The 144179-nt window shown below is 36.5% G+C and overlaps 1 protein-coding gene across 1 annotated transcript; it reads right to left on the bottom strand.

Moving 5' to 3' along the window:
• Nucleotides 1-50478: 50478 nt before the first annotated feature.
• On the bottom strand, nucleotides 50479-138115 carry LOC141685859 (uncharacterized). Its single transcript, XM_074490937.1, has 4 exons — nucleotides 137426-138115; nucleotides 52257-52476; nucleotides 50540-50550; nucleotides 50479-50493 (listed from the first exon to the last, which is right to left on the bottom strand). Exons 1-4 carry the CDS (start codon nucleotides 138113-138115, stop codon nucleotides 50479-50481), a joined length of 936 nt encoding a protein of 311 aa, XP_074347038.1.
• Nucleotides 138116-144179: the final 6064 nt, after the last annotated feature.

Below are 144179 nucleotides of genomic sequence, written 5' to 3'. Positions count from 1 at the left end.
AGCATCACTCCTAACTCCAAAATCAACAAAACCACTTACTAAACAAAGCTCTATCATGAGTACACACTCATTACACTAACCCATCATCTAACATTATGAAATCCAAACCAACAAAACTTAATACTAAGGGTTTGAGAAGTTATACCTTCCTTGGAGAGTGGAGAATCAAGAGAATGGCTTGGAATCACCTTTAAAGTCCTTATCCAAGCTTAATCTAAACAAAACTTCAAGAACACAAATTTTAGTTCTTGAAAACACTATTCACCATCTTCTTTCATGATTTATAGAAAAAGATTGGCTTGGAATTAGAAGCTTAAACTTATAGGAAGTATGTAACTATCCATGGGGAAGCTTAGATAATTACCTTGCTAAATAGTAAGTGGAGGAGCTTGGACTTTCATTTTTTAAGACAAGCACCCGAGAGCATGAAGAAGAAGAAGAGATATTTTTTGTGTTTTGGCTTGATTTGCTTTTGGTTGGTTGATTTTTGTTGTTTTCTTTAGTGAATTACCTAGTTGCCCTTGGTTTTGTGTGGTTAAAAAGTCACCACATCCCCTTCCTTCCCATGTCATGCTTGTGTCATCCTCATGATGTCATCCTCCCCTCCTTGTCCTCTTCTCATTGGTTGGGTGACATCATCCTCTCTAATCCCTTTGATTAACTTCCTAATTGTTTGCCTAATGACCGCTGATCTGTTATACGGTTCGCTTAACTTTCGTTTTCGTTTATCGTTTGAGGGATCATACCCGGGATCTTATTACTTAGGTTCCCTTATCCTTTCTCAATACATTATATTCCTTCTATGATCCTCTCTTATAATCCTTTAATTTAAATCCTTTTTATCCTGTTACCTTATACTCAATTCTCTCCGTATCTTGTGGATTTCCGGGAAAAATCAAAGTGTTCGGAATTGGATTCTGACGATCTTTACATACACTTATATACCACATAGAGTACTAATAATATCCCATAAGATCAATAACAGAACCCCTACATAGCGTGGCATGAAAAGTTTTCTCGTTCAGCAAAAACACTATTCATAAGGGTTTCAAAATTTCTCAAAAATTGGGGTTATTACAGGATGTTTAACATAGCACTTGACGGATGATCAATCAAGTCATCGACAGATGATCTGAAAGTCGAAGGATGATCATATCAAGAATTCAAACATCAGTTGAACAGTGAAAGCTGACACACAGCCATCGAGTTGGATACAAACACATTGTGGAAGCCCATTAACTGGGTAATAGAGGACAAAAAGCAGCAAAGATTAAGACTGTTAGATTTTATATTTGTTCAGTCTTTTTGACTTTGTAATCTTGGTATTATATAAACCAAGAGAGTAGCAAATAGAAAAATAACTGAGATAGCTGAGAGAAACTCAAAAACAGAGAAATCTTTGTAAGCATAATCTTTAGCATTTCCTGTATTCTCAGTAGTTCTATTTTGTAAGCAGCTGTGAGCACTTCTGCACACAGAGTTCTCTCGATATATTATATATATCTCTGGTGGAATTGTTTAAATCCACCAGAAAGTTTTTTAAAGACTCTTGTTTTTAATTACTTGTGTTTTTATTCATTCAAGTTTATATTCCGCATTGTGCTAATCAAAACAAATATATCAATAATCGAGTTGAACATTTTTATTTCAAGAAAAAGGTTCAAGAATTCCATTCAACCCCCCTTCTGTAATTCTTGCTTCATTGTTAAGGGACTAACAATTGGTATCAGAACAAGCTCTTAATCTACAAAGAGTTTAAAGATCAAAACAATTCAGCAAGATGAACAAGAAAGATGTTGGAGTCAAAATTCCTTTTCTTGATAAAGATAATTACCACCATTGGAAGGTAAAGATGCATCTTCATATGCTTTCTCAAGATGAGGCCTATGTGGACTGCATAGAAAGAGGCCCTCATGTTCCAATGAGAGCTGCAACAGGAAATGAGCCATATGTTCCAAAGCCAAGGCATTAATGGTCTGATCCTGACATTGAACAAGTCGGGAAAGATAAAAAGGCCATGAACATTCTGTTCAATGGTGTTGATGCAGACATGTTTGATAACATCATCAACTGCAAGACTGCCAAGGAAGTTTGGGACACAATACAGATAATCTGTGATGGTACTGAGCAAGTAAGAGAAAATAAAATGCAGCTCCTGATTCAGCAATATGAGCATTTTCATAATGAAGAAAGTGAGTCACTCACTGACATTTTTAGTAGATTCCAAAAACTACTAAATGCTCTTAAGTTGCATGGAAGAGTCTATCAGACTAAAGACTCCAATCTGAAATTTCTCAGATCTCTTCCAAAGGAATAGAAACCAATGACAGTCTCATTGAAAAACTCACAAGATTATAAGGAGTTTACTTTAGAAAGACTATATGGCATTCTGAAAACCTATGAGCTTGAGATAGAGCAGGATGAAAGAATGGAGAGAGGAAAGAAGAAAGGAGGATCCATTGCACTAGTTGTTGATCTGGAAAAGGAGAAAGAAGTAAAGATGGAAGTTGTGGAATCAACTTCAAAGGTCTGTGAAAGCAAGGGTAATGGGCTAGCTGCAGAAAGTGAAGAATCATTGAGCCAAGATGACATGGAGGACATTGATGAGCACCTAGCATTCCTTTCAAGAAGATTTGCCAAGCTCAAGTTCAAAAAGAACTTTGGAGCAGCCAAGCCAAATAGAAACATGGTGGATAAGTCAAAATTCAAATGTTTCAAATGTGGCTTGGCAGGGCATTTTGCAAATGAGTGTAGAAAGTCAGATTCCAGTAAGAAAAGATTTGAGTCTGTAGATTACAAGCAAAAATACTTTGATCTACTCAAACAAAAGGAAAGGGCTTTTATTACACAAGAGAATGACTGGGCAGCTGATGGCTTGGATGAAGATGAAGATGTCAGCTATGTCAATGTAGCCCTTATGGCCAAGTCTAATGAAACAGAGACAAGTTCCTCAAGCAATCAGGTAATCACTACAAACCTTGCATATTTATCTAAAGCTGAGTGTAATGATGCCATAAATGACATGTCTACAAAATTGTATCATTTGCGTGTTACACTTAAGTCCCTCACTAAAGAAAATGCTAAAATCAAAGAAAACAACTTGTTTTTAAGTGAGAGGAATAATGTGCTTGAGTCTCAGTTTGTTGAGTTTGAAAAACTAAAAATTGAGTGTAGGATTGCCAAGGAGGAATTAACTGAGTCCTTGAAAAAGGAAGAAATTTTAAAGAAGCAGCTCGATCGTGAACAAGAGGTGATTAAAGCATGGAAAACATCCAGAGATGTTCATGCTCAAATCACCAAGGTTCAAGGAATTGAGTCTTTTTGTGATGAAGCCTGGAAAAAGAATAAGGAGAAACTAGAACCTATTTTGGTAGATGGGTTGCTGACAGATATAGACTCGACGGATGATGAGGACTATCCGTCGGATAACAAAAAGTGTTATCCATCGAATGATAAAAATCCTCATTCGTCGGTTGTAAGCAAACCCATTAGCAAAGCCAAATTAACCAAGCTAAATGATAAGTATGGGTCTGTTTCCAAGAACTTTGTTTCAGGAGAGTCAAGTCAAGCTAAGAAAGGGAAAAAGGCTAATGTTGGTCACATGACTATCAAACAGTTAAGTGACAGACTTGAGAAAATAGAGGTAAAAACAGAGACTAAAAAGAAAAACAATAGGAATGGTAAAGTAGGGATTAACAAACAAAATAACTACACACCTGATAAATATGCTCCTTGAAAGATCTGTGGAAATCATTTGTCTGTTAATTGCAAAGCTGTCATGCCTACTCCCATGTCTGTTCAGTCTCAATTTCCTAACATGAATGTCATGCCTCCCATGCCTATTAATGCTATGCCTACACAGAATATGAATGCGAAATTTGCTAATATGCCATTTGCACCTAGTACATATTATGCTGCATATAATATGCCTCAAATGCCATTTAGCATGCCTTACTGGAATAACATGTTTGCACCAAGCATGCCATTTCCTGTTAGCCATAACATGCATGATAATTCTGTTGCATCTAGTGGTTTCAAAGGCCCAACCCAAATGACTAAGGAAGAATCTGAAATTCCTAAGTCGAATGAGTTAAGACCTAAGACATAGAAGAAGAAAGCTAACAAGGCAGGACCCAAGGAAACTTGGGTACCAAAATCAACTTGATTTGATTTTGATGTGTGCAGGGAAACAGAAGGAATCTTTGGTACTTGGATAGTGGTTGTTCAAGACACATGACTGGTGATTCTGCCATGCTCACAGAATTTAAGGAGAGAGCTGGCCCAAGTTTTACTTTTGGAGATGACAACAAAGGATATACTGTGGGATATGGCTTGATTTCAAAGGACAATGTCATCATTGAAGAGGTTGCCTTAGTGGATGGTCTCAAACACAATCTGTTGAGTATCAGCCAGCTTTGTGACAAAGGCAACTCAGTAACCTTCAACAAAGAAGCCTGTGTTGTGACTAACAATCAAAACAACAAAGTGGTTCTCACTGGTGTGAGAAGAGGAAATGTGTATCTAGCTGACTTCAACTCAACTAAAGCAGAATCTATAACTTGTCTTCTCAGTAAAGCAAATCAAGATGAAAGTTCGCTATGGCACAAGAAGCTATCCCATTTAAACTTCAAGACCATGAATGAGCTGGTAAAGAAAGAGCTAGTAAGAGGCATTCCTCTAGTGGAGTTTACAAAGGATGGACTGTGTGATGCCTGCCAAAAAGGGAAGCAGATCAAAGCATCATTCAGGAAGAAACTTGATTCAGCAATTGAAGAGCCTCTGCAACTGCTTCACATGGATTTGTTTGGACCAGTCAATGTATTATCAATTTCAAAGAAAAGATTTTGCCTAGTAATTGTAGATGATTTCTCAAAGTTCTCTTGGACATATTTCCTAAAGTCTAAAGATGAGGCTAGTGAAATCATCATCAATCACATAAGGCAAGTAAACAATCATCCTGATTTTAAAGTTGGAAGAATCAGGAGTGACAATGGAACTGAGTTCAAAAACTATGTCATGAGAGCATTTGGTGAGGATAATGGGATCTTGCATGAGTTTTCAGCAGCAAGGACTCCACAACAGAATGGAGTAGTGGAAAGAAAGAACAGATCTCTTATTGAAGCTGCAAGGACAATGCTTGAAGAATCAAAATTACCAACTTATTTCTGGGCTGAAGCTGTAAACACTGCCTGCTACACTCAGAATATCTCTCTGATTAATCAAGCAAGATGCATGACTCCTTATCAATTGTTCAAGAACAAGAAGCCAACTCTAAACTTTCTTCATGTCTTTGGCTGTAAATGTTATATTCTGAGAAATCAACCTGATCATAATGGGAAGTTTGATGCTAAAGCAGATGAAGGAATTTTTGTTGGATATGCTGTTGGTAAAGCATATAGAGTCTACAATCTAAGAACCAACATTGTTGTTGAATCTATACATGTTGTGTTTGATGATAAAAAGATTGAAGGACTAAAAGATGGAGATTACCATGAAAACCTCAAATTCGACAATGTTGAGATGGTCAGTGATGAAAGTGATGATGAGAGTGATCAAGAAACAGTGTCTAAGGATAATGCAGATAAATCTACCACCAATGAAGCACATAACTCAACATCCGTCGAGTTACATAATGCTTCATCCGTCGGAAGGCAATCTATATTATTCGTCGGAAGACAACCTGCCTCATCTGTCGGTACTCAAAATTCACCATCCGTCGGGTTATCAAAAGGAGCAGGAAATCAAGGAAGGTCATCTATAGAAAGTACCCCTTTCTCAAATCAAAGATCCACAAACTCAGGGGGAGTTTCTAGCAATCCAAACTCAATCACACATCAAGACAACATTGAGGTCTCTTCATCTAGAGCTAATCTACCTCAACCAAGGAAATGGAAAAAAGATCACCCCTTTGAACTGATTATTGGTGATGTTTCTTCTAGAGTTCAAACCAGGAGAGCAACTCAAGAAGAATGTCTATACAGCAGCTTTCTGTCAAAGGAAGAACCAAAGAAGGTAGAAGAAGCCTTGTTAGATCCTGATTGGATTTTAGCTATGCAGGAGGAGCTAAACCAATTTGAAAGGAATAAAGTATGGAAGCTGGTACCCAAGCCTAAAGGAAAGAATCCAATAGACACCAAATGGGTATTCAGAAACAAGATGGATGAAAATTGCATAGTAGTAAGGAACAAAGCTAGATTGGTTGCTAAAGGCTATTGCTAACAAGAAGGAATAGATTTTGATGAAACATTTGCTCCTGTTGCAAGACTTGAAGCCATTAGAATCTTCTTAGCCTATGCAGCCCATGCCAATTTCAAGGTCTATCAAATGGATGTCAAAAGTGCTTTTCTGAATGGAGATTTGGAGGAAGAAGTGTATGTTAGTCAACCTCCTGGCTTTGAAGATCCAAATTTTCCAGAGTATGTCTATTATCTACTGAAAGCACTTTATGGACTGAAGCAAGCACCTAGAGCCTGGTATGACACTTTATCAAAGTTCCTTTTAGAAAATCACTTCACAAGAGGTACTATAGATAAAACTTTATTTTTCAGAAATGTTAATGGCTCTAGCATACTTGTTCAAATTTATGTAGATGATATTATCTTTGTCTCTACAGATGAGAAACTTTGTAAAAAGTTTGTCAAACTGATGCAAAGTAAGTATGAAATGAGTATGATGGGAGAACTAACTTACTTTCTTGGTGTACAAGTTACGCAAGTTAGTGATGGAATATTCATTAGTCAAACTAAATATATTTTTGATCTTTTAAAGAAGTTTGATCTAATGGATTGCACATCTGCAAAAACTCCCATGGCCACTGCAACTAAGCTTGAACTAAACACTACTGAAAAGTATGTGGATATTTTAAACTATAGAGGCATGGTTGGCTCACTTCTGTACTTAACAGCTAGTAGGCCAGATATAATGTTTGCTACATTTTTATATGCTAGATTTCAGGCTGATCCTAGAGAGTCTCACCTGATAGCTATTAAGAGAATTTTCAGATATCTCAAAGGAACACCAAAACTTGGCATTTGGTATCCTAGAGATTCTGGTTTTGATCTAACTGGTTATTCAGATGCAGACTATGCAGGTTGCAGAATTGACAGAAAAAGCACAACAGGAACTTGTCAATTTCTAGGAAACAAGCTTGTGTCCTGGTTCAGTAAAAAGCAAAATTCAGTTTCTACTTCTACAGCTGAAGCTGAATATATTGCTGCTGGCAGTTGATGTGCACAGATTTTATGGATGAAAAATCAATTGCTAGACTATGGTTTGCAAGTTGAGAGGATTCCTATTTTCTGTGATAACACAAGTGTAATTGCCATCACTGAAAATCCAGTGCAAGATTCAAGGACAAAGCACATAGATATCAAGTACCATTTCATAAGGGAACATGTAATGAATGGTACTGTAGAGTTACATTTTGTTCCAAGTGAGAAGCAACTTGTAGATATTTTTACCAAGCCACTGGATGAATCCACCTTTTCTAGGTTGGTAAGTGAGTTAGGTATGCTTAATTACTCTTGAATCTATCTGAGTTATTTTGCAAGTTGAAAAGTAGCCAAAAATTTAACTGATTTTTTAATCTTGGATGAAATTTTGGCTAAGTCAAAATTTTCATCTCGACGGATGAACATTATCCATCGAGTTGAGTCATCCGTCGATATACAATGTGCAAATAAAAATCAATTATTTTTCTAGAATCTTTTAATACTCGACGGATAACAGTTTATCCTCATCCGTCGAAGTGTCTAAATCTTAACCGTTAATTCCCTGAACATTATCCATCGAGTATACTTAATGTTTGTAAGCATTACACGACGGATAATGAGTGGAATTTTTACAGTTTATTTTTAAAACGGCTAATTTAGGCAATTTCTGTAACACCCCCAAATCCGGGGTCGGGGATCCAGGTTGTCACTAGTTCCATTTCCCTTATCAATGCTTAATCTTAACAGTCAACCAACTACTGCGTACTGTGACCCCACAATATACACACACACACCATAAGTTATAGTCTCAGAGATGAATACCAAAAATAACACAAGTCATTTTATTCCACAATTATAAACCATTTCACCTTAAAAGGGGTTTTTGAATAATTTACATATTCTTTGCCATTATTACAATTCATAAATATACATAAGTCTGGTACATCGACCAAGTCGTTCTCATAGTACTCGTGAAAGTCTTGGTCAAAAGAAATGAACCAAGTTTGTTATCTTAATGCGACCAAGTCGCAAAATATTCAGTATATATATATATATATACTTTTCACAATCTTTGAAATCCTCTGACATGTATAATATACACAGAGTTCCAGTTTATAACTGTATAAAAATATCGTTGCAAGGTGATCTCATATATCTAACCTTGTCTCAACGTTTTTCTGAAAATCTTTGACATGCATAAGATAATCATTTACTAGATATAAGTTTAAAAGATGAAGTTACAAGATACTCCAATATACTTATATCTTTTCCAAATACTACTTGAACTACCACCGTTCAAGTTATAATCAGTTTCAAAAGTTCATCACACTGATGAGACTATAAGATAAAACTTGAATAGATTCAATCTTTGAAATATCATTTGAAAGAAATGAAGTTACGAGATACTTCATTAAGTCCCGATATATATATATACACCTATATATATATACATTTCATACACTCCTTGAAAACCTCTGTTATGAAAATTATAAACGGGGTTGCAATATCCAATGAATTTGGAAAAACAGAATATTGGCATAAACCTGATATCTTGCTGATCAGGCAAAGATACCAATTAAGTCACCTTTTCTACTAGTAGATGGATGAATCCCCCATTGGTCATCACCCTGGCCACATTAGGGCCTTATGTTGGACTGCCACTCAGCCACTTTCGCATTGATGGACTCCCACTGAGCCACTTACACTTTCATGGACGCCCACTGAGCCCATGTTGCTTATGCCGACTTAATAGATGGACTTACTTCCCGAACATTGGGTAATTAATCAATTCATTTATCAAAGCAGCAACCTCGTTGCAAATATAAAATACACAACAGAGCCGGATCCCTCAAGTTTTGAGCGAGTATTTAAATCCCCTTTTAAAGGAAGATCTTAAATATAAAAATGAGTTTTGGGATCCGCTCTAACCTTTAAAATCATTTTAAAGACTCGAAAACATTTTTAAGAATGTTTGGAGTAATGCTGATTTAATGAAATAAATCAGTCCCGATATATTAGAAAATATCTGAATATTATCATTTAAATAATATTCCCATAAAGGATATTCTCTATAAAAATAATTGAAGTAGAAGTTTTAAAACTCATACTTGAAATGAATAATAAATAACCAAAGATATACTTATACGAAAGCACGATCTTTATTTGAATAATCGAAAATAAGTTTGATTATCGAAACATTATTCTTTAATAAAATAAAGAATATTATTTAATAAAATAAGTGGAGTCATAAGTCCTCGAATGAATATTCAAAAATAATATTCATTTAATAAATTAAGCGTAGTCATAAGTCCTCGAATGAATATTCAAAATAATATTCATTTAATAAAATAAAGTTATCGAATAAACCTTATTCGATTAATAGTTTTGAAAACTATATCTATATATATAAATATATATATATATATTATACTCGGGAACATCGACTCCCGGTTTAGAAAATGTTCACCTTTGGGTCCCCTATACTAAGGGTATACGCAACTACTACTTATCTTTAGCATAGGTATTATGCAACTTATAAGCATTGAATCAACAATTAGATATCAAGATTACAAAACAAACATGCATATAAATATTATATCACATGCTCCAATACATTGCAAGATTTGCTAATAACAATCATGCACTTATCACAAGATAATGCATATACATATATACATCACGACAACAGTATAACAGGTAGAAAACTTGTCTGAGTGTTCCCGGATAGACTTAAGCTTAGAGTGGGTCCGATAACCTATGAACAATAACATAAGTCGGAATTAAACCCCGGTCGCTTAAGAAACTAGACTTTAACCAATTAGACTCTAACGTTCGCTTATGGTCACTTCTACGCTTAACGAATCACATAAGTCGCTCGAGTACCCTCGGCTGCACCATTTTTAATAAATTAACCATTAAGAATTTTAAGGCGATTCTTTTGCGAGTACCCTATCAACTGCCTAATCCACTTTAAAAAATTGTTTCATACCCCAACTAGTCATTTAAGGGCCTTAACCAAGGTTTCAAAGTAAGGTGAGGGGTAAAGGTTCGTTCGCGAAACGCCGTTACTTAAAACGGTCGTTTCTCCTAAACCGTACATCGGATTCAAGCGAACTACATACCAAAATGAAGCTTTCGACCCGATCTAGCTAAATTGGCAAAGTTATAGATTGGTCAGTGAGTTATCTGGTCCGCGATTCATGTACAACAGTCTAAGGAAAACGGGCATTACGACGGCTATGTTTACGAGTTTTCCAAGTTTCTCACTACACCAAAACCTCACCAAACAACCCACAATTATTAACACATCAAAACCACAACTAAATAATACTATACCAGTCCTTATTCTCCAGATTTTTCATCTCAACCAACTACAATCAAGTTCTATTAACTATAACAAGATTCATTCACCAAATCACTCCAAATTCAAATCAAACTACTAATAATCAAAGATCATGCTTCTCATTTAGAAAACCAACCATCAAACTCACTAATAATCAAAGTAAAGGCTAGGGTTTGAAGTTTATACCTTCCTTGGGAGGTGTTAAGTTGCTAGGAAGCCTTAGGGAGCCTCCTACAAGCTTGATCTTTCCAAAGAAATCAAGAACACAAAGTTAGGCTTTGAAGTTTCTAAAAGTCCGATTGAAAGAACTGTAAAAATGAGGGTCTTACCTTACTTATTTGGACAAGACTTGTGAACAAGAGTTGTAGGCCATCTCAATACCTTTCCAACGAGCCATAGAACACAACATTTGAGTGAGTATTGAAGGAGATATGGCAGTTTAAAGTTGCTGGGTTTGTTTTGTCCGAGAGCTTTGTTCTTGGAAGAAAAAGTCAACTCTCCTTCTTTTTGTTTTATGAAATAATGCTTGGTTGCTTCTCTTTTTGTCTAAGCAAATGATTTAAATTTTTTTACCATGGTTAATTTTGCATGGTCCAAAATCGCCAAAATCAACCAACAAAACAAAATCCCTTTGTCATGCTTATGTCATCAAGCTTGCGTCATCTTTTAACACTTGTCTTCCCTTTCTGGTGTGATGACATCATAGGGTTCGCTTAACTTTCGTTCTCGTTCGTCGTATGAGGGATCATATCCGGGATCTTATTATTTGGGTTTCCCTAAACCTTTCTCAATATTTTATATTTCTTTTATGATCCTCTCTTATAATCCTTGAATTTAAATCTTTTTAATCATGTTACCTTATACTCAATTCTTTCGGTATCTGGTGGATTTTCGGGAAAAAATCAAAGTGTCCGGATTCGAATTCTGACGACCTTTACATACACTCATTTACTTTATGGAATACCAATACGATCTCAGAATTTCCATAACAGTACTCCTATATAGTGTTGTCTGATAATTTTCCTTAATCAGCATCATCAGCAAAAAGTTACTATTCATCAGTGTTTCAAAAATTCCAAAAATTGGGGTTATTACAGTCTCCCCTCCTTAAAAGGATTCCGTCCCGGAATCAGATAGAAAATGAATAGGGTTACTTTCTTAGCATTGCACTTTCTAACTCTCAAGTCAATTTTCTATATTGTTGTTCTACCACCAAACTCTGACTAGTTTGATAACCCTTCTCCTAAGCACTTGTTCCTTTTCGATCTATAACCCTTACTGGTTGCTCCATATAGGTCAACTCTGGTTGCATGTCTAGGCGCTCGTATTCTCCTATGTGTCCGACATTCGGATTATGCTTCCTTAATATTGATACGTGGAACATGTTATGAACTTGCTGCAGGTTTGGGGGTAGGGCTAGTTCATTTGATAACTTCCCAATACATCGTAATATATCCAAGGGTCCTACAAATCATGGACTTAGCTTTCCTTTCTTTCCGAACCTCATCGATCCTTTCCAAGGGTTTCCAAGGGGATACCTTTAACAACACTAGGTCCCCTATTTCATACTCTTTGTCCTTTCGAGTCAAATCAACATACTTTTTCTGTCCATCCCGGGGTTGCTACCAGCCGTCCTCTGATTAGATCCACTATGTCTTTGGTCCTTTGGACCACTTCGGATCCGAGCAGCTTGCGCTCTCCAACTTCATTCTGATACAAGGGAGATCAGTATTGCCTTCCCTAAAGGGCCTCATAAGGCGTCATCCTGATACTGACATAAAACCTATTATCGTAAGAAAAATCAATCCGTGCTAAGTGTTCATTCCAAATTCTTTCAAGTCTATCGCACAGACTCTCATCATAGCTTCTTGCGCTATAGGTTTTTCTTCTCAATACCCAATATTTTCCGGTTCGTAGTCATTACTATCTTTCATACATAATACTATACTGGTTACACTTTTGCTCATTAGCATTTTATAACCTTTTAATAATTGCGTCAACCTTAGTATCACGAACACGTTAGATTCGGAATACCACCACACTGATACTACTTCCTTTCTAGCTGCTTCCATCTTCGAAAGCTTGATCCATCATATAGAAGTAAAAGATTTTATTGAGAGATCACTATGATCATGAACACTTGTTACATCGCATAGTTAGTACAGAAGTTGGCCAGCCTTTAGTACTTGACAAGCAATTAAACAATAGATGGTATCCTACTAGGCTTCTATCACACAGATAGATAGTCATTCGGCAATACCTCCCCTTCTGGAAGGGTTGTTCTTATCAGCTTATACAAAATGAAAAGGAGGGAAAAGAACGAATTGAAGAGAATTGTATATATTATAAATATACTGCCACAAAATATCTGGCTTGGAAACTACCTCTGAACTATAGAGGTTTGTCATAGGAGAACAAAACATATACGTATATATATATATATATATAGGGCTGAGTTCTATGGAGTCCACCTTTTTATCGGAGTCCTCGGAGTCCATCTACGTTCTGCAAATAAAATATATTGTAAAACGTGTTATTTTGCAAAACATGTTACACAAATAGCATAACTTCAACAAAATCATGCAAATCTCATATATTTACGGTACAATATGTATGTTCTGCAATATGTTCTGCAACATGAACATTTATGTTCTGCAAAGTAAACATGTTTTGTAGAATATATATTTTTGCAATGTTCTGCTTGTAAAATATATGCAATCTACAAGATTTTTGATAGAATAGTGATGTTTGTCGAAAAATAATATGTTTTGCAATATTTTAAGCTATATTTTACTTGCAGAACATATATGGACTCCGAGGACTCCAATTAAAGGTGGACTCCATAGAACTTTACTCTTATATATATATATATCAACATCAAGTATTATAGCATCGTATTTCACATGCCTAAATATTTTTGCTATTCCGTCCATCATTCTATGGACCCATGCTCTTGCTCGAGCTTATAAACAATCACCTTTGAAACTCCCTCGACATCGAAAATCGAATCTGGGATTTCATTCTAGACATCATCAATACTAGAATTCTATGCTTGCACTGCAACCTTCCTCATATAGTAATATAGTTCTCTATTCATAAGAAGGAATAAATATTCAATAGGCAGATAATCGACTCAATTAGTCTATCAATGATAACTTATACATCACCACAACCCGATTAGTGGTACTCAATCTCAACATCCATTCCAATACAACTCTCACGGTTGTAATTAATCGGCTCATTACTCGCAGAATCATTCCTGCATTACTATGGTCCACCGTTGACCTACTGTAGTCATTCGTTTTCCATGAAGTCTTAATAGCTAACCATACGGAGTCCATACATATCGTATCAAATCCTTCTAAGGAGGTAACATAATCACCATTCATGATTCATGAAGAACACTCCTGATCCTGACATACATACATGACATAAAGCAGATAAAATTGCAGAAGAGTTTCAATCAAAGCAAAGATAGCAGGTTAATACCATTCTTAATCACATGCCTTCAATAGAAGACTTAACTCAAAGGTTTGTTTAGTACTTTTTGAAATATGGTTCTGGCTTATTCTCAATATAGGACCTTCTAAGATAGATAGCCCGCTCATGGCGATTACACAAATTAAATCTTTACCCAACTACTATTACGGTTGAGTATTGTACAGTCATCAGAAGGAATGTCAATCTTCCGAACCGTAATACAACCTTCCCGGCTTCAACCATCATCACTGTATTCCTCTCGCACAAGCGCCTATAATTATCCTCTTACATTTAATGTGTCGGCCACCTCTTTGGCCTTTCCTGATAGTAAAATTTCCTTACAATCAATGTCATTTTAACCACCTCCAACTAAATTTTCTACCTCATTTCAATCACTACTTATGTGAAAATGCTTTTCTTAAATCCTGGTGAGAGAAAAAAAATCACCATTTTTCCATAAGTCATTGCCTTAGTCTTTAGATGTGAACATTGTCACGACTGACTCTCGATCATACTTAGGACGTCTCTTATCTTGGGTCCTTCTTATTTTCACCAATCTCTACCTTCATTGGGTTGATCTATACTTTATCATGGTTCAACATGTGCCCACCTGGCATTATTATAATTACGTCATATTTCCTTCATCAGAATCTCTATTCTTGAGAACTTTGAATATTACCTTTCTCCTTGTAAAACCTCTAAGGTTATCCTTAAATCCTTCAGCAGGTACATCCTAGGCACAGGGCATATCAAGATACCATTTACTAATACCAGAATCATTGTCTATATACTTCTGAAAATTTCTCCACTGATCTTTAAAGATTGTTGTTACCTTAATCTTTTCCAATTCATATTGTCAAAACTCATGCTGTCCCTATTAAGGGCGAAATGCCAACCCTTATACATTCCCCTAGGGTTCATCTCAAGTTATTGAGGTTATATCCTTAATTCCACCTTTAAAAAGGTACTTGCATCCTTACATGGATAAATAAAGTCATATATCCCTGATAAGGGTATCTTATTCAATCATTTCCACCTCGATAGTCTATACTGAATTTCACAATAGCATCCTTATTCAAGTTAAGGTCAATCTACATGGCCTCCAAAAGATAAAAATGGTTATCCGCTTTTCTTTCCTGATTTGGTAATGATCACATGGATGTTCTGGAAGATATTGGTCGTGTTCAACGTGAACTTCTTTTTAATAAATCCTTATTTACTTTTGTTGTTTATCTCAACAGTCATCTCAATGTTGGGATATCTTTCATACCCGGCGTCTCCCTTTCTGGGTATCATGCCCCTGGTCTTACACTTCACATTCTTGAAGGTCACTTCCTTCATCCAATTTTCCTAATTTCTTACTTTCTTGTCTCCTCAGTCTATCCGCGTCTCATTGTTTATCCTTCGAACTATCTCAAGGTTTCTCCGAATCCTCCCAACTTAAAGGGGATAAAATATATGTATCTTTTATGCCTTCAACCATAAATTTTAACTCATGGTGAATCACCCTCATCCTGACGATTACATACTTTTCTATTTCTATTGCTACGAGTCTTTAGGGTTTCCTCATACCCAACTCCCTTATCATTCCCCAAACTCTATTGCCTTTATATTCCTTTCCACTTCAGTTTCTTTTTATTTTCCTTTCTCTTATCATTATTTCATGAACCAACACAACATAAGCATTGATTTCAAATATCCCGTCATTCTGGATTCGTGTCCTCAGAACGAATCTTTACAACTTTTATAACTTAGATTCATAATTCATCATACTTGTCTGCCCTTGTTCTGGCTCTAAAGCTTTTACACTATCTCCATAACCTTGGGAAGTACTTTCCTGAAAACAATTGACTGAACTTAAATCAGTTTATTATAATCTCTTGCTCCGTGCCTTCCTTGGCCTTTCACCAGTGGGTGGCCTCTCTCTTAGGATGGTAGGTGACAAAAATGGTCTTTTGTGATTCGTCAATCATTTAGAATCTCAAATAATTCCTATATTTCCTTTAGCCAGGCTCTTGCCTCGACTGGGTCAGCTTGTTCCTTGGAACTCTGAGAGCTTAGCAACTTAAAGGTCCTGAAAGAATTTCTCACCGCATTTTTTCCTCAGGGTGGTGGTTGGGGATAATAGTCTAAGTTCTGTCTAGAAAGGTCCATAAATTGTCGTATAGGAGTACCGTCTCGGGTCTCCTTTCCTTACTCGACTTTTGTTTCCTTAGTCTGAACGTTCCCTCCTCCTCCCCATTATCGGGGTCATCCTACATGTTTTAAATCCTCATTTTCCACTTCATTATGTTATGGGTTCCTTCTATCTTGATGGCGACCTCCCTGACAATCACGTTCAGGGTTTGCTCTAAATCTTATTCCTCAAACTAGCTTTCATCTAAGATCTCATCTTTAAGCTCTTGAACATTTGGAACCCAAATTCTATAGGAATACCTCATTATTCCCTTATCATCTTTCTCGGTATTAATCTCTTATCTATTTGTGGGCTCTCTTCCTTCATTCATCATTTTTTTCTGGCACAATATGTTCTTTTCCAATAATTCGGGCTGTATTGTAATCTCAAACAGCTTTTCGGTACCGGCCCCGATTACCTTCACTTATATCTCCATTTTTTTCAAAATCTCTTATAAACTCTCCCAAAGACATTATCATCTTGAGTCTCTCATTTTTACTCAGGGCATCAGCCACCATTTTGGCTTTCCCTGGATGATAAAGAATCTCATAATCGTAATCCTTGATTTGCTCTAACCATCTCCTCTGGCACATGTTGAGCTCTTTCTACGTGAAAGTGCACTAGAGCACTTATGGCTTGTGTAAATCTCGCACTTCTCTCCATACAAGTAGTGCCTCCAATCTTTAGGGCAAAACTATTGCCACAAGCCCAAGCTCATGGACGGGGATATCGAATTTTATATTCTCTTAATTGTCTTAACGCGTACGCGATTACCTTGTTGTGCTGTATAAGAAGCACTCTAATTCCTTATGCGAAGTGTCACTACTCATCACAAAATCACCTTTTTCCATCCGGCAACGCCAACAGAGGGGCCGTCACCAACCTTTAATTTAGTTTTTAAAAGCTGTTCTCGCATTTCTCTGTCTCTTCGAACTTCTCAGTCTTATGATTAAGCCACGTTAAAGGGGCTACTATCTTTACAAACTTGAACGAACCTCCGGTAGTGACCGGCCAATCCTACCTCTGGTAGTCGCCCTAACCATGGTCATCAATTCCTTAGTGGTCCTTTATTCAATCTTGTCAGTATCAGCCACGGCAACAATCTCTTCTGGGACAACCTCCTCAATGGCTACATCCTCACCATGAACATCATCCGGTCCCGCGTTAGAACGCTCTATCGGATCCATAATCTGATCTCCAATAAGTAATAAAACATCATCGCATTGTTGCTCCTCAACCTCAGGGTTCAGAGTCCCGCTACCATATACGATAACGAACTACGCTTCTATCACGATATTTATAAGGGTTCACATAAGGGTTTTAACTGTCAGTACTACGTTAGGTAGCCCGACTATGAACTTGGCAAGAGTTCTTATTATCTTAGTAAACTTATTATCTTAACGCCACATCATCTCTGAGGTTTATAATGCTTAGCTCTGATACCATTTCTGTAACACCCCCAAATCCGGGGTCGGGGATCCAGGTTGTCACGAGTTCCATTTCCCTTATCAATTCTTAATCTTAACAGTCAACCAACTACTGCGTACTGTGACCCCACAATATACACACACACACCACAAGTTATAGTCTCAGAGATGAATACCAAAAATAACACAAGTCATTTTATTTCACAATTATAAACCATTTCACCTTAAAAGGGGTTTCTGAATAATTTACATATTATTTGCCATTATTACAATTCATAAATATACATAAGTCTGGTACATCAAAATTTGAAGGCCTAGCCTATTGGTAGATCCTACCTCAGCTACACGTCATCAACGCCTACAGGAAACTGCGGAACGTTTCCTATCTGCTCGCGAATTGGGAGCTTGATCCTGTTCATCTTGTCTATCTATTGTTGTGTGATGAAAGAAGAAAGCAAGGGTGAGCAACAAGCCCACCAAAATAATATGTAGAATAATTAACAATATATGAGCGTTCTCATAGTACTCGTGAAAGTCTTGGTCAAAAGAAATGAACCAAGTTTGTTATCTTAACGTGATCAAGTCGCAAAATATTCAGTATATATATATATATACTTTTCACAATCTTTGAAATCCTCTGACATGTATAATATACACAGAGTTCCAGTTTATAAATGTATAAAGTTGCAAGGTGATCTCATATATCTAACCTTGTCTCAACATTTTTCTGAAAATCTTTGACATGCATAAGATAATCATTTACTAGATATAAGTTTAAAAGATGAAGTTACAAGATACTCCAATATACTTATATCTTTTCCAAATACTACTTGAACTACCACCATTCAAGTTATAATCAGTTTCAAAAGTTCATCACACTGATGAGACTACAAGATAAGACTTGAATAGATTCAATCTTTGAAATATCATTTGAAAGAAATGAAGTTACGAGATACTTCATTAAGTCCCGATATATATATACACCTATATATATATATACATTTCATACACTCCTTAAAAACCTCTGTTATGAAAATGATAAACAGAGTTGCAATATCCAATGAATTTGGAAAAACAGAATTTTGGCATAAACCTGATATCTTGCTGATCAGGCAAAGATACCAATTAAGTCACCTTTTCTACTAGTAGATGGATGAATCCCCCACTGGTCATCACCCTAGCCACATTAGGGCCTTATGCTGGACTACCACTCAGCCACTTTCGCATTGATGGACTCCCACTGAGCCACTTACACTTTCATTGACGCCCACTGAGCCCATGTTGCTTATGATGACTCAAGAGATGGACTTACTTCCCGAACGTTGGGTAAGTAATCAATTCATTTATCAAAGCAGCAACCTCGTTGCAAATATAAAATACACCACAGAGCCGAATCCCTCAAGTTTTGAGCGAGTATTTAAATCCCCTTTTAAAGGAAGATCTTAAATATAAAAATGAGTTTTGGGATCTGCTCTAACCTTTAAAATCATTTTGAAGACTCGAAAACATTTTTAAGAATGTTTGGAGTAATGCTGATTTAATGAAACAAATCAGTCCCGATATATTAGAAAATATATGAATATTATCATTTAAATAATATTCCCATAAAGGATATTCTTTATAAAAATAATTGAAGTAGAAATTTTAAAACTCATACTTGAAATGAATAATAAATAACCAAAGATATACTTATACGAAAACACGATCTTTATTTGAATAATCGAAAATAAGTTTGATTATCGAAACATTATTCTTTAATAAAATAAAGAATATTATTTAATAAAATAAGCGGAGTCATAAGTCCTCGAATGAATATTAAAAAATAATATTCATTTAATAAATTAAGTGGAGTCATAAGTCCTTGAATGAATATTCAAAATAATATTCATTTAATAAAATAAAGTTATCGAATAAACCTTATTCGATTAATAGTTTTGAAAACTATATCTATATCTATATATATATATATATTATACACGGGAACATCGACTCCCGGTTTAGAAAATGTTCACCTTTGGGTCCCCTATACTAAGGGTATACGCAACTACTACTTATCTCTAGCATAGGTATTATGCAACTTATAAGCATTGAATCAACAATTAGATATCAAGATTACGAAACAAACATGCATATAAATATCATATCACATGCTCCAATATATCACAAGATATGCTAATAACAATCATGCACTTATCACAAGATAATGCATATACATGTATACATCACAACAACAGTATAACGGGTAGAAAACTTGCCTTAGTGTTCCCGGATAGACTTAAGCTTAGAGTGGGTCCGATAACCTATGAACAACAACATAAGTCGGAATTAAACCCCGGTCGCTTAAGAAACTAGACTTTAACCAATTAGATTCTAACGTTCGCTTATGGTCACTTATACGCTTAACGAATCACATAAGTCGCTCGAGTACCCTCGGCTCCACCATTTTTAATAAATTAACCATTAAGAATTTTAAGGCGATTCTTTCGCGAGTACCCTACCAACTGCCTAATCCACTTTAAAAAATTGTTTCATACCCCAATTAGTCATTTAAGGGCCTTAACCAAGGTTTCAAAGTAAGGCGAGGGGTAAAGGTTCGTTCGCGAAACGCCGTTACTTAAAACGGTCGTTTCTCCTAAACCGTACATCGGATTCAAGCGAACTACATACCAAAATGAAGCTTACGACCCAATCTAGCTAAAAACGGGCATTACGACGGCTATGTTCAGCGAGTTATCTTGTCCAAGATTCATGTACAACAGTCTAAGGAAAACGGGCATTACGACGGCTATGTTTACGAGTTTTCCAAGTTTCTCACTACACCAAAACCTCACCAAACAACCCACAATTATTAACACATCAAAACCTCAACTAAATAATACTATACCAGTCCTTATTCTCCAGATTTTTCATCTCAACCAACTACAATCAAGTTCTATTAACTATAACAAGATTCATTCACCAAATCACTCCAAATTCAAATCAAACTACTAATAATCAAAGATCATGCTTCACATTTAGAAAACCAACCATCAAACTCACTAATAATCAAAGTAAAGGCTAGGGTTTGAAGTTTATACCTTCCTTGGGAGGTGTTAAGTTGCTAGGAAGCCTTAGGGAGCCTCCTACAAGCTTGATCTTTCCAAAGAAATTAAGAACACAAAGTTAGGCTTTGAAGTTTCTAAAAGTCTGATTGAAAGAACTGTAAAAATGAGGGTCTTACCATACTTATTTGGACGAGGCTTGTGAACAAGAGTTGTAGGCCATCTCAATACCTTTCCAACGAGCTATAGAACAGAACATTTGAGTGAGTATTGAAGGAGATATGGCAGTTTGAAGTTACTAGGTTTGTTTTGGCCGAGAGCTTTATTCTTGGAAGCAAAAGTGAACTCTCCTTCTTTTTGTTTTATGAAATAATGCTTGGTTGCTTCTCTTTTTGTCTTAGCAAATGATTTAAATTTTTTTACCATGGTTAATTTTGCATGGTCCAAAATCAACCAACAAAACAAAATCCCGTTGTCATGCTTATGTCATGTAACACCCCCAGATCCGGGGTCGGGGATCCGGGTTGTCACAGTCTTTCTTTCCACAATATCACTTCACTTAATTAATAATAATTAACCTCATACTGTGACCCCACACTAACACACACCACAACCCGTTATAGTCTCAGAGATGAAATTGAAATAAGTACAAGTCTTTGAATCCACAATTTAAAATTATTACAACCCAAAATGATTACTTGATAATTTACAGTTAATTGCCATTATCTGCCACAAGTTATAATTATACATAATTTGATTCTCAAAAGTAGATGGTCTAAACTACAATGGATCTACCTCTGCAGCTATAGCGGCTACAATATCAGCGGGAAGACGCGAGACGCTTCCCACGCGCTTGCGCTGGGTCTGCTGGAGTCTGGCCATCTCTCCTAACTGTTGTTGTGTGATGAAGAAATAAAGCAAGAGTGAGCCTTACAGCTCGCAAGATAATATATATAGTGATAACAATAATATAAGTATCTAAATGGATACTTGATAGCATCTCTATCATATGCAAGATAATTACTTACTAGATATAAGTAAAACAAGGAATGAAGTTACCAATACTTCACCACACTTATATCATATAAAGTTACTTGAACTGCCACCGTTCAAAGTATTATAAGTTTTAAGAAAAACATCCCATAGATGAGATCACAAGTTAAGACTTGAATAGATTCAATCTTTGAAATATTATTGAATGAAAAAAGTTATGAGATACTTTATTTAGTCCCGATATATATATATATCCACATATATATATATCCCGAAAACATTTCCTGGAACCTCTGTTATGTGAAGTATGAACAGAGTTCGAAACATCCAATGAATTTTGGAAAGGAAAAGAATTTTGGCATAAACCCGATATCTCGCTGATCAGGCAAAGATACCAATAAGTAACCTTTTCTACTAGTAGATGGATGAATTCCTCACCGGTCATCACCCTGGCCGCATTAGGACCTCGCGCTAGACCGTACCCCGGCCCCTCACGCGTTGATGGACTGCCACCCAGCCACTTACACAATAATAGACCGTACCCCGGCCTGTCGCTTATGCCGACTCAATGAGATGGGCTTACTTCCCGAACGTTGGGCAAGTAATCAATTCATTTACCAAATCTGCAACCTCGTTGCGAATATAAAATACACCACAGAGCCGGATTCCCCAGGTTTTGAGCGAGTATTTAAATCCCCTTAAAAAGGAAGATCTTAAATATAAAAATGAGTTTTGGGATCCGCTCTGACTTTTAAAAATCATTTTGAAGACTCGAAAACACTTTAAAGAGTGTTTGGAGTAAGGCTGATTTAATGAAGTAAATCAGTCCCCAGAATATTTAGAAAATGACTGAATATTATTATTTAATATAATATTCCCATAAAGAATAATCTTTATAAAAATAATAGAAGTAGAAGTATTAAAACTTATACTTGAAATAAACATTAAATAACCAAAGATATACTTATATGAAAGTATTATCTTTAGTTGAATAATCGAAAATAAGTTTGATTATTAACACCTTATTCTTTAATAAAATAAAGAATATATTTCAGCACATAATCGGAGTCATAGATCCTCAAATGAATATTCAAATAATATTCAATAAATAAAATAAGCTGAGTCATAATACCTCGAATGAATATTATAAATAATATTCATTAAATAAAATAAAGGAGTCATACATCCTCAAATGAATATTCAAATAATATTCAATAAATAATATAAAAGAGTCATAAGCCCTCGAATGAATATAAATAATATTCAATAAATAATATAAAAGGAGTCATAAGTCCTCGAATAATATTCGAAATAATATTCAATAATAAAATAAAGTTTAAAGTTATCGAATAAACCTTATTCGATTAATAGTTTGGAAAACTATAACCATATATATAAAATCTACTCGGGATCCTCGACTCCCGGTTTTTTGAAAACATTTTCACCTTTGAGTCCCTATACTAAGGGTATATGCAAGATACAACTATCCTCTAGCATAGGTATTATCAAATAAACCAACAGATATATATCTCAAGAATATAAAACAGGCATGCATATATACCATATCACATGCTACAATATATCGCAACATTTGCTAAATAACAATCATGCAATATCACAAGATAATGCATATACATACATTTACATCACAACAACAGTGTATCGGATAGAATACTTGCCTGAGCGACTTGGGGGTGAGAAAGGCTCGGGACGAGTCTGGTAACCTATAAACAACAAGTTGGAATTAAACCAAAATCACTTGTAAATCTATACTTTAACTAACTTAGACTCTAACGCTTGTTTTGCGCTCACCGATTTGCTTAAGTCACTCGGGTACCCTCGGCTCCATCATTTTTAATAATTTAATCTTTACGAGTTTTAAAGCGATTCCTTCGCGAATGACTTACCAACTGCCTAACACACTTACCATAAATGTTTCACACATTAATTAACCCTTTTTGGTCTTTAACCTATGTTTCAAAGTAAGGCGAGGGAAAAAGTTTCGTTCGCGAAACGCCGTTACTTGAAACGGTCGTTTCTCCTAAACCGTAAATCGGAATCGAACGAACTACATATCAAAACGAAGCTCGTAACATGAGCTATCTAAACATGGCAGTGGTCACAATTTAGCAGGGGGTTCTCGGGTCCTAATGCTATGCACAAAAACAGTCCAAAGAAAATCGGACGTTACGACGGCTATGTTTACGTGATTTCCAAATTTTAACCCATTCACAAACAACCCAAATCAACCTCAAATCCAACATACAACCATCCTCCATCTTTATCACATCATAACAACCCCAACCAATTCAATTTAACCATTCATACTTATGCTTAAACCTAACTTTAATCATACTTAAGTTTCTTTAAATCAAAACCACAAAATTACCATTTCATGTCACTACCATTCCAAATCTCAAACTCTAATCATAACAACAACTACAATAACATCCTACTCATCAAAATCACCTTATAATATATATGAACCTAGGGTTTGAAAATGGTATACCTTCCTTGGATTGGTGGGTGGAGCTAGGAAGCCTTAAGAAGCTTGGAGAAGCCTTAGGAAAGCTTGGATCTTCAAGAAAACAAGAAAAAGTTCAAGTTAAAAACTTGAAAACACTATTCATTGTCTTCTTCATTGATTAAATGAAGAAGCTAGAGAAAGAATTAATGGCTTAAACTCATGATATAGCCATAACTAAGCATAAAGATGGTTAGGGAATTTTCTTACCAATTAAGGATGCTTGGATCTTGATTTTGAAAATTTTAGCCTTGAAAAAGTGTAAAAAGCCGAGAGCTAGGTGATGAACAAATGCCTTGGTTGATTTTTTGATTTTTGATGAAATGATTTGCTAGCTTGGTTGGCTTGGTTTTGTTTTTGATTTAGCAAATTACTACCTTGCCCTTGAATTTGTGTGGTCCTTAATCAACCACACCTCCCTTCTTCCCATGTCATGCTTACCTCATCCTCATGATGTCATCCTTCCTTCCTTGTCTTCTTTCTATTGGTTGGATGACATCACTCCCATTAATCCCTTTGATTAACTTCCTAATCGTTTGCCTAATGACCGCTGATCTGTTATACGGTTCGCTTAACTTTCGTTCTCGTTTATCGTTTGAAGGATCATACCCGTGATCTTATTACTTAGGTTCCCTTAACCTTTCTCAATACATTATATTCCTTTTTATGATCCTCTATTATAATCCTTTAATTTAAATCCTTTTTATCCTGTTACCTTATACTCAATTCTCTCCGTACCTTATGGATTTCCGGGAAAAACCAAAGTGTTCGGAATTGGGTTCTGACGATATTTACATACACTTATATACTTCATAGAGTACTAATAAAATCCCAGAATATCCATAACAGAACCCCTACATAGTGTGGCGTGAAAAGTTTTCTCACTCAGCTAAAACACTATTCACAAGGGTTACAAAAAGTTGAAAAATTTTGGGGTTATTACAGTCTCCCCTCCTTAAAAGGATTCCGTCCCGGAATCAAACAGAAAACAATTGGGGGTACTTTTCTAGCATTGCGCTCTCTAGTTCCCAAGTCGATTCTTCCACATTATGATTCTGCCATAGTACTCTGACTAGCTTGATCACTTTGTTCCGAAGCACCTGCTCCTTCTTATCCATAATCCTTACTGGCTTCTCCACGTAAGTTAGATCTGGCTGCATATCCACCTGCTCGTACTCCACTATGTGCCTGGCATCCCGATGATATCTCCTTAGCATTGACACATGGAACACATTATGAACTTGTTGCAAATTAGGGGGTAGGGCTAGCTCGTAAGCTAACTTTCCAATCCGTCTTAATATCTCAAAAGGTCCAATGTATCTTGGGCTTAGTTTTCCTTTCTTTCCGAACCTCATTAATCCCTTCCAAGGGGATACTTTCAACAGTACTAAGTCCCCTACTTCATATTCCTTGTCCTTTCGGGCTAGGTCTGCATATTTCTTCTGTCTGTCTTGGGCTGCTACAAGTCGCCCTCTGATAAGATCCACTATATCTTTGGTCCTTTGGACCACTTCGGGTCCGAGCATCTTCCGCTCTCCTACTTCATCCCAGTATAAGGGAGATCGACACCTTCTTCCGTACAAGGCCTCATAAGGCGGCATCCCGATGCTAGCATGAAAGCTATTGTTATAAGAAAACTCGATCAACGGCAGGTGATCATCCCAACTTCCTTTAAGGTCTATTGCACAGACTCTCAACATATCCTCTAGTGTCTGGATGGTCCTTTCACTCTGTCCATCCGTTTGGGGATGGTACGCGGTACTCATATTTAACTTGGTCCCCGCACATTCCTGAAAGCTCCTCCAAAATCTGGAGTTGAACCTTGGGTCTCGGTCTGAGACAATGGACGCTGGGACTCCATGTCGCGTCACTATTTCCTTAAGGTAAATGTCCACCAGTCTATCGACTGTGTATCTCTCATTGATAGGAATGAAATGAGCTGACTTTGTCAGTCGGTCTATAATTACCCAAATGGCGTCGTGATTGGCTTTCGTCCTTGGCAAGCCTACAACAAAATCCATCGCTATCTGTTCCCATTTCCATTCGGGAATCTCCAGGGGTCGCAAAAGTCCACTGGGTCTCTGGTGCTCTGCCTTTACTCTTTGGCAAGTCAAACACTTGTTTACCCATTCTGCTACGTCCCTCTTCATGTTGGGCCACCAGTAATATTCTTTCAAATCCCTATACATCTTGGTACTTCCTGGGTGAATGGAATACCTTGAACTATGGCTTTCATCCAAAATCTCATCTTTAAGTTCTTGAACATTCGGAACCCAAATTCGGTAGGAGTACCTCATTATCCCTTTATCATCTTTCTCAGTATGGATCTCCTCTCCAGTCATTGACTTTCTGTCTTCATTCATTATTTTCTCTTGGCACAATCTGATCTTTTCCAATAATTCTGGCTGCATTGAGATCTCAAAAAGCTTTTCAGTTCCGGTTCCGGTTACCTTTACCTCTATTTCCATTTTCTCAAAATCCCTTATCAACTCTTCCGAGGTTGTTATCATTCTGAGTCTTTCCTTTCTACTAAGGGCATCAGCCACCACATTGGCTTTCCCTGGATGATAGAGAATCTCACAATCATAGTCCTTGATTAGTTCTAACCATCTCCTCTGGCGCATGTTGAGCTCTTTCTGCGTAAATATGTACTTGAGGCTCTTATGGTCTGTGAAAATCTCGCATTTCTCTCCATACAAGTAGTGCCTCCAAATTTTTAAAGCAAATACTATTGCCGCGAGCTCAAGGTCATGAGTAGGATATCTAACCTCGTATTCCTTCAGTTGTCTCGACGCATACGCAATGACTTTACCGTGCTGCATAAGCACACATCCTAATCCTTTGTGCGATGCGTCACTATATATCACAAAATCTCCTTTTCCATCCGGCAATGCCAATACCGGAGCCGTTATCAACCTTTTCTTTAATTCCTGAAAACTGTTCTCGCATTTCTCCGTCCATTCAAACTTCTCTGTCTTACGAGTAAGTCGTGTCAAAGGGGCTGCGATCTTCGCAAAGTCCTGCACAAATCTACGATAGTAGCCGGCCAATCCTATGAAACTCCTTACCTCTGTGGGTGTGGTTGGCCTTTCCCAATTTGAGACCGCCTCTATCTTGGAGGGGTCGACCAATACTCCTTCTTTATTGATCACATGTCCTAAAAACTGTACTTCATTCCGCCAGAATTCACACTTCGAGAATTTGGCATATAACTGCTCCTCTCTGAGTATTCCTAGAGCTATCCTCAAATGCTCTGCATGTTCTGCCTCAGTCCTTGAGTAGATCAAAATATCATCGATAAAAACTATCACACACTTGTCCAAGTACTTCTTAAATACTCTATTCATTAAATCCATGAAAGCTGCTGGGGCGTTGGTTAATCCAAAGGACATTACCAAGAACTCATAATGCCCATACCTGGTACGGAACGCTGTCTTGGAAATATCTTCGGGTTTAATCTTTAGTTGGTGATATCCAGTTCTCAGGTCAATCTTGGAAAAATAAACAGCATCCTTTAGCTGGTCGAACAGATCGTCTATTCTAGGTAATGGGTACCTGTTCTTTATGGTTAGCTTGTTCAACTCTCGATAGTCTATGCACAACCTCATGCTCCCATCTTTCTTCTTAACAAATAAAACTGGTGCTCCCCACGGGGACACACTGGGTCTTATCATACCCTTATCCAAGAGTTCCTGCAATTGGATAGCTAATTCCTTCATTTCTAACGGGGCTAACCGGTAAGGTGCTTTTGAAACTGGCGCCGTCCCTGGGGCCAACTCAATAGCAAATTCAATCACTCTATCGGGTGGTAATCCCGGAAGGTCTTGGGGGAATACATCCTCAAATTCGTTGACTACTGGAATATCTTGTAAGGTGGGCACCTCCTTCTGTGTGTCCACCACATAGGCTAGGTAGGCCTCACTTCCTTTTCGTAGCATCCTTTTGGCCTGAGCCACGGTCAAAAATTTCTGCGTCTGCCTCTTTCCTCTAAATATAACTTCTTTCTTCCCGGGGATATTTAACTTAACTTTCTTCCCTTTACAGTCTATCTGAGCATCGTTGCTAGATAGCCAGTCCATCCCCAAAATCACATCAAACTCCCCTAATTTAAAAGGAATCAGATCAACACTGAAAGATTGCTCCCCTATGCCTATCTCGCTGGCGGGGTGAATCTGGTTAACAGGAATAATTTCATGATTGGCTATTTCTACTTGTAAGGGTTCTATCAAAGGTTTAGCCTTAAGTCTTAACCTACGCGCAAAGTCCTTTGATATAAAAGATTTAGTTGCTCCCGAATCAAATAAAACATTTGCACTGACTGAATTTAGAGAAAGGGTACCTGCTATCACATCTGAATCTTTCATAGCATCCTGGACTGTCATGTTGAAAGTCCTCGCAGTAGGTGGCTTATTGGAAGCAGCCCTGCTTGCTCCCGAAGCTGCTGGTTTGTTCATTGGGCATTCCTTCTTCCAATGACCCGAGCGTCCACACTGATGACAATTGGTGGTTGGAACGACAGCAGGGGTTAATGATGGGCACTTATTTGAATAGTGGCCCTCCCGACCGCACTTAAAACAGGTTACTGGCCTTCCTTTACACTCCCCAGTGTGATTCCTTCCACATATGTTACAGGCTGGCAATGGGGGTCGAGACTGGTTGGAATAGGACATTCTTGACTTCTGGCCGCCCTGGCTCACACTCACACTCATTGGTCGCTTAAACCCAGTGTTCCTTCCTGGCAGGGACACTGCTCCTCGATTAAACCTAGTTGGGAAGCTCCTTCCTGCGGAACCTCCACCCATGCTCATACTTTTCCTCTTTATTCCTTTCTTCTCTCTTTCCTTCTGCATCTGCTCACTTCCAACTTCTACAATCGTTGCTTTTTGCACCAGAGTGGCATAGTCCGTAAGCTCAAGGATTGCCACCCTATTCTGAATCCATGGTTTCAGTCCCTGCTGAAACCTCCTAGCTTTCTTTTCCTCAGTGCTCACAAACTCCGGCACAAACCTTGATAACTCAGTAAATTTCGCTTCGTACTCTGCTACAGACAAGTTATTCTGCTTTAGCTCCAAGAACTTGAGCTCCATCTGGTTTTCCATAAACCTCGGGAAATACTTTCCCAGAAACAACTGACTAAATCTCTCCCAGGTTATAATAGCATCTGTCTCCATGTTTTTCTTGGCCTCCCACCAGTAGTTAGCTTCTCCTTTCAGAAGGTAGGTAGCAAATACAGTTTTCTGTTCCTCATCGATACTCAAAATCTCAAAAGATTTCTCCATTTCCTTTAACCATGCCCTTGCCTCAACTGGGTCGGCTGATCCGTGGAACTCAGGGGGCTTAAGGGACTTAAAAGCCCTGAAAGAGTTTGCCACTGCATTGTTACTTCCTTGAGGGGGTGGGTTGGGTTGACGTTCCAAATTCTGTCTTAGGAGTTGCATAAACTGGCCCATGGGATCCATGCCTGGGTTTGGTACTGGTTGCTCAACCTCGGTTTCTCCTTCTTCAGCCTCTATCTCGAATCCCTCAACATCATACGTTTCCTCTTCCTCTTCATACAGGGAGTCATCCTGTTCCACATAATCCTCATCTTCCTCTTCACTGTGTTCTTGGTTTCTATTGTCCTGATTATGGCTTCCCTGGTCCTCAGACCCAGGGTTCGCCCTAGTTCCAATCTTTCTTGGCGGCGTGATTCTGATAAATAATAAAAAAAACAATTTTTGGGAAAAATTCAACGTTAGGTCACAATCATATACAACATTGTGCCTTGCACAGCTCTTATAATGGGGAGAACGTATATCGCAATTCTATTATTTTAAGAAAGTTCTAATACGAAGTGCAGTAATAATAATAATAAAACAGTGATCCCGTCACTATGGAACTGAACTGAAAGGAAACAAATATATACATAATGCGAGAATACATAGTTTGATCTGGTCAAAAGTACAACAGTGCTACAGTCATCTGTCCCAAAAGTGATACACAAGAGTCTATCTGTCTAGTCAGAAAAAGGGATGCTATATACAAGTCAACTATCCCGGAAAATTGGCTCTTACTAAGGCCTCGGCTAACTAGACAACTAGACTATTCCATCATCAATCCTGAATCACACACCGGAACGGGTCAGCTCCCAAACCCTTTCCATCGCACGACGGAAGATATAGTCGGCCTGCCGCCTGGAGATCCTACCATGCCTGTCCCTCTGGAGAGATCTGAGTCTCGCTCGGGACGTGAGCTCTATCCCCGTAAGCTCCCTCCTCAAGGATCGGGGTATAGAAGCCCTGGTCTCATAAGCTCGGGTACGCCTACCCGCCCTCTCTGCATCCAACTCCCTCCTGGCCTCATCCAGTCGGGCCTCGGCAACAGCCACTCGGGTCCTCAAAACATCCTGAACATATCCATGAGCTAACGAAGACTGCCTCTGGGCAGGGTCAAGAGGTGGTGAATCCGGAGCCGCTGAGGGTGCCTCCTCGGTCTGCCTAGGCTCGGAAGTATGGGTCTCTGAGCTGTCATCATCAGGAATCCAAGATAGTGGTGGAGGGGTAGGGGCTCTGACCACCGGAAGTGTGGGTAAAGGGATACCATCATACACTACCATAGGTCCAACACACTCCTCAGCTACTGGGACCTCATCCGGGTCCTCCTCATCTGAAATAGCAATGACCTCCGTCTCTGACTCCTCTGAGGGGTCCTCCTCATCCTCCTCCATCTCAGGCTCCTCCTGATCCTCAACATCTAGCAGTGCCTCATCATGCTCACGCTCGTACATCTCAGGGTCCTCCATCTCAGGCGCCTACACATTAAACGAGCTAAGTTACTATCATGATACTTATAAGGGTTCCCGTAAGGGTTTTAGCTGTCAGTACTACTTTAAGTAGTCCGACCATGAACTTGGCAAGAGTTCTTATTATCTTTGTGAGTTTATTATTTTATCGTCGCATCATCTCTGAGGTTTATAACGCTTAGCTCTGATACCATTTCTGTAACACCCCCAGATCCGGGGTCGGGGATCCGGGTTGTCACGGTCTTTCTTTCCACAATATCACTTCACTTAATTAATAATAATTAACCTCATACTGTGACCCCACACTAACACACACCACAACCCGTTATAGTCTCAGAGATGAAATTGAAATAAGTACAAGTCTTTGAATCCACAATTTAAAATTATTACAACCCAAAATGATTACTTGATAATTTACAGTTAATTGCCATTATCTGCCACAAGTTATAATTATACATAATTTGATTCTCAAAAGTAGATGGTCTAAACTACAATGGATCTACCTCTGCAGCTATAGCAGCTACAATATCAGCGGGAAGACGCGGGACGCTTCCCACGTGCTTGCGCTGGGTCTGCTGGAGTCTGGCCATCTCTCCTAACTGTTGTTGTGTGATGAAGAAATAAAGCAAGAGTGAGCCTTACAGCTCGCAAGATAATATATATAGTGATAACAATAATATAAGTATCTAAATGGATACTTGATAGCATCTCTATCATATGCAAGATAATTACTTACTAGATATAAGTAAAACAAGGAATGAAGTTACCAATACTTCACCACACTTATATCATATAAAGTTACTTGAACTGCCACCGTTCAAAGTATTATAAGTTTTAAGAAAAACATCCCATAGATGAGACCACAAGTTAAGACTTGAATAGATTCAATCTTTGAAATATTATTGAATGAAAAAAGTTATGAGATACTTTATTTAGTCCCGATATATATATATATCCACATATATATATATCCCGAAAACATTTCCTGGAACCTCTGTTATGTGAAGTATGAACAGAGTTCGAAACATCCAATGAATTTTGGAAAGGAAAAGAATTTTGGCATAAACCCGATATCTCGCTGATCAGGCAAAGATACCAATAAGTAACCTTTTCTACTAGTAGATGGATGAATTCCTCACCGGTCATCACCCTGGCCGCATTAGGACCTCGCGCTAGACCGTACCCCGGCCCCTCACGCGTTGATGGACTGCCACCCAGCCACTTACACAATAATAGACCGTACCCCGGCCTGTCGCTTATGCCGACTCAATGAGATGGGCTTACTTCCCGAACGTTGGGCAAGTAATCAATTCATTTACCAAATCTGCAACCTCGGTGCGAATATAAAATACACCACAGAGCCGGATTCCCCAGGTTTTGAGCGAGTATTTAAATCCCCTTAAAAAGGAAGATCTTAAATATAAAAATGAGTTTTGGGATCCGCTCTGACTTTTAAAAATCATTTTGAAGACTCGAAAACACTTTAAAGAGTGTTTGGAGTAAGGCTGATTTAATGAAGTAAATCAGTCCCCAGAATATTTAGAAAATGACTGAATATTATTATTTAATATAATATTCCCATAAAGAATAATCTTTATAAAAATAATAGAAGTAGAAGTATTAAAACTTATACTTGAAATAAACATTAAATAACCAAAGATATACTTATATGAAAGTATTATCTTTAGTTGAATAATCGAAAATAAGTTTGATTATTAACACCTTATTCTTTAATAAAATAAAGAATATATTTCAGCACATAATCGGAGTCATAGATCCTCAAATGAATATTCAAATAATATTCAATAAATAAAATAAGCTGAGTCATAATACCTCGAATGAATATTATAAATAATATTCATTAAATAAAATAAAGGAGTCATACATCCTCAAATGAATATTCAAATAATATTCAATAAATAATATAAAAGAGTCATAAGCCCTCGAATGAATATTCAAATAATATTCAATAAATAATATAAAAGGAGTCATAAGTCCTCGAATAATATTCGAAATAATATTCAATAATAAAATAAAGTTTAAAGTTATCGAATAAACCTTATTCGATTAATAGTTTGGAAAACTATAACCATATATATAAAATCTACTCGGGATCCTCGACTCCCGGTTTTTTGAAAACATTTTCACCTTTGAGTCCCTATACTAAGGGTATATGCAAGATACAACTATCCTCTAGCATAGGTATTATCAAATAAACCAACAGATATATATCTCAAGAATATAAAACAGGCATGCATATATACCATATCACATGCTACAATATATCGCAACATTTGCTAAATAACAATCATGCAATATCACAAGATAATGCATATACATACATTTACATCACAACAACAGTGTATCAGATAGAATACTTGCCTGAGCGACTTGGGGGTGAGAAAGGCTCGGGACGAGTCTGGTAACCTATAAACAACAAGTTGGAATTAAACCAAAATCACTTGTAAATCTATACTTTAACTAACTTAGACTCTAACGCTTGTTTTGCGCTCACCGATTTGCTTAAGTCATTCGGGTACCCTCGGCTCCATCATTTTTAATAATTTAATCTTTACGAGTTTTAAAGCGATTCCTTCGCGAATGACTTACCAACTGCCTAACACACTTACCATAAATGTTTCACACATTAATTAACCCTTTTTGGTCTTTAACTTATGTTTCAAAGTAAGGCGAGGGAAAAAGTTTCGTTCGCGAAACGCCGTTACTTGAAACGGTCGTTTCTCCTAAACCGTAAATCGGAATCGAACGAACTACATATCAAAACGAAGCTCGTAACATGAGCTATCTAAACATGGCAGTGGTCACAATTTAGCAGGGGGTTCTCGGGTCCTAATGCTATGCACAAAAACAGTCCAAAGAAAATCGGACGTTACGACGGCTATGTTTACGTGATTTCCAAATTTTAACCCATTCACAAACAACCCAAATCAACCTCAAATCCAACATACAACCATCCTCCATCTTTATCACATCATAACAACCCCAACCAATTCAATTTAACCATTCATACTTATGCTTAAACCTAACTTTAATCATACTTAAGTTTCTTTAAATCAAAACCACAAAATTACCATTTCATGTCACTACCATTCCAAATCTCAAACTCTAATCATAACAACAACTACAATAACATCCTACTCATCAAAATCACCTTATAATATATATGAACCTAGGGTTTGAAAATGGTATACCTTCCTTGGATTGGTGGGTGGAGCTAGGAAGCCTTAAGAAGCTTGGAGAAGCCTTAGGAAAGCTTGGATCTTCAAGAAAACAAGAAAAAGTTCAAGTTAAAAACTTGAAAACACTATTCATTGTCTTCTTCATTGATTAAATGAAGAAGCTAGAGAAAGAATTAATCGCTTAAACTCATGATATAGCCATAACTAAGCATAAAGATGGTTAGGGAATTTTCTTACCAATTAAGGATGCTTGGATCTTGATTTTGAAAATTTTAGCCTTGAAAAAGTGTAAAAAGCCGAGAGCTAGGTGATGAACAAATGCCTTGGTTGATTTTTTGATTTTTGATGAAATGATTTGCTAGCTTGGTTGGCTTGGTTTTGTTTTTGATTTAGCAAATTACTACCTTGCCCTTGAATTTGTGTGGTCCTTAATCAACCACACCTCCCTTCTTCCCATGTCATGCTTACCTCATCCTCATGATGTCATCCTTCCTTCCTTGTCTTCTTTCTATTGGTTGGATGACATCACTCCCATTAATCCCTTTGATTAACTTCCTAATCGTTTGCCTAATGACCGCTGATCTGTTATACGGTTCGCTTAACTTTCGTTCTCGTTTATCGTTTGAAGGATCATACCCGGGATCTTATTACTTAGGTTCCCTTAACCTTTCTCAATACATTATATTCCTTTTTATGATCCTCTATTATAATCCTTTAATTTAAATCCTTTTTATCCTGTTACCTTATACTCAATTCTCTCCGTACCTTATGGATTTCCGGGAAAAACCAAAGTGTTCGGAATTGGGTTCTGACGATATTTACATACACTTATATACTTCATAGAGTACTAATAAAATCCCAGAATATCCATAACAGAACCCCTACATAGTGTGGCGTGAAAAGTTTTCTCACTCAGCTAAAACACTATTCACAAGGGTTACAAAAAGTTGAAAAATTTTGGGGTTATTACATGTCATCAAGCTTGTGTCATCTTTTAACACTTGTCTTCCCTTTGTGGTGTGATGACATCATCACCCACTAACCTCTTTAATTAACCCTTAATTACTTGGCTAATGACCGCTTATCTATTATACGGTTCGCTTAACTTTCATTCTCGTTCGTCGTATGAGGGATCATATCCGGGATCTTATTATTTGGGTTTCCCTAAACCTTTCTCAATATTTTATATTTCTTTTATGATCCTCTCTTATAATCCTTCAATTTAAATCCTTTTAAACATGTTACCTTATACTCAATTCTTTCGGTATCTGGTGGATTTTCGGGAAAAAATCAAAGTGTCCGGATTCGAATTCTGACGACCTTTACATACACTCATTTACTTTATGGAATACCAATACGATCTCAGAATTTCATAACAGTACTCCTATATAGTGTTGTCTGATAATTTTCCTTAATCAGCATCATCAGCAAAAAGTTACTATTCATCAATGTTTCAAAAATTCCAAAAATTGGGGTTATTATAATTTCTATTGGGTAATTTACTTCTCTTTGTTATTTTTATCCATTGTTTTTTAGCAAAGTATAAAAGCTTATTTCATTCTAACCATTTTCTTTTATCATTCTCAAATTCAACTGTGTTTATTTCATTCTCTCTCAAGTAAAAATCCTCTTTCTCTTCAATCTTTAATTCTCTAACAATGGCACCCGTAATAAAGATCATGTCACAGACTGGGTTCATCTATGAGAAGAACAACTTCACTGCTTTGGTCAATAAGGGTATCCAGCAATCAGAAGACTATCACAGGATGATGGACTTCGTAAAAAACTGTAAACTAAGTTATGCCATGCTGGAATCACCCACAATTTACTGTAAAGTTGTTGAAGAGATGTGGACAACAGCAATTTACAACTCTACTGACAAAACCATCACTCTAACTATCAAAGGTAACGAGTTCTGTATCAATAGTGATGTAATAAAAGCATGTTTCAAGATTCCTGATGATAATGTAACTGCACCACACACTGACACTAATATTGTCAATATGCTCAATTCCATTCATTATGCACTTCCTACTACAAAACTAAGTGACATTAGAAGACTAGGTCTTAGGAAGGAATGGAGTTACATGTGTGATGTTGTAACTAAAGTCTTTTCTGGAAAAATCATTAATTTTGATTCTGTGAACATTTCCATGCTTAACATGCTATACATGCTAGTTACAGACAAATTTTACAATTTCAGTGACCTTATTATGTATGAGTTAGGTTTTAAACTAGGTGACTTAGCCAAAAGAGGAAAGAATGTTTACTATGCTAGATTTTTTATGCTTTTGGCTAACCATCTTTGTCAAGAGATTGTACTTGAGAACCCAAATAACAAATTGGCTTGTTGGGTTCAAGAGAGAAGAATCATTGCAGACTTGAACAGAGCCAACCATCACAGGGATGTGCCAATGTTCTATTTCCCTGCAATGCAGACACCTCAGGTAAGTGAGGTAAGTTCATCTATACCCTCAACCATTCCAATCTCCTCTAATTCTTTGAGTTCAGGCATAACTATGGCAACTGTGACAATGACCAAACAGTTGCCTACCAAAGCTGCCAAAACAACTGTAATTTCCAAATCCAAATCAAAGAAAACCCCCTCTGGTATCACTCAAAAGGTACCAGTTGAAAAATATACCAAAGCCAAAGATGGGAGTGTGAAGGAGGGATAGATAGGTGAGGGAAGGGGTGAACATCAAAGAAACCCCAAGGATAAGGTTGGAGAGATGAGTGAACCCCAGCCCAGCCACACTGTAGTTTCCCAACAAACTGCAGTGCTTAAAAAGGACAAAAGCTCACTTCTAGCTGCATCCTCCCAAAAGGTTGTGGCTATTGAACAAAGCTCTCATCCAAGAGCACATGCCAAGAGGGTTAGGGACACAAGCTCACCCCAAACTTACACTAGAAAGAAGAAATCCAAAACAACTGGGGATGCACAGGGCACACACACAGTGCAAACTGGTGCTAAAGACACAATCCATGCACCTTCTCAAATTCAGATTGATGTGGCTCCAATAAATGTGGAGTCACAGCCAAAATCCCTCATTATAGAAGCCACTGAAAAACCATACTCACCAACTAACTCACTGGAAGTGGACATGATAAACACTTCAATTCCTGATTCCCCTTCTTTAACTCTGTTGGGGAAGCCAAAATCTAGTGCAAGTGAGCATCATCTTTTATATGATTTGTTGGCTCACTTGCCAATTTTTTCAGATTCTATTGTGACATCCGTGCCTCAAATACCTTCAATCAACACAGAGTCTACAATATTTCTCTTCCCACCTCATTCATTTCTACTCTCTCGATGAATATTGCTCATCCGTCAAGTAGTGATTGTATCCCGACGGATAAGCTTAACAGCAGTTATCCTTCGGATAGCTTTACCACTCACCCGACGGATATCACTTATCCTTCGAGTGTCTCTGCACAACTTCAAACTTCAATAATTTCAAGTGCAGAAGATTTAGTGGTAATACAATCACTCTTAGGACTGAGAGAGGAGAGTGCATTGAGTGAGAGGCTGGGTTGCTCCCAGGCAAAAGGAGAGGAAAAGAGTGAATCTCAGCAATCCATTTCTTCAGGATTGGAAAAAGTGAGTGAGAGGAGTCCCACCTTAGTAGGTGAAGGTGAGGGTGTGAGGGTGGTGAGCCAGGGTGAGACCCTGATGCAACAAAAGAGAGACTATGAGAGAAAGGCAGGTACAGGAGAAATAAGGATGGATACAGCCATTTCTAGTGAGTCAATGATTGTGGATGATGCTAAAAAGGAAAGACAATTTCAGCAACATTACAAAGCTGTAATTGATAACATTTCCTTGGATGCTGACACTTTTACTCACCCTGTTCCAGCCTATCAATTGTTGGCTGCTCAGGGCAATGTGGAGGCATAGCAGACTTTGAATTTAGTGCACACCAGCTGCTGTTAACAGGATGCCTTCTCAAGCTGGAGAGCCATCTGAAGAATTTGGAGTAAATTCTAATGATGATGACTCTGGTTCTTTGGATGGAAGCATGAACTTAGGGGGAGTTGAAGGCCCAAGTTCTGCTTTAAGTTTACCTGAATGGGCATGGGAAAAGGAATCTACACCAGGACAATTTGAGGTGTCTTTGGTCAAACAAGTAATGGCTATTCAACAGGCCCTTCAAGAAACCTCAGATGCTGGTACCAAGGCTGTTCTTCAAGCTCACCTAGACTCTCTACATCTAATGAAGATCCAACACTTAAGACAGAATCTCAGTGTGGATGAATTGAAAAGATATATAGCTGACTTGAAGACCTATAACTCTGAGAAGCTGGATTCAATAATGTCTTATGGTACTATGCAAGATCTACTACTAAGATTGAGGAGAGAATCAGACTCTGAAAAGAAGCTAGCCAAAGTGGAAAACAGAGTTCAAGTTATTGAAGATTCAGTGGCTATTCTTCTTCAAAATCAACAGACTCAGACAAATCTTCTCATGCAACTGGCTAAAGCACAAGGCCTAACTCCTCAACTTGATGATAACAAAAAGGGGGAGAGAGAATCAAGTAAGGGGGAGAAAGGACCAACAGAGGGGGAGAAACTTCTAGTACAAATCAGCAAAGTAATTGTACCTTCAATTACTATCTCCAAGCCACCAGTTGCAGATGGTATAGATCTAATTGAAGCAGCAGCAGCAAATTTGAAAGTTGCTGAAAAAGGAAAGTTGAATTTAATCAACTGGGAAAAGATTGATGAGGACATTCAGAAAAAGTTTGAACTAGTCAAGGAGCCAGTTAAGTCAGCCATCCATCACTCTCATGTCAAGCCAATCAGTGTGAATGAGATGAGCATGAACTATCTGGAGAAAGGACTATCTTCCTGCATCAAATCACAAAAGGCTGAAATAATTCTCAAACCAAGGGCAAATTATCCAAAGTCATCTTTGAAGAATCCCTTGGATACTGTGTATGAGACACCCAAACCTGATGAAAAGAAGCTTATGTCAAGATACATTGTCTTGTATAAAGATCCAGCTGATTCAGCCTCAAAAAGGAGAATTACTAAGATATTCAGAAATGGAAAGGAAATTTGTGTGGTAGCTGGAGATCCACAATTTGCTCAAGCAAAGAAAGAAGAAAAAGCAAGATTAAAGAAGGAAAAGAGGCAAGCTACTCTAGATGCAAAGAAATCTAAACAAAAGAAAGAGCAGATTGCCATCTTGGCCAAGCTACAGGCTGTAAACTCTTCTCAACAAATTCCCTCTCAACCATCTGAAGCTGTTGAATCAAAGAAGAAGATTGAAGAATAGAAGAAATCCCCAAGAAAGAAGGAATTTGCTAGAAGAACAAAAAGGAAACTGGATGTTGTTGACAAGGAACTGGAAGATCAATTTCCTAAGGAATCCACTCAAGCTAAAACTCAAGCATCAAAGCCCTCTATGGTATTTGAAGACATAAGGGTGGTGGACCCCTAAAGGAACATACATGGAGAGCCTATTGTGCCAAAGGATGAGCCAATAGAGTGGGATAAATTACCAATTCCTGACTTCAACTTGCCAATCCTTACCAAGCCAAAAAGGACAAAATTAAGGGCAGTCAAGAAAGTGAAGCTGTCACCTCTCAAATCCAAGTCAGTAGTAAAAGCTCAACCCAAGGTCAACAGGGTAGACTACTTGTACTTGTGTGATATCAAAGAATTCTCAGATCTAAACCTTTATCTGGATGAACTGGATGAAGTAAGGGCAATTGATGCATACAGAAACCTACCTGAAAGGTTGGTGTTCAAGTACTAAGGAGGAAGGCAGATTCAGTGGCCTCTTCACAGGATACTTCAAGAAAGCCAAGCTGTGTTGATCAAAGTCTATTCATCCTTCAAGAAAAACTTTGGGTTCAATGTAACTGCAAGAAGACTAGTACTGAAGAGGATTGAAGAGCTGAGGAGTGCTAGAGCTAAAGATGCACTCCCAAAAACTCTAATCATCCCATACACAGGGAGAAGAGTGCATCTAAGGCCCTACTGGCTGATGGAATTCATGGATGACAAGGGTGTGAGAAGATTCTTCAGACTAGAAGACCAATTGAGTATCTCTAGCAATGAGACTCTCTTGGAAATGCAAGAAATGCTAGATCTCTCAGAATCTGATGAACTAGAATTCCACAGGCAGCTCCATAATCAAATTGAAGAAAACAACAGAAAGCTTGGAAGAAGATCCAGACCTTCAAGAAACTAGAAAAACCTGCTCAGGCTAGAGGAGCATCTTGAATTAACTGTGAGCCAAACCTTGTACATTTTGTTTAATTGAAGCACTTTCAGTTTTATCTACTTATCTTTAAAGATATATGTTTAGGATGTTTTGTTATCATCAAGTATCTCTTAATTTATGGCTACAATTCCAGTAGACATAAATTAGGGGAGATTGTTGTGCATATATTGTGTACTTGATGATTTCATAAACAAAACATCTAAGTAGATTTTACTTAGTGAAATAATGTAGCACTCGACGGATAAGAATTAAAGTCGCGACGGATAACTCATTATAGTCCCGACGGATGATTAACTTATTATCCATCGAGTGAGTAGCTTATGTAATAATAAGTTTGTAGCACAGTGATGTATGCACCTTTGTATAGAATCTGTAGTAGCATATAAGTCATGTTGACTTTAACTAGATATGCAGAATAGGTTGATTAACTATACATAAGTAATGTCTTTTAATTCTGTATAAGTGAAATGAAGTCAAGTGCCAAAATAGCTACCGACGGATGATTAACAAAGCCTTCGACGGATGATCAAATAACTATCAACGGATGTTTAACATAGCAGTCGACGGATGATCAATCAAGTCATCGACGGATGATCTGAAAGTCGACGGATGATCATATCAAGAATTCAAACATCAGTTGAACAGTGAAAGCTGACACACAGCCGTCGAGTTGGATACAAACACATTGTGGGAGCCCATTAACTGGGTAATAGAGGACAAAAAGCAGCAAAGATTAAGACTGTTAAATTTTATATTTGTTCAGTCTTTTTGACTTTGTAATCTTGGTATTATATAAACCAAGAGAGTAGCAAATAGAAAAATAACTGAGATAGCTGAGAGAAACTCAAAAACAGAGAAATCTTTGTAAGCATAATCTTTAGCATTTCCTGTATTCTCAGTAGCTCTATTTTGTAAGCAGCTGTGAGCACTTCTGTACACAGAGTTCTCTCGATATATTATATATATCTCTGGTGGAATTGTTTAAATCCACCAGAAAGTTTTTTAAAGACTCTTATTTTTAATTACTTATGTTTTGATTCATTCAAGTTTATATTCTGCATTGTGCTAATCAAAACAAATATATCAATAATCGAGTTGAACATTTTTATTTCAAGAAAAAGGTTCAAGAATTCCATTCAACCCCCTTCTGTAATTCTTGCTTCATTGTTAAGGGACTAACAAGAGCAAACCTAGAGTCAGTCGACGGTTCCGAAGGCGTTACCCTGTCATCTATTGATGTTTTGCTAAAACAACCTTAACCTTATTGTGTCTTTCTTGTATATTTATATTATTGACAGTGGCCCATAGTGATATCCAGTTCTCCATCCCGGGAGAACATATCTGATTCAGACGGCTCAGACTCGGAGAGGACACTAAATGTTGTAGCTTAGGAGACCCCTTTGCCTCCCCCACCAGTGCCTCAGTTTGTTCCAAGAGATATACCTGGACCTAGTGCTCGTCCTCATTGGGTACATAGATCAGTGTCAGCTGTTAGGGATTTTCCACCGGGTTACGAACCCAGTTCCTATTTCCCTAGACCTCCAGTCCCTCCTTCTGCCCCTACATGTACCTCCTCCCCGATTTCGTATCATGTTCACCGGGCGGTGAACAGATCTTTTATTAGAAAGCAGAGCCCATAGCTAGCCACGCATATGGATCGAGTACCATTTGAACCCTTTCAGGGTATCCCCAACCCCTCACCCGATATCCAAGCCCGAATGAGGACTTTGACTCAGACTGCTATTGAGCGAGCTAGGTCTATTAATCCTTTTATTAGTTCTGAGTTTAGGGCCATCAGTACCATGACTTGGTTAACTGGTTGATGTTCGAGTTGGGCTCGATCGGTGGTAGTGGTAGTGGTTAGAGCGGAGTTGCAGCAGTGATAAACAGAGCTCAGAGCTGGTTCCTCAGGACTCCTGTAGTTGTTTTATATGTACATTATGTTATTTTAGCATGTATTAGGCGGAGGCTGTTATGACAGCCAATTTTGTTATGTACTCAGTTTTATTATCAGTGTAGTACTGTAGCTGTTTAGTTGGATATTTGCACTGCTGTTGTATTGTAGTTCCTTTATATAAAAGTTGTTGTTAGTTTTTATAAAATTTTGCACTGTTATTATTGTTGTTACTATTATTGTTGTATTTGTTGTTATTTTTGTTAAATTTATCCATTCATCATGGTGGACCCTAATTAAATAAGGATAGGAATATTTAATTGTGGCAGCATTCTCCTGATGCATAGAAATGTTGCTACGCGGCGGCAAAATTTTTATATTAAACTTTTGTTGTGTTTCAGGAGAATGCCGCCCAAGAAGAATATCCCGTCTAATTCCTCTAGTAGAGACTCTGTTAGGGGCCTAGCTATTGGTGAATTGCTAGATTTGATGCGCCAACAGTCTAATCAGATGGCACATCAACAATAATAATTCCAGCAACAGCAATTTCTGTAACAACAGCAACAACAACAGCAATTCATACAACAACAGCTGCAACTTCAGCAGCAAGATCAGCAAAGAGAGCCGAACCAAACCGTTAGTTTCAAATCCTTCCAATCTGTCAAACCCCTAGAGTTGAAGGGCGAAGTAGACCCTGTTATTTCCATAATTTGGCTTAAGTAAATGGAAAAGGCTTTTACCTTCATTCAAGTAAGTAATGATTCTAAAACGGATTATGCGAGCTATTTTCTTAAGGGTGAAGCGAATTATTGGTGGGAATCCACTTGTGCTTTGGAAGGAGAGGGTCCTGTTTCTTGGACCAGGTTTATAGAGTTGTTCTTGGAGAAGTATTTTCCAGATTATCTACAGAATCAGTTGGAAGTTGAGTTTCTTGAGTTGGAACAAGGTGAAAAGAGTGTGTCGGAATATGAGGCCTAGTTTACGGAATTGGCTCGATTAGCTCCTGGATATGTGAGTACGAAGATTCAGAAAGCAAGAAGATTTCAACAAGGATTGAAGCGTGAAGTTCATAGTAGATTTGTGGCATTGCAACTCAAGACGTACCCTTCCGTAGTTCAGGCCACCCTAGTAATTGAGAGTGATCAGAAGTTGGCTGTCAAGGAAAAAGGAGACAAGAAGAGAAAGTTTGAAAGCGTTACTGACAAGACGGATCAAGAAGAATCCAGTTAGAAGTTTTCGAAGCGATTTGGCCAAAATAGGAACAAGAGATTCAGAAGACAAGGTTTCCCATGGTGAGGCCAAGTGCCAATTTTGTCCTAAGTGTCAACTAGAAATCCACGAGCATTCTTTTCCGGCAGACTTAATACCCTTCGAGTTAGGAGTGTTCGATGTGATTCTAGGAATGGATTAGTTGTCCCAGCATAAGGCAAGTATTGACTATAAGAAAAAGAAGATTGCGATGTATACAGAGAATAATGTCAGGATAAATTATCAAAGACAGAAGCAGGAAAAGAAATTTCTCTCGATACTGAAAGCAAAGAAACTGCTGAGACAAGGATGCGAAGCCTATTTAGCCCATATTGTAGATACCGAGAAAGAGGCACCTAATCTGGATGAAATTCTAATAGTTAGGAAATTTCTGGATGTTTTTCAGATGAGTTGCCAGGATTGCCACCAGATCGTGAGATTGAGTTTTCTATTGATCTAATTCCAAGAGCAAAACCAGTTTCAAAGGCTCCCTATCGTATAGCCCCAGTGGAGATGAAGGAACTAGCTAAGCAACTTCAGAAACTTCTGGATAAGGGAGTAGTTAGGCCAAGTGTATCCCCATGTGGTGCACCAGTGTTATTTGTGAAAAAAGAAAGATGAAAGCATGAGATTGTGTATTGATTCTCGGGAGTTAAATAAGTTAACCATCAAGAATAAGTATCCTTTACCCAGGATTGATGACTTGTTTGACCAGCTTAAAGGAGCGTGCTATTTCTCGAAGATTGATTTAAGATCGGGCTATCATCAGCTGAAGATCAAGTCTGAGGACATAGCAAAGACCGCATTTAAAACCAGATATGGACATTATGAGTTCTTGGTGATGTCATTTGGATTAACCAATGGACCAGCTGCTTTCATGGATTTAATGAATCGGGTGTATAAGGAGTACTTGGATAAGTTTATGATTGTATTTATTGATGACATCCTCATATATTCGAAGATTAAAGATGACCAAGCTGAACGTCTGAGGATTGCTCTACAAAAGCTGAGAGAGAAGCAATTGTATTCTAAGTTTCAAAGTATGAATTCTAGTTGGAATTGATGAAGGATTACGATTATTCTATTAATTACATCCAGGAAAAGCCGATATAGTGACAGATGCCTTGAGTAGTAAAGAAAGATTTAATATCATTAAGATTGCTGATGAGTAAGCAAGGGAATGGGAAAAGTTAGAAATTGAAGTTCGAGTACCAGGAGGTAATAAGGAGTAATTGTATGAGATCACTTTTCAGTCAGAATTGATGGAAGGAATCAAGAAGTGCTAAGAAAAAGTTATGAATCAAGGATTGGATAGTTTAAATTGAGAAGAAATTTGTACCCAAAAGGACAACAGAGGTATGTTTGGATTTTCCTCTAGAGCACGGATACCAATATGATTAAGCTGAAGAATGAAATATGTTGAGAAGCCCATAATTCTAGGTTTTTTTATTCACCCTGGAAGCACTCGGGTGTACTAAGATCTGAAGGAGAACTTTTGTTTGACCAGAAATGAAAAAGGAAATAGCTGATTTGGTTGGTAAATGTCACACTTGTCAAAAAATAAAGGCAAAACATCAAAGGACAAGTAGATTGTTACAACCCTTAGAGATACCACAGTGGAAATGAGAAGAAATTGCGAGGTATTTTTGTAAAAGGACTACCAAAGATGAAATCAAACCATGCTGATATTTGGGTGACGAAGTCTGCATATTTCTTCCCAACTAACGAAAGATATTCTTTGGATAAGCTAGTCAAGTTGTATTTGGATGAAATTGTAACCAAATATCGAGTCCCTGTTTTGATTGTGTCGGATTGAGACTCAAGGTTCAACTCAAAATTTTGGACAAAATTCCAAGAATGTTTGGGAACTAAGTTGAAAATAAGTACCGCTTATCATCCTCAGACAGATGGCTAAAGTGAGAGAATGATTCAGACCATAGAAGATATGTTGAGGGTTTGTACTTTGGATTTCAGAGGAAACTGGGATGATCACCTACCATTGATTGAGTTCTCCTATAATAACAGTTATCATGCCAGTATAGGAATTCCACCTTATGAAGCCTTGTATGGACGAAACTGTAGATCCCCCACTCTATTTGGCTGAAGTGGGAGAAAAGAAATTGTTAGGTCCTAAGGTAGTTTAGCAAACCAATGACGCAGTAGTGTTGATTCAGAAAAGATTAGAGGCAGCTCAAGATAGACAGAAAAAGAATGCAGACTTGCATCGAAAGGATATGGATATAGAAACAGGATCTCTAGTATTGTTGAAAGTCTCACCCTGGAAAGGATTGGTTAGATTTGGACAGAAAGGCAAGCTAAGCCCTAGGTATATTAGGCTGTTTGAGTTATTCAAAAAGGTAGGTAAGGTTGCCTATGAATTGGCACTGCCACCGCAGCTGCAGCATATCCATAACGTGTTCGATGTATCGATGTTGAAAAGGTATATCCCTGATTCGAATCAAGTAATTGAATATAAACCAATCGAGCTTCAGCCAGATTTGTCCTACATGGCGCAACAAATCCAGATTTTAGATCGTAAAGAACGAGTCCTTAGAAATAAGTCTATCCCTATAGTTAAAGTACTTTGGAGGAATCCTCGAGTTAGAGAGTCCACTTGGGAGTTAGGGTCAGATATGCTTGACAAATATCCTCACTTGTTTAATTAGTTAAGATGATAAGGACATAATCTTTTTTAAGGAGGGAAGGATATATCTACTCGTATATTTTTATATTATTTAAATGTGTAATTATTGATGGATTAAATAAATAAAATATGTGCATTGGCTCTGATAGCTGTGTGTTGTTTATTATTATTTATATGTGATTGTTGGTCTACAAGGGTTATTTGTATAATTGTTTGTTGAACCGTATTGCTTCGTTTTCACTTTTAAAAGTGGTTTTTGGCAGATTTATTTTCATAAATATTTGGATTACCTCTAAAATTGTTTTTATGGTTCTATAATTTCAATAATTTTTTTGGGATTTTATAAAATTTAGAAATCAATATTTCATTGATTATTTATGTAACGAATGGGAAGTTTCGCGAATTAATTATGCGAGTAAAGTGTAATTATGTCAATTATGTGTTATTATGTGAGAATCGAAATATTTAAATAAATATTATATTCTGGTTTGACGTATCAGCTGGTATAAAGAGAATGATTGTGAAGCGTAGTTGAAAACGCTCAGCGTTAGGCCGTCAGTCAGGACGCGACCGGTTACATGAAGAATGAATATTAGTAAAAAGGAAAATTTTATGATTAAGTATATTTCATTACGATACGTGATATGTGAATCTATGTTAAGGTGCACGATTATGTGATTATATGCTTGTATGATATTATTTAGAATTTTAGGAAATAAGAAGTGCATTAATTATATAGGTTTTAATTCTTTAAAAAAATTGTTTTTAAAATTATTTGTATTTATAAATTTCAAATTCAATTTTATTAAATTCCTAAAATTCTAAGCTATTTTATGATATCACTCTTGTCATTTAGATTTATGGCTTTATTTATAAAATATATTCTTTGTAATTAATTAGATTAATAATTATTAGATTACCTAATTTCCCTTGCATGCATTTCCACTCACAATATAAGAGAAGGGTAGTTGTGTCATTAACCACCCCACTATCTCATTTCAACCTAACCAAATTATCATATCATCATTGCATACATTTTGTGCTTGTAGTGTGAGAAGGGTAGGTTGGTAATTTTACAATTCCATTAATATAAGAACATGGGAGAATCAAACAAAAGGCTTGTCATTTCTAACACCACTTCATTCACATCATTTTTCATCTCTCCCATCTCCTTCTTCTCTCTCTCCCGCTCTTCTTCTCTCTCTCACCGAGCTCTCTTTCTCTCTCTATCTCCTACATGCAACACCAAAATCTACTTAGAATTTAAAGATCTTGCCATTAATCTTCATTATTTTCAATCCCCTATTCATATATTCTTTGCATGCAAGTGTTTAAGAAAGTTTTTGCCCACATCTCTTGGTTATATCTAAGAAAACACAATTTCTTAGTGTATGATCTTAAGAGAGAGTATAGTACATAAGTTGTGTGATTTTCTTGGATTTGTTTTGGAGCTAAGTTCGACTTTTTGCTATTAAAAAGGGGTTTTGATTTTTATTCAAATTTTTACAAAGGTTTTGGGATTTGGTTTTTGGTTCGAATGAATGAGTTTTACAAAAGGGTTTTAATATTTCATTGGTTTTGATGATATATATATATATAAACTTTTGTTTTTGATTTGGTTTCTTTGCATGCATGTAACATCTTAAGTATAATCAAGTTATATTTTGTTTGGTTTGAAAAGAAAATGGGTTAAATGATTCGATCATGGGTTAAATTAAGTTAGATTTGTGATTTAGAGTATTGCATGTTAGGTTGATTGATTGCATGTCGATTCTATAAGTTGTTTTGTTGTTAATTTGGTTATTATTTAATTTGGAAATAGAATTTGGTTTATGTTGGATATTTGAGTAGATAAGTATGAATAAGTTAAGTTTTGATTATTAAAAGCATGGATTTCATTCGGTTTTCAAAGAAATAAATGATTGGATTTATGCATGTTAAGATTTTGTTCAAAAATAATGTTTTTGTTCGGTTTTTGATTTAAAAGAAATAATTTCAAGAAGTGTTCTTGTTTTGAATGGATTACAATAGGTTTAAATTGTAAATGGAACCTTGCATGCCAATATTTGATAAATTGTTTATATTTTATTGAAAAAGCCGAATGGTATATGGCATTAAATAGGGTTGATTCAAGTTGTTTAGTCAATTTGATTTTAGAGTCTAATTAATTGGTTTGTGTAAGATTGATTTAGGGTTTAAAAGATGTTTGGTTAGTTGCATGTCAAGTTAAGTGGTTGCATGTTGATTTATTAGCTTGGTACCATTTGTTTTGGTTCGAATTTTTTTAGTTAAAAATGAAGAAATAGTTGTTTGGTTGTCGAGTTATTTAGATCGTGATTGTTTTGTTAAGATATAGATTTAAGTATACAAGTATATACTCGCTATGTGTTATATAATTACTCTATGATTATGCTTGAATATACGTGTTAGGTATATAAGTATATACTACTAAGTATATACTCGTGTATATAAGTTAAGCTTTAATGCGTGTTGGGATAATCGTTAAACGTTCAGGGAACATCGAGTGCAAATAAGTATCTAATTAGGGATTATATTTTGGATTATAGATTCAGATAGCGGGGGCATTCAGAATTGTAGATTCAAATAGTGGAGGAATTCAGGCTAGAAAAGGGAAACCAAATTTAGGTGGCAGTAGTTCAGCATCAGTAGTTCAGTTTCAATTTTAGTAAAGCAGGAAAGCGATTTAAGGCAAGTAACTCCGCCTTGTCTTATGAATTGATATTTCTAATGCCATGATAAAGTAGTGATCCTTTTTAATACTTGTGATAAACCTGTTATTGATTTCTGAGAAACCCTAATATTGATTCTTGTGGTAAATTGTTGTTGGACCCCGTTCGTCCTGTTTATAACAATTTGACTGATTCATACCCTATTACCTTTCCTATTTCCTTTGTCACCCTATGATCTCGTAAATCCTAATAGAACCTTTATGAATTTTCTTGCAAAATATTTTGATTAACCTAAATTCTTCATTAACTTGAATACCTTTGCCTTGTTGATTAATTTCCTTGTATACTATTAGTCGCTAAACACGCGCTAATAATACATGCAAGTATACGAATTCACGAGTAGTATAGAATCTTTTCTAGTTCGTTCCCACAGAGACTGTATTGGTTAACTATTCGATTTATGCACCTAAGCAACAATGTATGGTTATTATCCAATGCTAAGACTATAACAATTTAAGATCGTTTATAACTAAGAATTACGCTAACAATTGTAACTAAGAGAATAAGAATGACTGAAATGATATATATGACAAACATGGAATTCTAACTTCATTAAATACTTCATTCAATAACTTTATTATTCTGACCCTTAGCATGCAATAGTGCTGACACTAATCAGATAACACGAAACTAATAAACGCCAACTTTCGTTGCACGAGTACTATTCTACCAGACATCCACAAAGAGATAGAAGCTGAATAGGCACCAATTATATTGAGACCCTATATGTCTATAGAATTTGACAACATAACGGTTTAAGCACAAGTTATCTATCTTGATTACATAGGGCAAGTAAGATGGTTAAAATTACCTACGAATCATGCATAACAAATACATGAAACTATGCTAGCATGGCAAGTTCTAAATCCTTAAATTCACTTTCGCTTCATTAAGAATTAACACACTATCTTATAAGTTCGCGATGCTCATAAGACGAACACGTACAACCAATACTAGGATATCATACAATCACCACATACTAAGGTATCAAAACAATTTAACTAAAGAAATCCATTAATAAATCAGCTAGAACCCCACTATAACGATTAGCCCATAATCAGACTTATCATCAACGTGGGTTCCGATGAAAACATGATATAGCAAACGTAGTCTTTATATGAATAAATAAAACCAATTACAAACAAGAGTATAGGGTCAGCAAAACAAAAAAAACATCCAAATTACAACTCAAAACAAAGATTCACAAGAATAAACAAGATCGTCTTCGCATTTGTTGAATTGTGCTAAAGGTCTCTTGTCGTCTTCTCCTTGTGCTATGGTCCGTCTCTGACTTGATATATATTAAAAATGACCTAAAGTTATTTATATAGCAACCCTCAACAATCTGGAAGCCTTCCCTTTTAGAATTGTAGTAGAAACAGGATTCTGAAATTCGGCCTCGGCGCGGGCGCGCTGCATTTCTAGAACCCCGGCGCGGCCGCGCGCTATTACAGCGCGGGCGCGCCATCCCTCTGGTAAAAACTCAGATTTCTTCGTAAATCTTGCTATTTCAAGCAGGCTTTCTACAAGCTTTTATTCCAACACCACCTGGACACCAAATTAACACCAAAATAATGCTAATTCACCTGATTACCTGAATAGTACCTGTAATGCAAAATACTAGAAAACACATTAAAACACTTAACAACTTGAGTATAAATGCATCAATTCAAAGCTTATTAGAGTATAATAAAGTGTCATAAATGCCACTCAACATACCCCCAAACTTGAATCGATGCTTGTCCTCAAGCATAAACAGACTCATTCAACGAGAAACAAAAATGCATGAATGCAACTATATGAAGGCAACGATCCCCAATAGAATAACTCAACCAACCAACAAGCAATATATCAACAAATGCAGTTATTCACATGAAGATCAATCAAATCATACAAATCAACTTACAAACTAGAGACGTGTGTGTGTGAAGATGCTTACAGATATAGTATCGCAACTAGATCAATAATTATGACTCACTACTCATCAAGGCAATCACAAGTTTATAAATAAAATAAAAAGCTAGACTCAAAATAACTTATAACACTTTTATTTTTATATCGGAGTTTTATACGGATTCATGCTTTTATTTACAACAAAACAACATAAGTATGCTTATTTGATCATGCAATGAGTGAGGTCCACAAAAGACTTATACAATAGCACCCATGTAGCGAGCGTTAGGTTAGCGGATCCCAGACTATAAAAGCCTTAGGTCACTAGGCACAAGGTCCCCTAAGAACTTAATAACTCGAGTACTAAAGAGCCCACTCGTGATCAATTATACATAAAACTTATTTTTTTTTCTTTTCATTTTTTTCACATTTTTTTTCACAATTTCTGAATGAGTGCGTTTCGCTCCATCTCATTCAACCCTAGACTACTCATAAAAATATGAGCCGGCTACTAACCATTTGACACCTAGCCACACAACTAGCAATGAAATCCAATTTCTCCAATTTTTAAATATCCATGTCTTTTATTATTAAGAGAATACCCTAAATTCTAAATATAAATAAATGATTAAACCTCGACAAATCAAATAAACCATGATCATGATCTAGCACTCTAGCAACCTATAAGACTTAGTGAAATACAAGTGTCTCTAGCATGCAAATCAATCCAATAAGATTCAACATCACTAAATACGACATCTCTACACTAGCATCAATATCGCAAGTCAATCGGAAAAATTATCTAAGGGATCATGTTATAATGCAAATACATGAGACTACATGAACAAATTATCATAAAACTACCAAAATAAAAAAACTACTTGGAAAAATATGCAAACTATATGAACTAAACTATCATGAACATGCAAACTGTATGAGACTCACACAAACATATTCCTTCAACTACTACCCCCAAACTTAAAATATTCACTGTCCTCAGTGAAGGTAATAGTAAGGAATCAGGCATACCTACTCTGAATCAGAATCCACACCCTCAAGGGGTGGAGTGTCAGGTATATCAGGAGGCGGATACACAGAATCCTCACCAAAAACTAGCCACAGAATGTCAACTCCGGTGGCTCTAAATGCAGTCCCAAGTGCCTGGGTGAGATCCTGTACATAACGAATATCGATGTCGTGCATCGCATCCATCCTCCTCGCGAGATGCCTATACTGCGTCAAACTCAAACCAGCTCCCATGTCCGCTCCTGCTGCCTCCTACTGCTGTTGCTGCTGCGATGGTCATCCTTCATCTCCTAACTGAGATCTCCATGCAGTCCTGCTCACCTGACCAGCAGCTGGCCTCCCACCAGGTAGGTGGTCAAAAGAATACCCAAGCCCCTTCAGATCGGGCTTGCCTCCATCCCATTCCTGCATCGTAGCCAAAGTAGTGCTATCGATTGGAGCACTTGGAATCTGCAACTGCTCATGTGCCGACCACTGCACACCAACTGCCACGCACAGCTTTGTCACCACTGACGCATACGGAATAGACCCCGCAGTGCTACCCCTCAGGAACCTCAGAATCCCCTGGTATATCACCATCCCCAAATCTACATAATCACCCTGCAGAATGCCCTATAGCAGATGTGCACGCTCCACAGTAACCTCATGCACATGCGAAGATGGCATGATATTAGTACATATAAAAGTGCTCCATGCACGGGAAAGCCTGTTCATGCCGGATGCCGGGAACATAGAATACTCAGCGACCATGCCCCTCTTGATCTTGTGTCGGGCCGGCACAGAGTAGCAACAATAAGATCCAGATCAAAGTCCTCTAGAGTCCTATCGTTCCAGGTATCCTGCCCCATCTTCCTCGCGGGTTGCTCAATCGGAGTTTTTATTACCCGGAAGTTAAGGGAAAACACATTTCTAGCCTGTTTTGATTATTTCGAGCATTTTCCGTGTTTTAACTTTTTCGATCCGGAGTACAGTTTTACCTGTACGGTTCTCAGTGCAAATTTTACGATATTATTTTCGTTCTGGTAAACTGATAAAGCCGTATTTTTTATATACAATACATTTTGATTAAGCTATTATATTATCTTCTCGTAGTACGTGTAACCAAAATCGGTGAGCCCCAGAACTGTATTTAAAAGCCCGGTTTTGATGTTTATCCTAAAACTGGTACCGAATTGAATCAGTTTTACTAATACTAAGTTATTAGGTATACTATTTTTATATCCGATATGATCGAACGGGATACCAATATTTCGTAAATATAAATATCCAATACAGTATCTTATTTTATACAGATAAACATAAACAAACAGTAAAATTACATCATTATCCATAAAAAATACGAATATTCATCGCGTTCGCGTCATAATCAAACGGAGATTTGATGGCGTTATCGAAGTCAAATCTTGGAGTGCGAGTAACCAAAATGAAGCTATCGACGAGTAGATTCAAGTTCTTTAATCCATACACCTGCAGAATCGACAGGTTAATTCCTATATTTTTAATTAAATTTGAATTAATTAAAGTTAAATTTTGACTTTTTGATTTTGATGTTGTTTATGTGTTTTGATGATTGCATGTTATAGATAATTGAATTCTGGTCAATATGATATATTATATGACTGATTTTGAGCTTCATATCACCGAGAAATAATTGTTTAATGTTTGAATTCATGAAATTAGGGTTTATATACTATCAATAATCTTAATTGGAATTAGGCGTTTTTGATTCGAGAGTTATTAGTCTAATTACATCGTACCAGCAAGTAGATCGTAAGGAAAAAAGTTGATTGATACAAGTTTGAAGGCCAAACGATTCCGGGATCGACCTCGCTGGAAAACGACAGTGGTGTCGCCGGGAAAGTTTGAGCAGGTTTTTCGGCTTATCCAGGAATCGAATGGATGTTTTATTGGCATGATTGTGTTTCTGGAATCAAGTAGAGCAAGTCATGTTAATTTGGTGCATTTCTGGGTCGTGTTGAAGGTCGCCGGAAAGCTCAGTGTCGCCGTTAATGGCGACCGTCGGCGAGAGGAAGGGGTGAAGATGGTAAATTACCATTTCGCCCCCAGGGTTGTAAAATGTTTCAAAAATCACCCAATAGTTTGAAAAATTTACAAATTCCAGGATTTTAGTTTTAAAAACTTTAAAAATTGTATTATTCATTTATTTTAATTTCAATTTTTTTTTAATATTTAAAAATTTAAAAATCTTTATTTTTAATTCTAAAATTTATTTTAATTATTTATAAATTCAAAAATAAATATGAATTATTTAATTAATTAAATTTAGTTGATAATTAATTATTTAATTGGTCAATTAATTTAAATATTAATTGATTAATTAATTTAATTTCTTACTAATTAATTTTAATTGATTATTTAATTGGATTTAATTATTCCTTTTGATTTATAAATTCAGAAAAATATAGTTTGGAGCTTTAAAATATTTTTCTAAATTTTGTTCAATGCTCGATAATTATTTGAAAATGACTTTGAAGGCAGTTTCGGGTATTTGAACCTTGTTATTTAATTATAAAATGATTCTCTTATCCATTTAAATTCTAAAAAATGTTTAAAAATTCGTATTAAATGCCATAAAAATTATTTTAACCCCGAACCTTCTTTGAAAAAAATTATTTTTATCGAATACCTTACGTGTTATGTGTTATGTATTACCTGGATGATGTGTTATAAGTCGTGCATATTGTTTGACTGTTTTCGTCATAACTTTCAATACGTACGTCAGACTTGGGTAAAATGAAGGGTAGATAGAAGCTTGTAATGTGTGTGTGACGATTAAAATCGTATGAGATTGAGTATTGATAGATAATTGTGATGTCTAGCAGAGGAAGCGAAGCATAAAAAAGGAAAGCAAGTAGTTAGTGAATAGAACCGATAGACGAGTGTAAGTGAAGAAGAAATCAGTTAAGATAAGGCAAGTCTTCTTGAACCTTCTTGAGATATGTTGCAAGTATTCCGGGTAGTTCTTGATTTATATTGCAAGTGCTTTGAATTTCTTAACCCTAAACCCTGCTCATATTATTTAATACCTGAACTGTAAGCCTTATTCGTTGCGAACCATTGATATTTTGAATTCCCCAATACCAAACTATATAATTATGATACTACTCCACAAATACATTTACACCATACACCAATCACTAAAATAGAATTGCTTAACATGCAATCACTCATACTTTTTACGATACCTTGTGACATTAGAGAACCAAACCTTGTATAACTATTAAACCGTTGTTCCTCTATTACCTGATTCTTTTACAGGCTTGAAGCCATTCTTCATACACACCTTGATAGACCTTCATAATACTCATGAATTGCATTATGCTTTGAGACAAATGTCTTATCAATATTGATTATGATCTTGTTTTATTGAATTATATTGTTTGTCATATTTGTTTAATATTAAGTGCAACACAAAGGGGGGTGAATGTGTTTTATTGATTTTTAGCATTTTAAAGTTCATTTGAATATGGTGAACAAAGTAGTTTACAATTTGTAAAGATATTATGTTAGCAGAATGAAAACAACAAGCACAATATTTCAAAACTCACTTAATTTGTATTAATTAAGTTTGTCTTGCTACAAATTCTGGGTTCTTAAAAAAATATAAGAATTCGGCTTCTTTCTTGAGAAAGTACAAGAAAGTTTAGATCTGTTTTGTTACTTTAAAAACAAAGGACTAGTATTTACTTTATAGATTAGTAAAACACTGGTTTACACAGCATGCAATAAGATGTACTAAACCATTTTCTAAGCTATCTCTAATTCTTTCTATTGTTGGCTCAGTAAATCTTTGCAAATCTTGTAGGTTTGTGACCATCCTTTGTCAGTTAATCTTGGTCCTTGATCTTGCACTCTTCATGTTGTTTTTGTAGACTTTTCAATCTAAGTGAATAGATCATTTATTGATTGATAATCTTGAATCTTTAACTTTTCCACATTACTGTATTTGAGCTTCATGTCGAGATCTCTGAGTTCTTTATAAGTGTACTTGACTTGTCAAGGTCTCTGGATCTCTACATGTAGAGTTTTACCTGTCGATGTCTGTGAGATCTCTAAATGCATTTTGACTTGTCAATATCTCTGAGATCTCTAATGAGAAATTGACTTGTCGATATCTGCAATCTTCACATCTTCATTTGACTTGTCGATATCTCTGAGTTCTGTACATGCAGAAATGACTTATCGATATCTCCAATCTTCACATCTTCATTTGACTTGTCGATATCTCTGAGTTCTCTATAAGCCATTTTGGACTTCTCGATAAGTCATTCTGGAGTTCTCGAATAACTTCTCTCTATAACTTGATTTGTGACCTGTCGATATCTTGACTTAGAATATTTTTCATAAAACAGATTTATTCAACTCCAATCTTCTACATCTTTTCTCTGAGGCATGATCTTTGCTTGATCTTCTTCCAAAGTTTATTCTTAGGCTTGAAACTGTTTACAGAAAAATACATCAGTCTAATCTTTTGACCTTTTTATAGACTCGAGAAATACAATACATAATACAGATTTAGATCATCATACAACTAAATCTCAGGGTTGTCAATGTGACTTAGTCTTGTTATTATATAGGCATGTCTTGCACAACAATATTGAATTGTTATAGAATTAGATAGTTTTCTAAATATAGACCAGATTCGTGGTCGTATTGGGCCAATGTGTGCCTTGGATCCAGTATATAGAGTAGAGTTGTGTGCCTTTCTCGGGTTAGTGCGTGACCGATCAGCAGCCTAACCTTGTTTTTTTTTTAAATTAAAGTGAATATCCAATTCTAATAATTGCTTAATAAGAAACTTGATTCCTATGAATCATATCATTTTGATCATTGCTTATCCTCAGTTTTTGTCATTGTGACATGCTGAGCTAGTTAGCTCACTCTTGCAAATCTGTTTATGTTTTTTTCTAGTTAAGAAGGAAATTGTTGGTAGCGCGGATCCACAGACCAGTGTGCGAGCTACGATTCCAGGTTGAGTTGGATCGAGCTAGCAGGAGCTTTATGCTTTAGCTTGAGTTTTGCATGTTTGTAAGAATGTTATATTATCAGTTGTAAGTTAAACTAGTTGAGATTTGGTACGATGTAGTGTAAGTTAAGATTGTGGCTTGTTTTCATACTTCAACCTGTTGCGATCCCTGGTTGAGTAGTGTAGGATCATTGCATTTATTATTTAATATACATGTTTGTATTGTGTGTGTGTGTTGTGAACCCTAACTTATGACCCGGGTTTGGAGGGCGTCACACTAATTCTCTCTATGGGCTTTTGAATTTTCAATATCTCCACTTCTCTACATATATTTTTAACTTGTCAATATCTCCAGTTCTCTACAAGTAGTTTGGCTTATCGATACCTTTTTGGACTTCCCTACAAGCATAGTGATATCTCTAAAAGTAGAGTGACTTCTCCACAAGTCATTTTTGACTTCTCGATAGACATCCCTGTACATCTTGATTTGTGACTTGTCGATATATGACTTAAAGAATTTTTCCAAAATAACATTATTCAATTCCAAACTTCTATACTTCTCTCTAAGGCAGGATCAGGCTTGATCTTCTTCCAGAGTTTATTCATTAGCTTGATGGTTGTTCATTGAAAAATCCTCCAGTCTAATCTCCCTAGTACTTTTACAGACTCAAGAAATATAATTACAAAATACAAGAAGATTATTATACAACTAAATTTTAGGGTTGTTAAAGTGACTTAGTCTTGTTATGTAGAGACATGTCTTGCACAATAATATGTTCATTTCATTGCTTCTGAAGATGTAGATTGACTGTGACTAAAACGTTTACATGTCTTCACAATTTACAGTGAACAACATTCTCCAGCCAACCTCAGATTATCCTCCACCGAGATATGACAATCTTTTGGATTTTTGTTTAGGATTGCTTGTACGTTCCCACAGACGGTCACAAATGTTAAAACCAACTTTATGCTCGGACGATCTTCGTCGAACTTGCAAGGAGAAGAATATGAGGGTTCAACCCCATATTACTGTTATTCCCTAACAATACAACAAGAATTACAAAAGGGGGGTTGAATTTAATTCTGGCTTCTTTTCTTGATTTTTAAAAATATTCTAACTCAATACATATAACAGTGTTTGATTTGCTGAAGTGCTGAATAGAAAGATAATTGAAATCAAAACACCAAGTAATAAAACATAAGGCTTTAAAACTTTCTGGTGGATTTGAATGTATCCACCAGATATATATATATATATATATATCAGAATGAGAACTCTGTGAAGCTTTGAATAGCTCACCGCTGCTTTACAAGTTGAACAAACAAACTACAGAGAAATTCTTGCAGAATACAGCTTGATATGTTTCTCTGAAAATAAACTTGCTTAGTTAAGTTTTCTACTTGCTACTCTTGGTTTCTCATAATCATAATCAAGGTGCTCCTCTAGTCTAAGCAGATGATTCTATTTCCTTGATTATCTGGATTTCTTCCCAAGATTCCTGTTGTTTTCTTCTTAATGATTCTGGAGTTATCTGTGGAATTCAAGTTCATCAGCTTCAGATAGATCCAGATTTTCTTGAATTTCCAAAAGAGTCTCATTTCTAGAGATGCTCAATTGATCATCCAGTCTGAAGATTCTTCTAACTCCCTTATCATCTCTGAATTCCATCAGCCAATAAGGCCTTAAATGCACTCGTTTTCCTGTGAATGGAATTGTAAGAGATCTTGGAAGTGCATTATTGGCTTTATCACTCCTTAGATCTTCTATCTTCTTTAGAACCAACTTCTTTGCAATTATGTTGAAACCAAAGTTCTTCTTGAAGGATGAGAAGATCTTAATCAGTACAGAGCAGCTTTCCTGAAGAATCATGTGAAGTGGTCATGTGAATTCTTTCCCTCCCTTATACTTGAACTAGCCTTTCAGGAAGATGTCTATGAGCATCAACCCCTCTTACTTCTTCCAATTCATCCAAGTAGAGGTTTATTTCAGAAAACTCCTTGATGTCACAGATGTATAATAGATCTCCCTTGTTGACTGTAGGTTGAGATTCGGTTAGGGTCTTGGACTTGAAAGTCACAGGCTTCACTTTCCTGGTTACTCTAGTTTTTGTTTTCATTGGCTTGTTGAAGATAGTAGACTGAATTCAGGAATTGGAAAGCTTTCCCAATCTATTGGTTCATCCTTGGGAATTATAGGTTCACCATGAAAGTTCTTTGATTGGTCTACCTTGAATTCCTCATATATCACTGAGGGTTGGGATGTTTGAGTTGAAGTTATAGACTGTTTGGGAATGTAGTCCTCCATTTCCTTATCACTAAAGTCCAATTTTCTTTTGGAGTGAAGCTTGTATCTGAATTTTCTTTTCTGTTGCATTTGTTGATCTTGAGCTTCAGTAATCACATGTGGTTTTTCAGAAATCTCAGTTGTAGATTTGACAGCTTAAAGTTTGGCCAGTATAGCAGCTTGCTGCTTCTTTTGTTTGAGCTTCTTTGCATCTAAAGCAGCCTGCTTCTTTTCTTGTTTGATCCTTTCTTTTTCTTCCTTCTTAGCTTCTACAAATAGAGGTTGTCCAGCCACCACACATATCTCTTTTCCATTCCTGTAAATTTAGGCAATTCTCTTCTTTTGAACTGAATTAGATGGATCTTTGTAGAATGCAATTGACCTTTCCAACAGCTTCTTTTCATCTGGCCTAGGTGTCTCAAACATAAGATCCATAGGGTTTTTGGCTGAGAACTTTGAATAGTTCCTTTTAGGTTTCAGAATTAGATTGGCTTTTGGAGATTTGATGCATGAAGTTTAGCCTTTTCCAAGCTACCAGGACTTATTTCATTCACTGGGATTTGTGTGACTTGTGAGTGGTGATGAAAAATCTTGTCTGGTTTCTGTCTCTGACCAAATTTCTTTTGAATATCTGCATCAATCTTCTTCCATTTATCATTTAGCTCCTTCTCAATAGCTGCTACATCAATCTTTGTTAGTTTGTCATTTGATTCCAGTTTTGCTGCTGCTAGATTGATGAGATCAATGCTATCAATAGCTAATGGCTTAGTGAAAGAAATTGTTGGTACAATTACTTTGTTGACTTGAATTTTGAGCAGTTTCTCCCCATCACTTGATGAGCCTTTCTCCCCCTTTTTGTTAGCATCAAGTTGTTGAGAAGAAGGGAGTTATGCAGCCACTAACTGTTGGAGCAAAGCAGTATGAGCTTCCTGATTTGCAAGTATGTTGGCCACTAACTTCTCCACATTAGACAACCTAGAGTCCATGGCCTCAACCTTCTTGTTTAGATCAGCTTCTTTCCTTAGCTTTTGAGCTATCTCAGTCATGGTGGTTCCTCGAAGTCTGGCATCCAACCTAGCCACAAAATCTTGTTTGACTTCAGAAATTTCTTGCTTCATTTCATCCACACTTTGACTGTGTTGGAGAGCTTGAATTTTATGTAGTTATAAAGCTTCAAGATGCGTTGTGAGTAATCTTTTAGTGCTGGCACTTGTGGATGCCAGAATTGATGTTTGGGTGTCATGAATTAGCTTGAATAAGGTGGATTGGAGATGTGAATATGAAAATTCTTTAGTCATCATCCAGGAAAGAATATCTGCATCTCCCCCTATGATCATGTTGTCATCCTCCACATCCTCACCATTATCCCCAAAAGAGTCTTCAGCCAATTTAGGATCACTACCAGTTGTAGATGGCATAGCACTGATTGCATCCTTTGCCCTTTGTAATGAAGAAATTGTATGCACCAGGTTCATCATCCTCTCAACATCCTCATTACCCTGTCTAGCTAGAGTTTGGTAAGCTGGAACATCATGAGTAAATGTCTAAGCATCCAGGGAGATAGAATCTATGACAGCTTGATATTCTTGCTGAAATAGTCTTTCCCTTTCTGCATCACTGACATTCATTGACTCACTAGCAATGGTTTCCATCCTTATTAACTCATGTACCTATATTTCTCTCATTTTCTCTCTTTTGTTGCATCAAGGGCTCCCCATGGTTCACCACCCTCACACCATCACCTTCACCTTCTAAGGTGGGACTCCTCTCACTCTCTTTTGCCAGGCTAGAAAAAATAGCCTGCATGAGTTCACTCTTTTCCTCTCCTTTTTCCTGGGAGCAACCCAACCTCTCACTCATTTCACTCCCTTCCCTCAGTCCTAAGAGTGATTTTACAACTACTAACTCATCTACATTTGTAATAATTGTTGAAATTTCAGTGTGTGTAGAGAGTACCGACGGATGAGAAACATGCATCGGGATAGTAGTTAGGATAGCCGACAGATGGCTTCTTTTAGGCACATCTGTCGGGATACAATAATGAACCGACGGATGAACAATATCCATCAGGATAGAAGAAATGAATGAGTTTGGAGTGGAAACTATTGTGGACTCTGTGCAGATTGATGAAAATTTAGGACAAATGTTTCAACAATTCCTGAAAGAATTGGAAAGTGAGCCAACAAATCATCCAAAAGATGATGCTCACTTGCACTAGATTTTGGATCCACATAAAAATGACTTTGAGATGGTGCAGTGACTGAGTCTTTAGCTTCAGTTTGCACTGTGTGTGTTCCCTGTACATCCCCAAGGGTTTTAGATCTCTTCTTTCTGGCATAGGTTTGAGGTGAACTAGTGTCCCTTACCCTTCTGGCCTGTGCTCCTGGTTGGGAGCTTGTTTCAATATTAACATCCTTTTGAGAGGATGAAACTAGAGTTGTGCTAATTTCCTTATTAACTACCACAGTTTGTTGGGAAATTGTGGTGTGGCTAGGTTTGGGTACACTTACCTCACCAACCTTATCCTTACGGTTTCTTTGATTTTCACCCTGTCCCTCACCTATCTCACCACCCTTCCCACTCCCCTCTTTAGGTTTGGTAGATTTTGCAACTGGTTTCTTTTGAGAGAAACCAAAGGGGGCTTTCTTTGTTTTTGATTTTAAAGATTTTGTTTTGGTAGCTTGGATAGGCATCTGTTGGGTCATTGACACATATGCCATAGCTACACTTAAAGGCAAAGAAATTTATGAGGTTGGAAGAGTAGTGACAATGGTGCTTACCTCACTTACCTGAGGGCCCTCCATGATTGGAAAGTAGAAGATGAGCACCTCTTTATGGTGACTTGCTCTGTTCAAATCTGCAATTATTTTTCTTTCTTGAACCCAACAATCCATTTTATTGGTTGGGTTCTCAATAACAATATTCTCAATAAGATGGTTAGCAAGAATCATAAAGAATCTAGCATAATAGACACTTTTACCTCTCTTATTAACTTCCCCTACCTTATAGCCTAATTCAAACATGACCATTTCACTGAAATTATGATAATTATCGGTAACTAGCATATAAAGCATATTAAGCATGGCAGTATTGACATAATCAAAATTACTTATTTTTTCAGAAAACACCTTGGTAACTACATCACACAAATAACTCCATTCCTTTCTAAGACCTACCCTTCTAATATCACTTAACTTAGAGGTAGGAAGTGCATAGCCAATAGAATTAAGCATGGTAACTAAATTAGCATATGTGTGTGGAACAGTAGTAGTGTTTTCAAGAATCTTAAAGCACGCTTGAATTTTGTCACTGTTAATGCAGCATTGCTTACCTGTGAGTGTGAAAGTTATTGTTTTGTCTGTAGACTGGTACACAGCAGTTGTCCATATCTCCTCCATAACTTCACAGTAGATTGTGGGTGATTCCAGCATCGCATAACTGAGTTTGCAACTTTTCACAAAATCCATCATTTTGTGAAAATCTTCAGACGCCGGAATTTCCTTGTTCACAAGAGCTACAAAGTTGTTCTTCTCATAGATATATTCAGACTGAGACATGATTTTGACCACTGGTGCCATTGTTAGAGTAAGGGAATTTGCAGAGAGAGATAGAGTATTTTCTTTGGAGAAGAAGAGAGTTAGAGCAATTAACTTGAGAATGATAAAAGAAAAGAATGAAAATGAATATTACTTTTATACTATCTCATAAATAAACTGTCAAAAGTAATAAAGTGAAATAAAGTAACCAATCAAAATAGCCCAAAATAGCCGTTTAAAAATAAATAAACTGTCAAAATTCTGTCAATTTTCCGTTGTGATATACTTACAGACTGTAAGTATATCCGATGAATAATGTTCAGAGTTCCAACGGCCATGATGAAAGCAATTCGACGGATGAGAATAAAACAATTATCCGCCGGGTATAAAATAATCCAGAAAAGTAATTGATTTTTATTAAGCTATTCTATTCCGACGGATGATCAAAGTCGATGGATAATGAGCATCCGTCCGGATGTAAATTTTGACTTCGCCAAAATTTCATCCAAAACAGAAAAATCAATTAAGTTTCTGGCTGCATTACAACTTGCCAAAATATCTGTAACGATTTAAGAGTAATTAAGCATACCTAACTCACTTACCAACCTAGAAAAGGTGGATTCATCAAGTGGCTTGGTAAAGATATCTGCAAGCTGCTTTTACTTGAAACAAAATGAAGTTCCACAGTACCATTCATCACATGTTCCCTAATAAAGTGGTACTTGATGTCTATGTGCTTTGTTCTTGAATGCTGTACTGGATTTTCAGTGATGGAAATTGCACTTGTGTTATCACATAAAGTAGGAATTTTGTCCACTTGTAGACCATAGTCCAATAATTGGTTTCGCATCCATAAAATATGTGCACAACAACTACCAACAACAATATATTCAGCTTTAGCTGTATAGTAGAAACTGTATTTTGCTTTTTACTAAACCAGGACACAAGCTTGTTTTCTAAAAATTGACAGGTTCCTGTTATACTTTTTCTATCAATTTTACAACCTGCATAATCTGCATATGAATAACCAGTTAGATCAAAACTAGAATCTCTAGGGTACCAAATGCCAAGTTTTGGTGTTCCCTTGAGATATCTGAAAATTCTCTTAATAGCTACTAAATGAGATTCTCTAGGATCATCCTGAAATCTAGCACAAAGACAAGTAGCAAACATTATATTTGGCCTACTAGCTGTTAAGTACAGAAGTGAGCCAATCATGCCCCTATAGCTTGAAATATCCATAGACTTTTTAGTATTGTTTAATTCAAGTTTAGTTGCAGTGACCATGGGAGTTTTTACAGATGTGCAATCCATTAGATCAAACTTCTTTAAAAGATCAAAAATATTTTTGGTTTGACTAATGAATTTTCCATCACTAACTTGCCTAACTTGTAAACCAAGAAAGTAAGTTACTTCTGCCATTATGCTCATTTCATACTTACTTTGCATCAATTTGGCAAATGTTTTGCAAAGTTTTTCATCTGTAGAGCCAAATATAATATCATCTACATAAATTTGAAACAATATGTTAGGTCACACACACTGTAGAAGGGGGGTTGAATACAGTGTATAGCACAATCAAATTGAATTTAAAGAACACAAGTAACAGAAAACAAACTTTATTAAACTCTATTACAATGTGGAACTGTCCTCTCTCAGTGATGAACAAAATATCACGAGAGCTATTAGGGTTACAATGAATATTATTCTCGATAATGATAACACATATAGTGTAAACCCTATGTCTGTGTTTATATACTACACAGTTATAAGATAATCTTCTAATTGATATGGAATATAATTCTGCTTCCTAAAATATATCAATCAGTAATCTTTTCTTCCAAGTATTCTATTCTTCATAGAATTCCTTCTGCATGCATATCTCTTCTTGCATTTGTCTTGATCTTCTTTCCTTTCAATCAGTCGCCTTCCTTATCTGAAAGTCTCCTTAAGTTCTGATATTATCTCCTGATAAATATCTCCTGATAACTGAAGTACTGATAACTTAAGTTTTGATATCTCAAGTCCTGACTTCAGTATAAGTACTGATTTCCAGTTAAGTACTGATTTGTCCTGTTTAAGTAAGATCTGAAAACTAAACACAAATCATATTAGACATGACATTATCAAATATATCTAACAATCTCCCCCAACTTGTAAATTAGCATAATATACAAGTTTAACAGATATTTGATGATGTTAAAAACATTAAGTACAAATGCATGAGAATTTTACTAGATAACTACAACTTACAGTCCTTAAAGCTTTACCAACTTTAACTTCTGATAACAGCTTCAGTCTGTATACACATCAGAATTTGAGCAGTTGTAGATCTTGACTTGGCTTCAATTACTGATCTCTTCGATATCAGGAGTTGTTCTGAGATAGTTCTTTAACAAACATCTCTCAGCATATTTGAGTTCATCAATTATCCTCCTTTTAGCATTCTTCAATTCAACTGTATCTTCACCAATTTGAAAGATAGCAGCCCTGAGATCATTTATTTTAGCTTTCCTTATGTCCTGATCCAGTCTGATCAAATATGCCTTGTCAGACTCAAGATTAAATTCTACAGCCTTATAACCCAGAAAGGTAGTTATAATCTTAGCAGAGTTAGGCTTCATCTCGACAATATCACCCTTGTGATCTCTGTACTTGGGACAGTATGTGCTGTCAGACCTTACAGAATAAAGCTTCTTCTGTCTCTGAATTTGAATCTTCAAATAATTTGCAGCACTATCTGTTAATCTGTTCTTCACTTGAAGTAGAAATAGAACATGTTCTAGTTCCTCATAGTACTTCAGTGGTATGGCATTCTGCCTAATATGGTAAACCCTTCCATCTGTCATGAAATATAACAAGATGTGTTCTTTCAAGAAGGTATGGTAAACCATCCGTACAGATTCAAGTCGATTCAATCTTTCAGGAGTTGCTCCAACACCTGGTTCACTTAAGGAAGTTGGATCATTGGTTGTGTTTTGCACTCTTCTTTCATCAACACTACCCAATCCAGATTTATCTCTTGCTTCCTTTCCTGTAACCACTCTTGCTTTAAAACCACTTGCTGGAGCCTTCAAAGGTTGAGTCAGTTTAGCTTTAGTGAATCCTGGTAGGAGTAACTTTGAGGATTTAACATGACCAATGTCAGAGGTTTCCTTTAACTTATCTTCTGTTATCAAGCCAACTTGAGCTATGTCAGAGGTTGCTTGCTTCATTGTCATATCAGAACTAACTATATCTTGACTCTGAACAACATGAGCCATGTCAGAGGTTGTCTTAGAAATCTTCTTTGAAACCAGAGTAAGATTAGCATCATATATTTCTTCATCCATAGCAGGCACATAAACCTTTACAGGTTCACCAACTTTTTCTTTGCCCTTGGACCTTGGATCTATCTGCAATTGTGATTTGGCCTTGGTTGCCTTAGGATTTACCCTTTCTTTTATCACAATGCCTTTAGCCTTAGGAATTTTTTTTTCAACAACAGAAGCTTCAGATTTGAAGTTGACTTTTTCTAACTTAAGTCTAGGTTCTTCTTCCTTTAAACTCTCAAAGTCCATTCCTGGATTTTCTTTCAGAAATAACTGTCTTGAAATTTCCTCATCAAGTTCGAGATGTTCATCAGAACTTAGTCTTTTACCAGTATCAGAAGTTATTCTTCTCCCAGTATCAAAACTTGTTCTATGACTTGTAGTTCCAGTTCTGCTTGATGAAAGACCTCTACCTTGACCATGACCTCCACCCATTCCAGAGTTTCCTGGGTCATCTTTTCCATCATCATTTCCCTTCAGTGTCTTACCAGGTTTGCATTTGGACTTAATTACTTTCTCCCCCTTTTTGGCATCAGCAGGTAAAAGAAGAGAGACAAGCAATTCCACTGAGGATTGGATCTCATTGAGTTGATTTTGATGAGAAGTTTGATTGTTCAAAATTTCATCAATCTGAGCCTGTTGCTTCTCCTGAGTTCTCTCAATATTGGCAATTCTGTCAAATGTAGGTTTGAAAAACATTTTCTTGTCCAACTTGACAACTGTATCTTGCTGATTTAAGGATTCTTGAATCTTGTCCACCTTGGCCTGAGTTACAGATTGTTGACCCTGAAGGTGCCTTGTACTAAGTGCAGTAACTCTTAGTTGTATCTTGAAATCATCATTGACTAGCATCTCATCAGCTTTTGCCAAGTGATCAGCAAGAATCTTTTCAGAAGGAACAAAACTAACTGAGTTCCATTCTTTAATCCACTCCTGTCCTCGAGGAGTTTCACTCCAAGGTACTGGTGCATCTCCTCTAACAAACTTTTTAACTAGTTTAGCTTTTGAAGGAGCTTGTAGAGGTGCATGTCCAGAAGGACCAGCTGCATCAACATTTAAATTTGTAGCAGCATTACCAGTATCATCAATATTTACAGCATCAGAACTTACAGAGTCAGCATCATCAGCATCCTCTGATAAAAGAACAGTAAGAGAGGCGATGGAGACTTCAACATCATCCTCTAAGTGCTGATCTCCAACTAAGTTCTGGTCAACAGCCATATTCTGATGCTCACCTAAAATCTGATCTTCAGTATCTAGATGCAGATAAGGTGTTGTAGGCAATTCTGGATTAAAATCAGCATCAGGAATTAGTGTTGTTGATGGAGTGATTGGAGCTGGTGGAGCTTCTAAATATAAAACCTCAGGCACAATCAAGTTGTGAATATCAATCTCAACACTTGTACCTGGGTCTTAAGTATGTACTGGATGTGTAACAGGAGACACAGGAGGTGTAGATATTCTGTCTTAAGTAGGTTCTGGTTGTGCTGAAGGAAGAAAATCAACAACAATTGATTCTGTTGGGATCAGAGATTCCTGACCCCCTTCCTTAGCTCCTTCTTCCAGAGTTTCTTCAGAATATGATGATACACTGACAGGCCTCTTAGCTCTTTGCTTTTTATGTCTCTTTGAAGGAGGAGAGACTGTAGGAGTTTCATCAGAAGACATCCTTCTAAGACTTTTGAGAACCTTAGAACTCCCACCTTTATGAGCTTTCTGAGAATGAATCTTCTCAGCTTCTACAATAACAGGTTCTTTCACTGGAACATGTTCCTCACTGTCTGACTCATCTCTCAGAACAAGCCTCCTTCTCTTCTGTTGTGTCTGAGGTACAATCTTTGTCCTCTTAGGTTTGGAAGATGAAGGCCTCAGAGGATGTGTTGATGGTGAAGGTTGAGATTTTTGTGATGGTTTGAAATATATTCTAATGGAAGGTTGAGTAGGTTGAGGTTGAGAAGTTTGAGGTGTAGGTGTTGTATGTTCTGATGGTTGTTATGGTGGCTGGGATGTGCTGGTGGGTTAAACATCAGGGAAAACAGATGTGTAGGTTTGAGGATCAGCATTTACAAGAATCTGTTTTACAGAATGAGGTATCTGTAAGGGTCTAACCACTTGTTTCTTTATGTCGGCATTTAACAAGTCATTTAAAGCCCGTTTTGAAAGCTTAAAGGGTGGAAATAAATCAGTGGTAGGTTGGGGTTCATCATGTTGTGCATATGTTATGTACTTGATGATTACACAAACAAAACACCTAAGTAGATTTTACTTAGTGAAATAATGTAGCACTCGACGGATAAGGATTATAGTCCCGACGGATAAATCATTATAGTCCCGACGGATGATGACTTATTATCCATCGAGTGAGTAGCTTATGTAATAATGAGTCTGTAGCACATTTCTGCATACACCTTTGTATAGATTCTATAGTAGCATATAAGTATGATTGACTTTAACTAGATATGCAGAATAGATTGATTAATTGTACATAGATGATGTCTTGTAATTATGCATAAATGAATTGAAGTCAAGTGCCAAAATAGCTACCGACGGATGATTAACAAAGCCATCAACGGATGATCAAATAGCTATCAACGGATGTTTAATATAGCAGTCGATGGATGATCAATGAAGCCATCGACGGATGAGCATAAAGTCGACGGATGATCATATACTCAACGGATAAAGAATTCAACTATCAGTTGACAGTGACAACTGGTCACATGCGTCGAAGTGTATGCAAATGGAATGAGGAAGCCTATTAACTGGGTAATAGAGAACAAAGTAACAAAGCATTAGACCTGATAGTTTTTATAATGATCATGTCTTTTGACTTTGTAATCTTGGTAATATATAAACCAAGAAGTAGGAAATAGAAACTAAGATCCGAGATACAAAAAGTGAGAAACATTTGTAAGAAGAATTATTAGCATTTCTCTGTATTCTCAGTAGTTCATATTTGTAAGCAGCTGTGAGCATTCTTGCACACAGAGTTCTCTCGATATAATATATATCTCTGGTGGAATTTTTTAAATCCACCAGAAAGTTTTTAAAGACTCTTGTTTTTAATTACTTGTGTTTTGATTCATCTAAGTTTTTATTCCGCATTGTGCTAATCAATACACTTATATTTATATTCGAGTTCGAACATTTTTATTTTAAGAAAAAGGTTCAAGAATTTCATTCAACCCCCTTCTGTAATTCTTTCTATATTGTTAAGGGACTAAAAATTGGTATCAGAGCAAGCTCTTAACTTATAAAGAGTTTAAAGATCAATACAATTCAGCAAGATGAACAAGAAGGATGTTGGAGTCAAGATTCCTTTTCTAGATAAAAATAATTACCATCATTGGAAGGTAAAGATGCATCTTCATATGCTTTCTCAAGATGAGGCCTATGTGGACTGCATAGAAAGAGGCCCTCATGTTCCAATGAGAGCTGCAACAGGAAACGAGCCATCAGTCCCCAAGCCAAGGCATTAATGGTCTGATCCTGACATTGAACAAGTTAGGAAGGATAAAAAGCCATGAATATTTTGTTTAATGGAGTTAATGCAGACATGTTTGACAATATTATCAACTGCAAAACTGCCCAGGAAGTTTGGGATACTATACAGATAATCTATGATGGCACAGAGCAAGTCAGAGAAAATAAGATGCAGCTCTTGATTCAGCAATATGAGCATTTTCACAATGAGGAAAGTGAGTCACTCGCTGACATTTTTAGTAGGTTTCAAAAACTACTAAATGCTCTCAAGTTGCATGGAAGGGTCTATCAGACTAAAGACTCTAATCTGAAATTCCTTATATCTCTTTCAAAGGAATGGGAACCAATGACAGTCTCATTAAGAAACTCACAAGATTATAAGGAGTTTAGTTTGGAGAGACTGTATGGCATCCTAAAAACCTATGAGCTTGAAATAGAGCAGGATGAAAGGATGGAGAGAGGAAAGAAGAAAGGAGGATCCATTGCACTAGTTGCTGAGTTGGAAAAGGAGAAGGAAGTGAAGATGGAAGCTGTTGAATCAACTCCAAAGGTCTGTGAGAACAAGGGCAAGGGGCTTGCAGTAGAAAGTGAAGATTCATTGAGCCAAGATGACATGGAAGACATTGATGAACACCTAGCATTTCTTTCCAGGAGATTTTCTAAGCTCAAGTTCAGGAAGAACTTTGGAGCAGCCAAGCCAAATAGAAACATGGTGGATAAGTCAAAATTCAAATGTTTCAAATGTGGCTTGGCAGGGCATTTTGCCAGTGAGTGTAGGAAGTCAGATTCCAGTAAGAAAAAGTTTGAGTCTGTGGATTATAAGCAAAAATATTTTGATCTACTCAAGCAAAAGGAAAGGGCTTTTATTACACAAGAAAATGACTGGGCAGCAGATGGTCTGGATGAAGATGAAGATGTCAGCTATGTCAATCTAGCCATAATGGCCAAGTCTGATGAGACAGAGACAAGTTCCTCAAGCAATCAGGTAATTACTATAAACCTTGCACATTTATCTAAAGCTGAGTGTAATCATGCCATTAATGACATGTCTACAGAATTATATCATTTGCGTGTTACACTTAAGTCTCTTACTAAAGAAAATGCTAAAATCAAATAAAACAATTTGTTTTTAAGTGAGAGGAATAATGTGCTTGAGTCTCAGTTTATTGATTTTGAGAAATTAAGAATTGAGTGTAAGATTGCTAAGGAGAAATTAACTGAGTCCTTGAAAAAGGAAGAAATTTTAAAGAAGCAGCTCGAGCGTGAACAAGAAGTGATTAAAGCATGGAAAACGTCCAGGGATGTCCATGCTCAAATCACCAAAGTTTAATGAATTGAGTCTTTCTGTGATGAAGCCTGGAAAAAGAACAAAGAGAAACTAGAACCTAATTTGGTAGATGGACTGCTAACAGATGTAGACTCAACGGATGATGAGGACTATCCGTCGGATAACATAAAGTGTTATCCATCGAATGTTGAAAATCCTCATCCGTCGGCTGTGAGCAAGCCCATTAACAAAGCCAAACTAGTTAAGCTAAATGAGAAGTATGGGTCTGTTTCCAAGAACTTTGTTTCAGGAGAGTCAAGTCAAGTTAAGAAAGGGAAAAAGGCTAATGTTGGTCACATGACTGTCAAACAGTTAAGTGACAGAATGGAAAAGATTGAGGTAAAAACAGAGACTAAAAGGAAAAACAATAGGAATGGTAAAGTAGGGATTAACAAACACAATAACTACACACCTGATAAATATGCTCCCAGAAAAATCTGTGTCAAGTGTGGTAGTATAAATCATCTGTCTATTAATTGCAAATCTTTCATGCCTACTTCCATGTCTGTGCGGCCTCAATTTCCTAACATGAATACCATACCTCCCATGCCTGTTAATGCTATGTCTACACAGAACATGAAAGCACAGTTTTCGAATATGCCATTTGCACCTAATCCTTATTATGCTACATATAGTATGCCACAAATGCCATTTAGCATGCCTTAATGGAATAACATGTTTACCCATAGCATGTCATTTCCTGTTAGTCATAATATGCATGATAATTCTGTTGCAATGAATGGTTTCAAAGGCCCAACTCAAATGACTAAGGATGAATCTGAAATTCCTAAGTCAAATGAAATAAGGCCTAAGAAACAGAAAAAGAAAGCTAACAAGGCAGGACCCAAGGAAACTTGGGTACCAAAATAAACTTGATTTGATTTTGATGTGTGCAAGGAAATAGAAAGAGTCTTTGGTACTTGGATAGTGGTTGTTCAAGACACATGACTGGTGATTCTACCCTGCTCACAGAGTTCAAGGAGAGAGCTGGCCCGAGTATTACTTTTGGAGATGACAGCAAGGGTTATACTGTGGGATATGGTTTAATTTCAAAGGACAATGTCATCGTTGAGGAGGTTGCCTTAGTGGATGGTCTCAAACACAATCTGTTGAGTATCAGCCAGCTTTGTGACAAAGGCAATTCAGTAACCTTAAACTCAGAAGCCTGTGTTGTGACTAATAAAAGAAGCAACAAAGTGGTTCTCACTGGTCTGGGAAAAGGAAATGTGTACCTAGCTGATTTCAACTCATCTAATGCAGAATCTGTAACTTGTCTTCTCAGTAAACCAAGTGAAGAAGAAAATTGGCTATGGCACAAGAAGCTATCCCATTTAAACTTCAAGACCATTAATGAGCTGGTAAAGAAAGAACTAGTAAGAGGCATTCCTCTAGTGGAGTTTTCAAAGGATGGACTGTGTGATGCCTGCTAAAAGGGAAGCAGATTAAAGCATCATTCAGGATGGACATATTTCCTAAATTCTAAAGATGAGGCTAGTGAAATCATCATCAATCAGATAAGGCAAGTCAATAATCATCCTGATTTCAAGGTAATAAGAATCAAGAGTGACAATGGAACTGAGTTCAAGAATTCTGTCATGAGAGCATTTTGTGAGGAAAATGGGATTCTGCATGAGTTTTCAGCAGCAAGGACCCCACAACAGAATGGATTAGTGGAAAGGAAGAACAGATCACTTATTGAAGCTGCAAGGACAATGCTCGAAGAATCTAAACTGCCAACATATTTATGGGCTGAAGCTGTAAATACTGCATGCTACACTCAGAATATTTCTCTGGTTAATCAAGCAAGATGCATGACTCCCTATGAATTGTTCAAGAACAAGAAGCCAACTCTAAACTTTCTTCATGTCTTTGGCTGCAAATGCTATATTCTGAGAAATCAAACTGATCAAAATAGGAAGTTTGATGCTAAAGCAGATGAAGGAATTTTTGTTGGATATGCTGTTGGTAAAGCATATAGAGTCTATAATCTAAGAACCAACATTATTGTGGAATCAATACATGTTGTGTTTGATGATAAAAAGATTGAAGGACTGAAAGATGAAGATTACCATGAGAGCCTCAAATTTGACAATATAGAGATGGTTAGTGATGACAGTGATGATGAAAGTGATCAAGAGAATGTATCTAAGGATAATGCAGATAAATCTACCACCAATGAAGCACAAAACTCAACATCTGTCGAGTTGCACAATACTTCATCCGTCGGAAGGCAATCTGCGTTATCCGTCGGGAGACAACCTGCTTCATCCGTCGGTACTCAAAATTCACCATCCGTCGGGTTATCAAAAGGTACAGGAATTCAAGACAGATCACCTATAGAAAGTTCCCCTTTCTCAAATCAAAGATCCACAAACTCAGGGGGAGTTTCCAATAGTCAAAACTCAATCACACATCAAGACAACAATGAGGTCTCTTCATCTAGAGCTAATCTACCTCAACAAAGGAAATGGATAAAAGATCAGCCCTTTGATCTTATCACTGGTGATGTTTCTTCTAGAGTTCAAACAAGAAGAGCAACTCAGGAAGAATTTCTATACAGCACCTTTCTTTCCGAGGAAGAACCAAAGAAGGTAGAAGAAGCTTTGTTGGATCCTGATTGGATTTTAGCTATGCAGGAGGAGCTAAACCAATTTGAAAGGAATAATGTGTGGAAGCTGGTACCCAAGCCTAAAGGAAAGAATCCAATAGACACCAAGTGGGTATTCGGAAACAAGATGGATGAAAATGGCATAGTTGTCAGGAACAAAGCTAGATTGGTTACTAAGGGCTATTGTCAACAAGAAGGAATAGATTTTGATAAAACATTTGCTCCTGTTACAAGACTTGAAGCCATCAGAATCTTCTTAGCCTATGCAGCCCATGCCAATTTCAAGGTCTATCAAATGGATGTCAAAAGTGTCTTTCTGAATGGAGATTTGGAGGAAGAAGTATATGTCAGTCAACCTCCTAGTTTTGAAGATCCAAAATTTCCTGAACATGTCTATTATCTTTTGAGAGCACTTTATGGACTGAAGCAAGCACCTAGAGCCTGGTATGACACTTTATCAAAAAAAAATTTGGAAAATCACTTCACAAGAGGTACTGTAGATAAATCTTTATTTTTCAGGAATGTTAATGGCTCTAGTATACTTGTTCAAATTTATGTAGATGATATTATTTTTGGCTCTACAGATGAGAAACTTTGCAAAAAGTTTGCAAATTGATGCAAAGTAAGTATGAAATGAGTATGATGGGAGAACTAACTTACTTTCTTGGTTTACAAGTTAAACAAGTTAGGGATGTAATATTCATTAGTCAAAGTAAATACATTTTTGATCTTTTAAAGAAGTTTGATCTAATGGATTGCACATTCACAAAAACTCCCATGGCCACAGCAACTAAGCTTGAATTAAACACTATTGAAAAGTCTGTGGATATTTCAAGTTATAGAGGCATGGTTGGCTCACTTCTGTACTTAACAGCTAGTAGGCCAGATATAATGTTTGCTACATGTTTATGTGCTAGATTTTTGGCTGATCCTAGAGAATCTCACTTAATAGCTATTAAGAGAATTTTCAGATATCTCAAGGGAACACCAAACCTTGGCATTTGATACCCTAGAGATTCTGGTTTTGATCTAACTGGTTATTCAGATGCAGATTATGCAGGTTGTATAATTGATAGAGAGAGTAGAACAGGAACCTCTCAATTTCTAGAAAACAAGTTTGTGTCCTGGTTCAGTAAAAAGCAAAATTCAGTTTCTACTTCTACAGCTGAAGCTGAATATATTATTGCTGGCCGTTGCTGTGCACAAATTTTATGGATGAGAAATCAATTATTGGACTATGGTTTGCAAGTTGAGAGGATTCCAATTTTCTGTGATAACACAAGTGCAATTGCCATCACTGAAAATCCAGTGCAACATTCAAGGACAAAGCACATAGATATCAAGTACCATTTCATAAGGGAACATGTAATGAATGGTACTGTGGAGCTACATTTTGTTCCAAGTGAGAAAAAACTTGCAGATATCTTTACCAAGCCACTGGATGAATCCACCTTTTCAAGGTTGGTAAGTGAGTTAGGTATGCTTAATTACTCCTAAATATATCTGAGTTACTTTGGAAGTTGATATGCAGCCAGAAATTTAATTGATTTTTCAGTCTTGGATGAAATTTTGGCTAAGTCAAAACTTACATCTCGACGGATGACCCTTATCCATCGAGTTTGGTCATCCGTCGACATACAATTCGCTAATAAAAATCAATTACTTTTCTAGAATATTTTATGTCTCGATGGATAACTATTTATCCTCATCCGTTGAATTGTCTTAATCTCATCCGTTAATTCCCTGTACATTATCCATCGAGTATACTTACAGTTTGTAAGCATTACACGACGGATAATAGGTGGAATTTTTACAGTTTATTTTTAAACGGCTATTTTAGACAATTTCTATTGGTTACTCTATTTTACTTTATTATTTTTATCAGTTATTTTTGAGATAGTATAAAAGCTTATTTCATTGCAATTATTTTCTTTTATCATTCTCAAATTCAACTGCTCTAATTTCATTCTCTCTCAAGCACTTACTCTTCTTCTCTTCAAGCTTTTATTCTCTAACAATGGCACCTGTTGTAAAGATTATATCTCAAACTGGGTTCATTTATGAGAAGATCAATTTCACTGCATTAGTTAACAAGGGTATTCAGCAATCGGATGACTATCACAAGATGATGGACTTTGTGAAGAATTGCAAGCTCAATTATGCCATGCTGGAATCACCCACAATCTTCTATAAAGTTGTTGAAGAGATGTGGACCACTGCTACCTACAACTATACTGACAAGACCATCACTCTAACCATCAAAGGTAAAGAATTTTGTATCAATAGTGATGTGATAAAAGCATGTTTTAAAATTCCTGATAACAATGTAACTTCACCACACAATGACACTGATATTATAAATATGCTTAATTTCATGCACTATGCACTTCATACTTCTAAACTGAGTGATATTAGGAGAATGGGTCTTAGGAAGGAGTGGAGTTTCTTGTGTGATGTAGTTACAAAGGTTTTCTCAGGAAAGATCAGTAATTTTGATTCAGTGAATATTTCCATGCTTAACATGCTATATATGCTAGTTACAGATAAATTTTATAATTTCAGTGACCTTGTCTTATTTGAGTTAGGTTTTAAATTAGGTGAGTTAGATAAAAGAGGTAAGAATGTGTATTATGCTAGATTTCTTATGTTATTGGCTAACCACCTCTGTGAAAAGATTGTGCTTGAGAACCCTAACAACAAACTGGATTGTTGGGTTCAAGAGAGAAGGCTCATTGCAGATTTGAATAGGGCCAATCATCACAAGGATGTGCCAATGTTCTAATTTCCTGTAATGCAGGCACCTCAGGTAAGTGAGGTAAGTTCATCCATCCCTACAACTATTCCAACCTCCACAATTTCTTTGAGCTCAGGAGTAGCTATGGCAACTGTGTCAATGACCAACAGTTGCCTACCAAAGCTGCCAAACCTACTACTATTTCCAAATCCAAATCAAAGAAAACCCCCTCTGGTATCTCTCAAAAGATGCCAGTTGAAAAATCCATAAAAGCCAAGGAGGGGAGTGTGAAGGAGGGAAAGTCAGGTGAGGGAAGGAGTGAACATTAAAGAAACCCCAAGAATAAGGTTGGAGAGTTGAGTGAATCCCAGCCTAGCCACACTGCAGTTTCCCAACAAACTGCAATGCTTAAAAAGGATAAAAGCTCACTTCTAGCTGCATCCTCCCAAAAGGATGTACTTATTGAACAAAGCTCTCAACCAAGAGCACAGGCCAAGAGGGTTAGGGACACAAGCTCACACAAAACTTATACAAGAAAGAAGAAATCTAAAACCTCTGGGGATGCACAGGATACACACACAGTGCAAACTGGTGCTAAAGACACAGTCACTGCACCTTCTCAAGTTCAGTTGGATGTGGCTCCAACAAATATGGAGTCACAGCCAAAATCTCTAGTTATAGAAGCACCGCAAACACCATACTCACCAACAAATTCTCTGGATGTGGATATGATAAACACATCAATTCCTGATTCCCCTTCTTTAACTCTGTTGGGGAAGCCAAAATCCAGTGCAAGTGAGCATCATCTTTTAGATGATTTGTTGGCTCACTTGCCAATTCTTTCAGAAACTGGTGTGTCATCTGTGCCTAAAATTTCTTTAATCAGCACAGAGTCAACAATAGTTTCTCTTCCCACCTCATTCATTTCTACTCTCTCGACGGATATTGCTCATCCGTCGAGTAGTGATTGTATCCCGACGGATAAGCCTAACAGCAGTTATCCATCGGATACCAAAACCACTCACTCGATGGATATCACTCATCCGTCGAGTATCTCTGAACAACTTCAAACTTCAATTATTTCAAGTACAGAAGATTTAGTGGTTGTACAGTCACTCTTAGGATTGAGAGAGCAGAGTGTCTTGAGTGAGAGGCTGGGTTGCTCCCAGGCAAAAGGAGAGGAAATGAGTCTGCAATCTATTTCTTCAGGATTGGCAAAAGGGAGTGAGAGGAGTCCCGCCTTAGTAGGTGATGGTGAGGGTGTGAGGGTGGGAAGCCAGGATGAGACCCTGATGCAACAAAAGAGAGAACATGAGAGAAAAGCAGGTACAGAGGGTATAAGGGTGGATCCAGCCATTGCTCATGAGTCAATGATTGTGGATGATGCAGAAAAGGAAGGACAATTTCAGCAACATTACAAAGCTGTAATTGATAACATTTCCTTGGATGCTGACACTTTTACTCATCCTGTGTCTGCCTATCAACTGTTGGCTGCTCAGGGCAATGAGGAGGCAGAGAAGACTTTAAATCTAGTACATACTTCAGAATCTCTACAAAGGGATAAAGTTGCTGTTAATTTAATGCCTTCTACAGCTGGTGAGCCATCTAAAGAATTTGGAGTAAATTCTAATGATGATGACTCTGTTTCATTTGATGGAAGCATGAACTTAGGGGGAGATGAAGGCCCAAGCTCCATTGCAAATCTACCTGAATGGGCACTGACAAAGGAGTCTACACCAGGACAATTCAATGTATCCTTGGTCAAAAAAATCATGTATATTCAAAAGGCCATTCAGAACACCTCAAATGCTGGTACCAAGGCTATTTTTCAAGCCCACCTAGATTCTCTACATCTCATGAAGCTACAGCAATTAAGACAAAATATGAGTGTGGATGAACTCAAAAAGGATATAGCTGACTTGAAGACTTATAATTTTGAGAAGCTGGATTCAATAATGCCCTATGATACCATGCAGGATCTGCTCCTGAGACTGAGAAGAGAATCAGATGCTGAAAAGAAGCTGGCCAAATTGGAGGACAGAGTTCAAGTTATTGAAAACTATGTGGCCACCATTCTTCAAAATCAACAGTCTCGGACCAGTCTTCTAATGCAACTGGCTAAAGCACAAGGCTTGACTCCTCAACTTGATGATAACAAAAAGGGGGAGAAAGGACCAAGTGAGGTGGAGAAACTTTAGATACAAATCAGTAAAGTAATTGTACTTTCAATTACTTTCTCAAAGCCACCAGTTGCAGATGGTATAGATCTGATTCAAGCAGCAGCAGCTAACTTGAAAGTTACTGAGAAAGAAAAGTTGAGTTTGGTCAACTGGAAGAAGATTGATGAGGAGATACAGAAAAAGTTTGAACTTGTCAAGGAGCCAGTTAAGTCAGCCATCCATCACTCTCAAGTCAAGCAAATTAGTGTGAATGAGATGAGCATGAACTATCTGGAAAGAGGACAATCTTCCTACATTAAGTCTCCAAAGGCTGAAATGACTCTTAAACCAAGGGCAAACTACTCAAAATCATCCTTGAAGAACCCCTTGGACACTGTGTATGAGACACCCAAGCCTGATAAGAAGAAGCTTCTGTCAAGATCAATTGTCTTCTACAAAGATCCAGCTGATTCAGTCTCTAAAAGGAGGATTGCTAAGATTTTCAGAAATGGGAATAAAATTTGTGTGGTGGCTGGACATCCTCAATTTGCTCAAGCAAAGAGAGAAGAAAAAGCTAGATTTAAGCAGGAAAAGAAGCAGGCTATTCTAGATGCTAAAAAGGATAAACAAAAGAGAGAGCAGATTGCTATCTTGGCCAAGCTATATGCTGTAAATTCATCACAACAAATTCCCTCTCAACCATCTGAAGCAACTGAATCAAGGAAGCAAGTTGAAGAACAGAAGAAATCTCCAAGAAAGAAGCATTTGGCTAAAAGAACTAAAAGGAAACTGGATATTGTTGACAAAGAATTGGAAGATCAATTTCCTAAGGAATCCACACCCGCTACAACTCAAGCATCAAAGCCCTCAGTGGTATTTGAAGACATAAGGGTGGTGGATCCCTACAGGAATATTCATGGTAAACCTGTTGTGCCCATGGATGAGCCAATAGAATGGGAGAACATACCAATTCCAGACTTCAATCTACCAATCCTTAGCAAGCCAAAAAGGACAAAGTCAAGAGCAGTCAAGAAAGTGAAGCTGTCACCTCTAAAATCCAAGTCTGTAGTTAAAGGTCAACCCAAAGTCAATAAGGGAGACTACTTGTACTTGTGTGACATCGAAGAATTTTCTGATCTAAACCTCTATCTGGATGAACTAGATGAAGTAAGAAGTATTGATGTATACAGGAACCTACCTGAAAGGTTAGTGTTCAAGTACAAAGGAGGGAAGGAGATTCAGTGGCCACTTCATACGATTCTTCAAGAGAGCCAAGTTGTACTGATTAAAGTTTATTCATCCTTCAAGAAGAACTTTGGGTTCAACATCACTGCAAGAAGACTAGTATTGAAGAAGATTGAAGAACTAAGGAGTGTTAGAGCTAAAGATGCATTCCCAAAGACTCTTATCATCCCATACACAGGGAGAAGAGTACATCTAAGGCCCTACTGGCTGATGGAGTTCATAGATGACAAAGGGGTGAGAAGATTCTTCAGATTAGAAGACCAATTGTGTAATAACCCCAAAATTTTAAACTTTTTGTAACCCTTATGAATAGTGTTTTTGCTGATATTGCTGAATAAGAAAACTTTTCATGCCACACTATGTAGGGGTTCTTTTATGGATATTCTGAGATTTTATTGGTACTCTATATGATATATAAGTGTATGTAAAGATCGTCAGAATCCAAACTTGAACCTTTTGATTTTTCCCGAAAATCCACCAGATATCGAAAGAATTGAGTATAAGGTAACAGGATAAAAAGGATTTAAATTCAAGAATTGTAAGAGAGGATCATAAAAGGAATATAATGTATTGAGAAAGGTTAAGGGAACCCAAGTAATAAGATCCCGGGTATGATCCCTCGAACGATAAACGAAAATGAAAGTTAAGCGAACCGTATAACAGATCAACGGTCATTAGCCAAGTAATTAAAAGCTAATCAAAGAGATTAGTGGAGATGATGTCATCAAACCAATGAGAAGAGGACAAAGGTGGGAGGGTGACATCACATGGTGACATAAGCATGACCAAAGCAAGTGTGTTGTTGGTTAAATTAGAACCACACAAAAGTTAGCATGGTAAAAGGTAAGAAAACAAAACAAAACAAATCAAAAAACAACCAACCAAGCCAAAAACATTTCATTTTCACCAAAACCACAAAATGTTTCATCTCCTTCATCAAAGCTCTCAGCTTTTCTTCCTTTCCCAAGAAAGAAAAATCAAAATCCTAGTTCCAAGCTTTGTTAAATTGCAAGGTAATTATCTAAGACTCCTTATGCATAGTTATGGATATCCTATAAGTTTAAACTCTTAAATCATTCACAATCTCTTCCTAAAAATCATGGAAGAAGATGGTGAATAGTGTTTTTCAAGAACTAAAATTTTTGTTCTTGATGTTTTGTTTAGATTAAGCTTGGATAAGGACTTTAAGGGTGATTCCAAGCTAATTACTTGATTCTCCACTCTCCAAGAAAGGTATAACCCCTCTAAACCCTAACTTTATTTGAGTAATTAGGTTTAGTTTTGTTGTTATAATTCATGAGAGGCTTGCTTGTGGTGAATGTAGAGATTAGTTAGTTTTGTGAAGTTTTTGGAGTGGTAGTTCTTGGATTGTTGATTAATGAACTTAAATGTAGTTTAAATTCATGTTTAAGAATAGTATAAATAGATAATGTGGAGTTGTTGGGGCTTTTATGATGAATTATGGATGGATTTTTGGTTGGGATGTTGATTGTGAGTTGATTGTGAGATGATTTGGAGTGGTTTAAATTTGGGTAATCGCGTAAACATAGTCGTCGTAATGTCTGATTTACTTTAGGCTGTTTTTGTTCTTAACATTAGGACCATTGAACTCACTGCTAGGTTTTGACCATTTCCATTATTAGATAGTTCATGTTACGAGCTTCGTTTTGATATGTAGTTCGTTTGATTCCGATGTACGGTTTAGGAGAAACGGCCGTTTTAAGTAACGACGTTTCGCGAACGAATCATTACCCCTCGCCTTACTTTGAAACATAGGTTAAAGACCTAAAAGGACTAATTGGAGTATGAAACATTTATGTAAAGTGTGTTAGGCAGTTGGTAAGACACTCGCGAAAGAATCGCCTTAAAACTCGTAATGGTTAATGTATTAAAAATGGTGGAGCCGAGGGTACTCGAGCGACTTAAGAGAATCATTAAGCGCAAAGCGAGCATTAGAGTCTAAATTGGTTAAAGTATAGATTTATAATTGACTTTGGTTTAATTCCAACTTATATGTTGTTTATAAGTTACCAGACTCGTCCCAAGCCATTTATAACCCCCAGTCGCTCAGGCAAGTTTTCTATCTGTTATACTGTTGCTGTGATGTATACATTTGTATATGCATTATCTTGTGATGGATGCATAATGGTTAATTAGAAAATTCTTGCGATATATTGTAGCATGTGATATGGTATATATGCATGCCTGTTTCGTATTCTTGATACATATATCTGTTGATTCAGTTGATAATACCTATGCTAGAGATAAGCGGTAATTTGCATATACCCTTAGTATAGGGGACCCAAAGGTGAACTTTTTATAAAACCGGGAGTCGAGGCTCCCGAGTATAATATATATATATATATATATATATGAATAGTTTTCAAAACTATGAATCGAATAAGGTTTATTCGATAACTTTATTTTATTATTGAATATTACTTGAATATTCATTCGAGGACTTATGACTCAGTTTATATTATTTAATGAATATTATTTGAATATTCATTTGAGGACCTATGACTCCGATTATTTACTGAATAATATTCTTTATTTTATTAAAGAATAATGTGTCGATAATCAAACTTACTTTTGATTATTCAAATAAAGATATTACTTTCGTATAAGTATATCTTTGGATATTTACTATTCATTTCAAGTATAAGTTTTACAACTTCTACTTCAATTATTTTTATAAAGATTATTCTTTATGGGAATGTTATTTAAATAATAATATTCAGATATTTTCTAATATATTGGGACTGATTTACTTTATTAAATCAGCATTACTCCAAACACTCTATAAAGTGCTTTCGAGTCTTTAAAATTATTTTTAAAAGTTAGAGCAAATCCCAAAACTCATTTTTTATATATTTAAGATCTTCCTTTTAAAGGGGTTTTAAATACTCGCTCAAAACCGGAGGGATCCGGCTCTGTGGTGTATTTTATATTCGCAACAAGGTTGTTGTTTTGATAAATGAATTGATTACTTACCCAACGTTCGGGAAGTAAGTCCATCTATCGAGTCGGCATAAGCAACATGGGCTCAGTGGGCGTCCATGAAAGTGTAAGTGGCTCAGTGGGAGTCCATCAAATGCGTAAGTGGCTGAGTGGCAGTCCAGCATAAGGTCCTATTACGACCAAGGTGATGACCAGTGGGGAATTCATCCATCTACTAGTAGAAAAGGTTACTTATTGGTATCTTTGCCTGATCAGCAAGATACCGGGTTTATGCCACAATTCTTTTCCTTTCCAAAAATTCATTGGATGTTACAAACTCTGTTCATAGTTTACATGACAGAGATTTTCAGGAAATATATAAAGAGATATATATGTGGATATATATATATCGGGACTTAATGAAGTATATCATAACTTCATTTCATTCAATAATATTTCAAAGATTTAATCTATTCAAATCTTATCTTGTAGTCTCATTTATGTGATGAACTGTCGAAAACTTAGTATAGTTTGAAAAATGGTAGTTCAAGTAGTTTTATAAATGATATAAGTATAGTGAAGCATTTGGTGACTTCATCCCTTGTTTTTGCTTATATCCAGTAAGTAATTATCTTACACTTGATAAAGGATTTTAGTAAGTTATCCATTTAGATACTTGCATTATTGTTTACACTATATATTATCTTGCGAGCTGTAATGCTCACTCTTGCTTTTATTTCTTCATCACACAACAATAGTTAGGAAAGATGGCCAGACTCAAGCAGACCCAGCGCAAGAGCGTGGGAAGCGCCCCGCGCCTTCCCGTTGAGATCATAGCTGCTATAGCTGCAGAGGTAGATCTATCTGTAGATCAGACCTTCTACTTTTGGGAATCAATTATGTATAATTATAACTTGTGGCAGATAATGGCAATTAATTGTAAACTTATCAAGTAATCATTTTGGGTTGTAATAACTTTTAAATTGTGGATTCAAGGACTTGTACTTATTTCAATTTCATCTCTGAGACTATAACGGGTTGTGGTGTGTGTTAGTGTGGGGTCATAGCATAAGGTTATTTATTATAATTAAGTGAAGTGATATCGTGGAAAGAAAGACCGTGATGACCCGGATTCCCGACCCTGGATCTGGGGGTGTTACAGAAATGGTATCAGAGCTAAGCGTTATAAACCTCAGAGATGATGCGACGATATAATAATAAACTCACAAAGATAATAAGAACTCTTGCCAAGTTTATGGTCGGACTACTTAAAGTAGCGCTGACAGTTAAAACCCTTACGGGAACCCTTATAAGTATCATGATAGTAACTTAGCTCGTTTAATGTGTAGGCACATGAGATAGAGGACCCTGAGATGTTCGAGCGTCAGCATGATGAGGCACTGCTGGATGTCGAGGATCAGGAGGAGCCTGAGATGGAGGAGGATGAGGAGGACCCCTCAGAGGAGTCAGAGACAGAGGTCATTACTATTTTAGATGAGGAGGACCCGGATGAGGTCCCAGTAGCTGAGGAGCGTGTCGGAGCTATGGTAGTGTACACTGGTACCCCTTTACCCACACTCCCGGTGGTCAGAGCTCCTACCCCTCTACCACTATCTTGGATCCCCTGTGATGACAGCTCAGAGACCCATACTTCCGAGCCTAGGCAGACCGAGGAGGCACCCCCAGCGGCCCCGGATTCACCACCTCTCGACCCTGCCCATAGGCAGTCTTTGTTAGCCCATGGCTATGTTCAGGATGTACTGAGGACCCGAGTGGCTGTTGCTGAGGCCCGGCTGGATGAGGTCAAGAGGGAGTTGGATGCGGAGAGGGCGGGTAGGCGTACCCGAGCTTATGAGACTAGGGCTGCTATACCCCGATCCTTGAGGAGGGAGCTGACGGGGATAGAGCTCACATCCCGAGCGAGACTCAGATCGCTCCAGGGGGACAGGCATGGTAGGATCTCCAGGCGGCAGGCCGACTATATCTTCCATCATACGATGGAAAGGGTATGGGAGCTGACCCGCTCCGGTGTATGATTCAGGACTAACGATGGGATAGTCTAGTTGTCTAGTTAGTCGAGGCCTTAGTAAGAGCCAATTTTCCGGGATAGTTGACTTGTATATAGCATCCATTTTTCTGACTAGACAGATAGACTATTGTGTATCACTTTTGGGACAGATGGTTGTAGCACTTTTGTACTTTTGACCAGATCAAACTATGTATTTCTCATATTATGTATATATTTGTTTCCTTTCAGTTCAGTTCCTTAGTGACGAGATCACTGTTTTTATCATTATTATTACTGCACTTCTTATTAGAACTGTCATAATATAATAGAATTGCGAGATACATTCTCCCCATTATAGAACTGTGCAAGGCACAATGTTGTGTATGATTGTGACCTAACATGGAATTTCCCAAATATTTATCAGTATCAGGCCGCCAAGAAAGATTGGAACTAGGGCGAACCCTGGATCTGAGGACCAGGGAAGCCATAACCAGGACGGTATGAACCAAGAACACAGTGAAGAGGAAGATGAGGATTATGTGGAACAGGATGACTCCCTGTATGAAGAGGAAGAGGAAACATATGATGTTGAGGGATTTGAGATAGAGGCTAAAGAAGGAGAAACTGAGGTTGAACAACCAGTACCAATCCCAGGCATGGATCCCATGGGCCAGTTCATGCAACTACTAAGGCAGAACTTGGAACGTCAACCCGACCCACCCCCTCAAGGAAATAACAATGATGTGGCAAACTCTTTTAGGGCTTTTAAGTCCCTTAAGCCCCCTGAGTTCCACGGATCAGCCGACCCAGTTGAGGCAAGGGCATGGTTAAAGGAAATGGAGAAATCCTTTGAGATTCTGAGTATCGATGAGGCACAAAAGACTGTATTTGCTACCTACCTTCTGAAAGGAGAGGCTAACTACTGGTGGGAGGCCAAGAAAAACATGGAGACAGATGTTATTATAACCTGGGAGAGATTCAGTCAGTTGTTTATGGGAAAATATTTCCCGAGGTTTATGGAAAACCAGATGGAGCTCAAGTTCTTGGAGCTAATGCAGAATAACTTATCCGTAGCAGAGTACGAAGTAAAATTTACTGAGTTATCAAGGTTCGTGTCGGAGTTTGTGAGCACCGAGGAAAAGAAAGCTAGGAGGTTTCAGCAGGGGCTGAAACCGTGGATTCAGAATAGGGTGGCAATCCTTGAGCTTACTGATTATGCCACTCTGGTGCAAAAGACAACAATTGTAGAAGTTGGAAGTGAACAAATGCAAAAGGAAAGAGAGAAGAAGGGAATAAAAATGAAAAGTATGAGCATGGGTGGAGGTTCCGCAGGAAGGAGCTTCCCAACTAGAGTTAATCGAGGAGCAGTGTCCCTACCGGGACGGAACACTGGGTTTAAGCGGCCAATAAGCGTGAATGTGAGCCAGAGCGGCCAGAAGTCAAGAATGTCCTATTCCAACCAGTCTCGATCCCTATTGCCAGCCTGTAATACTTGTGGAAGGATGCATACTGGGGAGTGTAAAGGAAAGCCAGTAACCTGCTTTAAGTGTGGTCGAGAGGGTCACTATTCAACTAAGTGCCCTTCATCAACCCCTGCTGTCATTCCAACCACCACTTATCATCAGTGTGGATGGCCGTGTCATTGGAAGAGGGAATGCCCAATGAACAAACCAGCAGCTTCAGGAGCCAGAAGGGCTGCCTCCAATAAGCCACCTACTGCGAGGACTTTCAACATGACAGTCCAGGATGCTATGAAAGACTCAGATGTGATGGCAGGTACCCTTTCTCTAAATTCAGTCAGTGCAAATGTTATATTTGATTCGGGAGCAACTAAATCTTTTATATCAAAGGACCTTGCGCGTAAGTTAAGACTTAAGGCTGAACCCTTGATAGAATCCTTACTCTTTTATATCAAAGGACCTTGCGCGTAAGTTAAGACTTAAGGCTGAACCCTTGATAGTACCCTTACAAGTAGAAATAGCCAATCATGAAATTATTCATGTTAACCAGATTCACCCCGCCTGTGAGTTAGGCATAGAGGAGCAATCTTTTAGTGTTGATCTGATTCCTTTTAAATTAGGGGAGTTTGATGTAATTTTGGGAATGGACTGGATATCTAGCAATGATGCTCAGATAGACTGTAAGGGCAATAAAGTTAAGTTAAATATCCCAGGAAAGAAAGAAGTTATATTTAGAGGAAAGAGGCAGACGCAGAAATTTTTGACTATGGCCCAGGCCAAAAGGATGCTACGAAAAGGAAATGAGGCTTACCTAGCCTATGTGGTGGACACGCAGAAGGAGGTGCCCAACTTACAAGATATTCCGGTAGTCAACGAATTTGAAGACGTATTCCCACAAGACCTTCCGGGATTACCACCCGATAGAGTGATTGAATTTGCTATTGAGCTGGCCCCAGGGACGGCGCCAGTTTCAAAAGCACCTTACCGGTTAGCCCCATTAGAAATGAAGGAATTAGCTACCCAATTGCAGGAACCTTTGGATAAGGGTATGATAAGACCTAGTGTGTCTCCGTGGGGAGCACCAGTGTTATTTGTTAAGAAGAAGGATGGGAGCATGAGGCTGTGCATCGACTATCGAGACTTGAATAAGCTAACCATAAAGAACAGGTACCCGTTACCTAGAATAGACGATCTGTTCGACCAGCTAAAGGATGCTGTTTATTTTTCCAAGATTGACCTGAGAACTGGATATCACCAACTAAAGATTAAACCCGAAGATATTCCCAAGACAGCGTTCCATACCAGGTGTGGGCACTAAGAGTTTTTGGTAATGTCCTTTGGATTAACCAACGCCCCAGCGGCTTTCATGGATTTAATGAACAGAGTATTTAAGAAGTACTTGGACAAGTGTGTGATAGTTTTTATCGATGATATTTTAATCTACTCAAGGACTGAGGCAGAACATGCAGAGCATTTGAGGATAGCTCTAGGAATACTCAGAGAGGAACAGTTTATGCCAAATTCTCGAAGTGTGAATTCTGGCGGAATGAAGTACAATTTTTAGGACATGTGATCAATAAATAAAGAGTATTGGTCGACCCCTCCAAGATAGAGGCGGTCTCAAATTGGGAAAGGCCAACCACACCCACAGAGGTAAGGAGTTTCATAGGATTGGCCGGCTACTATCGTAGATTTGTATAGGACTTTGTGAAGATCGCAGCCCCTTTGACACGAATTACTCGTAAGACAGAGAAGTTTGAATGGACGGAGAAATGCGAGAACAGTTTTCAGGAATTAAAGAAAAGGTTGGTAACGACCCCGGTGTTGGCATTGCACGACGAAAAAGGAGATTTTGTGATATATAGTGACACATCGCACAAAAGATTAGGGTGTGTGCTTATGCAGCACGGTAAAGTGATTGCGTATGCGTCGAGACAACTGAAGTAATACGAGATTAGATATCCTACTCATGACCTTGAGCTCGCAGCAATAGTTTTTGCCCTAAAAATTTGGAGGCACTACTTGTATGGAGAGAAGTGCGAGATTTTCACAGACCATAAGAGCCTCAAGTACATATTTACGCAGAAAGAGCTCAACATGCGCCAGAGGAGATGGTTAGAGCTAATCAAGGACTATGATTGTGAGATTCTCTATCATCCGGGGAAAGCCAATGCGGTGGCTGATGCCCTTAGTAGAAAGGAAAGACTCAGAATGATAATGACTTTGGAAGAATTGATAAAGGATTTCGAGAGGATGGAAATAGAAGTAAAGGTAATCGGAACCGGAACTGAAAAGCTGTTTGAGATCTCAATGCAGGCAGAGTTATTGGAAAAGATCAGATTGTGCCAAGAGAAAATAATGAATGAAGGCAGAGAGTCAATGACTGGAGAAGAGATCCATACTGAGAAAGATGATAAAGGGATAATGAGGTACTCCTACCGGATTTGGGTTCCGAACGTTCAAGAGCTTAAAGATGAGATTTTGGATGAAAGCCATAGTTCAAGATATTCCATCCACCCGAGAAGCACCAAGATGTATAGGGATTTGAAGGAATATTACTGGTGGCCCAACATGAAGAGGGACGTAGCAGAATGGGTAAGCAAATATTTGACTTGCCAAAGAGTAAAGGCAGAGCACCAGAGATCCAGTGGACTCTTACGACCCCTGGAGATTCCTGAATGGAAATGGGAACAGATAGCCATGGATTTTATTGTCGGTTTACCAAGGATGAAAGCCAACCATGATGCCATATGGGTGATTATAGACTGACTGACAAAGTCAGCTCATTTCATTCCTATCAATGAGAGATATACAGTCGATAGACTGGTGGACATTTACCTTAAGGAAATAATGACGCGACATGGAGTCCCAGCGTCCATTGTCTCAGACCGAGACCCCAGGTTCAACTCCAGATTTTGGAGGAGCTTTCAAGAATGTGCGGGGACCAAGTTAAATATGAGTACCGCTTACCAGCATCAGACGGATGGGCAGAGTGAAAGGACCATCCAGATACTAGAGGATATGTTGAGAGTCTGTGCAATAGACTTTAAAGGAAGTTGGGATGATCACTTGTCGTTGATCGAGTTTTCTTATAACAATAGCTTTCATGCTAGCATCGGAATGCCGCCTTATGAGGCCCTGTACGGAAGAAGGTGTCATCTCCCTTATACTGGGATGAAGTAGGAGAGCGGAAGATGCTCGGACCCGAAGTGGTCCAAAGGACCAAAGACATAGTGGATCTCATCAGAGTACGGCTGGTAGCAGCCCAAGACAGACAGAAGAAATATGCAGACCTAGCCCGAAAGGACAAGGAGTATGGAGTAGGGGACTTAGTACTACTAAAAATATCCTCTTGGAAAGGGTTAATGAGATTCGGAAAGAAAGGAAAACTAAGCCCAAGATATATTGGACCTTTTGAGATCCTAAGACGGATTGGGAAGTTGGCTTACGAGCTAGCCTTACCCCCGAACCTACAACAAGTTCATAATGTGTTCCATGTGTCAATGCTAAGGAAGTATCATCGGGATGCCAGACACATAGTGGAGTACGAGCATGTGGATATGCAACCAGATCTGACTTACGTGGAGAAACCAGTAAAGATTATGGATAAGAAGGAGCAGGTGCTTCGGAACAAAGTGATCAAGCTAGTTAGAGTGCTATGGCAGAATCATAATGTGGAAGAATCAACTTGGGAACTAGAGAGCGCAATGCTAGAAAAGTACCCCCATTTGTTTTCTATTTGATTCCGGGACGGAATCCTTTTAAGGAGGGGAGACTGTAATAACCCCAAAATTTTGAACTTTTTGTAACCCTTATGAATAGTGTTTTTGCTGATATTGCTGAATAAGAAAACTTTTCATGTCACACTATGTAGGGGTTCTTTTATGGATATTCTGAGATTTTATTGGTACTCTATATGATATATAAGTGTATGTAAAGATCGTCAGAATCCAAATTTGAACCTTTTGATTTTTCCCGAAAATCCACCAGATATCGAAAGAATTGAGTATAAGGTAACAGGATAAAAAGGATTTAAAGTCAAGGATTGTAAGAGAGGATCATAAAAGGAATATAATGTATTGAGAAAGGTTAAGGGAACCCAAGTAATAAGATCCCGGGTATGATCCCTCAAACGATAAACGAAAATGAAAGTTAAGCGAACCGTATAACAGATCAGCGGTCATTAGCCAAGTAATTAGAAGCTAATTAAAGAGATTAGTGGGGATGATATCATCAAACCAATGAGAAGAGGACAAAGGTGGGAGGGTGACATCACATGGTGACATAAGCATGACCAAAGCAAGTGTGTTGTTTGTTGAATTAGAACCACACAAAAGTTACCATGGTAAAAGGTAAGAAAACAAAACAAAACAAATCAAAAAACAACCAACCAAGCCAAAAACATTTCATTTTCACCAAAACCACAAAATTTTTCATCTCCTTCATCAAAGCTCTCGGCTTTTCTTCTTTTCCAAAGAAAGAAAAATCAAATTCCTAGTTCCAAGCTTTGTTAAATTGCAAGGTAATTATCTAAGACTCCTTATGAATAGTTATGGATATCCTATAAGTTTGAGCTCCTAAATCATTCACAATCTCTTCCTAAAAATCATGGAAGAAGATGGTGAATAGTGTTTTTCAAGAACTAAAATTTTTATTCTTGAAGTTTTGTTTAGATTAAGCTTGGATAAGGACTTTAAGGGTGATTCCAAGCTAATTACTTGATTCTCCACTCTCCAAGGAAGGTATAACCCCTCCAAACCCTAACTTTATTTGAGTAATTAGGTTTAGTTTTGTTGTTATAATTCATGAGAGGCTTGCTTGTTGTGAATGTAGAGATTAGTTGGTTTTGTAAAGTTTTTGGAGTGGTAGTTCTTGGATTGTTGATTAATGAACTTAAGTTTAGTTTAAATTCATGTTTAAGAATAGTATAAATTGATAATATGGAGTTGTTGGTGCTGTTATGATGAAGTATGGATGGAGTTTTGGTTGGGATGTTGATTGTGAGTTGATTGTGAGATGATTTGAAGTGGTTTAAATTTGGGTAATCGCGTGAACATAGCCGTTGTAATGTCCGATTTACTTTAGGATGTTTTTGTTCTTAACATTAGGACCCGTGAACTCACTGCTAGGTTTTGACCATTTCCATGATTATATATTTCATGTTACGAGCTTCATTTTGATATGTAGTTCGTTTGATTCCGATGTACGGTTTAGGAGAAACGGCTATTTTAAGTAACGACATTTCGTGAACGAATCATTACCCCTCTCCTTACTTTAAAACATAGGTTAAAGACCTAAAAGGACTAATTAGAGTATGAAACATTTATGTAAAGTGTGTTAGGCAGTTGGTAAGACACTCGTGAAAGAATCGCCTTAAAACTCGTAATGGTTAATGTATTAAAAATGGTGGAGCCGAGGGTACTCGAGCGACTTAAGAGAATCATTAAGCACAAAGCGAGTGTTAGAGTCTAAATTGGTTAAAGTATTGATTTATAAGTGACTTTGGTTTAATTCCAACTTATATGTTGTTTATAGGTTACCAGACTCGTCCCAAGCCATTTATAACCCCCAGTCGCTCAGGCAAGTTTTCTATCCGTTACACTGTTGTTGTGATGTATACATTTGTATATGCATTATCTTGTGATGGATGCATAATGGTTAATTAGCAAATTCTTACGATATATTGTAGCATGTGATATGGTATATATGCATGCCTATTTCGTATTCTTGATACATATATCTGTTAATTCAGTTGATAATACCTATGCTAGAGATAAGCGGTAATTTGCATATACCCTTAGTATAGGGGACCCAAAGGTGAACTTTTTATAAAACCGGGAGTCGAGGCTCCCGAGTATAATATATATATATATTTATATATATATATGAATAGTTTTCAAAACTATGAATTGAATAGGGTTTATTCGATAACTTTATTTTATTATTGAATATTACTTGAATATTCATTCGAGGACTTATGACTCAGTTTATATTATTTAATGAATATTATTTGAATATTCATTTCAGGACCTATGACTCCGATTATTTACTGAATAATATTCTTTATTTTATTAAAGAATAATGTGTCGATAATCAAACTTACTTTTGATTATTCAAATAAAGATATTACTTTCGTATAAGTATATCTTTGGTTATTTACTATTCATTTCAAGCATAAGTTTTACAACTTCTACTTCAATTATTTTTATAAAGATTATTCTTTATGAGAATGTTATTTAAATAATAATATTCAGATATTTTCTAATATATTGGGACTGATTTACTTTATTAAATCAGCATTACTCCAAACACTCTTTAAAGTATTTTCGAGTCTTTAAAATGATTTTTAAAAGTTAGAGCGGATCCCAAAACATTTCGCGAACGAATCATTACCCCTCGCCTTACTTTAAAATATAGGTTAAAGACCTAAAAGGACTAATTAGAGTATGAAACATTTATGTAAAGTGTGTTAGGCAGTTGGTAAGACACTCGTGAAAGAATCGCCTTAAAAACTCGTAATGGTTAATGTATTAAAAATGGTGGAGCCGAGGGTACTCGAGCGACTTAAGGGAATCATTAAGCGCAAAGCGAGTGTTAGAGTCTAAATTGGTTAAAGTATTGATTTATAAGTGACTTTGGTTTAATTCCAACTTATATATTGTTTATAGGTTACCAGACTCGTCCCAAGCCATTTATAACCCCCAGTCGCTCAGGCAAGTTTTCTATCCGTTATACTGTTGTTGTGATGTATACATTTGTATATGCATTATCTTGTGATGGATGCATAATGGTTAATTAGAAAATTCTTGCGATATATTGTAGCATGTGATATGGTATATATGCATGTCTATTTCGTATTCTTGATACATATATCTGTTGATTCAGTTGATAATACCTATGCTAGAGATAAGCGGTAATTTGCATATACCCTTAGTATAGGGGACCCAAAGGTGAACTTTTTATAAAACCAGGAGTCGAGGCTCCCGAGTATAATATATATATATATATATTTATATATATATATGAATAGTTTTCAAAACTATGAATTGAATAAGGTTTATTCGATAACTTTATTTTATTATTGAATATTACTTGAATATTCATTCGAGGACTTATGACTCAGTTTATATTATTTAATGAATATTATTTGAATATTCATTTGAGGACCTATGACTCCGATTATTTACTGAATAATATTCTTTATTTTATTAAAGAATAATGTGTCGATAATCAAACTTACTTTTGATTATTCAAATAAAGATATTACTTTCGTATAAGTATATCTTTGGTTATTTACTATTCATTTCAAGTATAAGTTTTACAACTTCTACTTCAATTATTTTTATAAAGATTATTCTTTATGGGAATGTTATTTAAATAATAATATTCAGATATTTTCTAATATATTGGGACTGATTTACTTTATTAAATCAGCATTACTCCAAACACTCTTTAAAGTATTTTCGAGTCTTTAAAATGATTTTTAAAAGTTAGAGGGGATCCCAAAACTCATTTTTTTATATATTTAAGAGATTCCTTTTAAAGGGGATTTAAATACTCGCTCAAAACCGGAGAGATCCGGCTCTGTGGTATATTTTATATTCGCAACAAGGTTGCTGTTTTGGTAAATTAATTGATTACTTACCCAACGTTCGGGAAGTAAGTCCATCTATCGAGTCGGCATAAGCAACATGGGATCAGTGGGCGTCCATGAAAGTGTAAGTGGCTCAGTGGGAGTCCATCAAATGCGTAAGTGGCTGAGTGGCAGTCCAGCATAAGGTCCTATTGCGACCAGGGTGATGACCAGTGGGGAATTCGTCCATCTACTAGTAGAAAAGGTTACTTATTCGTATCTTTGCCTGATCAGCAAGATACCGGGTTTATGCCACAATTCTTTTCCTTTCCAAAAATTCATTGGATGTTACAAACTTTGTTCATACTTTACATGACAGAGATTTTCAGGAAATGTATAAAGAGATATATATGTGGATATATATGTATTGGGACTTAATGAAGTATATCATAACTTCATTTCATTCAATAATATTTCAAAGATTTAATCTATTCAAATCTTATCTTGTAGTCTCATCTATGTGATGAACTGTCGAAAACTCAGTATACTTTGAACAATGGTAGTTCAAGTAGTTTTATAAATGATATAAGTATAGTGAAGCATTTGGTGACTTCATCCCTTATTTTTGCTTATATCCCGTGAGTAATTATCTTACACTTGATAAAGGATTTTAGTAAGTTATCCATTCAGATACTTGCATTATTGTTTACACTATATATTATCTTGCAAGCTGTAATGCTCACTCTTGCTTTATTTCTTCATCACACAACAACAGTTAGGAAAGATGGCCAGACTCAAGCAGACCCAGCGCAAGAACGTGGGAAGCGCCCCGCGCCTTTCCGTTGAGATCATAGTTGCTATAGCTGCAGAGATATATCTATTTGTAGATCAGACCTTCTACTTTTGGGAATCAATTATGTATAATTATAACTTGTGGCAGATAATGGCAATTAATTGTAAACTTATCAAGTAATCATTTTGGGTTGTAATAACTTTTAAATTGTGGATTCAAGGACTTATACTTATTTCAATTTCATCTCTGAGACTATAACGGGTTGCGGTGTGTGTTAGTGTGGGGTCATAGCATAAGGTTATTTATTATAATTAAGTGAAGTGATATCGTGGAAAGAAAGACCGTGACGACCCGGATTCCCGACCCCGGATCTGGGGGTGTTACAAATTGAGCATCTCCAGCAATGAGACTCTCTTGGAAATGCAAGAAAGCTAAATCTCTCAGAATCTGATGAACTGGAATTCCACAGGCAGCTCCAAAATCAGATTAATAAAAACAACAGAAAGCTTGGAAGAAGATCCAGACCTTCAAGAAACTAGAAAAATCTGCTCAGGCTAGAGGAGCATCTTGAAAATGACTGTGAGCTAAACTTTGTACATTTTGTTATTTGAAGCACTTTTCAGTATTATCTAATTTTCTTTAAAGCTGTATGTTTAGGGTGTTTTGTTATCATCAAGTATCTCTTAATTTATGGCTACAATTCCAGTAGACATAAATTGGGGGAGATTGTTGTGCATATGTTGTGTACATGATGATTACACAAACAAAACACCTAAGTAGATTTTACTTAGTGAAATAATGTAGCACTCGACGGATAAGGATTATAGTCCCGACGGATAAATCATTATAGTCCTGATGGATGATGACTTATTATCCATCGAGTGAGTAGCTTATATAATAATGAGTCTGTAGCAAATTTCTGCATACACCTTTGTATAGATTCTGTAGTAGCATATAAGTCATGATTGACTTTAACTAGATATGCATAATAGGTTGATTAATTGTACATAGATGATGTCTTGTAATTCTGCATAAATGAATTGAAGTCAAGTGCCAAAATAGCTACCAACGGATGATTAACAAAGCCATCGATGGATGATCAAATAGCTATCAACGGATGTTTAATATAGCAGTCGACGGATGATCAATGAAGCCATCAATGGATGATCATAAAGTCGACGGATGATCATGTACTCAACGGATAAAGAATTCAAATATCAGTTGACAGTGACAACTGGTCACATGCGTCGAAGTGTATGCAAATGGAATGAGGAAGCCTATTAACTGGGTAATAAAAAACAAAGTAACAAAGCATTAGACCCGATAGTTTTTATAATGATCATGTCTTTTGACTTTGTAATCTTGGTAATATATAAACCAAGAAGTAGCAAATAGAAACTAAGATCTGAGATACAAAAAGTGAGAAACATTTGTAAGCAGAATTATTAGCATTTCTCTGTATTCTCAGTAGTTCGTATTTATAAGCAGCTGTGAGCATTCTTGCACACAGAGTTCTCTCGATATAATATATATCTCTGGTGGAATTGTTTAAATCCACCAGAAAGTTTTTAAAAACTCTTGTTTTTATTTACTTGTGTTTTGATTCATCTAAGTTTTTATTCCGCATTGTGCTAATCAATACACTTATATTTATATTCGAGTTCGAACATTTTTCTTTTAAGAAAAAGGTTCAAGAATTCCATTCAACCCCCCTTCTGTAATTCTTGCTATATTGTTAAGAGACTAACACATCAGCACAACAAAAATTATATATAAGCTGACAGAATCTAGCAAAGTACACTACATTCCTATCTTCTGTCATCCTATCCCCTATGAAACCTAGCACATCACTTGCAAAATCAAAGTGAGTTTGATGAATAAGAGCATACCCTATGTGCTGACTCATAATTGGAATGGCATCAAAGTTGGAGCACTTATTGGCGATTGCCTTAGTGATACAATCGAAGAAAAAGCTCCATTCCTTCCTGATTTTTGCTCTTTTCAATTGTCCAAGCTTTCCCAAACTGCCCTCATAACCCAAACTGGCCATGAACTGCTGTAGAACAGGTTCCTCCACTGTTGAAAAAATACAACCTTCTGGTAAATGGAGAGCTTTACGAACTGCTCCAGGAGTAACCACATGTTCAACATCATTCACTTCAAAAACGATGCTTGGAGTACCAGTAGCACCACCATTATCAAAATGCCCAGTTCGCCACTTGAAATGGCTTGAGGTTGGGTCAAAGCATACCCAATCTCACTATTTGCTAGAAAATCTTGCACAAAGTGCAAATAAGATGGAGCTTTAGCCTTGTTCAAGATTGCAGCATAGTTGTTAGGTACAAACTTGGCTCCATCTACAATCAAATCCTTGGGCGCCATTTGAAATAAGTGAGAAATTTGGTTTCCTGTAAGGTGTTTAATAAAATGTCTGTATGATAAATCGTCAGTAGATGTAAGAGAGAATAAAAGTAAAAAGAGAGAGATAAAATATGAAAGTGAATAAAAGATTTTACAATCTTTTCCCTCTTTAACTTATACACAGTAAAAAAAATAGCCGTTGAGACACCTGTCAGACATGCAGCAGTAAAAGAAAATTAATGGGCACGGATATTCAGTAATCATTACTTATCACATGCATTTTTTCAAGGAGAAAAACCGTTCCACTTACCAAGTAATCCCATTAATCAAGGACGTTCAGTTTTATTTTAAAAAAACCGTTCTCACTAAATAAATGATTATTACTGCTTTACTAATATCCTGTAAAAATATAACCAGTGAGGTAATGACCAAAAATAAACCAAGTAAATAGATACTGCCACGTCAACATCAGAACTTGATTATTATCAGAATTTAAAAGGTCATCAGAATATGGTTAGTATCAGGATTATGAAACGACTCAGAGACAAAATCAATCATCATAATATGAAATGACTCAGAGACAAAATCTTGCAAAAAGATAAAATTTTATTAATATATCAAGCAAATACATTCGATGAAATTTAACAATTACATGTAAAAGTTGCAAGACAGTCCTAAGCTACGATTCCTAACATCAACAACTTTAGTCCTAAGCTAAGAAGCCTAATGACTAACTCCTTCTACTGCTGACGAAGAGCAGTGCAAGACGGATGATCCGTTCTTGCTGACGGAGAGCTTCTCTCCTTTCTTCTTCCAATCTATCAAGATGGAGATGATACTCCATTGATAAAAATAAGAATTCGGTGTGAACCTCTTGTGGAACCGAATCCCAGAGTTCATCGGGAATGGCAGTGACATGCCACTCCTGCTGCTAGTCAGCACAACTCAACTCAATAGTGAAAGTTTCATAGTTCAAGAACATGTTGAAACAAACCAGTTTGGTGATATGAATAAAAAGAGAGTGAGTTTGTGAGAAAGTGAAGGATGTTTTGGCTGGAATAAATTGTTGGTTTAAATAGCCAATAGAATACTAAGGGACAGGAGAACTGGGCAACAATTACAAGTAAAAATGATGACCCCTTGACTCCCTAGACTGATGAGTAATAAGACAGCCATTGGAAGCTAAAACCAGGAGTTAATGAGCACACGAAACCAGTAAAAAAATTACTATTCATGTACGAGTACCACTAACCCAAATTATGTTGACTGTTAATATCTCACCCAAACATATTCTGATTTTAAATATGATTGTTTCAGATTTAACCATACATAAGTCAAGTAAAGAATCACGATTTAATATCAGGACTTAGACTTATATCAGAACTTAACAGTCATCAGAACTTGACTCCTTAACTCGAAAGGTGAATGCCTATTTCTGTAATTATTCACACAAGTACTGATATAGTTTCATCAGAATTTAATCATCAGAACTTCCATCAGAACTTGTCCTCAGAATTTATGCAATTATCAGAGTATTTCTCCAGTAATCATACAGTGTGAAAAGTCACCAAGAAAATATATATTTTGCTTTTCTGATGCATATTACTTAATACCGGCAATGCACTTGGGTCTTCCCTTTCATATTTTTACTCTAGATCTCAAAGGAGTACCTGATTTTTATTTCTTTTCTTTTTTTTTTGATAAGTGAGGCTTATCAGCATTTAGTACATCCCCCAGATTTACTAACATCAGAACTTAGCAGATAAGAAGCATTATTCTAGTTTTTGACTTAGTAATAAGATATACAAAGTAAACTTAACTAAGCTCAATATCAGAATTTACTTGTGTTAAGAGATTTCCACATAAATAATTACTTCATACATGGGACCTTTAGTATATTAGAGATTACTAGGTCAGCATCTAGCACAATTATTCTCATTGGATTGAATAATCACAGAAACATGCATATCACTTTCAGAGTTTAGAAATTCACATCAGACAATAATCAACATTTAAGCATGTTTCAAATTAAGCACAGAATACACAAAGATAGTAATATATGTAAATACTGATCATAAAATCTAATGAAACAGAACATAAACTAAGCAGACTTAGAGAAAGAACCTGAAACCATTCCAAGTTCATTTACCAATCTTGTAAAAGTAGCTTCACACAGTGGTTTTGTGAAGATATCTGCTAGTTGTTGATTTGTTGAAATAAAGTGCAATTCCATTGTACCTTCATCCACATGTTCCCTTATGAAGTGGTACCTAATGCTGATGTGCTTTGTCATTGAGTGTTAAACTGGATTACCTGTCATATCAATACCACTTTGATTATCACAGTAAATAGGGATTTTAAAATATGTTAACCCATAATCCAGTAACTGATTCTTCATCCAAAGAATCTGTGCACAACAGCTTCCTGCAGCAATGTATTCTGCTTCTGCAGTTGATGTGGAAATTGACTTTTGTTTCTTGCTAAACCAAGAAACTAATCTGCCTCCAAGAAATTGGCAGCTTCCACTTCTGATTTTCCTGTCAATTTTGCATCCTGCAAAATATGCATCTGAGTAACCTATTAGCTTAAATTCTGATTCTCTAGAATACCACAATCCCAGATCAGTTGTACCCTTAAGATACTTGAAAATTCTTTTCACAGCTGTTAAGTGAGGTTCTGTTGGATCTGCTTGAAATCTTGCACAAAGACATGTAGCATACATGATATCAAGTCTACTAGCAGTTAGATAGAGTAGTGAGCCAATCATACCTCTGTAATCAGTAATATCTACTGATATACCAGTATCCTTATCCAATTTAGTTGTAGTGGCCATGGGAGTGGATGCACTTGAACAATCTTGCATTCCAAATTTTTTTAGCAAATTTCTGGTGTACTTGGATTGACAAATAAAAGTGCCTTCTTCATTCTTCTTGACTTGAAGGCCCAGAAAATACCTAAGTTCCCCCATCATACTCATTTGATATCTTGACTGCATCAGTTTGGAAAACTTTTTGCAAAGTCTGTCATTTGTAGAACCAAAAATGATATCATCAATATATATTTGTACCAAAAGTAAGTCCTTTCTATGGTTGAGGTAGAACAGTGTTTTGTCAATAGTTCATCTGTAAAAACCACTTTCCAGAAGAAACTGAGCTAAGGTCTCATACCATGCTCTTGGAGCTTGCTTAAGGCCATAAAGTGCTTTATCAAGCCTGTAGACATGATTTGGAAGTTTGGGATCTACAAAGCCTGGAGGTTCTTCAACATATACTTCATCTTCCAATTCTCCATTGAGAAAAGCACTTTTCACATCCATTTGAAAGACTGTAAACTTTTTGTGAGCAGCATAAGCCAAAAATATTCTTATGGCTTCCAATCTAGCAACTGATGCAAATGTTTCATCATAATCAATTCCCTCCTGTTGAGAATATCCTTTTGCAACCAACCTTGCTTTATTCCTTGTTATTATGCCATCACTATCAGTTTTGTTTATGAACACCCACTTTGTACCAACAACAGATCTGTTTTTTGGTCTTGGCACTAGGGTCTAGACTTTATTTCTTTCAAATTAATTTAACTCTTCATGCATTGCTTGCACCCAATCAGCATCTTGAAGAGCTTCTTCCATTTTCTTCGGTTCAGTCTGAGAAAGAAAATAATTTTATAGACATTCATTTGATGTAGTTGTTCTAGTTCTAACACCTACATCAGGATTTCCAATAATTAAATCAGGTGTATGTGATTTAGTCCACTTCCTTGAAGATGGAAGATTTTCTCTAGAACTGGATGCTCCCCCTGAAATTATGCTCTCTGAGTTGGATCCTTCAGAATTTGAGTTTCCAGAATTATCAGAATTTGGCTCATCAGAACTTGGAGAGCCAGTTGTAGGTTCTGATGCTTCTTGAGATGTGGTTGTATCTTCAGTATGCTCCCCCTACACAGGTGCATCTTCCTTTGGCGTAGTCATCACAGTTTCAATAACATCAGAGTTTAATCCATCAGAGTTTGCAGTATCAGGATTTAGACTGTTAGGATTTACAGTATTAGAATTTAAGACTTCATTTTCAAATCTCAGCTGATCATGATTATTGAAATCTTCAAGTCCCGTAAGCTTCTTATCATCAAAAGAGACATTGATAGATTCCATCATCACCCTTGTTCTTAAATTATAGACTCCGAAGGCTTTTGTGGAAAGTGGATATCCAATAAAAATTCCTTCATCAGCTTTTAGATCAAATTTGGATAGCTGTTCAGGATGAGTCTTAAGAACAAAACACTTGCATCCAAATACATGAAAATACTTCAGATTTGGCTTCTTTTTCTTCACCATCTCATATGGTGTCTTTCCATGCTTGTTAATGAGTGTTACATTCTGAGTAAAACAAGCAGTCTGCACAACTTCAGGCCAAAAATAGGTTGGTAACTTTGCTTCATCAAGCATAGTTCATGCAGCTTCAATAAGAGTTCTATTCTTTCTTTCAACTACTCCATTTTGCTGTGGAGTTCCAGGAGCAGAAAATTCCTGCTTGATTCCATGGTCTTTGCAGAACTCTTCCATGATCAAATTCTTGAACTCAGTGCCATTATCACTTCTTATGATCTTTACAGAATTTTTTACCAATTTATCCAGTTGCTTGATATGATCAATCAAGATAGATGCAGTTTCACTTTTTGGTGCAAGAAATACACCCATGTGTATCTGGTGAATTCATCCACTATGACCATAGCATATTTCTTCTTTGCAATAGACATGACATTCACTGGACCAAATAGATCAACATGTAGTAGGTGATAAGGCTCAAGAATTGATGATTCAGTCTTGCTCTTGAATGAAGATTTTCTTTATTTTTCCTTCTGACATGAATCACAAAGGCCATCAGGAGCAAATACTGATTTTGGCAGTCCTCTCACAAGATCTTTCTTGAATAGTTCATTTATATTGTTGAAATTTAAATGAGAGAGTTTCTTGTACCAATTCCAGCTTTCTTCAAATGATGCTCTACTTAACAGACAGATTGCAGAACCATCAGTACTTGTTGAAAGCTTGGTTTCATAAATGTTACCATGCCTGTATCCTTTCAGAACAACTTTGCCAGTAGATTTGCTTACAACTTCATAGTGTTCTTCAAAGAAATCCATATGATAACCTTTGTCACAGATTTGACTAACACTGAGCAGATTGTGTTTAAGTCCTGAGACCAGAGCTACTTTCTCAATGATGACATTACCAAGATTGATATTGCCATATTCCAGTGTATTTCCAATGTTGCCATCTCCATAAGAAACACTTGGGCCAGCTTTCTCCACAAAGTCTGATAGCAGGGTTTTAGTTCCAGTTATATGTCCTGAACATCCACTGTCCAGAACTAGGATATTTTTCCTATTGCCCTGCAATCACAAAGACCACTAATGATTAGTTTTAAGGACCCAGACTTGCTTGGATCCTTTGGCCTTTTTAAGTTTGTTAACATTTGCAGCGGATTTAGCATCAGAGTTTATGTTAACATTTTTCTTATCAGCATTTACACTATCAGACTTTGTATCAGAACTTATACTAGAAGGAACAATGTTAACTTTCTTTAAAGAAGGTTTTATTTCATAATAATCATAGTACAAACTATGATATTCTTTACACGTATAAATTGAATGCCATAAACTACCACAATGAAAACAAGGATTTTGTGGCCTATATCTAACAGACTGACTCTTAATCCTAACTTTGAAGGTAAGGAGTTTATGTTCTTATTCTTCCTGCAAAAAGAAGCCAGATGGTTAGAACTTCCACAATTATGACATGTTTTTCTAGGAGCATTAGGAACATGCTTAAACTCATTGCTTTTATTCACACCTTCCTTTCCATTCCTATTTTTCCTAGGTGACTTTACCTTGTTTACATTCTTAACATCTTTTAGCTTATGCTTAAGCTTCTTCTTAGTCATTAAACCTACATTAACTTTCGTTGGCTTTTCCTGTTTTAGTTTGTCAGAAATTAATTCCTCTTTAACTTCTGATTTCTCAGTATCATACTTTACACCTACAAACTTAACAGGTTTTACCTTTGGCTTTTGTTTAACAATAATAGGCTTAATTTCTACAGTTCCTTTATCATTCTTATCATCTCCATAACCTAAGCCCTCTTTCCAGTTTCCACTAGTTAACAAATTCTGAGTTGTTCAGCCAGAGTTAGTCCAAGTCCTGATAATCTCTCATTCAATTTCTAACTCAGTTTTTAGAGATTCATTCATTTTAAGTACTTCATCCCTAACATAGAAAGCATCATCTCTATCTTTATGAGTTTGATGGAACATGACTAACTCTTTTTCTAAATAATCATTCCTCCTTTTACAAGCAAGATTTTCAGAAGTTAATCTTTTACATGTTAAAGTTTGATCTCTATAACCAATGAACATGGTTTTAAGATATCTTCTCAACTCATTAATATCATCAGTATGAAAGGCATAAGTAGTTTGAGGTATCTTTAACTCAGCAGCTTCAGAACTGCTATTAGCATTTGCCATCAAGGCATAGTTCTCCTCCCTTTCAGAATCTGAAGTGTCTGTCCAGCTTTTCTTCTTTACGACAAGAGCCTTTCCTTTCTCACTCTTCACTTTCTTGCAATTAGGAGATATGTGGCCTTTCTCACCACAATTGTAGCACTTGACATTTGTGTAATCTCCTCTATCAGACTTCCCTCCTTTGCCTTCGGATTTTCTAAAATTCTTCTTATCAGAACTTGCACCTTTCCTGGAAAACTTCTTTCCCTTCCTGAATTTTCTGTATGCAATCCTTGTGATTCCTTTCACCATAAGAGCACACAGCTTCATCATCTCTTCATCAACATCTATATCATGCAAGCTTTCAGTTTCTGAGTAATCATCACTATTATAACTTGATGACTCAGTATCAGACTTTGTGATGAGCGCTTTTCCCTTGCCTTTCCTTGAGGTAGCTGCTTTGGGGGATTCTTCCTCAGCCTTAAGAGCAACTGTCCTTGACTTTCCTCCTTTCCTATTGCTTCTTTGTTCCATCTCAAGTTCATGAGTCTTGAGCATCCCATAAATTTCATCAAGAGTTTTTTCTTCAAGATTATAATTGTCTCTTATAATTGTGGCCTTCAAATCCCAACTTTCAGGAAGAGCTAACAGGAATTTAAGGTTTGAATCTTCAAGATCATATTCCTTATCAACTAGTGACAAATCATTCAAGAGTTTGACAAATCTGTCATATAGATCAGTAAATGACTCATTAGGCTTTGAGTCAAAGTGTTCATACTCTTGAGTGAGTATAGTCTTCCTGTTCTTCTTAATTGAATCAGTTCCCTGACATCTTATCTCCAAGGCATCCCATATCTCCTTTGTAGTCTTGTAGTTAATTACACTGTTTGACATTACATTATCAATGGCACTATGTAGCAAGTGTCGTACCTTAGCATCCTTAGCAATTGATGCGATATCTTCAGCAGTGTAATCACTATTCTCCTTTGGTACAGACTATGCTGCTTCACCTGCAACTGCAACTGCGAGTTTGGTTGGCTTGTGTGGTCCTTCATTGATTCTGTCAAGATATTATGGATCTGTAGCTTCTAGAAACATAGACATCCTCACCTTCCATATGGAATATTCAGATAGTTTCAGTATGGGAACTCTAATAGTCTCATATCGACTATAGATTTGAGTCTTTGGAGCTTCTTCAGTTTTGGTGGGCTTGGTTGGAGTTTTTGCTTCAGACATGATTGTTTTTGGATCTTAAACTATTTGTGTGTTAACACACACTGTAGAAGGGGGGTTGAATACAGTGTATAGCACAATCAATTCGAATTTAAAGAACACAAGTAATAGAAAATAAACTTTATTAAACTATGTTACAATGTGGAACTGTCCTCTCTCAGTGATGAACAAAATATCACGAGAGTTGCTAGGGTTATAATGAATATTATTCTCGATAATGATAACACATATAGTGTAAACCCTATGTCTGTGTTTATATACTACATAGTTACAAGATAATCTTCTAATTGATATGGAATATAATTTTGCTTCCTAAAATATATCAATCAGTTATCTTTTCTTCCAAGTATTCTATTCTTCATAGAATTCCTTCTTCATGCATATCTCTTCTTGTGTTTGTCTTGATATTCTTTCCTTTCAATCAGCCGCCTTCCTTATCTGAAAGTCTCCTTAAGTTCTAATATTATCTCCTGATAAATATCTCCTGATAACTTAAGTACTGATAACTTAAGTTCTGATATCTCAAGTCCTGACTTCAGTATAAGTACTGATTTCCAGTTAAGTACTGATTTGTCCTGTTTGTGAAGTGATTTTCCAAAAGAAACTTTGATAAAGTGTCATATCAGGCTCTAGGTGCTTGCTTCAATCCATAAAGTTCTTTTAGAAGATAGTAGACATATTCTGGAAAAATTGGATCTTCAAAACCAGGAGGCTGACTGACATTGACTTCCTCCTCCAAATCTCCATTAAAAAAGGCACTTTTGACATCGATTTGATAGACTTTGAAATTTGAATGGGCTGCATAGGCTAAGAAAATTCTGATGGCTTCAAGCCCTGCAACAGGAGCAATTGTTTCATCAAAATCTATTCCTTCTTATTGACAGTAGCCCTTAGCAACCAGTCTAGCTTTGTTCCTGATCACTATGTCATTTTCATCCATCTTATTTCTGAATACCCACTTGGTGTCAATTGGATTCTTTCCTTTAGGTTTGGGTACCAGCTTCCATACCTTGTTCCTTTCAAATTGGTTTAGCTCCTCCTACATAGCTAAAATCCAATCAGGATCCAACAGAGCTTCTTCTATCTTCTTTGGTTGTTCCTTAGAAAGAAAGTTGTTGTACATACACTCTTCTTAAGTTGCTTTCCTTGTTTGAACTCTAGCAGATGCATGACCAATAATGAGCTCAAAAGGGTGATCCTTAGTCCATTTTCTCTGTTGGGGTAGATTAGCTCTAGATGAAGAGGCCTCATTATTGTCTTGATGTGTGACTGAGTTTTGATTATGAGAAACTCACCCTGAGTTTGTGAATCTTTGATTTGAGGTAGGGGTTCTTTCTATAGGTGATCTATTTTGACTCTCAGCTTCTCTCATTGTTCCGACGGATGATGCACTTTGTATCTCGACGGATGAAGCTGATTGTCTACCGACGGATGAGACATATTGTCTACTGACGGATGAAGCATTTTGTAACTCGACAGATGTTGAATTATGTGCTTCATTAGTTGTAGATTTTTCTGCATTATCCTTAGTCACTATTTCTTGATCACTTTCATCATCACTGTCATCACTAACCATCTCAACATTATCAAACTTGAGGCTTTCATGGAAATCTCCATCTTGCAGTCCTTCAATCTTTTTATCATCAAACACAACATGTATTGATTCCATAACAATGTTGGTTCTTATATTGTAGACTCTATATGCCTTTCCAACAGCATATCCAACAAAAATTCCTTCATCTGCTTTGGCATCAAACTTCCCATGTTGATCAGTTTAATTCCTTAAGATATAACATTTGCAGTCAAAGACATGAAGAAAATTTAGAGTTGGTTTCCTATTCTTGAACAACTAATAAGAGTCATGCATTTTGCTTGATTAACCAAAGAAATATTCAAAGTGTAGCATGCGGTATTCACAGCTTCAGCCCAAATATATGTTGGTAACTTTGATTCTTCAAGCATTGTCCTTGCAGCTTTAATTAGAGATCTATTTTTCCTTTCCACCACTCCATTTTGTTGAGGAGTTCTAGATGTAGAAAACTCATGCATGATTACATTTTATCACAAAATGATCTCATCATAGAGTTCTTGAACTCAGTTCCATTGTCACTCCTGATTCTTCTCACTTTGAAATCAGGATGATTGTTGACTTGCCTTATGTGATTGATGATGATTTCACCAGCTTCATCTTTGGACTTTAGAAAATATGTCCAAGAGAACTTTGAGAAATCATCTACAATTACTAGGCAATATCTTTTCCTAGAGATAGACAACACATTGACTGGTCCAAACAAATCCATGTGCAACAGTTGCAAAGGTTCTTTAATTATTGAATCAAGCTTCTTTCTAAATGATATTTTGATCTGCTTTCCTTTCTGGCAAGCATCACATAATCCATCCTTAGTGAACTCCACTTGAGGAATACCTCTAACCAATTCTTTCTTGACAAGCTCATTCATGGTCTTGAAGTTTAGATGGGACAGCTTCTTGTGCCATAGCCAACTTTCATCTTGACTTGCTTCACTGAGAAGACAAGTGACTGATTCTGTATTTGATGAGTTAAAGTCAGCTAGGTACACATTTCCTTTTCTCACTCCAGTGAGAACCACTTTTTTGCTCTTTTTATTTGTCACAACATAGGCTTCTGAATTGAAAGTAACTGAGTTGCCCTTATCACAAAGCTGGCTGATACTCAACAAATTATGCTTGAGACCATCCACTAGGGCAACCTCTTCAATGATGACATTGTCTTTTGAAATCAAGACCATTGGCATTTAAGGCATACTAAATGCAGCATGATAAGGATTAGGCGCAAATGGCATATTAGCAAATTATGCATTCATATTCTGAGTAGACATAGCATTCATAGGCATGGTAGGCATGGCAGTCATGTTGGGAAAAGAAGAGGGTATAGACATGGGAGTAGGCATGGCAAGCTTGCAATTAACAGACAAATGATTAACACTACCACACTTAACGCAGATTTTTCTTGGTGCATATTTATCAGGTGTGTAGTTGATATATTTTTTAATTTCTACTTTCCCATTTCTATTATTTTTCTTTTTAGCTTATGTTTTAACCTCAATCTTTTCTAATCTGTCATTCAATTGCTTGATAGACAGATTCCCAACATTAGCTCTCTTTTCTTTTCTAACTTGACTTGATTCTCCTGGAATAAAATTTTTAGAAATTGATCCATATTTCTTATTTAACTTAGCTAGCTTAGCTTTGCTAACTGGTTTACTCATAACCGACGGATGTGGCTCCTTGTCTCTCGACGGATAATCCTTTTGATTAACCGACGGATGATTTTCATCATCCGTCGAGTCCACATCTGTCAACAATCCTTCAACCAAATTGGATTCAAGCTTCTCTTTACTCTTCTTCCAGGCTACATCACAAAAGAACTCAATACCTTGAACTTTAGTGATTTGAGCATGAACATCTCTAGATGATTTCCAAGCCTTAATCACTTCATGTTCTCGTTCAAGCTGCTTTTTTTAAAATTTCTTCTTTCTTCAAGGACTCAGTTAATTCTTCCTTAGCAATCTTCACTCAATTCTCAATTTTTCAAATTCAATAAAATGAAACTCTAGCATATTATTCCTCTCACTTAAAAATAGATTATTTTCTTTAATTTTAGCATTTTCCTTAGTGAGGGACTTAAGTGTAACACGCAGGTGATACAATTTTGTAGACATTTCATTTATTGCATCATTACACTCATCTTTAGATAAATGTGCTAGGTTAGTGGTGATTACATGATTGCTTGAAGAACTGGTCTATGTTTCATCTGATTTTTTTATCAGGGTTAGGTTGACATAGCTTGTATCTTCATCTTCATCCATTTTATCTACGGCCCAGTCATTCTCCTGTATGATGAAAGCCCTTTCCTTTTACTTGAGCAACTCAAAGTATTTATGTTTATAATCAACAGGCTCAAACTTTTTTTTGCTGGAATCCGATTTTCTACATTCATTGGCAAAATGACCCGCCAAGCCACATTTGAAACACTTGAATTTTGACTTATCAACCATGTTTCTGTTTGGCTTGGCTGCTCCAAAATTCTTCTTGAATTTGAGCTTGGAAAATCTCCTAGATAAAAATGCTAGGTGTTCATCAATATCATCCATGTCATCTTCGCTCAACTGATCTTCATTCTCAGCTACCAGCCTTTTACCCTTACTTTCACAAACTTTTGATGTAGACTCAACAGCTTCCACCTTCATCTCTTTCTCCTTTTCCAACTCAGCAATCAGTGATATGGATCCTCATTTCTTCCTTCCCTTCTCCATCCTTTCATCTTGCTCTATTTCAAGTTTATAAGTTTTCAGGATGCCATACAGTCTCTCCAAGGTGAACTCCTTGTAATCCTCTAAATTTCTCAATGAGACTGTCATTGGCTTCCACTCTTTTGGGAGAGATCTAAGGAACTTGAGGTTAGAGTCTTTTGTCTGATAGACTCTTCCATGCAGCTTCAGAGGATTTAGTAGCTTTTGAAATCTACTAAATATATCAGTGAGTGACTCACTTTCTTCACAGTGAAAATGCTCATATTGCTGATTCAGGAGCTGCATCTTATTCTCCCTTACTTGCTCAGTACCATCACAGATAATATGTATTGTGTCCCAAACCTCTTTGGTTGTTTTACAGTTAAGGATGTTATCAAACATATCACAATCAACACCATTGAACAAAATGTTCATGGCCTTCTTATCCTTCCTGACTTGCTCAATATCAGGGTCTGACCATTCATGCCTAGGTTTTGGAACAGATGGTTCATTTCCAGTTGCAGCTCTCATAGGTACATGAGGACCTCTCTCTATGCAGCTCACATAGGCCTCATCTTGGGAAAGAAGATGTAGGTGCATCTTCCCCTTCCAGTGGTGATAATTGTCTTTGTCCAGAATTGGGATTTTCACTCCAACATCCTTTTTGTTCATCTTGTTGTTTGTTCTGATCTTTACACTCTTTATGCTTCTAAAGCTTGCTCTGATACCAATTTTATTCCCTAACAATACAACAAGAATTACAGAAGGGGGGGTTGAATGTAATTCTGGCTTCTTTCCTTGATTTTTAAAAATGTTCTAATACAATACATATAACAGTGTTTGATTTGCTGAAGTGCGGAGTAGAAAGATAATTGATATCAAAATACCAAGTAATAAAACACAAGGCTTTAAAACTTTCTGGTGGATTTGAATGTATCCACCATATATTTATATATTTCAGAATGAGAACTCTATGAATCTTTGAATAGCTCACAGCTGTTTTATAAGTTGAACAAACAAACTACCGAGAAATTCTTGAAGAATACAGCTTGATATGTGTTAGGTCACACAACACTGTAGAAGGGGTTGAATACAGTGTTTATACAATCAAATCGATTTAACACAAGTATGTAACAAAGATCAAGTATATTTAATAAACTCTGTTACAATATGAACTGTTGTTCTCTCTCAGTGATGAACAAATATCACTAAGAGCTGCTAGGTTACAATGTATAATCTTCTCGATAATGATAACACATATAGTGTAAACCCTAAGTCTGTGTTTATATAGTACACAGTTACAAGATAACTTCTAATTTATATGGAATATAATTCTGTCTCCTAAAATATATCAATTAGATATCTTCTACAAGTCTTCTAGTCCTCTGACTCTTTCCATGCATATCTTCTTTTATTTTAGTTTCGATATTCTCCTGTAAATCAGCTTCATTCCTTAACTGAAAGTCTTCCCGCACTTAAGTTCTGATATGACCTTAAGTTCTGATATTAAGTTCTGACTTCTAGTAAGTCCTGATTTCAGTAACTCCTGATTTGTCCTGTTGTTAAGTTCTGGAAACTAAACACAAATCATATTAGACATGACATTTCAAATATATCTAACAATCTCCCCCAACTTGTAAATTATGCAAAATATACAAGTTAATAGATTTGATGATGTCAAAAACATTTAAGTACAAATGCAAATAAGAGTTTAACTAGATAACTAACTATAACTTACAGTCCTTATAGCTTTTACCAATCTCACTGAGTCAATCTGAATCCATAATGATTCTTGACAAAGTTTGATATCGGCTTTTCTTCTTTAATCCTCAGGACTTGAGATAGTGTAGTCTTGACTTGCTTCAACTCTTCACCCTAACTTCCAATCTGGTAGATTGCAGTCCTTAGAGCAGATATATGGTTTCTTTCTAAACCATCATCCAGTCTTATTACCGTTGGATGAGAAGAATCTTCATTGTAGCATAGACATTTCTCTTTCAGTATCACTTCAAGTTTAGCAGAATCCTTTTTCATTGGAATCTCACTTCCATCATCTTCAACAATATTAGGAATGAATTCTGTAACCCTTGAACCAGAAATTCTAGCTTTATCTCTTATGGTCTTCATTATAAATTATAACCATCTCCTGGTAATATCGGACTTTACCTTTAAAAGGTAATGAAAGAATTGAAGTTCTTTCAAAGATTTGTTTAGCACATCTGATTCTGACATCTGATATATCCTTCCATCTTCAAGAAATAGAATCAGATTTTCCTTCACATTGTGCTTATCATGAGCATCCAGTACCACTTGAACAGAGATAACCTTATCAAGGTGTTTCTGTGTAACATCTTCAAGAGGTTTGTCAGTCAATAGAAATGGATCTCTAGTAGAAACTTCAACTCCTGTCTTGATTTTAGCTTCATCAGAACCTAGTCCATCCCTGTCTCTTGGTTCTCTAGCATTTAACCCAATAGTCATGAAATCAGACAACAATTGGCTTTTCTTTCGATCTGATGGTTTGACATTTTTCCATAAAGTTTCTTTTTGTCAGCTACTTTCATCTTGTCTAAATCAACTTGAGCTATGTCAGAGGTTGATGTCTTGATGACTTTATCAGAACTTGTTATTTCTGTTGTAGCTTGTTATTCTTCACTCTGAACAACTTGAGCCTTGTCAGAGGTTGTCTTTAATTCTTCATAAATCTTCCTTCTTTTCAGAGTTTGAACATCTTCATCTTTAGCAAGAGTATCATCAAGAACTTGAACCATTTTGCACACTGGTTTCATCAGGATTTGAGGAATTTTCATCTCCAGTGGGTTGGTTGGTTCATCAACTTTTCCCTTCCCTTTGTCTTTGGGATCAATCTCAATTTGTGATCTTGTTTTGGGCTTTGATGCCTCAGTATTTGACTTCTCCTTGATCACAATGCCTTTTACCTTAGGCCTTGGAGGTTTCTTTGCAACATAAGCTTTTGGCTTTAGATTTGTCTTTTCAGCTTTAAATCTAGCTTCTTCTTCCTTGAGATTTTGTAAATCCATTCCAGGATTATGCTTCAGAAATAATCTTCTAGCAATTTCCTCATCAAGTGTCTGAATCTTGGGATCCTTGTAGTAGACTGTAGTATGCTTCCCTTTTAGCTTCAGAGTTTGCATAAACTTTTGAGAGTCTTGACTTCCACCTTGTATCAGAACATCAGGCTTTATCATCAGGCTTTGCTCATCAGAACTTGATATCAGATTTTGATTATCGGCACTTGCTATCAGATTTTGAGTTTGAGCAGCTTCAGAATTTGTCCTCTTTTGAGTAGAAAATTTGCTTGCATCAGTATTTAGTTTCCTTGAAGAAAACTTGTTGTTGTGCTCTTTACCTTGAACTTGACCTCTACCTTTGCTAGAGTTTCCCTGGTCATCAGCTTCATCATCTTTCTTCTTCAGTACTTGATCATTAGAGCATTTGGACTTAACTATCTTCTCCCCCTTTTTGGCATCATCAGGTAATAAGAGAGAGAGAGAGAGAAGAAGTTCAACTAAAGATTGGATTTCATCCAATTGAGCTTTTTGAGAAGCTTGATTTTGCAGGACCTCAGTAATTTGGGCTTGTTTCTTCTTCTGAACTTTCTCAATTGCTTTAACCTTTGTAGAAATAGGACTGATAAACCTCTTTTTTATCAAGCTTGGTCTTCATATCTAGCTTTTCAGCTTTTTCAAGAAGCTTGTCAACCTTTTCTTGAGTAGCAGAGTGTAGACCTTGAAGATTTTTGGTAGACAGAGCTGTGACTTTGAGTTGTGTCTTGAAATCAGAATTTATGAGCAACTCATCAGCTTTTCCAATATGGTATGTTAGTACTTTGGAGCTTGGAATGAAATCAGTTTCATTCCACTTCTTGGTCCACTCCACACCTCTGTGAGTATCTTCCCAAGGAATGAGAGCATCTTGCTCAACGAAATTCTCAATAAGTGCCTCATTTCCTAGAATGGGAGCTAGAGTATCAACAGAAACACTGTCTCTGATACTGGAAGAAGACTCATCATTCTCTGATAAGACAAGTGTATGTGAGGCAATGGGAGATTCTGGAACTACCTCATCTAAATTCTGATCTTCAGGTTCCTGATCAAGAATTGGTGTGGATGGTATCTCAGCATTTAAGATTAGAGAATGAGTTGGAGATGTCTGAGCTGCTATAGGAGCTTGCAAATAAAGAACAGTAGGAATATTCAGATTGTGAATATCTATTTCAGACCTTATTACTTGTTCTTCAGCATCATCTGTTGCTTTTATTGGAGAGACAGGAGGGGTGAGCAATGTATCATAAACAGTGTCTTTTGTTTCTGGAAGGGATTCAATGATAATTGGCTCTTTTGAGATAAGAGATTCCTGATCCCCTTCCTCAGCTTCTTCAATATCTTCTGATGGAGGCTTAGCCAAATGCCTCATTTCCCTCATTTTCTTCAATCTCCTTGATAGTGAAGGAGTTGCTTGAGCATCAGAACTAGCACTTCTCTTTCTCTTCAAATTTCCTGAACCCTCAGCTTCAGCATTTATCTGTTGGGTTGACCCTTCAGCTTCTGTTTCTTTCTGAGAAGCCACAGTTTGAGCTTTTTCAGTCATAGGTTCTGATGCATGAACTTGTGCTTCCTCTTCACTATCAGATTCATCCCTGAGAATCATCATCCTTCTCTTTGGTGGAGGTTGAGGAACAGACTTTGCCCTCTTAGAAGGTTTAGATCTTGATGCTTTAGTAGATGGTTGTTGTTGTGAAGATTGAGCTGATGGTTGGAAGTAAGTTCTGATGGTAGGTTGAGTTGGTTGAGGTTGAGAGGTTGTTGGTTGTGTAGTTGTTGGAGGTGTTGATGGAGGTTGGGTTGGTTGGACATCAGGATATAAGGCAGCATAGGTGGCTGGATCAGAATTTACCAAGACTTGTTTGATTAGATTTAGGAATTTGGAGGGGTCTCAAAACAGTCTTCTTATTATCAGTAGATAATAAGTCAGTAAAGGCTCTCTTAGCAAGTTTAAATAGTTCAATTAACTCACTTTCTAGTTGGGGTGCATCAGAGCAAAAAAACTATAAATAAGCTGACAGAATCTAGCATAGTAAACTGTATTTCTATCTTCTATCATCCTATCCCCAATAAATCCTAAAATAGCACTTGCATAATCAAAATGAGTTTGATTAATGAGAGCATACCCGATTTGTTGACTGAGAATTGGGATTGCATCAAAATTAGAACATTTGTTGACAAAGGCCTTTGTGATGCAGTCAAAGAAGAAACTCTATTCCCTCCTTATGTGAGGTCTCTTCAATTGACCCATCTTTGCCAAAGACTTTTCATACCCCAGATTGGCCATCATCTGTTGAAGAGCTGGCTCCTCAACTATTGAACTGTAGACACATTTTTCTGAAAAATGTAAAGCCTGTTTAACTGTAGCCAAAGTTACTACATGCTCATCCTCCCCTGTTGAAAAGATGATACTTGGGGACCCATGAGCACCACCATCATCATACATGCCACTTCTCCAAAACTCCAGCACTTGAGTTCCAGAGATTGCTTCTGGTTGGGTCAAAGCATACCCAATCTCAGAGTTAGCAAGGAAGTCCTGAATAAAGTGAAGTTCTGATGGAACTTCACCCTTGCTAAGAATAGCCAAGTAGTTGTTGGGAACAAACTTAGCTCCATTGAAAACAATGTCTTTTGGCGCCATTTCTGTGAAAAATCAAATGAGAAAAAGAGTGTTTGCAAGGTGTTTGATAAAATGCCTGTATGAAAAATAGCTTCAGAGAATATTAGTGGGTGAGAGAAAATAAGAGAGATGAGATAATAAGAAAAGTAGGCAAAAGATTAGAAAATATTTTAACTCTCTTATTTATACAGCCCATGTGATAACAACTATATTTTTGAAGCATGGCAGACAAGTTAAAGCAGGAGTTAGTGGGCACGAGAACTAAGCAGTAATTAATGTGCACATGCAGTTTTTCAAGCCAAACACGTTTTCCACTTAACCAAATGATTATGACTGTTTTTGTCTCACCTAATTATATTCTGATAAAATATGACTATTTCAGTATTTACCACAAATAAGTCAAGTAAATAAATAATGCCATGTAGGCATCAGAGTTTCCATCAGGATTTGCATCAGAACTTGACTAACATCAGAATTTAACGGTAATCAGAACATGGCTTCTGTACTCAAAAAGTGAATGTTTGTTACTGTGATTCTTCATACAAATATTGACTTGTTTCTTCAGAGTTTAATCATCAGAACTTCCATCAGAACTTGTCCTCAGAATTTATGCAAATGACACTTAACTGTTTATCTAAAACAACTTAATCACCACAGTAATTTTCATCATCCAGATGATGTGATAGTGTGTGCATTAGCAAAATATCAGATAAAGATTAAAGTTTGATAAACTTCAGTACATCTTAGAAATAAGGCATAACTAAGAAAAGTGCTTAAAATTTGTCATTAATAAGGAAGTCTGCTATAGAATAAATTTATGAAAGAATCCACCTCAACTGTTTGTGCTCATTTTATGCATCTTTTGAAATTCCTTTTTACAGTGGCTTCTCAGTGTAAGTGAGTCACAATAGCTATCAGAATTTATGCTATTATTGGAGTATTTCTCCATTAATCAGAGAATGTGAAAAGTCACCAAGAAAAAATTATTTGCTTTTCTAATGCATATTATTTAATACCAGCAATGCACTTGGGTCTTCCCTTCCACATATTTACTCTAGATCTCAAAGGAGTACCTGACTTCAATTTTCTTTTCTTTTCTGTAGATAAGTGAGGCTTATCAAGCATGTGGTTCATCCATAAGATTTACTGACATCATAATTTGACAGCTAAGAAGCAAGAATCTAGTTTGTGACTTAGTAATAAGATACACAAAGTAAATTTGTCTAAGCTCAAAATCAGAATTTGCTTGTGTTAATGAATTTCCACATAAACAACTAATTCAAACATGGGATTTCTAGTATGTTAAAGACTACTAGGTCAGCATTTAGCACAATTATCCTCATTGGATTGAATAGTCACAGAACATTCAAAACACTATCAGAGTTTATAGAATCACATCAGATAACAATCAGTATTTAATGTATTACAATTTAAGCACAGATTACATGAAGATAAGATAATCTGTAAACATTGATCATAAAGTCTGATGCATGTGAACAAAAACTAAGCAAATTTAGAGAAAGAACCTGAAACCATTCCAAGTTCATTTACCAGCCTTGTAAAAGTAGCTTCACATAGTGGTTTTGTGAAGATATCTGCTAGTTGTTGATCTGTTGGAACAAAATGCAATTCCATTGTACCTTCCATGACATGTTCCCTTATAAATGGTATGTAACACCCCCAAATCCGGGGTCGGGGATCCGGGTAGTCACGAGTTCCATTTCCCTTAATAACACCCAATCTTAATAATTAATCAACTACTCTGTACTGTGACCCCACAATAAACACACACACCACACGTTATAGTCTCAGAGATGAACATCCAAAAATAATCACAAGTCATTTTATTCCACAATTATCTGTCAATACACCTTAAAAGGTTTTCTGAATAAATTTACATTTTCTTTGCCATTATTACAATTCATAAGTATACATAAATCTGGTACATTATTAGTTGAAAACTTAGCCTATTGGTAATTTCTACCTCAGCTACAGCGGCCTCAACGCTTCCAGAAAGCTGCGGAACATTTCCTATCCGCTTGCGAATTGGGAGCTTGGTCCTGTTCATCTTATCTATCTGATATTGTGTGATGAAAGAAGAAGTAAGGGTGAGCAGCAAGCCCACCAAAATATTATGTATAATGATTAACAATATATGAGCCTTCTCATAGTACTCATGAAAGTCTTGGTCAAAAGAAATGAACCAAGTTGATATCTTAATGCGATGAAGTCGCAAAATATTCTGTATATATATACATATATACTTTTCAAAATATGGGAAGTCCTCTTCCATGCATAATACACACAGAGTTCCAGTGTATAACTGTATAAAAATATCGTTGCAAGGTGATCTCATATATCTAACCTTGTCTCAACATTTTTTCTGAAAATCTTTGTCATGCATAAGATAATCATTTACTAGATATAAGTTTAAAAGATGAAGTTACAAGATACTCCAATATACTTATATCTTTTCCAAATACTAATTGAACTACCACCGTTCAAGTTATAATTAGTTTCAAAAGTTCATCACACTGATGAGACTACAAGATAAGACTTGAATAGATTCAATCTTTGAAATATTTTAAAGGAAATGAAGTTATGATATACTTCATTTAAGTCCCGATATATATATACACCTATATATATACATACGTTTCCTGAAAACCTCTGTCATGTAAAGTATGAACAGAATTGCAATATCCAATAAATTTGGAAAGGAAAAGAATTTTGGCATAAACCCGATATCTTGCTGATCAGGCAAAGATACCAATAAGTAACCTTTTCTACTAGTAGATGGATGAATCCCCCACCGATCATCACCCTGGCCACATAAGGACCTTGTGCTGGACCGCCACCCGGCCTCTTACGCGTTGATGGACTACCACCCAGCCACTTACACTTTGATAGACCGTACCCCGGCCTGTCGCTTATGCCGACTCAATTAGATGGGCTTACTTCCCGAACGTTGGGTAAGTAATCAATTCATTTGTTTTCTCAAAACAGCAACCACGTTGCGAATGTAAAATGCACCACAGAGCTGGATCCCCCAGGTTTTGAGCGAGTATTTAAATCCCCTTTGAAAGGAAGATCTTAAATATAAAAAAATGAGTTTTGGGGTCCACTCTAACTTTAAAAATCATTTTGAAGACTCGAAAACATTTTTAAGAATGTTTGGAGTACTGTTGATTTATTAAAATAAATCAGTCCCGATATATTAGAAAATATCTGAATAATATTATTTAAATAATATTCTCATAAAGATAATCCTTATAAAAATAATCGAAGTAGAAGTTTTAAAACTTATACTTGAAATGGATATTAAATAACCAAAGATATACTTATATGAAAGTACTATCTTTATTTGAATAATCGAAAATAAGTTTGATTATTGACACCTTATTCTTTAATAAAATAAAGAATATATTTCAGTAACAAGCGGAGTCATAATACCTCGAATGAATATTATAAATAATATTCATTAAATAAAATAAAGGAGTCATACATCCTCAAATGAATATCCAAGTAATATTCAATAAATAATATAAAGGAGTCATAAGTCCTCGAATGAATATTCAAGATAATATTCATTAATAAAATAAAGTTATCGAATAAACCTTATTCGATTAATAGTTTTGAAAACTATAACCATATATATATATAAATATATATATATAAAATCTACTCGGGATCCTCGACTCCCGGTTTTAGAAAATATTTTCACCTTTGGGTCCCTATACTAAGGGTATATGCAAATTACCGTTATTCTCTAGCATAGGTATTATCAACTGAACCAACAGATATATATGGCAAGAATACGAAACAGGCATGCATATATACCATATCACATGCTACAATATATCGCAAGAATTTGCTAATAACAAATATGCATTTATCGCAAGATCATGCATATACACATATACATCACAACAACAGTTATAACGGGTAGAAAACTTGCCTGAGCGACTGGGGGTGATAAAAGGCTCGGGACGAGTCTGGTAACCTATAAACAATAAGTAAGTTGGAATTAAACCAAAGTCACTTGTAAATCTATACTCTAACTACCTTAGACTCTAACGCTCGCTTTGCGCTTACTGATTCTCTTAAGTCACTCGAGTACCCTCGGCTCCACCATTTTTTATAATTTAACCATTACAAGTTTTAAGGCGATTCCTTCGCGAGTGTCTTACCAACTGCCTAACACTCTTACCATAATTGTTTCATACACTAATTAACCCTTTTTGGTCTTTAACCTATGTTTCATAGTAAGGCGAGGGAAAAAGTTTCGTTCGCGAAATGCCGTTATTTAAAATAGTCGTTTCTCCTAAACCGTACATCGGAATCAAACGAACTACATATCAAAACGAAGCTCGTAACATGAAATATCTAAATATGGCAATGGTCATAATCTAGCAGGGAGTTATCGGGTCCAAATGTTATGAACAAAAGCATTCTAAAGTAAATCGGACATTACGACGGCTATGTTTACGCGATTACCAATGTTTAAACTACTCCAATTAACCACCAACCAACTCATAACCATCAATACAACAAAACTTCACCTAAACCATACCTCATCAGTCCATAATCTCCAAGGTTTTCAACTCAAACAACCACAATCAAGACCTATGAACTATAATCAAGCTTCAATTATCAAAACACTTCCAAATCAAACCAAACTACTAATAATCACAATCCATGCTTCTCATTTCACAAAACCAACCATTAAACTTACTAACAAATAAAGTAAAGGCTAGGGTTTGAAGCTTATACCTTCCTTGGGAGGTGTTAAGTTGCTAGGAAGCCTTAGGGAGCCTCCTACAAGCTTGATCTTTCCAAAGAAATCAAGAACACAAAGTTAGGTTTTGAAGTTTCTAAAAGTCCGATTTAAAGAACTGTAAAAATGAGGGTCTTACCATGATTATTTGGACGAGACTTGTGAACAAGAGTTGTAGGCCATCTCAATACATTTCCAATGAGCTATAGAACACAATATTTGAGTGAGAAATGAAGGAGATACAGCAGTTTTAGTGTGCTGGTTCTGTTTTGGCCGAGAGCAATGGAAATGGGGGAGGAAATGCTTTTGCTTTCTTGTGTTAGTGGAATAATGTGGTGGATAATGATGGGTTGTCTTGATATTTTGCTAGGTTAATAATAAACAAAGGAGTTAGTGGAAGATGATCTCACCATTTGCCATGTGTTGGTGATTTGTGGTGAGATGAGATCATCCCTAGTTAACTATATAATTAACTAGCCATTCCTTCCTAACTATCACTTGGTTTCTTGTTTGATCAACCATCCACTTGCCTTGCCACTTGCAAAGGTATTTACAAGAGTCGTTATTCATTTCTTTGTCCGGTTATCACTCAATCTCGTTGATCGTTTGGTTAAATACCTTAATGGTTTTATTGATAAAATCTTCTTGGTATTTTTAATACCTAAATTAATTCTCCTTTATAATCCTTGAATTTAAAATCCTTCATCTTAATATTAATTCCTTAAATCCCTTAATGTCTGGTGGAAATCTCGGGGAAAAATAAAAGTGCTCATTTTCAAAATCCGACAGCTTTTACATACACTTATTTTCTTTATGGAATACTAATACGATCTTAGAATTTCCATAACAGTACTCCTATATATCGTGGTCTGATAATTTTTCTTAATCAGCATTATCAGCAAAAGTTACTATTCATCCGGGTTTCAAAAATCTCCAAAAATTGGGGTTATTACAGTCTCCCCTCCTTAAAAGGATTCCGTCCCGGAATCAGATAGAAAACAGTTGGGGATGCTTTTCTAGCATTGTGCCTTCTAACTCTCTGTCAATTTTCCACATTATGGTTCTACCACCAAACTCTGACTAGTTTGATAACCCTTCTCCTAAGCACTTGTCCCTTTTCGATCTATAACCCTTCCTGGTTGCTCCATATAGGTTACGTCTGGTTGCATGTCTATGCGCTCATATGCCCCTATTTATCTGGAATCCGAATTACATTTTCTTAACATTGATGCGTGGAACACGTTATGAACTTGCTACATATTCGGGGGTAGGGCTAGCTCATATGCTATCTTCCCAATATGTCTTAATATATCCAAGGGTCCAACAATTCGTGGACTTAGCTTCCCTTTCTTTCTGAACCTCATCCTTCCTTTCCAAGGGAATACCTATAACAACACCAGGTCCCCTATTTCATAATCTTTGTCCTTTCGTGTCAAATCAACATACTCATCATGTCCATATTGGGCTACTACCAGCCGTCCTCTGATTAGATCTATCATATCCTTGGTCCTTTGGACCACTGTTGGTCCGAGCATCTTGCGCTCTACAACTTCATCCTAACATAAGGGAGATCGACATTGTCTTCCCTCAAGGATCTCATAAGGCGATACCTCAATACTGACATATGATCTATTGTCGTAAGAAAACTCAATCCGTGTTAAGTGATCATTCCAATTTCTTTCAAGTCTATTGCACAGACCCTCATTATAGCTTTTAACATTAGAGCTTTTGCTTCTCAATACCCATTCTTTTCCAGTTCGTAATCGCTACTACCTTCCGTTCCTAATATTATACTGGTTATACTTTTGCTCGTTAGCGTTCTATAACCTTTTAATAACCATGCCAACCTTAGTATCACGAATGTGTTTCCATTCCGAATATTACCACAACTTTAGTACTCCTTTTTCAGCTGTTTCTATTTTCGAAAGCTTAATCATTCATATAGAAGTAAAAGAATTTTTTGAGAGATCACTATGATCATGAACACTTGTTATATCGCATAGTTAGTACAGAAGGTGGCCAGCCTTTAGTACTTGACAAGCAATTAAACAATAGATGGTATCCTACTAGGCTTCTATCACACAGATAGATAGTCATGCGGCAATACCTCCCCTTTCTGGAAGGGTTGTTCTTCTCAGCTTACATGAAATGAAAAGAAGAGAAAAGAATGAATTGAAGAGAATTGTATATATGAAAAAATATACTGTACAAAATATCTGGCTTGGAACCTACCTCTGAACTATAGAGGATTGTCATAGGAGAACAAAACATAAATGTATTTATATCAACATCAAGTATTATAGCATCGCATTTCACATGCCTAAATATTTTCGTCATTCCGTCCATCATTCTATGGACCCATGCTCTTCCTTGAGCTTATACACAATCACCTTTGAAACTCCCTCGATATCGAAAATCGAATCTGGGATCTCATTCTAGACCTCATCGTTACTAGAATCCATTTCTATACCGCAACCTTCCTCGTATGGGTAATACTACTCTTTATCGATAAGAAGGAATAAATATATCATAGGTAGATAATCGACTTAATTAGTCTATCAATGATAACTTATACACCACCACGACCCGATTAGTGGTACTTACTCTCAACATCCATTCCAATACAACTCTCACGGTTGTAAGTAATCAGCTCATTACTCTCAGAATCATTCCTGCATTACTATGGCCCACCGTTGACCTACTGTAGTCATTCGTTTTCCATGAAGTTTTAATAGCTAACCATACGGAGTCCATTCATATCATATCGAATTCTTCTAAGGAGGTAACATGATCACCGTTCTTGATTCATGAAGAACACTCCTGATCCTGATGTACATTCATGACGTGAAGCAGATAAAATTGCAGAAGAGTTTCAATGAAAGCAATGATAGCAGGTTAATACCATTCTTAATCATATGCCTTCAATAGAAGACTTAACTCAAAGGTTTGTTTAGTCCCTTTTTTTTTTTGAAACATGGTCCAGGCTCATTCTCAAGATAGTATCTCCTGAGATAGATAGCCCGCTCATGACGATTACACGAATTAAACCTTTACCAACTACTATTACGGTTGGGTATTGCACAATCATCAGAAGGAATGTCAATCTTCCAAACCATAATACAACCTTCATAGCTTTAACCATCATTACTGTATTCCTTTGGCACAAGTGCCTATAATTATCCTCTTACCTTTAAAGTGTCGGCCACCTCTTTGGCCTTTCCTGATAGTAAAATTTCCTTACAGTCAATGTCATTTTAACCACCTCCAAATAAATTTTCTACCTTATTTCAATCACAGCTTATGTGAAAATGCTTTTCTTTAATATCTGATGAGTAAATAAAAAAAAATATCACCATTTTTCCATAATTTATTGCCTCAATCTTTAGAGGTTAACCACTGTCACGACTGACTCTCAATCATACTTAAAACATCTTTTATCTTAGGTCCTAATTGCCCTGAACAATTTCGACCTTTACTGGTTCGATCCATACTTTCTCGTGGTTTAACACGTGCCCCACTTGGCATCATTATAATTATGTCATATTTCCTTTATCAACATTTTTATTCTTGAGAATTTCGAATATTTCCTTTCTCCTTGTAAAACCTCTAAGGTTATCCTTCAATCGTTCCTCCTGTATTCCCTATATACAGGGCATATCAAAATACCATTTACTAATACTAGAACCATTGTCTATATACTTCTGAAAAATTTCTCCACTGATCCTTAAAGGTTATTATTACCTTAATCCTTTCCAATTCATACTGTCAAAACTCATACTATCCCTATTAAGGGTGAAATGCCAACCTTTATGCATTCCCCTAGGATTCGTTTTAAGTTACCGATATTCTATCCTTAAGTCCTCCTTTAAAAAGGTACAAGCATCCTTCCATGGATAAATAAAGACATATATCCCTGATAAGGGTATCTTATTCAATCATTTCCACCTCGATAGTCTATACCGAATTTCACAATAGCATCCTTATTCAAGTTAAGGTCAATCCACATGGCCTCCAAAAGATAAAAATGGTTATCTGCTTTTCTTTCCTGATTTGGTAATGATCACATGGATGATCTGGAAGATATTGGTCATGTTCAACATGAACTTCTTCTTAATAAATCCTTATTTACTTTTGTTGTTTATCTCAACAGTCATTTCAATGTTGGGATATCTTTCATACCTGACGTCTCCCTTCCTGGGTATCAAGCCACCGGTCTTACACTTCACATTCTTGAAGGTCACTTCCTTCATCCAATTTTCCTAATTTCTTACTTCCTTGTCTCCTCAGTCTATCCGCGTCTCAATATTTATCCTTCGAACTATCTCAAGGTTTCCTCAAATCCTCCCAACTTACAGGGGATAAAATATATTTATCTCTTATGCCTTCAACCATCAATTTAACTCATGGTGAATCACCCTCATCCTGACGATTACATACTTTTCTATTTCTATTGCTACGAGTCTTTAGGGTTTCCTCATACCCAACTTCCTTATCATTCCTCAAACTCTATTGCCTTTATATTCCTTTCCACTTCAGTTTCTTTTTTATTTTCCTTTCTCTTATCATTATTTCATGAACCAACACAACATAAGCATTGATTTCAAATATCCCGTCATTCTGGATTCGTGTCCTCAGAACGAATCTTGATAACTTTTACAACTTAGATTCATAATTCATCATACTCATCCGCTTTTGTTCTAGCTCCAAAGCTTTGCATAACCTTGGGAAGTACTTTCCCAAAAATAATTGTCTGAACTTAAATCAGTTTATTATAATCTCTTGCTCCGTGCCTTCCTTGGCCTTTCACCAGCGGGTGGCCTCTTTCTTAGGAGGGTAAGTGACAAAAACAGTCTTTTGTGATTCATCCATCATTTAGAATCTCAAATGATTCCTATATTTTCTTTAGCCAGGCTCTCGCCTCTACTGGGTTCGCTTGTTCCTTGGAACTCTGAGAGCTTAGCGACTTAAAGGTCCTGAAAGAATTTCTCACCGCATTGTTTCCTCAGGGTGGTGGTTGGGGATAATAGTCTAAGTTCTGTCTAGACTGGTCCATAAATTGTCGTATAGGAGTACTATCTCGGGTCTCCTTTCCTTACTCGACTTTCTGTTTCCTTAGTATGAAATGTTTCAACCTTCTCCCATAATCGGGGTTATCTTATACATTAAAAACCTTGTTTTCCACTCTATTATATTATGGGTTCTTTCTTTCTTGATGGCAACCTCCCTGACTATCACATTCAGGGTTTTCCCTAAATCTTATTCCTCAAACTATGGCTCTCATCTAAGTTCTCATCCTTAAGCTCTTGAACTTTTGGAACCCAATTTCTGTAGGAACACCTCACTATCCCCTTATCATCTTTCTCGGTGTGGATCTCTTCTCCAGTCATTGACTCTCTGCCTTCATTCATCACTTTTTCTGGCACAATATGTTCTTTTCCAAAAATTCGGTCTGTATTGCAATCTCAAACAACTTTTCGGTACCGGCTCCGGTTACCTTCACTTCTATTTCCATTTTCTCAAAATCTCTTATAAACTGTCCCAAAGACATTATCATCTTGGGTCTCTCCTTTTTACTAAGGGCATCAGCCACCACATTGGCTTTCCCCGAATGATAAAGAATCTCCCAATTATAATTCTTGATTAGCTCTAATCGCCTCCTCTGGCGTATGTTGAGCTCTTTCTACGTAAAAATGTACTAGAGCTCCTATGGTTTGTGTAAATCTTGCACTTCTCTCCATACAAGTAGTGCCTCCAATCTTTAGGGAAAAACTATTGCCACGAGCCCAAGCTCATGGGTGGGGATATCGAATTTTATATTCCCTTAATTGTCTTGACGCGTACGCGATTACCTTGCTGTGCTGTATATGAAGCACCCTAATTCCTTATGCGAAGCGTCACTACACATCACAAAATCTCATTTTCCATCCGGCAACGCCAACATAGGGAACGTCACCAACCTTTGCTTCGGTTCTTAAAAGTTGTTCTCGCATTTCTCTGTCCATTCGAACTTCTCAGTCTTACGAGTATGCCGCGTTAAAGGGGCTACTATCTTTACAAACTTGAACGAACCTCCGGTAGTGACCGGCCAATCCTACCTCTGGTAGTTTCCCTAACCATGGTCATCAATTCCTCAGTGGTCCTTTATTCATTCTTGTCAGAATCCTCCACGGGATCCTCCTCAGCAACAATCCCTTCTAGGACAACATCCTCAACTGCTACATCCTCAATATGAACATCATTCGGTCCTGCGTTAGGACGCTCTATCGGATCCACAATCCGATCTCCAATTAGTAATAAAACATCATCGCGTTGTTGCTCCTCAACCTCAGGGTTCGAAGTCCCGCTACCATATACGATAACGAACTACTCTTCTATCACAATATTTATAAGGGTTCCCATAAGGGTTTTAACTGTCAGTACTACGTTAGGTAGCCCGACTATGAACTTGGCAAGAGTTCTTATTATCTTAGTTATTATCTTAACGTCACATCATCTCTGAGGTTTATAACGCTTAGCTCTGATACCACTTCTGTAACACCCCCAAATCCGGGGTCGGGGATCCGAGTTGTCACGAGTTCCATTTCCCTTAATAACACCCAATCTTAATAATTAATCAACTACTCTGTACTGTGACCCTACAATAAACACACACACCACACGTTATAGTCTCAGAGATGAACATCCAAAAATAATCACAAGTCATTTTATTCCACAATTATCTGCCAATACACCTTAAAAGGTTTTTTGAATAAATTTACATTTTCTTTGCCATTATTACAATTCATAAGTATACATAAATCTGGTACATTATTAGTTGAAAACTTAGCCTATTGGTAATTTCTACCTCAGCTACAGCGGCCTCAACGCTTCCAGAAAGGTGCGGAACGTTTCCTATCCGCTTGCGAATTGGGAGCTTGGTCCTGTTCATCTTATCTATCTGATGTTGTGTGATAAAAGAAGAAGCAAGGGTGAGCAGCAAGCCAACCAAAATAGTATGTATAATGATTAACAATATATGAGCCTTCTCATAGTACTCATGAAAGTCTTGGTCAAAAGAAATGAACCAAGTTGATATCTTAATGCGATGAAGTCACAAAATATTCAGTATATATATACATATATACTTTTCAAAATATGGGAAGTCCTCTTCCATGCATAATACACACAGAGTTCCAGTGTATATCTGTATAAAAATATCGTTGCAAGGTGATCTCATATATCTAACCTTGTCTCAATATTTTTCTGAAAATCTTTGTCATGCATAAGATAATCATTTACTAGATATAAGTTTAAAAGATGAAGTTACAAGATACTCCAATATACTTATATCTTTTCCAAATACTACTTGAACTACCACCGTTCAAGTTATAATTAGTTTCAAAAGTTCATCACACTGATGAGACTACAAGATAAGACTTGAATAGATTCAATCTTTGAAATATTTTGAAGGAAATGAAGTTATGATATACTTCATTTAAGTCCCGATATATATATACACCTATATATATATATATATATATATACGTTTCCTGAAAACCTCTGTCATGTAAAGTATGAACAGAATTGCAATATCCAATAAATTTGGAAAGGAAAAGAATTTTGGCATAAACCCGATATCTTGCTGATCAGGCAAAGATACCAATAAGTAACCTTTTCTACTAGTAGATGGATGAATCCCCCACCGGTCATCACCCTGGCCACATAAGGACCTTGTGCTGGACCGCCACCCGACCTCTTACGCGTTGATGGACTGCCACCCAGCCACTTACACTTTGATAGACCGTACCCCGGCCTGTCACTTATGCCGACTCAATTAGATGGGCTTACTTCCCGAACGTTGGGTAAGTAATTAATTCATTTGTTTTCTCAAAACAGCAACCACGTTGCGAATGTAAAATGCACCACAGAGCTGGATCCCCCAGGTTTTGAGCGAGTATTTAAATCCCCTTTGAAAGGAAGATCTTAAATATAAAAAATGAGTTTTGGGGTCCACTCTAACTTTAAAAATCATTTTGAAGACTCGAAAACATTTTTAAGAATGTTTGGAGTACTGCTGATTTATTAAAATAAATCAGTCCCGATATATTAGAAAATATCTGAATATTATTATTTAAATAATATTCTCATAAAGATAATCCTTATAAAAATAATCAAAGTAGAAGTTTTAAAACTTATACTTGAAATGGATATTAAATAACCAAAGATATACTTATATGAAATTACTATCTTTATTTGAATAATCGAAAATAAGTTTGATTATTGACACCTTATTCTTTAATCAAATAAAGAATATATTTCAGTAACAAGCGGAGTCATAATACCTCGAATGAATATTATAAATAATATTCATTAAATAAAATAAAGGAGTCATACATCCTCAAATGAATATCCAAGTAATATTCAATAAATAATATAAAGGAGTCATAAGTCCTCGAATGAATATTCAAGATAATATTCATTAATAAAATAAATTTATCGAATAAACCTTATTCGATTAATAGTTTTGAAAACTATAACCATATATATATATATAAATATATATATATAAAATCTACTCGGGATCCTCGACTCCCGGTTTTAGAAAATGTTTTCACCTTTGGGTCCCTATACTAAGGGTATATACAAATTACCGTTATTCTCTAGCATAGGTATTATCAATTGAACCAACAGATATATATGGCAAGAATACGAAACAGGCATGCATATGTACCATATCACATGCTACAATATATCGCAAGAATTTGCTAATAACAAATATGCATTTATCGCAAGATCATGCATATACACATATACATCACAACAACAGTTATAACAGGTAGAAAACTTGCCTGAGCGACTGGGGGTGATAAAAGGCTCGGGACGAGTCTGGTAACCTATAAACAACAAGTAAGTTGGAATTAAACCAAAGTCACTTGTAAATCTATACTCTAACTACCTTAGACTCTAACGCTCGCTTTGCGCTTACTGATTCTCTTAAGTCACTCGAGTACCCTCGGCTCCACCATTTTTTATAATTTAACTATTACAAGTTTTAAGGCGATTCCTTCGCGAGTGTCTTACCAACTGCCTAACACTCTTACCATAATTGTTTCATACACTAATTAACCCGTTTTGGTCTTTAACCTATGTTTCAAAGTAAGGCGAGGGGAAAAGTTTCGTTCGCGAAATGCCGTTACTTAAAACGGTCATTTCTCCTAAACCGTACATCGGAATCAAATGAACTACATATCAAAACGAAGCTCGTAACATGAACTATCTAAACATAGCAATGGTCATAATCTATCAGGGAGTTCTCGGGTCCAAATGTTATGAACAAAAGCAGTCTAAAGTAAATCGGACATTACGACGGCTATGTTTACGCGATTACCAATGTTTAAACTACTCCAATTAACCACCAACCAACTCATAAACATCAATACAACAAAACTTCACCTAAACCATACCACATCAGTCCATAATCTCCAAGGTTTTCAACTCAAACAACCACAATCAAGACCTATGAACTATAATCAAGCTTCAATTACCAAAACACTTCCAAATCAAACCAAACTACTAATAATCACAATTCATGCTTCTCATTTCACAAAACCAACCATTAAACTTACTAACAAATAAAGTAAAGGCTATGGTTTAAAGTTTATACCTTCCTTGGGAGGTGTTAAGTTGCTAGGAAGCCTTAGGGAGCCTCCTACAAGCTTGATCTTTCCAAAGAAATCAAGAACACAAAGTTAGGCTTTGAAGTTTCTAAAAGTCCGATTTAAAGAACTGTAAAAATGAGGGTCTTACCATAATTATTTGGCCGAGACTTGTGAACAAGAGTTGTAGGCCATCTCAATACATTTCCAATGAGCTATAGAACACAATATTTGAGTGAGAAATGAAGGAGATACAGCAGTTTAAGTGTGCTGGTTCTGTTTTGGCCGAGAGCAATGGAAATGGGGGAGGAAATGCTTTTGCTTTCTTGTGTTGGTGGAATAATGTGGTGGATAATGATGGGTTTTCTTGATATTTTGCTAGGTTAATAATAAATAAAGGAGTTAGTGGAAGATGATCTCACCATTTGCCATGTGTTGGTGATTTGTGGTGAGATGAGATCATCCCTAGTTAACTATATAATTAACTAGCCATTCCTTCCTAACTATCACTTGGTTTCTTGTTTGATCAACCATCCACTTGCCTTGCCACTTGCAAAGGTATTTACAAGAGTCGTTATTCATTTCTTTGTCCGGTTATCACTCAATCTCGTTGATCGTTTGGTTAAATACCTTAATGGTTTTATTGATAAAATCTTCTTGGTATTTTTAATACCTAAATTAATTCTCCTTTATAATCCTTGAATTTAAAATCCTTCATCTTAATATTAATTCCTTAAATCCCTTAATGTCTGGTGGAAATCTCGGGGAAAAATAAAAGTGCTCGTTTTCAAAATCCGACAGCTTTTACATACACTTATTTTCTTTATGGAATACTAATACGATCTTAGAATTTCCATAACAGTACTCCTATATATCGTGGTCTGATAATTTTTCTTAATCAGCATTGTCAGCAAAAGTTACTATTCATCCGGGTTTCAAAAATCTCCAAAAATTGGGGTTATTACATGGTACCTAATGTTGATGTGCTTTGTCATTGAGTGTTGAACTGGATTACATGTCATAGAAATAACACTTTGATTGTCACAATAAATAGGTATTTTAGAAAATTCTAACCCATAGTCCAGTAACTGATTCTTTATCCAAAGAATCTGTCCACAACATCTTCCTGCAACAATATATTCTGCTTCTGTAGTTGATGTGGAAATTGATTTCTGTTTCTTGCTAAACCAAGAAACCATTCTGCCTCCAAGAAATTGGCAGCTTCCACTAGTAGTTTTCCTGTCTATTTTGCATCCTGCAAAATCTGCATCTGAGTAACCTATTAGCTTAAAGTCTGATTCTCTAGGATACCACAATGCTAGATCAGTTGTACCCTTGAGGTACTTGAAAATTCTTTTCACAGCTATAAGATGAGGTTCTCTTGGATCAGCCTAAAATCTTGCACAAAGACAGGTAGCATACATGATATCAGGTCTACTTGTAGTTAAATAGAGTAAAGAGCCAATCATACCTCTGTAGTTAGTAATATCTACTGATGAACCACTATATTTATCTAACTTGGTTGCAGTGGCCATGGGAGTGGATGATGTTGAACAATCTTGCATTCCAAATTTGTTCAGTAAATTTTTGGTGTACTTTGATTGATTGATAAAAGTACCTTCTTCATTTTGCTTGACTTGAATTCCCAGAAAATAGCTAAGTTCTCCCATCATACTCATTTGATATCTTGACTGCATTAGCTTTGCAAACCTTTCATATAGTTTGGCATTTATAGAACCAAATATGATATCATCAACATATATATGTACCAAAAATAAGTCATTTCCATGGTTGAGGTAGAACAGTGTTTTATAAATTGTGTCTCTGTTAAAGCCACTTTCCAAAAGAAATTGAGCTAAAGTCTCATACCATGCTCTTGGAGCTTGCTTAAGGCCATAAAGTACTTTATCAAGCCTGTAGACATGATTTGGAAATTTTGAATCTACAAAGCCTGGAGGTTGTTCAACATATACCTCTTCTTCCAATTCTCCATTGAAAAAAACCCTTTTCATATCCATTTGAAAGAATTTAAACTTTTTGTGAGCAACATAAGCCAAAAAGATTCTTATGGCTTCCAATCCAGCAATTGGTGCAAATGTTTCATCATAATCAATAACCTCCTGTTGAGAGTAGCCTTTGGCAACCAGCCTTGCTTTGTTTCTTGTAATTATGCCATCACTATCAGTTTTGTTTCTGAACACCCATTTTGTGCCAACAATTGATCTGTTCTTTGGTCTTGGCACTAGGGTCTAGACTTTATTTCTTTCAAATTCATTTAACTCTTCCTGCATTGCTTGCACCCAATCAGCATCTTGAAGAGTTTCTTCCACTTTCTTTGGTTCAGTTTGAGATAGAAAAGAATGATAGAGACATTCATTTGATATTGCAGTTCTAGTTCTGACACCTGCTTCAGGATCTCCAATTATTAAGTCAGGTGTATGTGACTTAGTCCACTTCCTTGCAGATGGAAGTTGTTCTCTAGAACTGGATCCTCCCCCATGATCCATGTTGTCTCCATCAGCATTTTCTGATGCTCTCCATGTAGTTATGCTCTCTGAGACTTCAGAATTTGAGTTGGAACCTTCAGGATTTGAAGAATTAGAGTTTTCAGAATTATCAGAATTTAGCTCATTAGAACTTGATGAATCAGAACTTGAAGAGCCAGTGACAGGTTCTGATGCTTCTTGAGAGTCTTGAGTTATGGTAGGATCTTCATCTTGCTCCCCCTGGACAGGTGCATTTTCCCTTGGAGTAGTTACCACAGTTTCAATGACATCAGAACTTAACCCGTCAGAACTTATAGGATCAGGATTTTGATCATCAGAATTTACAGATGCAGAATGTAAATCTTCATTTTCAAATCTCAGTTGATCATGATCATTGAAATCTTCAAGTCCAGTAATCTTTTTATCATTAAAAGATATATTGATATATTCCATGACAACCCTTGTTCTTAAATTGTAGACTCTGAAGGCTTTTGTGGAAAATGGATATCTAAAAAAAATTCCTTCATCAACTTTTAAATCAAATTTTGACAGTTGTTCAGGATGAGTCTTAAGAACAAAACACTTACATCCAAATACATGAAAGTATTTCTGATTTGGCTTCTTTTTTTTCACCATCTCATATGGTGTTTTTCCATGCTTGTTTATTAGTGTAGCATTCTGTGTAAAACAAGCAGTCTACACAGCTTCAGCCCAAAAGTAGGTTGGTAGCTTTGCTTCATAAAGCATAGTTCGTGCAACTTCAATGAGAGTCTTGTTCTTTCTTTCTACAACTCCATTGTGCTGTGGAGTTCCAGGTACAGAAAATTCCTGCTTAATTCCATGCTCTTTGCAGAACTCTTCCATGATTGAATTCTTGAACTCAGTGTCATTATCACTTCTTATAATTTTGATAGAATCTTTGACCAATTTATCCAGCTGTCTGACATGATCAGTTAGAGTAGATGCAGTTTCATTCTTCTTGTGCAAGAAATACACCCAAGTGTACCTTGTGAACTCATCCACTATAACTATAGCATATTTCTTCATTGCAATAGACATGACATTGACGGGACCAAATAGATCCACATACAGTAGGTGATAAGGCTCAAGAATTGAAGATTCAGTTTTGCTCTTAAAAGAAGATTTTCTTTGTTTTGCCTTTTGACATGCATCACAAAGGCCATCAGGAGCAAATACTGATTTTGGCAGTCCTCTCACAAGATCTTTCTTTACTAGCTCATTTATGTTGTTGAAATTTAAATGAGAGAGTCTTTTGTGCCAATTCCAGCTTTCTTCAATTGATGCTCTACTCAACAGGCAGATTGCAGAACCATCAGAACTTGTTGAAAGTCTAGCTTCATAAATGTTACCATGCCTGTAACCTTTCAGAACCACTTTGCCTGTAGAATTGCTTACAACTTCACAGTATTCTTCAAAGAAATCCACATGATAACCTCTGTCACAAATTTGACTCATACTTAGCAGATTGTGTTTAAGTCCGTAGACAAGAGCTACTGTTTCGATGATGACATTCCCAAGATTGATATTGCCATATCCCAAGTAGCAGCTAGTAATTAGGTGTGAATTTTCAAGAGCTGTTTAGAAAAATCCAGAGAGAAAATCATCTAGTTTGTACTAGGAAGCAGCTGTGATTTAATTCTTTGAATCACAGATTTTCTGAAATAACACATCTCTGGTGGAACAACAAATCCACCAGAAAAGTTTTTAAGTTCTTTGTGTTCTTTACATTTGTGTTTGAATATATATCTGTCTGTATCAGCTTCAAGCAATTCACACACATTTGCTCACTAAAACACTTAGCCTTAGAAACTGCTCAAAACTTGAAAAAGTTTTGAGATTTACATTCAACCCCCCTTCTGTAAATCTCATTGTTAGTCCACTGGGAATAACACTATATGTGTTATCATAATCAAAGTTATTATTCATTGTAACCCTAGCAGCTCTCGTGATAATTTGTTCATTACTGAGAGATGACAGTTCTATATTGTAACAGAGTTTATTGTGTTAAATAAAATCTATTTTCTATTATTTATGTTCTTATATTCGATTTGATTGTGATAAACACTGTATTTAACCCCCTTCTACAGTGTGTGAGACCTAACAATATTTATTAATTATTTTCTGAGTAATTATAAAAGTATTTTATAAAGCCGGGAATCGTTCAACTTCAACCGTTTTTACATTTTTATAACCCCGAAACTCTTCCGAAAACTCCTTCCTAACCTAATCTGCTAATTCCGGACATTTTCCGTGTTTTAACTTTTTCGATCCGGATTACGGTTTGACCCGTGCGCGTCCCGTCATAAAATTTTCGATACGATAATCATTTCGGTAGATCAATAAAACTCGTATTCTCGAGAGAAGGGATATTTTTACATTATTTTCTCATAAGGTGTTTTACAAGAAGCTCGGTTTCGATAATTATCCAAATCTAGTATTAAATGGTATCGTTTTATAGTTACTTAGCGGCTAAGTAATCTATTTTCAGATATTTATTTGCATAAATAATTGGATTATCTCTAAATTTATTTTCATGGTTTTATAATTACAATATTTATTTTTAGGATTTTATAAAATTTAGAAATCAATATTTCATTAATTATTTAGCCCTGAATGATTTTCTGATTGTATTTTATTGTAAATTCGATATTAAAATTAGAAATATTTTAAAAATTACGAAATTCAAATTTTATTAAGTTTGGAATATTCCGAGAATTTTAAAATTATTTTGGAAATTTTTGGGATTAATTTCACCCGCGCGTTGATTCGTTTAATTGTTAAAAGTGGGTATAAATTTCATTTCAAAAATTGTCCTAAAATTACGAAATTTATGTTTTATTAAAATTCGGGATATTTATAACATTTTAAAAATTATTTTGGGATCAGTCTGATTAATATTTATTTGCAAATTATATCATTAAGAGATTAAAAACGATATAAAATTGGGCATGCACTCGGGAAATGGGACACGTGTTTAATCTTAAAGAACCAGGAAGGGACGTGGCATGCTAATACAGGTTGTTTTATTTCTTTTATTTTCTTTATTTCCTTCCTCCAATGGCATCAACATCGATCCCCCGTCTTTCTCTGGAATCTCGATCTCTGAATCTCTCTTCTTCTTCGATTTCTTCCCTTCTTACAATCTCTTCCGTTTCTCTCTCTTTTACTCCCTTTTTCTTTCTTTCCTTTTCCCTGATTTTCCCCACCGACTTCGGGTAAGTTCTGGCTGCCTTCCTTTTTGTTTTCCGGCCACGTTGGTTTAAGTTCTGTTTTGGTTGATTAACGTATATATATATGCATAAACGTGTAGTATATATGCTTGTTCTGTGATGAATTATTGCCTGGTCGGTGTTGATCACCATCGCCGCCCATTCTTTGTTGGATGCGACCGGTATTTTTCGGCGAGGCGACCCAGCTGTGCGGCGTGTGCATAGTTTTGTTCCTGTGGTATTGTTCGACTAGTTTTATGCATTCTTTTATATATAAAATCCTGTAAGAATTATTTGATTACAAATTTCGTGAAATAAATAATTTCGTACGGGTGGAATTTTATTTATTCAGTAAAATTCGTAGTGGACACCCGAAATAATCGGGCACCGACGAATTTTACCGCCGTCAACAGTGATTCTCGATGAGTTGACGGTGGACCATGATGATATAATCTGAGTCCTATAATTATTAAAATTATAAAATACGAATTAAAACATAAAAATACGAATAAAAATTAATAACTGTATTTAGTTGGTGTTTGGGAATTTGTGGATTGTTGTTGTTGTGGTTGAATCGGTGGTTGGAATTATGATTGGGATGTCGTTGTAGTTGTTGTGAATTGGTTTGACGTCGAGTTGTTCGACGGGTTAGTCCGATAATTAATGGAGGTGATGCCCGATTTCCGGGAAATCAAATTACAGAAATACAGGGGTGTATTCAGTAATTATCGGAACGTCGAGCGATTATATACAAATATTTTATGCGAACCTGATTGTATGTTGAGGTGAAACGTTTTGCCAAAAACAATAACCCTAATTTCATAAAATGGCAAGTATACGTATTTTCTGGATACGAACACCTAACTGACTTTCGAGAACGTGAACCCTAATTGATACGTGTATTATAATATTGAGTATGTTACGAGTCGAGTTATGTTATCGTAGGGGTAGGTTGTTAGTGAGGATATGTCAAGCATAATCGAATGTCTGGGTCATATGTCATATGAATTATGTGATACGTGGATTATATGTTTATATGTTATATGAATTACGTCCGTTCATGAGTCAAGAGTCTGGTGTTGGACTATTTTCTTTATGTGTGGGCTATCGTATGGGTAGACGATAGGATTTTGACGCGCAGTTCGTCGAGTAATTATCGTTCAGACAATTGAAGTTTTATCTTTTAATTATAGATATGGATCATTCAAGTTGATTAGGACAAGACGTTGGATAAAGAATGAGATGTAATGGTATTGGATAACTGGTTTCTAGCAATCGCAGGAGCAGTATATCAGTAAAGTGTCGAAAAGAAGGACCGTGATGTTTTGAGACAGAATGTCATAGAATAGATGTGTCATTGTGAGTGTGACTGACTACTAAATCTCAAAGGAAAGTATCCCTATTATCACTTATTGTTCAAGTGATATTTATTTTAAATCTTCTTATGCAAGTATTGCTTTTCCTATTCTCAGTTCAGAATAGATAAATGTTTTACATATCGCTGAATTAAATGCTTATTATGCAAGTACTCTCTTCTATTCTATGTTCAGAATAGTTAAATGTCTTTACTTATCAAATTACTGGATTTATAAATATTTTGGGTTTTGAGAAAAATGAGTTAGTTTTGCGAGTATTCATGCCTAAGTAAATGGGGGAATAAAATTATTTCGGGTGTCGATTACTATGACCCCTCTCAATAAAATGTTTTAAGTTTGGATCATAAATGCGTAAGTAACCGGGACGGACGGTCCAACGGAGGGCTATATCTAAGTGTCATATGAAATATTATGACACAATTTTTGCCACTGGCAGGTATATTGCCTTTTTATTTGAGTACTCGTGTTTTTGGGGACATGTTTCTATAAATTATGAACCAGTGCTATCACACGGGCTGATCAGCATGTGATAGTACGTCCGTCGGAGAATGATCCCAATCTAAATTATCATATTGTTTTTGATAATAATAGAATAAATGATTTATCAACTGTTTCTGTTTTGGATTAATGGTGAAATGTGGTTTTGATTCAGTTTCTGATTTATGCTGATACTTACTTTGTTGTTAAATATCAAATGTGGTATTAGTATAGATGATTGATGTTAACTTCAGTATGGGATGTTGTGAGGATCAAAGTTCGTATTGATATCTAATATAATATGACAACAAAATAAGTATTAATATCAAGAGTTCGGTTTTAAATAAGGTTTATGATTCAGTCAATACTCATTGTTTCTTGTTATGGTTGTTTACTATATTTCCGTAAATATTGTTTGACGAGTTTTATTCTCGTCAAGATTGAAAGTATTGCTGAAGTATTTCACTCTAAAATATCAAAAAGAGTTTTAAATGCAGTGAGAAACAATTATCCGATTTTTAATAAATTTTATGTTTCAGCAATTATGATTTTAAATGTTTTGCGCTATTGCAGATGTCGGTTTTATATCAAAACGACCCTATATATGCTATAATGAACTTGCTAAGCATTTCTTCCGCTCATACTTGCCTGTTTTTAAATCTAACCTCCGGTGAGGATTAGCTTGCGCTGTTTAGCCGCGTAATTCGAGGAAACAAAGAAGAAGCTCTTGGAAGGTGGGTGGTCCAGGGTTTGCGGACTAGTGTAAGTTTTATTGTGTAAAGTTGTTTATATTATATTATATTATATTATATTATAATTGTGTTATTTTATAGTTGGGACTAGTATACTTCTTTTCGAAGTTATACTAACGGGTTAAGTTTTGGGATTCAGAATTGTTAAAAAGAGTTTTAAAAGAAAGTGAAAAATTTATTTGTGGAATTTGGATATCTTATTTCTAGAACTGTAACCTTAAAAGATCTTGGATTAATTGGGGTCATAGATGATAAATATCTTCCGCTGGCATTTGTTTATTGATGTAACAGGTTATTTTGGATTGAGGTTTCATTGTGACGACCAAATCCTCGGACCCTGGATTTGGGTGCATTATAGTCCGTGTTGTTGTTCTTCTCCCGCGGTACACATTCCAGCCTAACCTCTCTGAACTTTTCAATCAGGCGCTGCGTACATCTCAAGTACAATTCTGTTCGCGGTCCTCGAGCTTGAAACCCCCCATTCACCTGATTTACCACCACCTCAGAGTCACTCCTCGCAATTATGTTTTGCACTCCCATTTCCAAAGCGATCTTTAGGCCATTAATCAATGCTTCATACTCCGCATCATTATTCGTCGCATAAAACTTGAAGTGAATTGCACTCATCAGGTGATGGCCTTTTGGAGACACGAATACTATGCCCGTACCTGCTCCTCCATTGTTAACTGCCCCATCTACATGCAAGATCCACCAGGGATGTGGGAATTCTTCTAAAGATTCTTCATTACGAGGGGGCTGGAGCATTACCAAAGCATTATCATCAATGGCAGAATCAAATTCCAACAAAAAATCGGCTAAGGCTTGTCCTTTAATTGCTGAATGGGGCATGTATTCAAAGTCAAACTGTCCCAACTCCACGGCCCATTTCAACATCCTCCCCGATGATCCCGGCTTGTGAAGGACTTGTCGTAGCGGATATGCTATACGGATTTCAATTCTATGGGCATGAAAGTACAGACGTAACTTCCTTAACGCAAAGATCAAGGCATAAACCAGTTTCTCCATGCTTGTGTAGCGAGTCTCAGCATCGTGTAATCACTTGCTCACATAATACACTGGTGACTATTTCCTATATAACACCTTCCAAATACGGGGTATAGATTTGGGGCATTATTAACAACAATTATCAACTAAACCTGCACAAGCGGAATATAAATATAATAATTACCCCGAACTATCACTACTCGGGATCTTTTAAGGTCTGAGTTTGAAAACAAGAATCACATACTACACTTTATTACAAACCCAACTAAATAAAACTTGTCTCAAGAACTCTCTTTGTTACAAAACTTTATTTTATCTACAGTCTCACTACACAACTTTTATTCAAACTACACAAGACTTTTATTCAACCCAACATTACTACTTATCCTGCTACACCTGATCTGGCAATTCAAAGCTCTCTTCGGAAATAGGAAGGAACACTCTTGGTATAAGAGGGTCCCACTGCTTGACTCGCTTCTTGACTATGCGGGTTCTGATGGGTTTCATTCTCTACCTTAACTGTAAAACAATAGGAGTAGCAATAAAAAGGGATGAGCCAAAATTGCTCAACAAGCCTGCAACAATATATATAGTATAAAGAAAGAGAAATGAGTGAAACAATAAGCTGCTGGTTGGAACAACCATCTGAATCTGTATAGAATAGTAATTTGCCAATGCTGGCGAGTACCAAATGAACAAGACTGGAAACAAGAACCAACATATGCACTATAACCTGCTGATCAGTCAGAATATAGTGCGGATCTATACCCAACTGCATAGACCCAACCAACATAAGGAGTACTCAGGCAACTATGGCCTATTAAATAATGGTCTAGGTAAAACCCAACCCGTTTAGTAACCATCCAGTTCAAGGCTTAGCATACATTTATACAGCACATAGGTTCATATAATCACGTAAAACACGTAGCACATAAAGCACATAATTAATTTCTAGATTTATAATTATTTTTAGAATCAATTCTAGGCTTATACCTACATTACTAGTCTTATCTGATTTTATTATAATTTTTCGGGATTTATTCGGCTCAATTATACTCCTACTAGGACCTACGAACTATCAATTATCACCAAACCACTTTCTTTCGGAAGAAATTATAACTTACAACTATTTTTATTGGATTCGTCTCATTTTTCTGAGTCTAGGGGTCTTCGTTTCGCTCAAATCGGACTAACGGTTGAATTATTATGAATTAAACAAGATTTAATTAATTAATAATTAATTATAAATAATTAATTATAATTAAACAATCCTTAATTATATTTTTAAATAATTAATTAATAATTATTGTATTTTAAAATAATTAATCCCTAATTATTAGGAATTATTATTATTTATTACAAATTATTATTACTTATTCGATCAGATCGATTATTTACAAATAATCAATCGATTTAATTAACCGATACGCTATTTATCAAATAACTACGAATTACTCGAATTATAGACCAACTTAATGATTAATCACTCGTATAACTATGAGCTACTCGCGATTCTCGCCTAATTACCGAACTATTCTATTATTATTGAAACTCATACAATTCGCTAAACAAATAATTACCGATAACTATTATACGATACGAATAATTATCACAATATTATTCGAATAACTAACGCTCAAATAATAATTCTAATTACCGAATCATTATTCGCACTATTAACTAATTATTAGATTATTAATTACCTCACTTAATTATTTCTAATCCTTATTTACTAATTAATTACCTAATTATTAATTAATTACCCAATTATTAATTAATTAGATAATTAATAAATAATTAGATAAATAATTAAATAATTAATTAAATAAATAAATTCAAATTTATAATTTAATAAAATAAATCAGAAATTATAAATACTATTTTTCAGAATATCAAACTAATTTTTAATTAATTTTTAGAATTATTAAAACTGATTTTTAATTACTAAAATATAAATAATTAATTATTTTATTCATAAACACAAAAACATAACAGGATTTAGGGTTTTTAGGATTGAACCCGGGTCGAAACTGGGTTGCAACCGGGTCGTCCCCGACCCGATCGGGTCGGGAAGAACACCGTCCTGCAATCCCAGAATCCGACGTCGGCGGAAATTTCCGGCGAGACGAAACGGTCGATTCCAACTTGCTTCTTCTGTGTTTCTGAGGCACAGCATCACAACGACGTCCACCCCTTTCTTCCTTCTTCGTCTTCGTCGAACACAGCGCAGGAACCGCGTAGAACACGGCGGCGGCGGCGAAACTCCGGCGATGCTAAAACGGACACCAAACATCACGAAACCGGTACGGTTCGACTCGCACAACAACGATCTACTCATCTCCAACAACAATAACATCAAACAACACACAGAGAATCAAACCCGAATTCAAGAATTAAACCCGAAAAAATGAAATTAAAATCAACTCAACAATTAACAAAAATAATCACATAAACAGAAACTACGAATCACCATCTTCAATTTGACTACTTACACGCTCAATTTGGTTGTCGGAATCACCTTCAAAATCGCGATTGATCCTCCTGCCCTGTTCTTCACAAAAACCCTAACCCTAATTCCTTTTTCTTTTTATTTTCTGATTTTTCTGTATAATTAACTGATTTAATTACTAATAAATCAGGTATTTATATTTATGAAAATAATACCCCTAAGTAAAATTAAGGGTCTAATTATACTCCTAATAAAAATATTTGGCCCCAATTTTTATAATTTTTGGGTATTAATATTGAATTTTTAAATATCCAATAATTACAAAATAAATACTAAAAATTTCCAAAAATTGTGAAAAATACAAAAATACAAAAATACAAAGAAAAATGATATATGATAATTTCATGATCATAAAAAAATAAAAAAATAATTTTTGTGGGGTTTTTGGTACCCGAAGGGGCTTGGAAAAGTCGTTTTTCGCGAAAAAGATCAATTTGTAAAACGTCTAGGGGTTCAGAATAGCGATATGGTATAGGGCATTTTTAATAAAAAAGAGCCAATGATTTTATTTGAAATACGGGCTTTTAAAACATAATTTTGAGCTGTACAGGTTTTAATATAATATATATAACTGACGATAAAACGCTCAATAAATATCCAAAACACGTTTGGATCAAAACAGCCAACACATAGCACATAGCAGTTAGGGTTTAACAACTTAACACATTTAATCACATAATAATACACATAATTTATTATTATTATAATATAATACAAGCGTAATTCCTCGGTCGTTACATTCTCCCCCCCTTAACAAGATTCTGTCCTCAGAATCACACTATACAAATAACTGAGGATACTTTGCTAACATTTCACTTTCAAGCTCCCAGGTTAATTCTTCAACCACTGGGTTTCTCCACAAGACTCTTACTAATGACACATACTTATTTCTTAATACCTTCTCTTGACGATCTAAAATCCTTATCGGCTGCTCTATATATGACAAATCTTCCTGAAGTTCTACTGGTTCATACTCTATTATATGCCTTGTATCAGGATTGTACTTCTTAAGCATAGATACATGAAATACGTTGTGAATGTGCTGCATATGGGGTGGTAGAGCTAACTCGTACGCAACCTTCCCAATTTTCTTCAAAATCTCAAATGGTCCAACGTATCTTGGCTTCAATTTCCCTTTATTGCCAAATCTGGTCAATCCTTTCCATGGCGATATTTTGAGCAATACGTGTTCTCCTTCCTGATAATCCATATCCTTTCTTGCTTGGTCTGCATATTTGATTTGCCTGTTTTGTGCTGCCTCGATTCATTTTTGCATAAGTTCAATCTTTTCTTTTGTCTACTGAATTAATTCTGGATCCAAAATCTTGCGTTCTCCAACTTCATCCCAATGCACTGGTGATCTACATTTCCTCCCATATAATGCTTCATACGGTGGCATTCCAATACTAGCGTGATAGCTGTTATTATAAGAAAATTCCACTAGGGGTAAATGTTCATCCCAACTGCCTTCAAAATCGATCGCACAAACTCGTAGCATGTCTTCAATCGTTTGAATTGTCCTTTCACTTTGACCATCAGTTTGCGGATGATAGGCTGTACTCATATTCAACTTCGTTCCTAGATATTCTTGGAATTGTCTCCAAAATCTTGAATTGAAATGAGGATCTCGATCCGATACAATCGATACTGGTACTCCATGACGTATCATAATTTCTTTAAGATATAAGTGAACTAGCTTGTCCAGTGAAAATTTCTCGTTAATTGGAAGAAAATGTGCTGATTTCGTCAATCGATCAACAATAACCCAAATTGTATCGTGATTTGCTTTCGTTCTTGGAAGTCCCACTACGAAATCCATCGCTAGATGTTCCCATTTCCATTCTGGAATGTCTAACGGTTGCAATAACCCACTCGGACGTTGATGTTCTGCTTTAACTCGCTGGCATGTGTAGCATTTACTCACCCATTCTGCTATCTCCTTCTTCATATTCGGCCACCAAAAGTTTTCCTTCAAATCGCAATACATTTTCGTGCTTCCTGGATGAATGGAATACTTCGAATTGTGCGCATCTCGCATAATTTCTTCTTTTAGTTCTGCCACGTTAGGGATCCAGATTCTTGACGCAAAACGTAAAATTCCTTCATTATCTTTTTGAGTTGTAATCTCTTCTCCCGTTAAGTCGTCGTCTTGACTCATTACTTTATCTTAACAATGGCGAATCTTTTCTAGCAACCCTGGTTGAAAAGTCATAGCGTAGATAGTTCCTGCAGATTCATGGGGAATACGAATATCAATTTCCAATTTGTCGAATTCTTTAACCAATTCTTCACATGAAGTTAACCGATTCAACCTTTTTTTTCTGCTCAGCGCATCTGCTACAACATTTGCTTTTCCTGGATGATAACTGATTGTAACATCATAATCTTTAATCAGTTCCAGCCATCGACGTTGTCGCATGTTCAGTTCCTTTTGCGTGAAAATATACTTCAAACTTTTATGATCCGTGTAGATTTCGCATTTTTCACCGTACAGATAATGTCTCCAAAGCTTCAATGCAAATACAATTGCTGCCAATTCCAGATCATGCGTAGGATATTTCTGCTCATGAGGTTTAAGTTATCTCGAAGCATATGCAATGACGTTACCATGTTGCATCAACACACATCCTAGCCCGCGATACGAAGCGTCACTGTAAATAACAAAATTTCCTTGCTCGTCTGGCAGTACTAATACTGGTGTAGTCACCAACCGATTCTTCAACTCTTGAAAACTTTCTTCACACTTACTATTCCATTCAAACTTTTCACTTTGTCGAGTTAACTTGGTCAACGGTGTCGCTATCTTCGCAAAATCTTTGACAAATCTTCGATAATATCCTGCCAATCCTAAGAAACTTCGAACCTCTGTCGGCATCTTTGGTCTTTCCCAATTCAACACAGCTTCAATCTTTGCTGGATCAACTTGAATGCCTTCTCTACTGATGATATGCCCTAGAAACTGCACTTCTTTCAACCAAAATTCACATTTTGAAAATTTTGCATAAAGCTGCTCCTTTCGTAATATCTCCAATGTCATTCTTAAATGCGCTGCATGTTCTTCTTCCGTCTTTGAGTAGATCAAGATGTCATCAATAAATACAATGATAAACTTATCCAAATACTTCTTGAATACTCGATTCATCAAATCCATAAATGCTGCAGGTGCATTCGTCAATCCAAAAGCCATCACAAGAAATTCATAGTGTCCGTACCTTGTTCTAAACGCTGTCTTTGGAACATCTTCGGCCTTGATCTTTAACTGATGATAGCCTGATCGTAAGTCGATTTTCGAAAACCATGCTGCTCCTTTTAGTTGATCAAATAAATCATCGATGCGAGGTAAAGGATATTTATTCTTGATAGTTAACTTGTTCAGCTCATGATAATCAATACACAGTCGCATACTACCATCCTTCTTTTTCACAAACAATACTGGTGCACCCCATGGGGATACACTTGGCCTTATAATTCCTTTGTCGAGAAGTTCTTGCAACTGCTTTGCTAATTCCCTCATTTCAACAGGTGCCATTCGATATGGAGCTTTCGAAATTGGTTCAGTCCCTGGCATCAAGTCAA

This window comes from Apium graveolens, chromosome 9, assembly GCF_009905375.1.
Source record: "Apium graveolens cultivar Ventura chromosome 9, ASM990537v1, whole genome shotgun sequence".
NCBI classification, from domain to species: Eukaryota; Viridiplantae; Streptophyta; class Magnoliopsida; order Apiales; family Apiaceae; genus Apium; species Apium graveolens.
This window is presented reverse-complemented; position numbering and strand designations above follow the sequence as displayed.

What these genes read in the sequence shown, in the direction of transcription:
- LOC141685859 (XM_074490937.1), bottom strand. Translation starts at nt 138,115, where the DNA reads ATGGAGAAACTGGTTTATGCCTTGATCTTTGCGTTAAGGAAGTTACGT. An exon ending in ATAATGCACCCAAATCCAGG is followed by an intron (nt 52,477 to 137,425) that starts GTCCGAGGATTT and finishes CATCTGCTATAG; the next exon opens with GGCATTCTGCAGGGTGATTA.